The following is a 144179-nucleotide window of genomic DNA, read 5'->3' as shown; positions in this document are numbered from 1 at the left end:
AGTTTAGGGTTTTTCTATGTATTGGGCATTCTAAAGCAAAATAATTTGTGTAATGTTAAACTTAAGAAAAACTATCTACTTAGATATGAAAGATAAGCTGTGAACTCTCTGGGACGAGTCTCTTATTGTTATCAATATAAAGTTGTGGTAAATACCTGTTTAGGATTCATCTGAAGCTTTGGTTAATGAGATAAGTTATTGAAGGTAAAATTTCTTGGATCTGTAGCGAATATCATTTGGGAGTTTTAAAGCTCCATCATCTGAAAGTTACTGGGACTATTACCTGAAGTGAAACTGAGTTAAGGCTATTTTATCCTATATCATGTATGACACGTGTATATATATATATATATATACATATATATGTATATATATATATACATACATACATATCATATAGAGCACATGTATGTGCTGAAAAATCAGTTTTGCCTGATTATATTATGTTATAGCCATGTCCCTGCTTTTTCCTCCTGCAGCTGATTTCTATGATCAAAACAGTCAATAGAAACCATTAATACAATTCAATTATATAATATCTTGCTGTTTCCAATCTGATTATATAATCATTATATCCTGAATAATTAGGCAAAGGAGTATTTAGCCTAGTCATCTCTCAGTTACTAGATATTTGTGTCTGTAGGTATTCAGGTCTTTAAAGGTTTCCAAAATAATGAAAGGACAATTGACAAGTTGTCTGTGAGACCTAACTGTTGTTTTGTTTATTGGGATTGCAGCTGACATATCTTTGACGTTTGTCTATCCTGTGAAACAAACATGCTTCCTTACATAGGAAGTTGCTGGCCAATCTGTATTGTCCTTTCCACATTTTTTAGTAGTCCTTGTGAACCAGTCTTTCTATCTCAGACTATTCTAACCTTTGTTTGTTAGATTTGTTTCCTGTTCTAGATTTTGGTCAAGTTACAGTTGTATTGACCTGCTTCTGGGACCTGGACCAGCCCCTTGGATACTTCCAGAACACTATACCACACACCTCCCTGTGTGCAATAGGATTCCTTCCCTGGGAATAGGATTAAGCGCTTTGCCCATTCTCAGAAGGAAGCAGTTTCAGAAGATGAGACGGTTGCCCCTGCCCCTAATGGACTTTGAGCCTCATTGATATGGGGGCTGAAAGTGATTGATGAATGACTGCCATATTCTGACTGAGTTCCCTATGACAATGTATTTAAGATTTAGGATAAAATATATTGAGTTAAAATTTGAGTAACTGTTTCTGTAAAGGATGCTTATAACATGTATCTGCGTTATCTAATTGATCACAATGTTCCCTTCAGAACATGTAAGGATGATTGAGGGATCTTTGGATAAGTTCCAGGATAGAAAACCCCTACTGTACTAGTCTGTTATGTATAGGGAAATCAAATAGGGAATATTTGATTCACTTTCAGGATTTGTCTATAAGGTGGATACTTGTCAATTGGAGCCCTATTTACTCCACCTTGGATAATTCCTGCCATAAAACAAAAGGGGAGAATAAGAGATAAGGGAACAGAAAAGCTGGTGGATTTTCCCAAAAGCACTGAAAAGAATGGGAAAAAATGCCTTCATCAAACAACTCACCTAGGGATTAGATTGAAGGGACATCAACCCGGGGAAGAGGAGGAAATTGAATTTGACAAAAGTTAAACTTCAGGCAGCAGGTTATAGGTATCTCTCTGGCTACCATAGTAATGCTTCCCACAACCTTGGTCCTGTCTAATCATGCTCAGCCCATACCACCCCTCAGGCCACTAATTCCTATTCACTTTGCCCCAGGCACTGCTGTCCCTCCTAACACACCAGTTCAGATTGAAAACCCTCCCAGCAGTCCTTTTTCATCTTTACTCCTTACTTGGTTTATTATTTAAACCCTAGTGGGGCTGTCATTGCTGGCTCTGCTTTAACTTTGAATCCCCTTATTCTGTTGGAATTGCCCTGGCAGACTCAGTTTCTGGGACCATGTTCTGATCACCTGTTCTTGGGAACAACCAGAAATCATCCTTGGAAATCTCTAAGGTACAGGCACCTAGCTTGTGACTGCCTCCATGAATCTTTCTGATCTACTTCTCCAGTCCTGTAACCCCAGTTCCTTAATTAGTATTTCAGCATCCTCCAAAGATGTTGCAGTTTGGTATCAGCCCTCTGAAAGTTCATGGTATGCCTGTTTTGACTTTGTGTGTTTACTTCCACATTCTGCTGAGTAATCTGGATCCTTTCTGTATCCTAGTAGCAGTGTTCCTTAGCCTGTCTGTTCTTCTGGGTGGGGATGGCTGGAGCCGTTTCAGGTCCCACTCTCCCCCTCCCTGGAATCCCTTGGACAGCCTTCCTAGAAGGGCCAGCACAACTGACTTGAGCACTGCTGCTCTCCCTACAAACAGATGCTGAGTTAAGGGCACAAAGGACTGCAGATCTAACTCACATTGAATTGTCCATCTCTAACTGGATTCCCTGGCTAAGGTGGTGTTCTAGAACTGTAGAGGACCCAACATGCTTTCGATAGGGAGGCCTTTGTGCTGCCCTAAACAAGAAAAGCAGTTAACAAATCTGGGATAATCAGGGAAAGTCTGGCTCTTGTCCATAAGAATCTTGAGTCTAGATGACTGGAGCAGGGTCAGGGGATGAATTGATACCAATCTCTGTTGAATTTCTCTCCCTGGCTAACCAACCTTATCACATCCCTTATGGGACCATTATTTCTCCTTCTCCTTACCCTCACCATAGGTCCTTACATCTTTTTAAATCTTGTTCTCCTTATCGGCTTCCAGGTAGAGTCAATCAAACTCATGGTGCTAAGACCCTCCAGGTATCTGGGAAAAGCTGATTCAATGATTTGAATACATACCTACCAGGGAGAGTGGAATTCTAATACCTCAGTTTCCCTGCCTCAGTTTCCCTGAATTATAATAGCTCAGTATCCCTTAATTGTAATTCCTTGGTTTCTCTGAATTATTATGTAATGCCTTGAATAAAATATTATGGCCGTGCCCCCTTTTCTTACCCCATTAAGCTCTGGTCACTCTCAAATTCCAGTGAGTCATAAAACTCCAGCTAGCTTATCTCAAATCCTTGGGTATTTTTTCCCCAGACTCCTGTCTCCTGCACTTGGCCTCCTTCTTGACCCCTAACCTGTCAGAACTGAATTATGATCCTTTCCTGAAATTACCACTCACCCAATGTTCTGTCCCGCCTTGCTTTGATTACTCTGTAAAAGTCTCTGGAAGTAAGTGCTTGCTGCTGGATGCTTTGAGACAAGAGTCCCATTCCACTGGCTAGTGTTCGATAGCCCAAATTCACCGCTATTAAAATCTCTATCTTGCCTCAGTTTCTCCTGTAATGGCACAGTTTTTATTATTGGACACCAGAAGGACAGGTGAAGAAAATTGACATCTGTACAGTAATCCCTCTGGCAGAACAGGAAAATATATACCTGACATTTCTCCAAAATAGGCCGAAGCCAGAATGCAATTCTACAAACTACCCAGACCAAAATGTTAGCTGTAGTCCCCTGTTCTCCCAAAATAGTTTCAGCAAAAAAAAGCTGATGAACTCTCAAGATTTCTTGACCTATGACACCAGTTTCTTTTTGGGATCCTCTGGCTCACCAGTACTAGATGCATCTGGCCCATTAGTTGACATACCCACTGCTGGATTCAAACCTAACTCTCATGCTCCAAGTATCTTTGAGTATGGCTATTCTATCAAGTCCATTCACAAGGATATGGTGCACAATCATGAAAGTTGGTATAATTCACTATTCCCACAACAACAGAATGTAGAAATGGTAAGTGCTGATGATTCAGCATAGTCTTACTTTCTAGGAAGATAACTCTGATGTTTTCTGTAATCTTGGGGAGAGGACATCAGTTGGAGAGGCTGAATAAGTTATGGTACATGAATGATATGGGATACTATTGTTCTATAAGAAACAATCAGCTGGATGATTTTAAAGAGGCCTGGAGAGACTTACATGGACTTACATGAGTGAAATGAGCAGAACCAGGAAATCATTGTATACAGCAACAAAATTATATGAGGGTCAATTCTGATGGATGTGGCTCTTTTCAACAGTGAGATGATTGAGGTAAGTTCCAATGATCTTGTGATAAAGAGAGCCATCTGCACCCAGAGAGAGCACTCTGGGAATTGAGTGTGGATTACAACATAGCATTCTCACTCATTTTGTTCTTTTTTGCTTGCATTTTGTTTTCTTTCTCTCTCTTTTCCCTTTTTAATTTCATTTTTCTTATGTAGCAAGATAATTATATAAATATGTATACATATATTCAATTTAACATATATTTTATCATGTTTAACATATATTGGTTTACTCACCATCTAGGGAAGGGGGTTGGGTCAAATGGGGAAATTTGAAATACAAGGTTTTTCAAGGGTCAGTGTTGAAAAATTATCCATGCATATGTTTTTAAAATAAAAAACAGAGGCAGTTAACAGATAAGTGACTTGGCTAAGGTCACAGAACTAATAAGTGTCTAAGATGGATTTAAATTCAGGCTTTCCCTACTCTAGGCCCAGAATTCCCTTAAAGCTTATATACTGCTCCAACCTGCTCTGCCATGGAATCCTTTTGGTCTTCACCTCTTTCTTGTCATTTTTCTTATCTTCCTGTTCTCCTCCAATGTCTAGTACCTCTCTCTCCAAATTTTATTTATCTGGTGTGTATCTAGTCATTCATATAATTTTCACTCTCATTAAAATGTGAAATCCTTAAGGAGAAACAAAGAGAGGAGAGAAAGGAGGTGTGCTTTGGGCACATAGTAGGTGCTTAATAGGAGGGACAGGTAGGTGACAGCTTAGTGCATAGAGTGCTAGGTCTGGAATCAGATTCATCTTCATGAGTTCAAATCTAGACTAAGGCATTTACTGGCCCTGGCTTACTCACTTAATTTTGTTTGCCTCAGTTTCCTCATCTACAGAATGAACAGGAGAAGGAAATGGCAGATCACGCCACTATTGTTGCCAAGATCAAATAAGGTAATCTTTGTAATATATTTAGATCCCTTTACATTTCTATTATTAATGAATTAATTTTTGGATAAATCATTTTAGCATTTTTGTCAGAATTTCATTTTAAAGTTTTAGTGGATATTCGTTTATGATATCGGTCTATAGCTCTTTTCCTTTGCTTTATTGTTCCTCACCTTGAGTATTTGGATTCTAGCTGTGTCATAAAAGGAGTTTGATATTCTGCCTGCTTTCTCAGCTTTTGGAGGGGAAAAATTAAATAGTAGGGATAGAAACTACATTTGCTATTTCCTTGATATAAAGAATTGCCAGATGAGGAAACTCCTATCAAAACAGACCAGTCTCCTTACGTAAACCTGGGTTTGATTAAGTTTCCAAGTTTCTTAAACTGTGCATCTCAGCCCTATATAGGGTCTCATAACAATGTGGTGATCACAAAATTATAATTTACTGTCAGTGATTTGTATATTTGCATAAAAATTTCTCCAGCAAAAAAGGGGTCAAGAGTGGGAAAAATTGAAGGAGTCTTGGACTATAGTACTGAGAGGTGGAATGAATTCCAAGAAATCTAAGAGGAGATGCTTTGGAGATGACACAGAGGGTCTAAGAAGACCAATGAAATAGAAAGTAGGGTTGAGGTTGAGAGGCAAGAAAAGGAACATGGTATTGTTATTTTAAAATTTGGGAAATAAGAGAACATTTTACACAGTGACAGCAAATATTGTAAAATGATCAGATATGAATAACTGCAATTCTCAGCAATGCAATGATCCAAGGATTCCAAAGGACGAATGATGAAAAGTGCTATCCATCTTCAATAGAAGAAATGATGGAATCTTCAGAATATATATATATATATATATATATGTATATATATGCACATACACACATATTTTGTTTTCTTTTTTTTCCCCTTGGGATGGATTTCTTTTTTAGTCTGTTTTCTTTCACATTACTCAGAAATAGCTTTCATATGTCTGCACATGTATCACCGATATCAAATCAATTTTTCTTTTTTTTTAAATTTATTATAATAACTTTTTATTGACAGAATCCATGCCAGGGTAATTTTTTACAACATTATCCCTTGCATTCACTTATGTTCTGATTTTTCCCCTCTCTCCCTCCACCCCCTTCCCTAGATGGCAAGCAGTCCCATATATGTTGACTATGTCGCAGTATATCCTAGATACAATATATGTGTGCAGAACACATATTCTCTTGTTGCACAGGGAGAATTGGATTCAGAAGGTAAAAATAACCCGGGAAGAAAAACAAAAATGCAAACAGTTTACATTCATTTCCCAGTGTTCTTTCTTTGGGTATAGCTGCTTCTGTCCATCATTGATCAATTGAAACTGAATTGGGTCTCTTTGTCAAAGAAATCCACTTCCATCAGAGTACATCTTCATACAGTATTGTTGTTGAAGTATATAATGATATCTTGGTTCTGTTCATTTCACTCAGCATCAGTTCATGTAAGTTTCTCCAAGTGTCTCCGTATTCATCCTGCTGGTCATTTCTTACAGAACAATAATATTCCATAACATTCATATACCACAATTTACCCAACCATTCTCTAATTGATGGGCCTCCATTCATTTTCCAGTTTCTAGCCACTACCAACAGGGCTGCCACAAACATTTTGGCACATAGAGGTCCCTTTCCCTTCTTTAGTATCTCTTTGGGGTATAAACCCAGTAGTAGCACTGCTGGATCAAAGGGTATGCACAGTTTAATAACTTTTTGGGCATAATTCCAGATTGCTCTCCAGAATGGTTGGATTCATTCACAACTCCACCAACAATGCATCAGTGTCCCAGTTTTCCCGCATCCCCTCCAATATTCATCATTATTTTTTCCTGTCATTGTAGCCAATCTGACAGGTGTGTAGTGGTATCTCAGAGCTGTCTTAATTTGCATTTCTCTGATTAATAATGACTTGGAACACTCTTTCATATGAGTGGTAATGATTTCAATTTCATCGTCTGAAAATTGTCTGTTCATATCCTTTGACCATTTATCAATTGGGAGAATGGCTTGGTTTCTTATAAATTAGAGTCAATTCTCTGTATATTTTGGAAATGAGGCCTTTATCAGAACCTTTAACTGTGAAGATGTTTTTCCAATTTGTTGCTTCCCTTCTAATCTTGTCTGCATTAGTTTTGTTTGTACAAAAGCTTTTTAAGTTGATGTAATCAAAATTTTCTATTTTATGATCAATAATGGTCTCTAGTTTATCTTTGGTCACAAATTTCTTCCTCCTCCACAGGTCTCAAATCAATTTTTCAATAAGAGCAAAGGGAGGGCAGGAAAGGGAAACTATGGATTTCAAAAAAAAATTAAAGATAGATGTAAAAATGGTTTTTATCTGTAATTGAAAAAAAGACTTTAAAATACAAAACTTGGTAGACTTCTCCTTTAAGTTCAGCAGGACAAATTTCTTCCCCCAAACTTCCCTTTGAGTTCCTACTTTGGAGGGACCCTGTTCAATAATCCCTGCCCTCTCGAGATTATATTCTATAATTTAGAATATTTCATATTTTTATATTACTGTAAATAATCCTGCATTTCTATCAAATTCTGACTTTTATTGCCATGGAATTGTACATGGAAGCTTTTACTTTAGTTTCTGTTTTCCGGAGATCTATAGTCCTCTGGCTTGTGGAGGGTATAGTAAGCCTCTAAGGCAAAATCTGAATCACGGTGCCTAGGAAGGTCTTAGTGAGGTCAGTGACTTTTAATTTGGGGGGGAGGCATGGCATTTGGGGTGAAGTGGCTTGACCAGGGGCACAAAGCGAGTAAGTATGAACTCTCTGAGGTCGAATTTGAACTCAGGTCCTCCTGCCTTCAGGGCTGGTGCTCTATCCACCACATCTGCTTTTCAAAAAGAACGGGCTAGGGAGTTTGGGGACTAAAACCCTTCTTCCTCTCTCCCCCCTCGGTCTTCCAGAGTCGATTCAAGCCATTTCGTCTCTGGTGGGTCAGCCCAGACTTTCAGTTTCATTTACCTTTTCAGCTGATGTCATCCCTGTCTCAGAATTTTCGTGCCTGTTGCGGCAAAAGGGAGGAGATTTCTCCCCAACTTGGTGGATGAGTCACTCCCTTGTTTCTCTCTCTTTTTCTTTCCTGCCTTTCTCCCCCTCAGCCCTTTTCCCGGAGCAGATCAGCCTGTGCGTGTCCCTTCCAGAGAGAGCCTCAGGAGCAGATCCCGAGCTAGTACATCTTGGGCGCCCCCGAATTCGGTTCTCTTCTGAGCGGAGACGCGGCGGAGCAAGCTTCGGGTCAGCTGTCAATCCATCAGTAAGTATCAGTTAAGTGTTTACTGTGCTCCAGGCACGGTGCGCAGCGCGGGTGATGAGCCCGCCTTCCCTGCAAGCCTTCCGACGGAGACCGAGTGCCTCGTTGTGGCGGAGCCCAAGCAGACGCTCCCGAGATCCTTCCCGGCTCGGGGAGTGCCCACGTAGCCCAGCGCTCCGGCCCCTTTCCGTGGGACTGGGGAGGCGGCGAGGAGAGGAGCGAGATCCCGGGCAGCTTCTCCAGAGGGGAGGTTGGGAGGGGCCTCAGAGCTCACCTGCGCCCAGAACTAGCCGCGAGCTTCCTTTCCCTCTGCCCCTGGAGCAAGGATTCTTCATTTTTCAGAGCGAATAAGTCCCCTTTGCGCGCGTTCTGGTGAAACTTAGGGCCCCTTTTCCAGAATCATGTGCACAATATAGAATAGGTAGCATTTCTGAAAGAAAGAAACAATCATATTAAAAGTTTTACACACACACCTATGTAGTGCACTATGTCTATATGAAGAACCACATTTCCATGTTAGTCAATTTGTGAAAGAAAACAGAAAAACAAACAAGAAAAATATAGGAGATTTAATATACAGATTTGGTCTGTATTGGGATCCATCGGTTTTTTCCTCTGGGGATGACAATTTTTAATCCGTCCTTCAGAATTATTTTGGATCCTTGTTTCGCTGAGAATGGCTAAGCCATTTACAGTCGATCATGATAAGATATGGTTACTGCTGTATTCGATGTTCTCTTGGTTCTGTTCATTTCGCTTGGCCACAGTTTGTGTGCATCTTTCCAGGTTACCTGAGAACCCCCTGCTTGTCATGGCTTATGTATTCCATCGCCATCATATACCACAAGTTGTTCAGTTATTCCCCATGGCCATCCTCTCAATTTGTAGGTCTTTGCCACCACTAAAAGAGTTGCTAGAAATATTTTGGCACATATAAGTCCTTTTGATTATTTTTTCTTTGGGGGATACAGACCTTGTGATGGTATTGCTTGGTCAGAGTCTATGCAGGGTTTTATAGCCCTTTGGGCCCATCTCCAGCCTGCTTTACAGAAGGGAGAAATCAGTCTACCACTTCAGTAACAGAGCATTAGGATCTCAATTTTCCCTTATCCCTTCCAAAATTTAAAAATGATTATTTTCATATCATGCTAATAATCAATTTGATATACAAAACCCAAAGAGAATTTTTTTTTTCTTCTTACTTCCCTGTGAAGGACTGGGATCACTAAGAGACATTCTCCTCAGTATTGAGTGGGACCACACCCAAGTGGAAGAACTTGATTCTGATTAAAGAGTGAAGAGAATCTAATCCAGGTAAACTCAGGCCATAGTTCCATTCTAATAGACTGGATAAGAAAGGGATTTTTTGGTATATATTGCTAGAGATTAATTGAACTGAGTGCTCATTAGATTTAAATCTTGTCTCCCAAGCCCACCTCTAATATAATTTATCTTCACTCATTAATTGTTAGCCAGCCAGAATTGATTTCTACCCATCAGGGACCCCCTTTTCCAGATCTATTCAAACATCTAGGGAGGTCTCTGGTTTCTTTAGAGAACCACCGAGCTCAATTTATTACTTATTTGCTAGCCATCACTAAAAAATTGATTATTAATTATGATCCATCTTACTTTTCTGTCCTATTAGCTAATCTGAGAAGTATGGGATGGTAGCTTAAAGCTGCTATAATTTGAATTTGCTAATCAATAATCATTCAGAGCATTTTTTTCATGTTACTATCATTTTGATTAAAAACTGTTGTGATATGTATGTATGTTTGTCAATATACATGCGCATATAAGTGTATGTGTGTTTGTGTATATACACACATATGGGTATATATACATACCTATAGATGTATACATATACAAATATACATGTATGTAATTCTGAAACATAGTTATAGAACCCAGGATCCTCTTGTTGTGGAGTAGCCTGAGGAGATGATCGCCTAAATGGGCAATGTCCCTTCCTGGGGAGCAGGAGAAACAAGAACAAGGAGTGGATAGGTTGACCTCTAAGGTTTCTTCCAGCTTTCCAGCTATGACCCTTTGACCTCTGGCCAATCCCAGAACCAGAAACTTGCCTAGACTATTCCCCACCAATTACGGGTGGCATTTGAAGAAAGCTTTAGTTTGGTGTTCACTCCAGTCCTCACTTGTGCATGTGTTTGGGAAGGAGAAGCTGCCTAACAGGGCACAGTCATTATGTTATTATGATAAGAGATCTCTTTTTTGAGATGATTGCAGAGAGAAATGAATCGGGATCAAATTATCCAAAGGATGCCTTTACAACCTAAATTTTTTTAGGACGTAGAATTTAGAGCTGGAAAATAAGCTATGTTATCCAACAAGGTCATTCTACAATTAAAATCAGGCCCAGAGATGGATACTCATTTGACTAAGGTCACACAACTCATAAGCATCAGAGCTCAAATTCAAACAATTCATATCCAAGGCTTAAGACTCCTAAAACAGGGTTATTCCCCACATACCCAGCTTCCTTTCTTTTTTCCCTTCCGCTGCCATGGTTGATGCCTAGCAGATACTCTTTATCTGTTAATCAGTTGATAAAACACCAGATTTTATTGCTTTCTTTAAGTTCTTGTGAAAGGGACCCTATTTTTACCATCTGTTTTATCATTAACACAGCCTTGAATTGAAAAGAAAGTCATGGAGTCCAGAGGAGACAAGAAGTTACCTCAGCCCTCCTCAAATGATGAGCAGAATATGTCCATGTCTACCATGGTATGTAGGTATGATGTTATCCTGTGTAGACCAGCTAACCAGGGCTCAGATTGTGGTGTTCTGGTTAGTTTTCTGTAGTTGCCTGGGACAAGGAGCCAGACTCCTTTTTCTGCAACATATGGTCAACATGGACTATTCTCTCTGTGTCCTGAGTACACCCCTCACTGTTGTTCTACCTTCAAGCTTCCATTCAAAGTCATTGCACAGGTTGTCCTGAACCTGCTGAATCCCCCAGCACTCAACCTTCAAACTCCCCCTTCCCTTATAGGCTATTCCTTGTCATAGTGGTAAATGACCTCTCCACTCAGATCTCCCAAAGGCTTTGATTTACAGCTCACTGATAGCCTTGTCATCATTTAAATTAGAGTCACCAGAATGTGTTTCACTTCTAGATCATTCTGCATAAAGCCTGGGACTGGATTTTATTAATTTTTTTTATGATGATAGGAAGAAAATGAAGAGCTAGCATTTATATTGAGGCTTTAAGCTTTACAAAGCATTTAATAAATGTCTCATTTTACCCTTACAACAACCATGAAGGATAAATGCTGTCATCATCCCCATTTCCAGATGAATTAATGAAATATGTTTATTTTTTAGCTTATCCCTGGGACACAAACACAAAATCCAAGACAACCCCTGCTCTAAGGGATTCTAGTAGGAAGAAACAACATATCTGGGCAGTGTTAGGTCCAATTCTGGGGGGGGAAATCCCATAGTGCTTAGGATATAACAGCAAAGTAGAAATATGTTTTCTTCAATATAATCAATGTAATTAATGTAATCTAATAATGTAAATATATTTTCTATAATTTCTGTAATGCAATGATTAATGTACATTAATCAAAGTACTCTATCTGTTGGAATCTTTACAAAGTGTTAAGACATTGGAGTTGATTTGATCTTAGAAGAAGATATTTGGGGCCAGAACTTGAAACTAGGTACTAAGTGAAACTGATGGAAACAATACTTGTGTTCACACCTTTAGAGAGCTCATAAGGATCTAAGTGCTCAATGGAGTTCACACATTTGGGAGAATTCAGGGCTGGCTTAGGCTTCTTCACTGTTCATATGCAAGGGTGCTGCCTATCCATTTCCCTCTCTTTTTTGTCTTTTAAAAGGTAAAACAGGAGCATCCTCTTACTCAGGTTCCTGGAAATGAGGGGCCTGGAAAGAACACCTCACTGCCAAGTGAGGATGGTAAATGTAATGAGCAGATTGCCACGGCAGATGTCACAGACAACACGGAAGTTGAATTTTTAATTAAGATAAGACAAAAGAATAAAAAGTCAGAAGATAACTATAAGGTATTTGGGAAACTCAATGACAGTGTGTATAAAAGTCTGATAAAGCATGAGGCTGTTGAGAATGCACTGAAGGAACGACCAGAAGAGGAAATGAGAGTGTCTATAGATGGAGCGTTTATAGATGGAACTGGGGAAACTAGAGCTTCTAATATATATGTGAACTTAGGGATGCCCCTGAAATGTCTGCCAAAGAATTCTCATCTCCATATTACGTTTTTCACAAATAATGAGAATCAGGATGATTTACAAAAATACAACAAAAGTATTGACCAAGAATGCTTCACGTTTTATATTTCTGTGATGGGGATAGAGAAGAAAAGAATAGTTCAACCCAATTATAATGCCAAAAAAGATGGCAATCTTTTGGTCTTTGGCACTGGAGGAGACACTGTATATGATGTCCTGTGCAACGATGGCAGATTTCTTTCCTGGGTGACAGATAACGATTGGCTGCTAGTCAAAGACGAAGTCAACTATACGAAAACTTGCCGCGTGGAAAAAGTAGCAAACCAAAAATTCAAGGTGTGTGTTCATAAAAATAAAAACCCAACAGCACATCATAAGGAACTTGAGGAGACGAAGAAGAAAGAGAATGCAACAAAAAAGTGCAAACAAAAACCCCATTCAAAGGAACAGCCAGATAACCTTAATACCACCCAGGAAGGTACACAGTCTCCCAGTGCTGATGACAAGTTTCTGAAGCCAGAGTTGCCAAAGACAGACAGGAAATTAACTCCTGCAAGATCTAAGCCAGAGCAAGGCCAGTTCTATATTTTAAAAGAGTACATCATAAAAACATATACCTTTTTCACAAGGGAAAATAACTTGATTAGTCATTTCTTTCAGACAGAGGAAAAAAGGGCTAAAGAAAAAGGCACTGAGTTATTTAATCTACATCAAGAAAAATTTGGCAAAGTAACTGAGGATGCCATGACATCCAAAATCTTTAAGACATTTGCTACTTTACTTGACTCCGTTGGGTATATATATGTGAACTACAATGGAAAAAGTGTCTCTGGTACTTGCTTTGTCTTTTGGGACAGGTACATTCTTACTTGTCGACATGTACTAGACTTGATAATTACACAAGTGGAAGAACAAAACTGGGCTCAGGCAATTAGTGAAAATTCATTTGTGACTTTCACTGATGAAAACCCTTTCGAGTCCCTAAAAAGATATGCCATTGAGGCCTGGTTTGAAGTCTCAAGTATTCCTCTTGACTACGCAGTCTTACAACTGAAGGGAAATGAAATTCCTAAAGGATTATTTAAGCAGAAGCAGAACACTGAAACACCCCGTGATGGCACAGTTTTTATTATTGGACACCCACAAGGATGGCTGAAGAAAATTGACATCTGTATGGTGATCCCTCTGGCAGAAAGGGAAAATACATACCAGACAGTTCTCCAGGATAGGCAGAAGTCAGAATGTAATCCTACAAACTGTCCTGAAAATGAAACACGATGTGTCCACATGTTCAGCCCCAAGAGTTTCAGAGAAGACAAAGTGATGGATTTTGAAGATTGCTTGACCTACCACACCAGCTTCTTCTCTGGGTCCTCCGGCTCCCCAGTACTGGATGCATCTGGTCGTCTGGTTGCCTTACACGCTGCTGGCTTCCCATATACATATCATCAACAGCAACAGAGCATCATTGAGTATGGCTATTCCATCAATTCCATTCATGAAGATATGGTGCACAATCATGGAAGTTGGTATAATTTATTATTTCCATACCCCCAGGATGTAGAAATGGAGAGCTGTGATGATTCAGCACAAGGTTTTTGCCTTCAAAGAAGATGCCTCTGATGCTTTCTGCAATCTGAGGGAGAAGACGGTGGTTTCTCAAGACTTAAACCAGGGTCTGTGCCCTGGTACTGATTGGAGCTCTTTCATACATTCCCATTCTCATGGACACATAATTTCTCATGGAACATTGATAACTGACATTTACATAGCACCTTAAGGGTTGCAAAGCCCCTTCTAGAAATTATCTCCCCTGAGCCTCACAACTCTGTAATGTGGGTATCTAAAAAACTAAGACTGGAAGAAATGGTATATGGTTATAGGCTGATTGGGGTCAGAGACTAGGGTTCAAATGCAAGTTTTCTTGATTTCAAGTCAATTACCCCTCCACACCTCATGCTGCTTCTCCATTTCTGAAACAGCAAGTGATGAAAATGCCAAACAATCCTCCTTTGCGTTCCTCTGGCACCTGGTGACGTCAAAAACTGAAGAAGACTGACAACCCATTGGATGGACTTGCTCTGGGGCTCTAAAGAATAATAGAGACCAGATGTGGGAGGGATGAGCAGGTGGGACTGGCTCATGGTCTAGATCATTGGAGGGAAGTACACCTCTTATCAATTTCATAGATTCCCCTGGAGACCTAAATGACTGAATTATATCTGGGATACTACTGTACCTTGTGGGCTTTCTCCTGTTCTTAATTTTTACCCAATTCAATTATTTTTCCTGTTATAAGTATCTTCAATAATATCTTTTTTTTTATTTTCCTACTTCTAGCCTGAAAATAGTGTTTGTTAAAAGATTATGAAACAATAAAAACAATACAATATAATAGCCATTTGTTGAGTGCTTTTTTCATGCATGTAAGAAATCATGTTTAGACTCTGTGGTATCACCTCACACCTGTCAGATTGGCTAAGATGACAGAAAATGAAAATGATGAATGTTGGAGAGGATGTGGGGAAACTGGGACACTGATGCATTGTTGGTGGAACTGTGAACAGATCTAACCAGTCTGAAGAGCAATCGGGAACTGTGTTGAAAGGGCTATGAAGCTGTGATCCAGCAGTTTTACTACTGGCTCTGTCTCAAAAAGAGCTTTAAAAAAGGGAAAGGCAAGAGATACAAAGAGAAATTCCATTCAGAATAACTGTCGGCAGCATAAAATATTTGGGAATCTATCTACCAAAGGAAAGTCAGGAATTATATGAGCAAAATTACAAAAAACTTTCCACACAAATAAAGTCAGATTTAAACAATTGGAAAAATATTAAGTGCTCCTGGATAGGTCGAGCGAATATAATAAAGATGACAATACTCCCTAAACTAATCTATTTATTTAGTGCTATACCAATCAGACTTCCAAGAAAATATTTTAATGATCTAGAAAAAATAACAACAAAATTCATATGGAATAATAAAAGGTCAAGAATCTCAAAAGAATTAATGAAAAAAAAAATCAAATGAAGGTGGCCTAGCTGTACCTGATCTAAAACTATATTATAAAGCAGCAGTCACCAAAACCATTTGGTATTGGCTAAGAAATAGATTAGTTGATCAGTGGAACAGGTTAGGTTCACAAGACAGAATAGTCAACTATAGCAATTTAGTGTTTGACAAACCCAAAGATGGATAAGAATTCATTATTTGACAAAAACTGCTGGGATAACTGGACATTAGTATGGCAGAAATTAAGCATGGACCCACACTTAACACCGTATACCAAGATAAGATCAAAATGGGTCCATGATTTAGACATAAAGAACAAGATTATAAACAAATTGGAGGAACATAGGATAGTTTATCTCTCAGACTTGTGGAAGAGGAAGAAATTTGTGACTAAAAACGAACTAGAGACCATATTGATCACAAAATAGAAAATTTTGATTACATCAAATTAAAAAGCTTCTGTACAAACAAAACTAATGTAAACAAGATTAGAAGGGAAGCAACAAACTGGGAAAACATCTTCACAGTTAAAAGGCCTCATTTCCAAAATATATAGAGAACTGACTCTAATTTATAAGAAACCAAGCCATTCTCCAATTGATAAATGGTCAAAGGATATGAACAGACAATTTTCAGATGATGAAATTGAAATTGTTACCACTCATATGAAAGAGTGTTCCAAATCATTATTAATCAGAGAAATGCAAATTAAGACAACTCTGAGATACCACTACACACCTGTCAGATTGGCTAAGATGACAGGAAAAAATAATGATGATTGTTGCAGGGGATGCGGGAAAACTGGGACACTGATACATTGTTGGTGGAGTTGTGAATGAATCCAACCATTCTGGAGAGCAGTTTGGATCTATGCTCAAAAAGTTATCAAACTGTGCATACCCTTTGACCCAGCAGTGCTACTACTGGGCTTATACCCCAAGGAGATACTAAAGAAGGGAAAGGGACCTGTATGTGCCAAAATGTTTGTGGCAGCCCTGTTTGTAGTGGCTAGAAGCTGGAAACTGAGTGCATGCCCATCAATTGGAGAATGGTTGGGTAAATTGTAGTATATGATGTTATGGAATATTATTGTTCTGTAAGAAATGACCAGCAGGATGAACACAGAGAGGCCTGGAGAGAATTACATGAACTGATGCTAAGTGAAATGAGCAGAACCAAGAGATCATTATATACGTCAACAACGATACTGTATGAAGATGTATTCTGATGGAAGTGGATTTCTTTGACAAAGAGACTTAATTCAGTTTCAATTGATCAATGATGGACAGAAGCAGCTACACCCAAAGAAAAAACACTGGGAAATGAATGTAAATAAACTGTTTGCATTTTTGTTTTTCTTCCCGTGTTATTTTTACCTTCTGAATCCCAGTCTCCCTGTGCAACAAGAAAACTGTTTGGATCTGCACACATACACTAGGATATACTAGGACATATTCAACATATATAGGACTGCTTGCCATCTAGGGGAGGGGGTGGAGGGTGGGAGGGAAAAATCGGAACAGAAGTGAGTGCAAGGGATAATGTTGTAAAAAAAAAATTACCCTGGCATAGGTTCTGTCAATAAAAGGTTATTATAAAAAAAAAAGGGACAGGACCCACATATGTCTGTAGCAGCTCTTTTAGTAGTATCAAGAAACTGAAAATGAGTGGATGAAGTTAGATTCTTACAACGTGTTAAGCCAGTTGTCTGATTTTAGCATCATGCTTAGCAGTTTTCTAGTTCAGAATTCACACCTTTCACACCTTTAAGAATTCACACATTAGTTCATACATTAGCATTTGAGATTCAAAAGTCAGGATTCAGTATGAGATTCACAAGTTCAATGGAGGAGATTCACAAGTCACAGTTCCCACAATCCCACTCTCGAAGGAGGAGTCAACCTTTGAGTTCACACCTGTAAAAGAGCATATAAAAGAGGAGATTCAGAGCCAGAAGTCAGTGGAGGAGATTGAGAAGCCAGAGACTGCATCGGGCAGAACTGGAGATTTGGAAGAAGAGAGGCTGAAGCTGGAAGAGGCAAAGGACTAGCAACAGGAGCTCTTGGAACCAAGGAGAGAGATAGGCCTCTAAGAAAGCTAAGAAGCTAAGAAAGCTTCATTCCATTTTCCACCCCTGTGCTGGCTGGAGACATTCAGAGGGAGCTAGAGGCAGAAGCTGGAAGAGACAAAGGACTAGTGGCAAGAGCTCTGGGAACCAAGTAGAGAGATGGGCCTCTAAGAAAGCTAGCCAAGCTCCAAGTGAAGGAGATGAGATTTTGACGGAGACAATAAAGGATTAAGACTTTAATTCCTGACTGCATTTAGGGTGATTACTGAATCTGAAACTAAGGCTGCCTCCAGAAGCCCCCTAAGAAACCTGCTCCCAAAGAACATTACACTGTAGAAAAGAACATTACAAGGGACTGTGGGACACTTACAGCTTAAGAAGACATCAAAGCCACCAAGGCCATCCACTGCATCTCCAGCCATTCTGACTTTTGTCTTGTTCCTAGATTTCCAAGAATGGAAGACAAAGCTGTGGCCAGCCTCACTATGAAAGCCCTTGAGACCAGAGAATTGCTATAAAAACAAAAAAGAAAAGAATTCCTGTCCTCAAAGATTCTCAATCTTAGATGGGGAATGAATAGAAAAGGTGACATCTCGCCTCCCTTCTATTGTCCTCAACCACCTAGGATGCAAGGAAAATCAATACATTTCAGAGATGGGGCATTTGAAGTATAAAAATTGAAAGCTCAGAATGTTGCCACATGCTCACTACACACACACTAAATTAATACGTTGGTCATTTTCTTTTTTGTTGTTGTTGCCACCCCCCTTCTGTAGTTCTTTCAAAGCCTCAGTGGGCTACAATGGAAGTCCTAAAATTCATCTATCCTTGTGGTCCTTGTTATTGCCCCAATATTAAGGACCATTAACATGCCACCTAGTCTTGACACAAGTGACTTACTCTAATGGCATTAATAAAGAGACAAGTAACAAATGAATATAACAACTAGGCTAGTCTACATGGGGGACAGTTGTAGAAAAGGATAATTTAACTTACAAGACAGGGATCAGCCTATGTGACATGGACCCCAGCAGCAAGTTAAGAAATCTAGATTTCACATAATGGGGAAGATTTATTAATATTAGAATTATACCTATAGATGATGGCCTTCTCCTTCTTTAGGTCTTCTTCGATTTAAGGACAAGTTTTGGCCTTTGGGTACTCTGCCAGTTTCTGATGTGTTAGCAATCCAATAATTTTTCAAACAATTGGTTTTACATTGTCTATCTTTCTTCCAGTGTCAGAAATCCAGCCTATGTTACAGAGTAACTTTTAAGGGGAGGAAAAAGAAAAAAATAAAACTTAACAATAAATTTTTTAAAGTTCAGAAAATACTATGTTGCACACCCAAGTGTAAAGGGCTGAATCTCTGAACAGATGCACTTGGATAACTGAGCTCTTAAAGCTAATTACTTGAATACTCTATTAGCATATGCTTGGGAAATGGCCCACCCCACTACTCTGTGCTGGCTAGATCTGTTAGTGTATAGAGGGATTTGGAGGATAGATTAGAGGGTGGAATAAGATGAGCCAGGTGACTCCTGGCTGGGAGAGGGAGAAGAGAGTTGTGGAGATTCCTATATCCATTCTTCTGATTTTGACCAAGAATAAAGACAAGGATTTTTGCTTATCCTGACTCCGGCTGATTCTAAAGTATCCAGGGTGCTAACACGATCTTCTCACCCAGGGACCTCCCCACCTCTCCAGGAAAATGGTAGAAAATATCTTTTACCTTCACTGTGATTTGTGTGTGTGTTTTGTTGTTATTTCCATGGTCATTGAGTGAGTCATCTTTGGTGAACATAACACAGTCTCCAGCCTCAAGGAGGCTAAAAATCATTAGGACAAATACACCTTACACACACACACACTCACACAAAGTATCCCCAAAAGTAAAATGTATAAATGTGTGATAGGGACAAAGGAGAGATCAAAGTGTCCTAGGATAAATGTGAGCAGAGCACAAACATTTATACAGGGGCATGGAGATGTATGTATTCTTCATCTTCCTTCTCAACCCCTTGGCAGCCATTGACACTCTTGAGTACCATTTCTGGTTCTCCACTTACTTGTCTGATTATTTCTTCCCAGTATTCCTTGCTGATTTGTCCACTAAACTATTTCATGCCCTCTAAAGGGGAGTGTTGCCCAAGGCTCCATTCTGGGCCTTCTCTTTTCTGTCTCTACTTTTTCTCAGTCAGTGAACTTATTGACTCCTAAAAGCTCTCTATCATCTCTGGGTAGATGGCTCCCACTTCTGTGGGTTGAGCCCTACTATCAAACCCCTGAATTTTGGTCCCACAACACTGGCTGCTAAACATCTCCAGCTGGATGTTCCACAGGCATCTCAAACTATCCAAAACAGGACTCAATTCTTTTTCCTCCAACCCTCCCCATCCCCAATTTCTTTATTATTCTCAAGGACTAATCTTGGACAGCCTTCCAATCCTTCGTGCTTATAACTTTAGGGTCATCCTTGATTCCTCAATCTCACCCCCCAGATTTAATCAATTCTCACATCTTGTCATTCCTATCTCCACAATATATTTCTCTAACATTTCTCCTTTCCCCTTATTTACACTCACACCAAGGCCAGCTATTTTAGCTTTTATCATTTCTCATCTGGAGTTTTTGATAATTTTACTATCTCAAGCCTCTCTATCCTAATCCTTCTTCCACAAAACTCCCGAACTGGTCTCCCAAAAGCAAAAGTTATACCGTCAACTCTAACGACTCTATTTTCTCTAAAATCAAATATATGTCCTCCTTATTGTATTTAAAGTTCTTAAGATGTCCCAATGAATGGCTGAACAAGTTGTTGTATGTGGAACTAATGGAATATTATTGTTCTATAAAAAATGATGTCCAAAATGATTTTACAAAGGCCTGGAAAGAGTTGCATGTAGTGATGCTGCGCGAAACAAGCAGAACCAGGAATACATTGTACACAATAACAGCAAGAATGTGTGATGACCAGTTATGAACGACGTGATTCTTCTCAGTGGTTCAGTGATCCAAGGCAATCCCAATAGACTTGGGGCAGAAAATGCCATCTGCATCCAGAAAAAAACAAAAAACAAAAAACTAAGGAGACTGAATATAAAACAATATATGCTTTACGTTCCCTTCATTTTCTATTTTTGTTCATTTCTCCCATGGTTTTTTTTTTTCCCTTTTGCCCTGATGTTTCTCTCCCAACATGATTCATAAAGCAATGTGTATTAAAAATAACTAAATTTACTCCAATAAGGTCCCAATTTTTACCTTTCCATTCTTACAAATGTTAAACTATTAGGAGACCATGTTTTCCAAAGCTAAGGTCAAGCCCTGCCCTGAAGCTGGTCTAACAACAGTCCTTTTTGCCCCTTCTGGAACCCCTGAATGTAGGGGAGCACCAATCTGCCAGACATGAAGCATTGCAATGAAGGGACTTTTTGATCTGAGCTCAGTTTGTTGCACCTCTCCATCGTTGCTAGGATAAATGCTCAGCCACACTAGAGCTGGTCCCCCCAACAACCCCCCCCCTCCCCAGGGACAGAGCCCTGGCACATGTGCCCTTGCTTAGAAGCAGTTTCCTTTACTTTGAAATGAAATTTACGTTTGATTCCTGCTCTAACCTGCTCCATTTGGATCCAGCCACCTGCAGGTTGGGTGGTCAGTTGACAACCATAACTCAGAAGTCAGCTCCAGCCAGATGGTCCCTGAGGGGAGGGGCTGGAGGACTGCTAGGGGGCGTCCAAAGGTGGAGACTCTTTGCTCTCTAGTGTAGATCCCACTTAATGATGAGCTGGTTGATATTCATGGCTCGATCTGTTCTATTAATAGTCTTAGAGATGCCTGGAGCACACCAGGGTTACCCCGGGAATCTGGATTTTAACCCGGTTCTTCCAGGCTCTGAGAGCCCTTACATGCCACCTCCCTTTCAAGCCTTTGGCAGGTGTTAGAAAATGTTTCTGGAGGTGAACTAATTTAGGAACTGATTCTATAAAGCCTAATGGATACTATCGGAGGAATCGAAGTTGGTTCTCCAGGGTCCTGGGGGGGGGGGAGAACGTGTGTGGGGATGGGGGTGGAGATGGGGGTTAGGAGGGGACCTGTGGGGTAATCTTACTCGAAAAAGTGATGGGATTACTGGGAGTTTTGTGAGATGGGAGGGGTAGGGTTTACTCCAGAGGAGGAGCGACTGCTCAGGTGCTCCTAACCCAGATCCAGGCCTGATCCCCAAGGTAAGGAGGAGCAAGTGTAGACCCTGGAGCAGCTACAGGTTAGAATACTGGGCTCCCCAGCTGGGCTCAGACCCGGGACAACAATGGAACAAAAATAAATAAAAAATGAAATAAAAATCAATGGCAAGAACAAATACATTCTCTCTCTCTCTCTCTCTCTCTCTCTCTCTCTCTCTCTCTCTCTCTCTCTCCCCCCTCTCTCTCTCTCTGTCTCTCTCTCCTTCCTTCCCTCCCTGTCCCTCAGTTCTCTCTCTCTCAGAGAGAAAACGGGGTGAGGGTGGGCAGCAGGGATGAGTTTGTGTGGAATAGAGAGAGATAAGGTGAAGAACTTACAGGAATATGTGGATTCTTTTTCTGTATTTTATTATTTCTGTGTTTCCCCTAAGACCTGTATAACATGTGCAGGCCCATATTTCCTTGAGCCTTGGCCAGCTAGAAACATATTTACTTAACCTGAGCTGATGACATTTATCAGTTTTTGACATTTATGGATATTTAGTTAATTAGCTTGACCACTGTCTGCTTGATGAAGTCTGAAGGCCTGATTTTCTGTTTCCCAGAAATCAGGTGATTTCGAGGAAACAGAAACCTTCCATTGCAATGTCTCTGGATAGCAACCACCAATTAGATGCTTCCTCCTCCCCTTCTCAATGCTCTCTTCCTTGTGATGTAATCTCTTGTATAAAAGCTGTGTATCTTTACTACTTCTTTAGCCCTCCTACCATGAGCTTGAGCTTTCTTATCTCATGCTGTGATGGGACGGCTCATCCTCTGGAGGTTTTAATAAGCAACTTTTCTGCCTTCTACTGCGTGATCTCTGAGGAGTCATTTTGGGTAAGGGTCTACTCCATCCCTCACAGATGGGGGCCTTCGGAGAAGGCAAGGCTTGCTCTCTCCAGATCAGGAAGGGACTTCTTCAGCTGGATGCACACTTAGATGCACAGGAGAAGATTCACAGAGTGTTGGATCTGTTGTCCAGCAACCCTATCCCTACCCCACCCATTTCCTGATTGGAGAAACCTAAACTGAGAGCACAAGCCACTCACCCAGGGTCTGTCCCTTACACTCCTTCCCCTTTCTGCTTCTCCAGTGTGGCTGCTCTTTAGGAGAAGCAGCTTCTGGGCTAGAAGATGCAGAGTGCTGTCACTTCTCCAGCAACCCTATCCTCACCCCTACCCATTTCCTGGTTGGAGAAAGCTAAACTGAGAGAGCACAACCGCCTGGCCGGGGTCAATGACTAGTAAATGACTGAGCAGGGATTAGCACTTGTCTCGAACTGCAGCCTGAGATCTCCCTTCGCTCGCTGCTTCTGGGGTGGGAGGAGGAGGCTGGAAGAGAAGAGAAGGTAGGGGAACAGAGACCCAGAGTCTGTCCCTTACACTCCGCCCACTTTCTGCTTTTCCAGTGCCCTGCTATTTAGGAAAAACAGCTTCTGGGCTAGAGTCGGGACTCCTGGATTCTCTCTGTCTGTCTCTCTGTGACCCTCCTTTTCTCCCTTCTTCCCTCACTCTTCTGTGTCTCTGTCTCTGTGTCTCCCTCTCCCCTTCCCCCTCTCCTCCCTCCCTTTCCCTTTCTCCCTCCTTCTCCTCCCCCTCCTTTCTCTTTGTGTCTCTGCATGTGTTTCTATTGCTCTCTTTCTCTGTCTCTTCATTTCTCTTTCTCCCTGTGTGTCTCTTTCTCTCCCTGTCTCTGATTCCCTCTGTGACTCTATATATCTGTTTCTCTCTCCCTATTTCTGTATGTCTCTGTATCTCTGTCTTTCTCTCTGTCTGTCTCTCTCTCCCCCTCTTTTTTCACTCCCTCTTCCCTTTCCTCTCTTCTTCTCTCTAACTCCCTCCTCCCTCCCTCCCTCCCACTCCCTCTTTGTCTCCTCCCTTCTCTCCCTGTAATTGTAATGTTCTCTGTTTCGATTTCCTTGAAGTTTCTGGGAGCAGCTTTCGTTTCAGCTCAGTAATCACCTCACGAGTAACCGGGGATTAAAGTCCAAATCCTTTATTGTCTCTTTCAAAGTCCTATCTCCTTCACTTGGGGCCCGGCTGGTTTTCTGGAGGCCTCCCGGACCTTGGTGTCAGTGGGGCAGGGAAGGAGGAGGACCCTGCCCCAAGGTCTCTGGCTTCCTTAGTTCTGATTCCGGCTGAGTTTGTCCGAGTTTATAGGGTCTCTTATCAAAGGCGTGAATCTTGGAAAACTCTAGTAAGTACCAAGTACGAATACCGAACTAGACAACTGTCAAGGACCCTGCTAAACAACCATTGTCCCTATCAATTCCACTGAGTTAGCACCTTGTATGAATCCTTGTTCCAAGTTCAGAGTTCTGGCCCATAACATCCCCCCCTTTTTTCCTTCCCCCCTCCCCCTAAGAATAATAGCATTAACCCATGGGGGGGATGAGCTTCACCCCAATCTTGTGAAATTAGTACAATCATTATCCCCATTTGACGGAGGAGGCTAATGAAGCGAGAAGCTGACTCGCTATGGGTGGGACAGCGGTTGTCAGAGATTTGAAGTCCATTTGGCGGCCCTTGGCAGGTAGCCCCTGCTCCGCCCAGCCTGGCCCAGCCTGGCCCAGCGCGCCCCGGGCTTCTTCTCCTCCCACCCCCATCCTCTTCCTCTTTCCGTATTCCCCACAGCCCCGCGCTCCCCTCCCCCCAAGGAAGGAGTTGAAAGTTCCTAGAGTCAGGGAACACCTGACCAGGAAGCCTTGAAGACTCCTTGATAATAAGAGACTAATTAATAGAGATAAGGCGCATCTACGCGGCATTTCTAGCATCCCCTCTGTGCCTGGCACTGTGCTAAGTGCTCTCTACAAATTCTCCTTTAGACTCACAATCGTTCTTCCAGTAAGATGCTATCTCCATTTTACAGTTAGGAAAATCGAGGCTGGCACAAGTGGGTTGGGCCAGTAAGTTTCTAGGCCCATCTTTGAAGGTAAGATTCCTGACTCCCGGGGACCAAGTCGTGATCTCTATCTTTCCTTCCTTCCTTCCTTCCTTCCTTCCTTCCTTCCTTCCTTCCTTCCTTCCTTCCTTCCTTCCTTCCTTCCTTCCTTCCTTCCTTCCTTCCTTTCTCTCCTTCCTTCCTTTCTCTCCTTCTCTCTCTGTCTTTCCTTTCTTTCTCTCTGTCTTTCTTTCTTTCCTTTCCTTTCTCTCTCTCTTTCTTTCTTTCTTTCTTTCCTTCTTTTCTTTCCTTCTCTCTCTCTTTCTCTCTCTCTCTCCCTCCCTCCCTCCCTTCCTTCTCTCCTTTCTTCTTTCCTGCCTTCCCTCCTCTCCTTCTTTCCTAGGGAATCATACTCTTCCCTGTGGGTGCTCTGCCCAAAGGAATATAAATTTTGATTGCAGAATTCTTAAAAGATTTCTTGAAGCTTAAGTGCACTTTTTATGAATCTTGCCTTAAACTCAAATCACTCTGGTTCTCATTGACTGGCCAATAGTAAGTCCCAGTCCAAGACACATTCAGCCAATTTTTGAATTCTAATAGCTCAGAGTAAATGGAGATAATCAAAACTTCTTAAATTGTGGGTCATGACACTGTATGAAGTGGGAGCTCATGAAAAATCTGGCAACAATGAAAGTTAGCAAAAATTCTGCCATGACTTAATTTCTTATGCAAAATAAACAAGCACATCCATCTCCTAAGTATCAACATTTGTTTTCATCTTTAACATTAAAATATATGTATACGAAAAAATCATTTAAAATAAATTTCTTTATGATAATCAGTAAATGTTGGATTTGTATATCTATTTCATACATCTGTCTACCCAGGATTGAGTAGAAATTTCTCAGCTGAAAAGGGGTCATGAGTGGAAAAAGTTTAAGAAGGCATGGTGCAAATAACAGCTGTTTCTGTTTTGGCCAGAACTCTGAGCGTTTTCCCCTTCCTGACTGGTTTGTTGTTGCTGTTGTTGACTAGGTAAGAGAGACTGTTATTCTTTGTCTCATTTCTTCTTTCTTAGCTCTAACCACTGAATGGGCTTTGCCTCAAACTGAGTCCTGTAAAAAGATGTTTGCTTAAAAGCCAGTCTCCCACTGCATCCAAGGCCATTTCCAATTTTCCTGCTCTTGCCGCTGGACCCAGATGGTCCTGGAGGAGAAAGTGAGGCTGGTGACTTTTTTTGGCACAGCCCTCCTTTATTTAAATCCAACTCTTTGCCGTGTCACAGTTTTACCTTTCTGATGGTATGGTCCTCTTTTAGAAGGAAGGACAAACAACATAAGATCTCTAAATCCAGGCCAATCATGGATGCTTATAAGATATGTGGGCTGGAGCCAGTGACTGAGCTAAAGAAAATCTGGGCTTTGAATGCTTAAGATTGCTATAAAAAAAAAGAAGATTGCTTTAGTTTAGTTTTGTGCCCCTTAAATGATATGTGTATATATATCTATATCTATAGATAATATCTATAGATACAGATATATAGATAAATATCTATAGATATGGATATTTATCTATATCTATAGATATAGATACAGATATACATCTATAGATCTATAGATCTAGATTTTTTTTTCCTGTGCTTTTGTAGCTCCTTATAAAAATGTGTTGTGGTTCTCCTGATAGTGTGGAAAGGGGAAAGAACGAGTCAATGCTGCCATCCTGTGGCCATTGTACAAGTGTGCAGAGACATAAAAAGTTTTAAAATGCTCACAAAGTCAGCAAAGTCCAATTCGTTATATTAATTGTGGCTACTTGGGGAAAACTTTCTGATGGCAATTGCTTGCTCCTTGTCCCTCCCTCACCCTCAATAACCAAAGTTTTACTTAAATACACATGTTTATCTATCTTTCTTACCCAGAGTCCTCCATGTCTCCTCCTTCAGCTGCCTCCTCATGCCATGGAAATTATCTGGGATTTTTCAAAGACCACAGTTCAAGGTTGGGGAGTTGACTTTGGCGTGAAACTTTAGTCCATAGGGCCTGGGTCTGTCATGTGATTTAAGACAATCATTTCTTCTCTCCTTCATTGTAAATTCATGAAGTTAGATTAGATGATCTCTGACAGTTTTTTTGCCCCTAAATCTGAGAAGGCTTCAAGGATCCCTTATGTATTCAAGATATATAATGAATTGATTCAAATATATAATTCATGAGAACTGTTTCCCAGAAAGTCAAAGATCGAAGTATATAAAAGGATGATTTTCAAAGAAAAAAATCAAGTTCTCAATAGCCATATGAAAAACAAATATTCCAGATCTTTGATAATTAGAGAAATACACATAAAAACAACTCCAAAACTCCTCCTATCACACATTAAGATTGACAAAAATGACAAAAAAGGAAAATGACAAATTTTGGAGAGGCTGTGAAAAGTCTGTATAACTGATGCTCTGCTGGTGGAATTGTAAATGGATCTAAGTTATTCCATAAAGGAATTTGACTATGTCTCCAAAGTCAATAAACTGTATATTTCCTTTGATCCAGAGAAACCACTACTATGCTACTATGTAGAAACTACTATTATGACCTAAATAAAGGAAGGGAGGAAGGAGGAAGGAAGGAAAGAAAGAAAGAAAGAAGGAAGGAAGGAAGGAGTGAGGGAGGGAGAGAAGGAAGGAAGAAAGGAAGGAGGGAGGAAAGGAAGAAAGGAAGGAAGGAAGGAAGGAAGAAGGAAGAAGGAAGGAAGGAAGGAAGGAAGGGAAAAAGAAGGAGGGAGGGAGAGAAGGAGGGAGGGAAGGAGGGAGGGAAGGAAGGAAGGAGGGAGGGAGAGAAGGAGGGAGGAAGGAGGGAGGAAGGAAGGAAGGAAGGAGGGAGGAAGGGGAAGGAAGGAGGGAGAGAGAAGGAAGGAAGGAGGGAGGGAGGAGGGAAGGAAGGGAGGAAGGAAGGAAGGAAGGAAGGAGGGAGGAGGGAAGGAAAGAAGGAGGAAGGGAAGGAAGGAAGGAAGGAGGGGGAGGGAGGGAAGGAAAGAAGGAGGGAGGGAGGGAAGGAAGGAAGGAAGGAAGGAGGGAGGAAGGAAGGAAGGAGAGAGGAGGAAGGAAGGAAGGAAGGAAGGAAGGAAGGAAGGAGGGAGGGAAGGAAGGAAGGAAGGAAGGAGGGAGGGAAGAAGGAAGGAAGGAAGGAAGGAAGGGAGGAAGGAAGGAAGGAGGGAAGGAAGGAGAGGAAGGAGGGAGAAGGAAGGAAGGAAGGAAGGAAGGAAGGAGGGAGGGAGGGAAGGAAGGGAGAAATAGGATGCTTCAATCTCTATACAACAGCAGTTCTTTCTCTGGAGATGGATAGGATTTTCATCATGAGCCCTTTGTAATTGTTTTGGATCACTATTTCTGAGAATAGCTAATCTATTTACAATTCTTCATTGTAAAATATTACTGTTACTGTGTATGATATTCTCCTGGTTCTGCTCACTTCACTTTGTATCCATTCATAGAAGTCTTTCCAAATTTTTCTGAAATCATTCTGCTGATTGTCATTTCTTATGTGTAATAATATTCCATCACAGTCACATGCTACAACTTATTCAGCCATTCCACAATTGATAGGCATTCCCTTAATTTCCAGTTTTTTGCCACCACTAAGAGTTACTATAAACATTTTTGTTCAGATCGGTTCTTTTCCTTTTTTAAACAAATCTTTTGGGGATACAAACCTAGCAGCAGTATTTGTGAGTTAAAGGGTATGCAGTTGAGTTTCTCTTTGGACATAGTCAACATTCCTCCTCACAATTCCATTTGTGTCCTAGGTTTTCCAAATTCCCTTCAATACTTATCATTTTCCTGTTTTGTCAGATTAGGCAATCTGATAATTGTGATTGATTTAATTCCCCTCTCCTAAATTTGTTTTGAGGAGTTTTTAAGATTGTTTGAAGGAGAATTGGGGAGGGCTCCAGGGAATTCCTTCCATATTCCACCATTTTGGTACACATTTAAAAATTATTTAATACTTAATTTCCCCAGTTATATATAAAAAACAATTTTAACATTTCTTTTGTTTTACTTTTGAGCTCTAAAATTTCCCCCTTCTCCTTTTCCCTCCTCCCTTATTATAAAGGCAAGCAATTCGGTATATATATGCAATCATGCAAAAAATTTTCCATATTAATCATGTTGTGAAAGAAAACTCAGGCCAAAAAAAACCCCCAAGAAAAATAAAGCAAAAATAAGTATGCTTTGATCTTCATTCAGACTTCATCAGTTATTTCTCTGAAGATAGATAACATTTTTCATATTAGGCCCTTTAGAATTGTCTTATATCACTATTGCTGAGAAAAGCAAAGTTATTCCCAATTGAACATCATATGATATTGCTGTTGATATATAAAAATATTTGATTGGTTCAACTCATTTTCATTTTCAACAGTTCATGTATATCTTTCCAGGTTTTTCTGAGAGCATTATTTTTTGTCATTTCTTGTAGTGCAATAATATTCCATCCAAATTCCATATATGATGGAATCATATATGACAACTTGCTTAACTATTCCCCAGCTGATGAATATTCCCTCTATTTCCAATTCTTTGCTACCATTAAAAAAATCTGCTATATAAATTAAAAGGACATAAGATAGTTTATCTCTCAGATCTGTGGAGAAGGAAGGAATTTGTGACTAAAGAAGAACTGGAACTTATAATTAGACACAAAATAGTGATTATTTTGCATTAAAAAGTTTTTGCACAAACAAAACTAATGCAGACAAGATTAGAAGGAAAGCAATAAATTGGGGAAAAGATTTTACATTTAAAGGTGCTAAAAAAAAAAAGACCTTATTTATAAAATAGAGAATTGACTGAAATTTTTAAGAATTTAAGCCATTCTCCAATTGATAAATGATCAAAGGAGATGAACAGACAATTTTCAGAAAAAGAAATTAAAATCATTTCTAGTCGTATGAAAAGGTGCTCCAAATCACTATTGATCAGCAATTAAGACAACTCTGAGATACCACTACACATCTCTCAGATTGGCTAAGATGACAGGAAAAGATAATGATGAATGTTGGAGGGGAGGTGGGGAAACTGGGACACTGATACATTGTTGGTGGAATTGTGAACGAATCCAAATTTGGAACTATGCTCAAAAAGTTATCAAACTGTGCATACCCTTTGAGCCAGCAGTGCTTCTACTGGGCTTATATCCCAAAGAGATCTTAAAGAAGGGAAAGGGACCCACATGTGCCAAAGTGTTTGTGGCAGCCCTTTTTGTAATGGCAGAAACTGGAAACTGAGTAGATGCCCATCAGTTGGAAAATGGCTGAATAAGTTATGATATATGAATGTTATGGAATATTATTGTTCTGTAAGAAACGACCAGCAGGAGGATTTCAGAGAGGCCTGGAGAGACTTACCAGAACTGATGTTAAGTGAAGTGAGCAGAACCAGGAGATTATTATACATGGCAACAGCAAGATTATATGACGATCAATTCTGATGAACATGATTCCAACAATTAGATGATTAATGCCAGTTCCAATGATCTTTTGATGAAGAGAGCCATCTGCACCCAGAGAGAACTGTGGGAACTGAATGTGGATCACAACTTAACATTCTCACTCTTTTTGTTGGTCACTTGCATTTTGTTTTCTTACTTATTTTCTTTCCTTTTTGGTCTGATTTTTCTTATTCAGCAAGAAAATTGTATAACCATGTTTACATATACTGGATTTAACACATATTTTATCATGTATAACACATATTGGATTGGTTGCCATCTAGGGGAGGAGATGGGGAGGAGGGAAAAATTTGGAACATGAAGCTATGCAAGGTCAATGTTGAAAAATTATCCTTTCATATATTTTGAAAAAAAACAACTTGAACAAAACAAAAGATCTGCTATACATATTTTTGTTACATCTGTTTTCTTTTTCTTTCTTATCCCTTTGGGATGTAGATTTACTAATGATATTGCTTGGTCAAGGGATATGCGTGGTTTTATAGCTCTTTGAGCATAGCTCCAGATTGCTCTATAGAATGGTCGAATCAATATACAACTCCACCACCACTGCATTGGTGGCTCAATTTTCCTACATCCTCTCCAACATTAGACATTTTTCTTTTCTTTCAGATTTGCTAATATGATAGTTGTGGGGTAGTGCTTCAGAGTTGTTTTAATTTCTATTTTTTTATTCAATATGACTTTATAACTACATATGAATTTATGACTACATAGCTTTGATTTGTCTAAATTGACTAAATGTCTTGTCTAAAATTGACTAATCATATTCTTTGATCATTTATCAATTGAGGTAGGGCTCAATTATTTTAATAAATATAACAGTTTTCTATATTTTTAAAAAATGAGGCCCTTTTCAAAGAAACTTGCTGTAAATATTTTTTCACAGTTATAATTACTAAATGTATTTCCCTTCATCCTATTCCCCCATCCTATTTATTCTACTCTTTTCTTTTTTCACCCTGACTATCCTCAAAAAATGTTTTGCTTCTGACAACTACCTCCCCTAATCTGTCCACCCTTCCATCAGTGTCTCCTTCCCCTTTTCCTATCACATTTCTCTCCCATTTTTTTGAAGAGTAAGATCAATTGAATGTGTACATTACCCCAATTTGAGCCAATTTCATTGAGGTTATAGTTCAAGTGCTCCCTCCTGAACTCCCCCATCTTCCTCTCCACTGTTAAAGCTCGTTCACATTTTCCATTTGAAAGGCAGGCAGCAAGTTAGCACAATGGATAGTGCGCTGGTTCCTGAATCAGGAGGACTTGAGTTCAAATTCTGCCTGAGATACTTCATAGCTGTGTAACCCTGGACATGTTACTTTATCTCTATGTCAGATTTCTGAACTATAAAATGAGGGTTTTAATGGCACCTACTTTGTAGGGTACTTGAACCAGTCAAATGAGATGTTTTTTTTTCAAATGAGATAATATTTCTAAAGCACTTAGCACAGTGTAATATTCATAGTAGACGCTTAATACTTATTCTCTCTATTCCATCTTAAATGGGAAATAATAAATAGTAAATGTTACCTGATACTTTAATATTTACAAAGTAGCTTTTTGATGCTCCCAACAGTCCTGCGATGATGATACTATGGGTATCATTACTTCATTTTGCAGATGAGGAAACTGAGTTGCAAATTATTGTGCTTAGGGTCATATAGCTAGTGACAGACAAGGATGGAGTTACAGGTGATGAAAAATCATTTTATCACCCACAGAACTCACAGCATCAAAATCCGGATTCTGAGTTTTTTGGGGATTAGCATTATCTGCCCTTCTGCTTTCCGAGGATGTTGACCTCCAGAAGGTACATTTTCTACTGAAGAAACTAACAGAAAAATGAATGAATTTTTAAATCCAGTAACTATGTGCTTCCCACGTGGGTAAATGATGGCCTGGGCTTTGCTAGTCTTGCAGTAGCTACTTGAAGACTGTCTAGAGCAGCACTTCCTCCCCTGGTTAACCAAACTGATGAGGTTGGACTTTCAGGGAAGACTCTGGTCCTCCTCAAGCCTTGCCTAGTGGCCAGGTCAGAGTGACTTCTGATCAAAGGCCATTCTGTTCAGCTTTCAACTATTCAAATCAAAACAACATTAGGAAGCCCATTTTCCATCTTCCATAATATTATGCTAATCAACTAAGATAGAGTATTGCAGCTTTCAGGCTTTATAGTCCCAGGACCCATTTTATGCTTAAAAATTATTGAGAGCCTCAAAGAGCCTTTGTTTATATGGATTATATTTATCATTGAATTAGACATTAAAATTGATCAATTTTTAAAATATTTTTTCATTTTAAAATAACCATAATAATCCCATTACTTGTTAACATAAATAATATTTTAATGAAAATTAATATTTTCCGAAATAAAAAAAATTGTGAGGAAAATGTCATTATTTTACATATTTTTATAAATGGCTTTGATTTCTTGTTTAAGGTAACTGGATTCTCCTGTCTCTACATTTGATCTGTGGTTTTGGTTGAAATATATCAAGAAAATCCAGGTTCACACAAAGGTTCACATGGAGTTGGAAAAGGGAGTTTTTAAATAGGAAAATAACTTTGGTGTAGTATTATAAAAATAATTTTCACCTTATGGAACCCTTCAAGTGCTCTAGGCAACTCCCTCCCTTTGGGTGGTTCTTCCTTGAGAAATAATGGGGTAAAAGGGAGCATGTAATTAGGCAAGAAATCTGATTATGGATCACACATCTGATGTGTTATGAAGCATATGGCCCCATCTCTATATTCCCACATCAATAAAATGAAGACAATATATTCCCTTCTAACTTCAAAAGGGTGGAAAGACAGAATAAGTGAATTATTTAGAAAGAAAATCCTAAACAACCTTAACTTATTATAATAGCAACATTAAGAGGGATTATGGTATAGCAAATAGAGAACTGACTAATAAATGTCCTACCTCCATGATCCATACTGACTTTGTAAATCATTAATCCTCTGATCGTCCCCAGACCACTAGAAGACAATCAATTCTAGAATTGTTGATCTTTATTAGTTGCCATTTCCCCAAAAAAGTATTACAAGTATTTTATAATGCATTTAGAGCTTATTAATAAACCATGATAATATTATCTCATTAAAGTTTTTTTAAGAATAAAATTTTATCTTAAAGAATAAATCTGTGACAAGGTAATGAATTATAAGTGCTTATACGAACATAGCTAATGTGCTTTGGCTTATTGTCTGACTAGGGAAATCTGGACTGAAATCCTACTTCCGATATTCACTAGCTGTGTGATCCTGGGCAAATTATTTGATCTTTCTGTGCCTCAATTCTATCATTTGTAAAATGAGAGGTTGGATTTTGTCCATGAAAGTTCCATCCAACCCCATGCCTATAATCCCATGATTCTGTTGCTTCTATGCAAAAATAAACAAAAAGAAAAGAACATCAACCAAAAATTTTAAAAGTACATAAAAGAAAGCAAAACAATGACCCTTTGCAGAAAGGGTCAAAGACAAGAAAGGCAATTCCACTACAAAAGCCTTTAAGGAAAATAGATACTTTTACAAAGTAAGAAGTTCACAACTTCATACACAATTCTTTTTTCTGTTCTTTCTATATAGAAATGCTCACATTTGCTGGTGTTTAAATTCTCAATAAAAAAGAAAAATTCCAAGGAATCTATGATGATAAAAACTGATCTGCTTCCTCTAAGATTACAAGGAGTTTGCTCATTGAGCCGGTGAGGTGCAGCATAAAATTCATTATCCTCATTTGACAGGTTGGGGAAACTGAGACTTGGGCAGATGCAGTGACACGATCACTCAGCTAGTAAATGTGACTGTCTAGATTTGAATTTAGGTTTTCTAATTTTACCTCCTTGCCTCACTGTGTTACAAGAGGCTGAGAGGAATGGTATTTTTGTTTTTAGATAAAAGTAATAACTGATAATGATTTCAGACTTCTTTATTTTTAACACATTTCTGTGCTTCTGGTTTGTTACTGTAGTCCCAGAATAGAGAAAAAATATTATAAAATCCACACATTTTAGGGTGACCAAGCTAGTTAAAAACTGATATTCGAATTTGAATCTTAAGTCAGGATCCCAACAGGCTTGACAATTGGTCCTTTCAAAACTTATTGTTAGGACAGGTAGGTTACAAAGTGGATAAAGCATGGGCCCTGGAGGCGAGAGGATGTGGATTCACATCAGTTTACTAGCTGTGTGATTCTGGATAAGTCACTTAACCCCAATTGCCTCTATGAAAAAAAAAATCCTGATCCTAAAATTCCCCATAGGAAAGTTACTATTTAGTCAGGAAACCAAGCAAAAGTCCAAAGTTGCATTGGTAATTTGTTATCTCTTCAATTCATCTATTTAGAGATCCAACTTGCTCAGCCTGTTCTCAAAGGATTTCCAGGAATTGTAAGGGCATTGCTGACATTCAGCTTGGAGCACATTCTTTACCTGAGAAGTCAAATGAGCAAATTGCTTCCCAGAACAATTTACAGTCACTTTGAAAGAAAACTAGGAGAAATATCCCTTTGTGACCAGTGACAGATACAGCATCTGTGAGCCATTAAATTGCTCACAATTGTCGGCAAAGATAGAAAAGTAACAAAGCAAGATGATGTTAGTTCACAAGATAATAGGAAGTGAAAATGGGTAAGTATTAATCTGGACAGGCTGATCAAATTGACATCTCTAAATGGATGAATTGAAGAGATGACAAATTAACTAATGCAACTTTGGACTTTTTCTTGGTTTCCTGATTAAATAGTAAGTTTCTTTTAGGAAATTTCAGGATCAGGGATTTTTGTTTTTGTTTTTTGACAGGTAATTGGATGGAAAGTGTGTCAAATTCTATGTTTTTGCCATTGGGAAGATAATATAGAATAGTGTGAAGTGTGCTGAACTTCCCAAAGAAGGGTATAAACTCTACGCCTTCAAAGGAGAAACCATTGATAATGCTTCAGACAGAAATGGTAGATTTCTTCCTTTCCTAGGCAAGTGATAGAAAAAGTGAACTACATTTTAGAAAACAACCTTCTGGTTAATGACTTAAATGACTAGTGGCTTTAGGTACAGGTAAAGAGAAGGGCATCATCCAGTAAAGGGGCCTTTTCAAAGTTCTAAGCAGGGGCAAAGATAAAGCTGTATATTAGAAAGGAACATTTTTTTTATCAGTATTCCATTGTGAGAAAGGAAAGTTAAGTAATAAAATTTTTAATCCATAAAAAGGAGAAAAACAAGCAAATCAGTACCTTGTTTAATATCTATAGAAAATTTTTAAACTAACCCAATAAACATGTATGAGTATATGGAGTTATGTAAGTATATGTAAATACATATACATATATCTGTGCTTAACTGTAGTCTGCTTGAGGAAGATGGGGGAATGAAAGAGGAAAATAAAGAATAAAGAAAAAATACACAAGGAAGAACAAAAGAATAATCTACAAGGAAGTAAAGGAAAGATGAACACTTGTGAATATAATCCCTTCTACTGTTATAAATGTTTCTTGAAATGGAAATTTATGGTCACATATTTTGAATCCTCCCCGATGTTCTGTTGGGCACAAGACAATGTTTATTAAAAAATTAAAAAAAAAACTAATCTAAGTTTCTACCCCAATTAAAATGCTAGGTCACTTCAGAAAGTCCATGGGGTACATATTCTGGAAAACCAATTGAATCCCTCAGGGAATCACTTGCTTTTGTCTTGGGAGATCACTATATTCTCACTTGTTGCCCTTTAATAGTGGGGATAAAGGTGTGGGCAAAAGTGATGAGCAACCCTGAATGAGTGATCTTTGTTAATGAAGATACTGACTTAAATTCAGATGAAAAGTGGTCTACTGACCCTTGATTTGAAGCATTTGATAAAATCCTGGGTTATTCAGCTCCAAAACTAGTGACATTCCTATTCCCATGGATTTATGGGATCCCTCTCCTTCTCTACCATTGAGTGGTGTCTTAGATATGCTTGATCACCTAAATAAACAGAGAAAGGAAATTGATCCTTGTTATGTGATCCCTCAGTCCCATCAAGAAGAGTCAAAATCACATCAAGCCCAGAGAAGACATTGACCTTCATGAAATGAATCATGTTCACGTATTTACCACAAGAAGTTTCCAGGTGGTGATCAGTAATGACATTGCTTTCCCTTTTGGATATTCTGGCTTCCCTATCTCTTCAGGGCAGATTTAAAGCTCGTTTCCATGGCTACTAACAGCTTTTCATATACCCATGAGGAAAAATTTTCTAGCATCCTTGGATTTGGGTCTTCTGTGAAGACTATTTTTCTTAATATTAATCAGTAACAAAGCCTGGTATAGCACACAAAGTTTAGGTCAAGAGGACGTTGAAATAGTATGTGAAAAATAAGACTAAAATCTACCATCTTCCAAAAAAACCATTCCCAGGTTGGTAGTGACTAAGTGGTCTGCCAGTCTGCAAAAGTGATTCATGGATTTCTCAAAATGAAAAAGTCTCTGGAGCAATTTCATGTGATTTTTGTTGTGTTAGACTAATCATGACTGGGGTTTTCTCTGCAAAGATACTGGAATGGTTTAGCATTTCCTTCTTTGGCTCATTTGACAGAGAGGAAACTGAGTTAAGTGACTTGCTCACTGTCACACAGCTGTTATACATCCGAACTGCATTTGAATTCAGGAAGATGAGTCTTCCTGACTTCAGGCCTGTGCACTTCAGGTTCTGTGCCCTATGGGTCACCTATCTGCCTTCATGGAATAAAAACACTTAAAAACCATAAAAATTAAAAGAATCTGTTATTCATTCATTCATGAAGTATTTACTAGGCATCCACTGCATGCAAAGTTCTGAAGATAAAAGGCTCAATTCATAGAGATTGAGTACATCTATCTTAGTATTAGCCAAGGGAAGAAGGAAAAAAAGAATTATTTAAACACATTATATGTTAGGCACTATATTAGTACTTCTGGAACAAAAATTATTCAAGCATTTTAGAAACAAATTACAGTGAAATGTATTTATTTTATATAAACACTTGTATGTGTATATGAGAGAGACATGGGTATCCCCTTGAAGAAAGGATGTCAGATTAGACTACTATTTCATTTGTGAAGAAAAGGGGGGTCTTGTATCAGGGCACATGCTAGAAAAGGGCCTTCCATTTAAAAGGATTGCGTGATTCCACACCATCATGGAAGTGTCTGAACTTGGAAGTCTCAAGGACCTTGGCCGTGTCTCTGTACTATAGAAGCCACCTGGAACCAGCTGGATGGCCCAGTCACCAGAACTCTGAATGTCAAGGCAGGAAGATGTGACTTCAAATCCAGTCTCAGAAAATTAAGTCACTTCCTTCATCTATATAATGGTGATAGTATTCCCTCCCTCACCAGATTTTTGTGAGGATTAAATAAGGGAACAACTGAAAATCATTTTGTAATTTTAAGGTATCCTGTAAATGATAAGCTGTTACCGTTTCTTGTGTGATCTTGGCAAGTCCTTTAAGTTCCCTGGACCTCAATTTCCTTAGCTGTAAAATGAGGTGGTTGAGACCCTTCTACTTGTGGAAGACATCTCAAAATGGAGAGAAGGCATTATATTTTTTTCCCAAAGAAGACTGTCCCTGTGGTAAAGTTTCATTCATTAATTCATATTTTGTCAATTTGAAATTTGTGATAAAGGTTAACTGTGGCCCTGTTTGGGTTATTTGGGGTGGGGAGTGTATGTGATAAATTAGATAATGATTAATGTTAAGAAATTTGGTTTAATGAAAAATGGAATCCAGAGGCTTTGGGCGAGATGCTTAAATTCTCAGGGCTCAGTTTCCCCATTTGTGAAATGATAAGGTGGGATTAAATGACCTTTTAGTTCTCTTCTAACTCTAAATTCTATGATTCTTATGTTAACAATATGGTTTTTAGCCTATTTAGGAAAATGCTTTGCTGTAGATGGGGAGATTATTTTAAATCATCCTTATCTGTTCATCATTCTATAAAAACTCCTGTTCAGCCACACTCCATAAGCCTAGAATTGCTACATGTTCTTAAAGTGAGCAAATGGGATTCTGGAAACGTTCTGTACCAGAGGTTAAATTGTATATTTGTGTGTTTTGTGGCTTTTGCTCTTTGTACAACAGGCTGCCTTGGCTGTTCTCCCTTCTGAAACCATCCCTGGCTGCCTTTTTCTGAACTTGTTTGTGCTGGCAGATTACTTTGCCCCATCGTGCTTGGAAACCCCCCTGGTCAGTCCCCAGCCTCGCCTGCTTGTGACATCAGAGATAAGAAATCAATCTGACAGCCTAAGAGAGAGCCCACGTTTCCCTATAAAATCCACAGCCCTCCCCTGCAGTGTTCTGTTGTGAAGGTCATGAAAGACAGACATCCACCATATCGACTCGGAGCTGTAATGAGAACTCAGTGTATTCTGGTTGTACCAACCCCAGAGGGCAGCCTCAGGAGTCGGAGAGGGCCACAAACAGATGCCTTTGAAAGTTAATGCGTCATGTAATTTAAAAGGGGAACGGGCTGTACGTAAGAGAGTCACAGTTTCATGGATGATGTTCTTTTTTTGTTGTACTTTATATACGGAAATGTTCATTTTATTTGGGCTAACATTGGGAATTGAAAAAACTGAAAGGAAAAAAAAATACCATTGTCCCTGTAGCTTGGAAACTGTTGTTCCTGAGGAGATTTCAATGTTCCTCATTAATATCTTTGACGTTCCCTTTCTCCCTCTCCTCTTGGATCTTTTGTCTTCCTTTATATGAATTAAAATGTGTATCTAATAAAAATCTAGCACTTGAAGCATCACTAGTCATTCTGAAAGTCCCCAAATGCTGGGGCATTCTGGGAGGATTTACAATATGCCATGTAAGTGTCTCTAGGACAAAGACTGCTTCCTTTCTATCATTGAATTTCAAATTTTTGGCACAGTCCTATGAAGATTGAACTCTGCCCCCAAATACTAGCCATGTGCTTCTGGAGTCTCAGCTCGAAGGCTCCATTTCTTTATCTGTAAAACAAATCATGGTAGCATCTACTTTGCAGGAGCTAAGGTTGTCTAATAGAATGTATTTTTCAGACCTCTTAGCATTTTATAAATTGTTGCTGAGCTCCTGTACATAATGCTTATTGATCAGTGCTTAATGGTACCATATTGTCAACCATCCTTTTTACATGATAATGCATACAGTCAAAAATGTAATTGTGAAACATATTTCTATTTGATTTATATGGAACTTTTTCACTACTCTCATAGCATAGTGGATATTTTAGCTTATCTGATTGTTAATATTTTAAAAAGCATTTATATATTATCCATTCTATCAATAAAACATGTCATAGGAGATGTTTTTTGCCTAATAGAAACTTGTTTTTAATTCTTGTTGTTACCCCTAAAAGGGGGGCATCAGATGTACGTGGAGGGACTCACATGGAACTAATACAAAACTCCCTAGTTTGCCTTCTCTCCTGGTAGACAACATGGTGGTATCTCAAGAGTGATGGAGTAGGAGCCCTAATACCTAGATTCCAAATGGAGTTTTCCACTAGCCAACCACAAGACCTGAAAGTCAAGTTGAACATCTCTCTGCGACTCAGTTTCCTCATCTTTAAAATAAAATTCAGATTCTCTGGAAAGCCCATTCTAGCATTCTGATATTTCAGGGATTCCTGTTAATAGTCATCTTTAATCACTGAAGATTGATCATTACAGAAGTTCTCACTCACAATTCTAATTCTGTTAGGTAAATGTCACCTTATGCTATTGATGACCCTACCTTACCGAGCTCTGGCTTTAGAATACTCACACCATTCAATGCATGCTGCTGGATAAAGTGGGAGAAAACCAAAAACCGTGTTCACTGCATCCACAAATTTACGTTCCATAATTTCATCAGTTTCTCACTGTGGCAAGGTGATTTCTGTATACTTCCTAATCCATTCACTGTCCCAATCACAAAAGTTTTTCCAAGGCTTTAAATTTATCCTTGAATTTCTCCTGTTTTTCACACACACACACACACACACACACACACACACACACACACAAAATCTTTCAACTGAGAATTCAATATTTCACTGAAAAAAAAAAGGCTACTCAACAAGAATTCCTTTTCCCCTTCTCATTCAGGTCTCTCCCCCATCATCTTAACCTATCTTATATCTTATATAGAAGATAAATCCCTTTTCATTCACAAGAGATCTCATTCTACCCTATCTTCTCCAGCAGATTGCCTTCTCTTTCATCCTTATTCTCTGCCTGTCTCCTGTTCTACAAACGCACCCATGATTCCCCTCTTCCCCAACAAATCTCATTTGAACCATCCATTCCTGCTAATTTTTATCTTATATTTTTCTCTTTCATGGCTAAACTTTTTGGGAGGGTCTCCTCCAATCAGCATCTCTACTTCCTTTTCTCTCACTCTTCATGGTCTGCCTTCTGACCTCATCATTCAAACTGCCCCCTCTGGTGACCAATGGTCCTTTGGCATAGTGGCCATTTCTCAGTTTTCTTTGTAACTTTTTAATTTTGGTTAATAATCACTATGATGCTCTCTTCCCTCTAGGTTTTCATGATACTGCTGGCTCTGATTCTCTTCATTGTTGTCCAACGGTCCTTTCTCTTTCACTGAATCTTTATCCAAGTTTCAACTGGATGACCATGAATATCTCTCCTGGACCATCTTCTTCATCTGTACTGTTTTGCTTGATGTTCTTATAAGCTCCTATGATCTCTATGCTTATGATGTTCAAATCTACTTATCTGTCCCAAACCTCTCTGCAGATCTTCAAATGTCCTATGTTACCTCCAAGTTCAAATACACAATCCTCTCTGGCTTTTAAAGTCCTTTATATCCTACCTTCCTCCCTCATCTTTCCACTCATCTTATATTTCACTCCCCAGATGTACTCTGTGCTTCAGGGACAATTGTGCCTCCAATAAAACTCCCTATTTCCAAATTCAGAGAAATCTCCAAGTCTCCTGGCTTCCTCCAAGTCTCACCCATAAGGAAGCTTTTCCTGACCATCTCTCCTACCCCACCACTTAACCCCAGTGCCTTTCCCCTGAGATTATCTCCAATTTATATTGCATGTTTCTTGCTTGTACATAGCTCTTTGCATGTTGTCTCCTCCATGTGTGAGTTCCTTGAGGGTCATTTTTTTGCCTTTCATTGTATCCCCAACACTTAGCACAGTGCCAGGCACTTAGGAGACACTAAATAAATGCTCCTTGACTTGATTTGAGCAGCACAGGTTCAGTTAATTCCATAGCTTAGCAATACCCCAGTATGACAGGGAACATGAAATAAGGGCCGGTCCACTCTGGAGAGGACAGCCAGAGATGCCTTTACAATGTAAAGAGGATGAGCTGACAAGACGAAGGGGAGTTCTTGAATTCTAGAGATGGGATTCTGGAATGATGAATGATCATAGGAAGAGGAAGAATCTAATCTAGGTGACAAAACTGATCTAGAAAGATGAACTAATTTAGCCAAAATGACACAGGGAATAAGCACCAACAGGGAGATTTGTGACTCCAAATTCAGTTCTTTTTATGCTCAATTCTGGTAGAGACTAAAGATCAAGGGAAGGGAAGGGAAGAATGAAAGAAACATTGATTAAGCTCCTACTGTGTGACAAGTATGTACCCAGAATAGAAATCCACTGACAAACAATGGAATCAGGGCACAGGAAGAAATCTGCAAGCCACAACATCAAGCAATCCAAAAATATTTACCAAGTGCCGCCATTTGTCAGGCAATGTGCTATAAACTTCAATCTCAAGGAGCTTTCATTCTAGTGGTGGATCCCACCGAAAACACACACACACACACATAGACTCTTGTTAAGGAATATTAAGGGGTCCCCTGAACTTGTCTTTTTTGAGTTTCCATATTTTCCAGAAACACTGGACCCAAAATACGTGTCAAGAACAAAGGGCAGCCGTCCCCAAGCTGACATCATTTGCTGTTTGCATCCCAAACACAGTATTCCCTGTGTGTTCTTGGGTGTCAAGACAGGTGCCAGACAGGCTGCACTAGCTTGAGAAATTGCTTGTGGGAGCCTTGTAGATAAGCACATCATCCTATCTTCACGGTCTAGCAGTTCCAAAGGGAAAAGAATGTGGCTTTTGCCCTCGCCTTGCTCCTCCCCTTTAGAAGGGGTCCTTTGTCCACCTTTACTGCACGTTTCCCCATCCTTTAGTGGACTTTTGTATTTTCTCCTTCTCTCTTTGTCTTGCTGTCATAAATACACAGACTTCTGTATGGATTGGACTCTTTGGGTTCCACATGCTTGTTCATTTCTCTTATAATAAATCTAGTTTTCACGTAATTTTCATAAAGTTGTGATTGCCTGTTGAAAATATATAAAAATATGTATAACATAATAAACAAAGTGAATCCGTATTAAACTGAGTAAATACAAGCTATTTGGGGCAAGGAGACAAGCACTTATTAAGTACCTTCTATGTGCCATTTAATATTCCAAGTGCTTCACAAATACCTCATTTATTTATCCCAACTGCCTTATAATGTAGTTATATTCTCGTTTGAGAATATAACTATTCTTATTATTATTCTCATTTGAGGAACATGAGGCAGAGATTAAATGATTTACCCAGAATCACACAGGGGTTAGATGTCTGAGATAGGATTTCCTGAACCCAAATCCAACCCCCATTAAATAACATTTTGTCTCATAGTTAGAGCTCCCAGAAAATTTACCCCAGTTTCAAGGCATTTTTGTCCATTAAAAAGTTAGAGCTCACAAGTCCTCACTTGAAACGTTTACTTTTTCTCTAGTCACTTGGAAGACTAATTTAAAGTACTGGTGATCAGTTAATAGTATAGTTAGAAAAATGACATGAAATTCTAGCTCTAGAGCCAGTCTCTCATCTGGTCCAACACTTATTTTTTTTCACTAATAAAATTATTTAAAAATGGAAAAAAACAGGCAGTTTTTGTTGTTTTGTTTTCTTTGTTTTATAACCATTCCTGATTCAAGTAGAAGGTGTACAGCAGCCAGCTATGGGGTAATTTTACATTTATAAAAGGTCCAAAGAGAGTCATTTGAATGGCTTTTCGAGACTAAATCAGAGGCATGGCAGTGTTATTTTATGGGATGCCCAGCTTCCTCAAGAAGCTGCCAGAAAGAGAAGCAAAGTCACTCCCCTTGGGTTAAGTCCTTCCCAAGTGCTGTGTGCTTTCTCCTTACAAAGAATCACCCAGGCTATCCCAAGATTGACATAAGAGAACAAAGGGCAACCTCAGTGATTTTGAATCCACAGCATCTCCAACCTGGTCTCTTGGGGAAACAGCAGATAGATCTGGAGATAAATTGATGCCTGCAGTACAGATTCCCTAAGACAAGTGCCAAGAGATATTCTGTTAAATAATACCTTGGGACTCTCAAGACATAATTTAGTTTAATAATTAATAATTTATTGTCATTCAATCACATCTGACTCTTCATGACCCCATTTTTGGGGGTTTTCTTGGCCAAAAATATTAGAGTAGCTGCCATTTATTCTCTAGTCCATTTTACAGAAAAAGAAACTGAGTTAAGTGACTTGCCCAAGATCACACAGCTAACAAGTGTCTGAGATCAGATTTGAACTCACAAAATTGAATCTTCCCAAGTTTAGGCCCAGTGTTCCATCCTCTGTTCCATCTAGGGAACCAGTGATGCTACTAGTTCACATTTATAAAGCACTTACAGTGTGCTGAGCTAAGTGCTTTGTGCCAAGTGCTTTACAATGATTTTCTCATTTGATCCTCACAACCACCCTAGAAAGTAGGTGCTATTATCGCCCCATTTTACAGATGGGTAAACTTTAGGCACACACTAAATAGGAAGGTTACTTGGGGTTTTGTATATAGAGACATCAGGATATCCTGTTTTAGCTCCTCATTATCAACATTAAAATAAGAGGACAGTATTAAATGAGCTCTGATAGCCCTTCCAGCTTTCATACCTCATTGTTTGCACGTCATTTCCCCATTAGATTGGAAGCTCCTTGAGTCCAAATCCTGTTTTTTACAGTTTCTTTGTAGCCCCAGCAGTTAGCCCAGTGCCTGACACGTGGTAAGTGCCCAATCATGATTGTTGACTTGACTAAAGTAAAATGGGTCTGTAGGCAGGCTTTTTAAGGAGGCAGACCCATTATACATATGTGTACACACACTCACATATAGACACCCCTCCCAACACACACATACACAATCTTAGCGTAAGGAAAATACTTGATTATTTTCTTCTACAAAGAGTCTTAGCTGTGTAGCTTTTGTTATAATTGACTTTCTCCCTCTAGAAAGAGAGTCTTTACCTCCAGAGGTTCCATTTTTTGGAAAAGAACAGCAAGTCCATAAGTAATTATTGTCTCTCAACCCCTTTTTCTTGCTCTCTAAGGAAAAATCAAATGAAGAAATTAATAAGCATTCATTCATTCATTTATTAATAAGCTTATACTATGTACAAAGCATGTTATGAACATATAATATATATAATATAATAAAATACAATATAATAAATATAATATGATATGATATAATATGATATAAGATTCATTCTCATTTATAAATGAGGAAACTGAGATTCTGAGAAGTTCTGATTTGTGTGCAGACATGTGTAAGGTAGTGTATGAACCCAGGGCACCTGACTGCAGGACCAGCACATCATCTATGACACCCCAATATCTCAAACTGTGGGTCCCAATCCCATGTTGAGGTCATATAACTGAAGGCGAAGGTTGCAAAATTATGATTTATTGTCAGTAAATGTTGGATTTGCATATCTAGTTTATATACATATATATAACAGGTTCTGGGTTCATATAAAAATTTCTCAAGCAAAAAGGGATCCTGAATGGAAATTTTAATAAGCCTTGAACGCAGAAATTAAGGGATTTTAGTTCTGAATGGTCTGGGTGATGATGATAATAAAAGCTTGTTTCTGATGGCACCTAAAAATTTACAAATAGTTTCCCTGACAATCAGCCTTTGAGTTAGGCAGTAAAATATTCTTATCCCTGATTTAAACAGGAAGAAACTGGGGTTCAGCCAAGTCAGGGTCACACAGAGAGGCCCTAGAGCCAGCCAGTAAGCATCTTAGCCAGAAATTAAATCCACTGCTCTTCCCACTATACCACACTGAAATGCCAAGTGACACCACAAATATTCTGAGAATTAGGGGAATGAAGACCATCTCTAACGGATGGGTGAATCTGAGGAGTGCTGAAATACTTTTCCCTATATAAAGTACCCATCCTGTAGTATCCTCTGGTTGGTCCCCTGGTCCCATTTTGCTTTATATGACAATAGAGAAACCAGTCTAGTGTCCAGGTAATTCTTACCTATCAAACCTGCTCTCCCACTGCATTCTGGGACTCCAGGTCCAGAATTCTGTTCGACTAGATGCATCTAAGATCCCACCGGTGGTTAGTTTCCAAAAAACATAATTCATTCCCAGAATTCACTTGTTTCCTCGATTCCAAACCCAGTGTTCTTTCTACAGTCTTCATGCTGTTCTATAGTTTTTAATTAAGCCAGTAAGCTCAGGGAGTTATAATGCAGAGTGTTGAACTGGGAGTCTAAAATATGAGCGAAAAACGTGTTCCTATTTGTATGACTGTGGGCTTTATTTCTCTGCAAAATGGGCATGCTGGCACAGATGACCCTAAAGGTCCCTTCTCTCTTGAAATCAGTGATTTAATTGCTGATTACTAACTATTATAGGGCAGAAAGAGATCTAGTGTTGGAGTCTGAGAATCTGGATTCAAATTCTCCTTCTGCCAAATTCTCAATTCTGCCATGCTTTGGTGTTTAGATGCCCAGTGAGACACTGGACAGACTTGGTGATTGGTGATCACCATTTAATCACTCAGGCCTTGTTTTCTCAGCTATAAAGTGGGGGACTGGAGCAAGTGACCCTGAGTTTCCTTGGAGAACTAGGGAACTTACTGAAATTTGGGGATTTGGAGAAGGCATGCAATGTCCAAGGACCAGCAAATAATCACTCTGGCTGCACTTCAGAAGAGCAGTATTGGGAAATTAATGCAATAGAAAAGTTTGTGTTTAACCTGAACGTCAACAGAGACATATGAGAGTTTCCTGAGTAGGGAACTGGCATGGTTTAAGGGTAAGTCTCATGTTATTTTAGATGTAATCATATTATCAAATCAATCTGTTGATTTATGTGATCACTGATCACTGATTGGCAACTGAGTGCCACTGAGAGCTAGATTTGTTCTCCAGGATGCCCAAATACTGTGGGTGAGACATTTTCTCTCACTGAACCTCATTTTCCCTGTCTGATAAATGATAGGTTTGAAGTAATTCACCTCTAGGGTTTTTGTCTAACCTAAATCATCACGATCCTTTATTTTACATCCCAAAGGAAGGACAAGTAGGGGTAGCTAAATGGCACACAGCCCTGAAGTCAGGAGGACCTCAGATCAAATCCAGCCTCTGACACTTAACACTTCCTAGTTGTGTGACTCTGGGTAAATCATATAATCACAATTGTCTCACTAAAAAGAGACAGACAGAAAGACAGAAACAGACAGACACATAGAGAGAAAGACAGAGACAGAGAAAGAGACAGGGACAGGGAGATGGAGACGAAGACAGAAAGAGACAGAGAGACAGAGATAGACATATAGAGAGAGTAACAGAGAGAGTGAGAGACAGAAAGTGAAAGAGAGAGACAGAGAGGAAAGGAGAAAGGGAGGGAGGAAGGGAAGAAGCTAGGTAGTACAGTAGAGTGTGCTGGCCTGAAATCTGAGAAATTCAACTTCCAGAACTCAAATCTAGCTTCAGACCCTTATTCATTGTATATTGTCACTAAAACCTGCTTGCCTCAGTTTCTTCATCTGTAAAATGAACTATTGAAGGATATGGCAAACCATTCTACCATCCTTGCCAAGAAACCCCAAATGGGATCATGGAGAGTGGGAAGATTCAGAGGACCAGTTGAGTAGAGAGCAGGGACATCCAAAGTTACCCCTCTTTCATGTCAGAAAACTAGTACTGCCAGACTCAAGGAACTGGACTCTCCTGGAGATGGAGAGCACATATGGCTAGAGATGGCAGGATGCTTTTCTTGGCAGAGGGGATGCCCCTGTCTATCTCCTGTCTCAGAAAAGAAGCTTCTCAGACGCCTGTAGCAGCCGATTTTAGAAAAGCCTGCGAAGATTTACATGAACTGATGCTGAGTGAAACGAGCAGAAGCAGGGATACATTGGCCATAGCAACAGCAAGACTTGGTTCTTCCCAGCTCTTCAGTGATCCAAGGGAGTCCCGATAAACTTTGGATGCAAAGTGTCATCTGCATCCAGAGAGAGAACTAAGGAGACTGAATGTGGATCAGCACATACTATTTTCATCTTTTTATTTTTCTTGTGTTTTTTCCCTTTTGTTTTGATTCTTCTGTCCCAATATGATCCATATAAAAATGTGTAAAAAACAATGAATATACAAGTATAGCCCCCAAAAAATTAAAAATAAAAAAGTACCTGTAGCTCTGCTGCCAGGGGCTCCGTCACTGCCCCCCGGGCCCTTCCACCTGCCAGCCGGGGCTGAATGCTCTCTCACTCCCTATTGATGCCGTATCTGGCTGTACGGTTGCATTACAAAGATTCTGCACTCGTGGCTCCCAGACCTCATTCTGAGACCCCGGCCCCGGTCCCTGTGCAGAGCGGCCCCTCCTACTTGCGGCCCAGTGCCCACAGAGTGAAGCGAGGGGTGCAGACCCCCCAGCCCAGCCCAGCCCAGCCCAGCCCAGCCCAGCCCAGCCGCGCTCCGGCCTCCAGCCCGGCAGACAAGTTAATTTCACGGAGATGTCAGTTACGCCGGGAGGGGCAGGGAAGCCATTGCTGCGGTTAGGCCTGTCAGGCCAGGTGTGCAAGCCCACGCTGAGGGCGGACCAGGTCCGGGCCTCTCCAGCGAGCTCCCTTAGGGGCCAGCAGGGGGCGGTTGGGCTCCGGAGAACCACGCGAGGAGTGGGCGCGGGGGAGAGGAGTCGGGGAGGGTTGGGGGGAGCGGAGGCGTGTTTTCGGCGATTTGATGGACAGGCTCGCGGACTAGGGCCGGGCATGAGGTAATAGAAGAAGGCAGAAGGGGGCGGTGCGCGCGCTTGTGCCTGTCTGTGTGCGCGCGTGTCTCTGTGTGCGCGCGTGTCTGTGTGTGCGCGTGTCTGTGTGTGTCTGTGTGTGTGTGTGTGTGTGCGTGTGTCTGTGTGTGCGCGCGCCCGCGAGCTGGAGCCCCTGCTTTCTCGAGAGCTCACGCAGCTGACATTAATGTCGATGCATTTTTTTTTTAAATGAATTAAAAAAGAAAAAGGGAGAAAATGAAAGAAAGCCGAGGATGCGTTACGTGTGCGCGCGCGCGCGCGTGTGTGGAAATGCCGGGATGGGGAGAGGGCGGCCATCCCGGGGCGGGGCGGGGTGGGGAGGGGGCGCCCGGCGTTTGCCCCCGACTTTGGATCGAAGCCCGAGAAGGGGCGCGCGCCCCGGGGGAGGGGGCGGGACCGCGGCTGCGGCTGGGGGAAAGCCGAGGGAGGGGGCCGGGGGAGAGAGGGGCGGGGGGAGGGGCGGGGAGGAGGGGCCAGAGACGGGCAGAGCGCGAGGGAGGCGGCTAGGGGCGGGGGGCCGGGGGAGGGCGAGGACCCGAGGAGGGAGGGACCCACGGGGGAGGGCTGGCCGGCCCCCACCCCGCCCCGGCCGCCGGAGCATGCAGTTGGGAGCGGGCCGGCTCGCCGACGTCCCCGGCGGCCGGGCATCCGCAGAGGAGGCGCAACTGGTGCCCGTGCCCCGTCGCGGCGGCCGCAGCGCCCGCAGGAGCCGGCTCGGAGCAGCTCCCCCGCCCGGTCCGCAGCGGCGGCGCCCGGGGCCGGGCCCGGGCCTTGCGTGAAGCCCCGGGCCCCCTGGGAACAGCGGGGCGCGGGTGGATGCGGGGTGCGCCCGGGGCCCGGGGCGAGGCGCTGAGGCCTCCCGGGGGGCTGCGCGGAGGCGGCGGCGGCGGCGGCGGCGGCGGGCCCACGATCGCCAGCCATGCTGCTGGCCTCGGCCGTGGTGGTCTGGGAATGGCTGAACGAGCACGGCCGCTGGAGACCGTACAGCCCGGCCGTGAGCCACCACATCGAGGCGGTGATCCGGGCCGGCGGGCCCCGCGCCGGCGGCGGCAGCGTGGTGCTGGGCCAGGTGGACAGCCGCCTGTCGCCCTACATCATCGACCTGCAGTCCATGCACCAGTTCCGGCAGGACACCGGTGAGCGCCCCCGCGGCGGGGGCTGGGGGGGGCTGGGCCCAGCACCGGGGACGGCCGGGGACTCCCAGCCCAGGGGCGGCCCGGCGGAGCGGGCTGCCGGGGCGCAGGGAGGGGGCGGGAGGCGGCGACGCGGGCCCCCGGCAGTGCGACCCCTGACCTCTCGGCGAGAAATGGGCTGCTTTTCCGGGAACGAACCTGCCCGAGGCTAAGTTTGCCTGAGGAAGTCTCTGGGTGAGGGAGAAGAAAGAGGGGGCGTGGGGGGCGTGGGGGCCTGGCCCCTGGGCCGATCCGGGCCCCTCGGGGGCAGAAGCCGGGAGCCGGGAGCGCCCGGGACTCTTCGGGGCTTCGCATCGCTCCCCGATCGCTCCGATTCATTCCGGGACCGTGAGTCTCAGCCCCGTCTGGGGGAGAATCCCGCCCAGGCCCCTGAGGAGGCTGGGGAGCCCAGCTGCCGGAGGGAGGGATGATCGGGAGCGTCCCAGAGGGCCCGGGAACAGCTGTCTGCTCACAGCGCGCCCGGGCTCGTTGGAAAGACCCCAGATCCTGTGCGCTAATTGGGATCGTCATGGGAAGGGAATTTTCTTCTCCTCTTGTTTGTCTCCTCGCTTTCTCGTTGGCAGCCACCTTGCAGGCGCCGGCGCGGCCCGGCCGGGGTTCGGGTTCAGGGAGAGCCCGGTCAGGCTCCTGGCCCTTTTCCCTGAGTTGTGGTGTGAGTGCGGGTGGGGTGGGTGGAGGTGTGGTGCGCGTGGCGGGAGCGGGGGAGGAGGCTCTTGGGGCAGGGAGGGAGCCCGGCTGGGGAGGGAAGGAGCAGGAATGTGGAAGGACTGAGCTGGAGGGATTAAGGGCCCTCAGCCCCCCCCATTTGCCCCGCTCCTGTCGGCGTTTGTTCCCCTTCCCCTTTTTCTCTCTCTCCCTTCTCCTTCTCTCTCTTCTTCTTCTTCCTTTTTCCCTCCCTTCTCTCTCTTTTTTTTTTTTCCTCCCCTCCCCTTTTTTTTTTTTTTTTCTCTTCTCCTTCTTTTTTTTTTTTTCTCCTCTTTTCCCCCCCTTTTTTTTTTTTTTTTTTTTTTTTTTCTTTTTTTTTTTTTTTTCTCTTTTTTTCTCTCTCCTTTCTCTTTTTTTTTTTTTTTTTTTTTTTTTTTTTTTTTTTTTTTTTTCCCTGCCTTTTCCCTTTTTTTTTTTTTTTTTTTTTTTTTTTTTTTTTTTTTTTTCCCCTTTTTTTTTTTTTTTTTTTTTTTTTTTCCCCCCTTTTTTTTTTTTTTTTTCCCCTTTTTTTCGCCCCTTTTTTTTTTTTTTTTTTTTTCGGGGGAGGAATGGGGGCCACAATAGGAAAATTTAACAAAGGAATTCATTCACTCAAAAAAAACTTGGAAATTAAAGGTTTTATATCAAAATCCCCCCTTCACCCCATGCAGCTCCACTGGGCTGTATGCTCCCTATAAACCAGAACTCCCCGGGGTTTTCTCTCAGAAATCCCGGGTAACAATTATGTCTCCCTTTGAGGTCTTCATTTGGCCTCTTTGGGGGACCCCCAGCTCCCTGTGGGACGAGTGAAGAAGGCAAGGGAGGAAGGAGAGAAACTCCTCAGTCAGGGATCCTGCCTTCCCTCCAGAGCTAAGCAAGAATTTGCCCCACCCCCGTCTCTCTCTTTCTTTCTGTCTGTCCGTGTCTCTCTCTCTGTCTGTGTCTCTCTCTCTCTGTCTGTGTCTCTCTCTCTCTCTCTCTCTCTCTCTCTCTCTGTCTCTCTCTCTTTCTGTCTCTGTCTCTCTCTCTTTTTCTCTCTCCCTCCTTCCCTCCTTCTCTGTTTTCAAGATCCGTCAATTTTCCCCTGTAACATCCATTCCCCACTCTGGGGAAGCAAAGCATGATGGGCAGTAGGATCCAAAGAGCCCACCTTCTGACCTTAGTCCGGCTTTATCAAGAGATTAATGTGTGATTTTGGACAAGTGATTTGACCTCCCTGAGCCTCCATTTTCCCCGTGGGAAAAGAAGGCTGAACGAGCAGATTTCATTGACCCCTTAGAGATTGGACATTCTGTTTTGTGACATCTTTTGACCTGTTACCACTTCAGTTCAAGCAGCATTTATTAAGTACCTACTGTATTCAAGGAGAAGCAACACAGATAAGAGAGCTGGCTTTGGGGCCTGGAAAATCTGGATTTAAGAGGGGGACCCTCCTCTCAATACCCTAGACAACTTTCTCATGCTCTCAGATGCAGAGCAAGTGTTGACTTGCTTTGATTGACAGTTTCCCCCTCTGGGGTTCTCTCTGCTGAGGAAACCAGAGGGTCCAGGTTCCAGGTACAAAGGGCCAGTCCACGTGGCACAGAGGGGATCCCTCAGAGAACCTATGCTCCCCTGGCCGGGTACACAGGCCTTCCATGTTCTAAGGCTCTTCTAGCACCAGCAACCTATATCCTAGTAAGCGCGCATTTAATGGATGCTTTCTGTGTGTCAGGTGCTGTGCTAGGTATGGGATCGAGCTCCCCAAATGAACTGGTCCCTGCTTTCAAGGAATTTCTGTTCTGTGGCAGAATCAGTGATCAGAGTTTACATAGGGAAGCCAAGTTAGGAAGGGCTGTGAATGCCAAACAGAGGGTTTTATACTTGGGGCAGGAGGTGAGAGGGAGCCACTGGAGCTTTTTTGAGAAGGTAACACGGTCAGATTTGTTCTTTAGGAGGATAGCTCTGACAGATTTGAGACAAAGCTACTAGCCGTCTATTCCAAGAGTCCTGGTAAAGAGGAAAGGGGCCTTCGGGGGGTGACAATACAAGAGGAAAAAGGGGGATTTGGATAGATGTTACAAAGTTGAGGAGATTGAATGATAGAGAGAGGGAGGAAGGGAGGGAGGGAGGGAGAGACAGAGAGAGACAAAAATAGAGTCAGAGAAAAGGGAAGTGACAGAAAGAGAGGAGGGAGACATAGAGGCAGAGAGAAAAGGAGAGGGGATAGAGACAGACAGACATAGAGATCGAGAGACAGACAGATACAGAGAGACAAAGACAGAAAGACAGAAACAAAGAGACAGAGAAAAGAAATGGAAAGAGAGAAATAAGTCGAAAAAGGAGGGAAGTCTGAGAGAAAGAAGAGGGAGAAATAATGAAAAGGGAGGGAAGACAGACACAGAATAGAAAAGACAGAGAGAGAAGAGGGAAGTGAAGAAAGAGGAGGGGAAAGTCAGAAAGAAGGAAAGAACAGACAGACACAGAGGTCAAGAGACAAAGACAGAGAGACAGACACAGAGATAGATAAAGACAGAAAGAAACAAACAGAGAGACAGAGAGAAAGGGGGGAAGTGACAGAGAAAGAGGAGGGAGAAAGAGTCAGAGAGAAAAGGAGGGGGAAAGAGACAGACAGAAGTAGAGAGACAAAGACAGAGAGACAGACACAGAGAGACAAAGATGGAGAGACAAACGAGACAATGTTGAGGATGACACCTATGTGGTAAACCTGGGGGACCAAGATGACTAATAGGAGAGGTTGGATGAAGGGAGGGTTTGGGAGGGAAAGATAATGAGCTCATTTTTGGAAGTGCTGAGTTTAGGATGTTTACATGACTCGGGGAGGTCAGCCGAGAGGTGAGGGCCCAGTTGATTTGAGTTGACTTGAGACTCATCAGCATGGAGGTGATAATTGAATTCAGGGAGGCTGGCTGCTGAGCTCATTGAGTGAAGGGAGAAGGCGGGAGGGCCCAGGATGAGGCCTCTGGGACCACCCACTGTTAACAACCAGGTACATTCTGGACAGGCCGACCCAGCTCATTGGGGGAGAGTTAGTTCCTCACTGGGGAACCCCTGTGGGTCACACTAGGAGGAAGCTAGGGATTTTGAAGATGGAGCTCATGCTAGTCATAGGGGACAGCTTATATACCCCCTCTTATGTATGTATATATGTATCTATGTGTGTATAGTTACACATGTATCATGTACTTGCACACATACACACATGTTGTGTATATATGTAAGTACATGTGTGTACATTTGTATACATACACATACCGCCTATAGGAGGCAACAAATAAGGCTGAGAAGAGCCACCTATGCTTCTTGGGACTTTCTAAGAAGAATCCATCCTCAGTGTTCATTTGAAAGTTTTTAAGTCACCTGCCTGAGCTTCACGGCTCACACTGCAATAAGTTCTGGGGAACGCCCCCCTCCAAGGCTGTGACAAGAGAAAGGAAGCCAAGTTGCCAATGTAACTAAAAATAACACCTTATTTTAGTCATTTTCAAAGTGCTTTCACATCCATTTCTCATGTGATTCTCACAGTAACCTTGTGAAATAAGGTATAAGAAAGTGCTTTTTTCCCCTTTAAATGCTCATTTGATAGATGGGGAAATTGAGGCGAGGAGAGTACCAACAATCCATTTGGAGTTTGAGGATTGGGGTCTGAATCTTGTGACATTAGGCCAGCAGGCAGGTAACTTCCTTGGGCCTCAGTTTTCTGATTTGAAAAATAAATAAACTTCCGCACTGCAGAGATCCCTCCAGCATCCCAACCTCCCTGGTCACAAGGTTTGCAGTCATGCATCGGGCCAGACCCCCTTGGGTCAGAGTTTATCTAATCCAATCTCCTCATTTTACAGATGAGTAAACCGAGGCCCCCAGAAGTAGAGTGAGATGGCCAAGGTCGCACAGATAAAGCTTTCCAGAGGCAGGATTCTAATCCTGAGCTTTGGGACAATAATCTATCTGCTTTTCCTTCTGTAGCTCAGTCACATAAGGTTCTGGGCCCTAACCTCTGGCGGCTTAGTAACAAAGTGACCTCCCCATCCACTGGCCAGACTTTCAAGCTTGGAACAAAGGGAACTGAGAGTAACTTGCTGAGGTTGACTCTGCCTCCCTTCTCTGTCTTTCTTCCTCTTTATGTTGCTTCATCAGACCCTTTTTCTGGGTGGGATAGCTGGGTTTGCTCAGAAATGGCCCCTTCCGCCTGCCTTTCCTCCCCCTTGTGATCTCATTGCTGCCAGTCACCAGGGAGACCCTGGCTGAGGGTGCCCTGGCTCAGCCTCGGGCTTTAAACTCATTTCAGATTCTAAACCTGTTGCCTCCTGGCACTCTGGGCCAGAGAATCAGGGTATCTGTTGTTCCCACCAGCCCCTTCATCATCAAACCCATTGTCGCTTAGATTGACTTTCTCGGCACTGATATTTTCTGTGATTCAGGTAGAAAGGCAGCCAGGGTTTGTAATGGCAGACTTGGACTTGAAACACACTAGGGTTTGAGTCTTGGCTCTAAGACTTCCCAGCTTCAGTTTACTCATCTATAAAATAGGGATGAAAATTAAATTTCAGTCTGTCTTGATTTTTCCTGATCCCATTTTGGGTTTTATTGGCAACAAACCAATGAACCTGCAGTGGTCTACTGTTTCCTTCTTCAGTTCATTTTACAGATGAGAAAACTGAGGCAAAAAGGATTAAGTGACTTGCTCAGGGTCACACAGCTAGTAAGTGTCTGAGGTCACATTTGATCTCAGGAAGATGAATTGTCCTGACTTCAGACCTGTCACCCAGCTTCCTAAATGAGAATTTTTACACCACTGATTTATGGTTTGATTGCTCTTGTTATAAGTGATTATTAAGAGACAGCATGGGGTGGGAGACAGGATGGAGAGATGGCTGAGCTGGAGTCAGGTGCAAAGTGGGAGCATATTCCACCTCCATCACATACCACTTGGACAAGTGGCTTCATCTCAGAGTCTTAGCTTCCTCAACCCTAGTTTCTTCCAAAACTTACCTTGTCCCACCTCCCACAAGCCCTTTCATCGTTCTCTGCCCCCCTTTCTGTGTGTGACCCCCACTCGTGATTCTCACCCAAATTAACCTTGTATTTGTTTTATGTGAGATAGGATAGGAAATGAAATGACTTAGAAGTCATGGAAATCCACACTCAGATCCCACTTCGGACGCCTACTGTTGGTCACCTTGGTAGAGTCCCTTAACCTGAGTGACTTTTCTAACACTGTCAGGGGCTGGAGAGGAAGCCATCAGCATTGATGGAAGGAGTTCCCTCATTGAGAATTTCCTGTCCCTGTGAAATAAATGGCCTAGTCCCAAGGAAGTAAACTTTTATATACACATTTGTGTAGGAAAGGCACCATGGCCTAGTGGGGAGGGAGATTCAGACACAAGAAGACAGGTTCAAATTGTACCTCTGATACTTGCTGTTGGCTGTGTGATCCTAAGAAAGTACTTAAGCTTTCTGTGGATGCCAAATGTAAATGGATTCTTGGCCATTATTGACTTAGAAAACCACAAATGAATATTTTCTGTGTTTTAGTCCATTCTTATTTGTTAAATACTTTTTAATTACCTTTGAATCTGGTTGGGCCCATTCACACAAATGAACATTTTCTGTGTTTTGGGGCATCCTTTTTTGTTAAATATTTAATTTGAATCTGGTTGGGCCCATTCGCACAAATAAACATTTTCTGTGTTTTGGTGCATCCTTTTTTGTTAAATATTTTATTTGAATCTGGGTGGGCCCATTCACACAAATAAACATTTTCTGTATTTTGGTGCATCCTTATTTGTTAAATATTTACCTTTGAATCTGGGTGGGCCCATTCACACAAATGAACATTTTCTGTGTTTTGGCTCATCCTTAATTGTTAAATATTTTTTAATTACATTTGAATCTGGTTGGGCCCACTCACACAAATGAACATTTTCTGTGTTTTGGTGCATCCTTTTTTGTTAAATATTGTCTAATTTCATTTGAATCTGGTTGGGCTCACTTAGTTTCCATGTTTGATATGCTCTAGGTGACTCCATCACATCAAATTTTAGAAATATCTCTCTGTTTTGGAGGAGGAAATTTCCTCAATGGAATCACAAATCATATAATGCCATAAAAGTCTGAGAAGTCATTTGGTCCATTCCGTCTCATCTCATAGATGAGGAATCTGGGGCAAACAGTGGCTAAGTGACTTTCCCAGGATCACAGCTATCATATGTCTGAGTATGAATTTGAATTTGAACTCAGGCCTTCCTGGCTCCACACCCAGTGCTCTATTCCTTTTACTACCAAGTGCCTCCTAACTAGCATAGGCAAGAATTCAATTTAACCAACATTTATTAGGCACCTACCAAGCTCCGGACTCAGTGCAGTAAATAGGTAATAAAAATGAATGGGCCCTGCCCTCAAAGAACTTTCACTTCCTATACTTTGACTCTCCTGCTGACCTTGAGTGGACGTTGGGGTCCCACCTAGAGGGGAGGTAGAAATGGCCCTTTGAAGGCTTAAGAAGTAAGCTCCAGCCTCTAGACTGCTGAGGAAGAAAAACCTTCCAAACCACTAATTGTCTAATAAATGCCCAGAGAATGAGAGGTAACCCTCTCCAATAAAATCGTTGGCCATCTCTTGCCTATTATTTACTGCCAACCCAATTAAATTATCAAAAAATTATTTTATCGAGCTAGAAAACAGTAGTAAAATTCATAGAAAAAAGGTCAAGAACATAAAAAGAATTAATGAGAGGAAAACATGTAAAGGACGGAAGTTTAGCAGTAGCTGATCTTAACCTATATATAGGTAGTATGGCTATATACTACAGCCAGTAATGACTATAAGGCAGTAATGGCTAAGAAGTAGAGAGATAGACCAGTGGAACAGAGTAGACATGCAATACACAGTGGTATATATATATATAATCTTATATTTGACGAAGGTAAAGCTTTAAGCTTTTAGTATAAGAATATACTATTTGGTAAAAAAAAGAAAAGAAAGAAAGAAAGAAAATGGAGAAAACTAAAAAAGCATCTGGCAGAAATTGAGGATAGACCAATTATCTTAGACCATTTGCCAAGATAAGGTCAAAATGACCTAGAGACAAGAAAACTAGAAGAACATGGAATATACTTATAATGGATACGAGAGAACATTGTGAGATGTAAAATGAATAGTTTTGATTGCATTGAATTAAAAAGATCTTGTTCAAGTAAAATCAATTTAGTCAAGAAAAGAACGAAAGCACGAAAATTGAAAAAAAAAAATAGTTTCCTGGATAAAGCACTTATATTTCAAATAGAGAGAGAACTTTGTCAATTTTATAAGAATTTGAGTCATTCCTCAATTGATAAATGGTCAAACGATATGAAGTCAGTGTTTTGATCCAAGAAATCAAAATTATATGTACTCATGAAAAAATACTCTAAATCATTTTTGATTAGAGAAATACAAATTAAAACAACTTTTGAAATATAGACTGGCCAAAATGATAGAAGGGGAAAATCATAAATGTTGGGAGGGATAGGGGAAAATTGAAACATTTATATATTGTTAGTGGAACTGTGAACTGTTGCAACTGTCTTGGTGAGCACTCTGGAAGTATACTTAAATACTGGACTAACTCAAAGAGTTAATAAACTGTCTATGCCCTCTGGCAATATCACTTTAAGGTCTGGTTCCCAAGATGATTAGGAAGATTGAAAAGAATCTATATGTTCTAAAATATTTACAGCAGTTTTCTTTGTAGTGGCAAAGAACTGGAAGTTGAGGGGATGCCTTTCAGTTGAGGAATGGCTAAACAAGTAAGTAAGTAAGTGGTATACTTGTATATTACTGACTATAAGTGATGGAATAACTATTATAATGTAAGAAATGATGAGCTAATTGATCTTAGAAAAACATGGAAAAACATATGAAATAATGAAAAGTGAAATGAGCAGAACCAAAAGAACATTGTATACAATAAGAGCAATATCATTAGAAGAATAATTGGGAATAACCAAGTGATTCTGAGTTAATTTCAGATCAGCTATAAAGGACATATGAAGAAGATGCTGTCCATCTTTAGAAAAAATAACAAATAGAAGTACATATATTATAGTTTTACATATATTTATAAATCTGCATCAAATGGTGGCTTCTTTAGGACAGGGGAAGGAGGAAGGGAGGAACAAAGAACCTAAAGTTCCAAACAAGTTTTCTTTCCAAAAAAAGAGAAAAAAACCAATATTACCAAAACATAAAAATAAAAATCTCTGCGCTCAAAGAGCTGACATTCAAACAGAATCAATCTGGAATAGAAGAACTCAAGAAATATTGGGGAAGGGTGGTCAGGATAGAGAGTATTGGTCTAGGTTATCACACTGTTTTTAAATGAAGTCTTAGGACAGTAGGTTGTCACATCCTCTAACTAAATTTTCTACATAGAAAATGTCCTGAAAGTCAGTATAGGTTAAAATTTTAGTAACTTAAACTTTTAAAAATTATTTATTGAGTATATTATTTTTTCCAATTACATGTAAAAACAATTTTTAACATTTATTTTCAAGATTTTGAGTTACAAATTCTCTCCTTTCCTTCCCCAAACTTCATTGAGAAAGGAAGTTATTGAATTTAGGTTATATATGTGTAATCATAGAAAACATATTTCCATATTAATCATCTTGTAAAAGAAAACAGACCCCCAAAAAAACCAAGAAAAATAAAATCCCCCTCTCAAAAAAAAGTATGCTTCTATCTGTTCAGGGATGGCTAATATTTTTTCATCCTAAGTCCTTCAGAACTGTTTTGGATCATGGTATTTCTGAGAATAGCTAAGTCATTCACAGTTGATCATCATACAACATGGCTGTTACCATGACAATGTTCTCCTGGTTCTGCTCACCTCAATATGCATCAGCTCATGTACAGCTTTCCAGGTTTTCCAAGAGCATCCTGCTCATCGTTCCTGATAGCTCAGTAGTATTCCATCCCACATCTTATACCCTAACTTGTTCAGCCATTCTCCAATTTCTAACTCTTTGCCACCAGAAAAGAGATGCTATAATTATCTTTTGCACAAATGCATCCTTTTTCTTTTTAATCTCTTTGGGATAAGACCTAGTAGAGGTATTGCTAGATCAAAGGCTATTCAAGATATGATGGCCTTTGGGTCAGTTCCCAATTCCACCAACAGTGCATTAGTGAATTGGGACTTGGGGAGGTTGCCTGGCACAGACCCTGGCATCAGAAAGTAGGGTTCCAATTCTACCCAAGATACTTATTTTTCGTCTCCCTGGACCTCAGTTTCCTTATCTGTAAAATGAAGGAGTTAGATCAGATGGCCTCTGAGCTCCCTTCCAATTTTTAGATCTTTTTCTCAAGGGATCCTGTATGTAGGTACTGGTCACACAGGTATTCAATATTCATTCATTAATTAAGAGTTAAAGTTGGGGCCCTCTGCTTCAAGATCCGCCCCCTTTTCATCCTGCCTCTCTTCATCCAGGGCATCCTTAGGACATGGGACGGCCCCCGAGGCTCGTCCCCATCCTGCCTGACATGGGGAGCTGCGCCCCCTCCCCCATCCTGGCCTTTTCCTTATGGTCACCCAATTCTCGTTCGACCCTAATAAATACTAAATAGGAGGAAAGGCCCCATGACTAGCAGCCAGTGTCTTCATTTGGATTCTTTTAGAAAGGAAATTGTGAAGGATAATTGTTCCCCCCCACACCCTTCCTCCTCCATTCTTTCTTCTCCCCCCTTCCAAGGGTCTTACTGCTGAATGGGGAATTGTTCAGCGTCTCCCGCTAGCTCTGAATGTTGTCGTTTGGGGTCATTAAGGGGCTCTGAGATGGGGGCCCGGCGGTGGGGTATGACCCCGGCAGGGGCCTGAATAGTCATTGTTCCTTTTCTTCCCCTCTTGAATGAGCGGCCAGCCCCAGTCCGAGTGGTCACGGTGTCTCCCCTCAGAGAGAAGGTTGGGGAGGGCCGGAGGCCTGGGGAGGGACCCTTTCCCATCAGCTTGATGGCTGGGACAAAGCCGACAGATGCTGGGATGCCCGCGTCCTCCGGGCCCTCCCTCCTCTCTGCTTCCTCTTGGAAGGATCCCTGAGAAGAGGGACCTGACCTGAGGGTGGAGGTGGTAGAAGTGGAACAGGGAAGGGAGCTCTGGTAGCACCCTGGAAGGCCCGCCCAAATGCGGAAAGCTTTGGAAGACAAGCGGCCTCCAAGTGCTTCCACTTACTAGCCACATGGCCTTGGCTGGGTCACTGTAAGTCCCACAGGATGGGAAGGACGTCACCTCGCACCGCCCCAGTTTCCTCCTCTGTTAAATGGGGATCCAGTTCTTTCACCACTCACCCAATGCAGAGATGGAGGGCAAAGTTCCTTAAAACTGGCAATGGAGCTTTATTCTGTTCTTTCTTGGACAATAAAACTGAGGGGAATCACTCTTTTGACTCCCCATCCCTTAATTTCCCCCAAAAGATTGCTTATACCAATCTGTCTCCTCCCTTCCTCCCTCTGTCCTTGCAAGGCTGAATATTACAGGGAGAGCATCTAGGTGTGCTTGAAGTTCCTTGCAGGGAAAAGCACTAGAGAAATACATAGTAATGTTCTTGTTGTTCTTGTTCTTGTTCTTCTTGTTGTTCTTTCTCTTCTTCTTGTTCTCCTTCTCCTCCTCCTCCTCTTTCTTCTTCTCTTACTCTTCCTCCTCCTCTTTCTATTCTTCTTGTTCCTCTTTATTTTTTCCTCCTCCTTTTCTCCTCCTTTTCTCTTCCTCCTCTTCCTTTTCTTTCTTCTCCTCCTCCTTCTCTTTCTTCTCCTCTTCTTCTTTTTCAGAGGAGGAATAGCCTTAATTTGTCTTTGACTCTTCCAGATGGGAGTCTTCCGCATATCTGTCCTCCCGTTTATGTTGTGTGTGTGTGTGTGTGTGTGTGTGTGTGTGTGTGTGTGTGTGTGTGTGTGTTTTCTCTTCTACAGATGAGGACACTAAGGGCAAGGGAGCTTAATACATAATTTACCCAACCACACGGTGCCTTACAAACTGTGGAACTTCTTGTCCCCAGCACAGTTCTCAGCACATAATTCATACAGAATGAATGGGGGATGAATGAAAAAAAAAGTTTAATCCTGCTTCCTCATTTAGCAGGGAGGGGCTGGGGAAGGAGGTTGCCTGGGACAGTTGATAGCATCCAGAGCTTGGAGTCAGGAAGGCCTGAGTTCAAAATCTGCCTCAGTCACTTACTACTGGGTGATCCTAGCCATGTTTCTTTTCTATATTTCAATTTCTACTTCTGTAAAATGGGGTTAATAGAGTACCCATTCCATGGTTGTGAAGATCAAATAAAGTGATATATAGTATAAAATATATATATCATATTAAATAATGATAATATGAACATATTTATATTTATTTATATAGTAAACATCTAAATATAATAAGATAATATATCAAATGAGGTAATATGGTATATAAGTATATAATAAATATATTTATACATATATAAGTATAATAATAATAATAAGGTAATATACCAAATGAGGTGATACATTATAAAATTATATATTACCTCATTTGGTATAATTGATATATGGTAAACATACTTATATGTATATATAAATATAATAATAATAAGGTAATATCTATTATAGCAAAATGAAGTAATATACATAGATATAGATAAGTGCTTTGCAAACTTGAAAGCCCCATGTTAAATTTTAGTTATTATTATTTTCGAGAGGCAGTTAGGCGACGCAGCAGGTGGAGCACAAGCCCTGGAATCAGGAAGATCCAGCCTGGGACACTTTATTTCTGTCTGCCTCAGTTTCCTCCCCTGCAAAACAGATCAAAGAACAAAATTTCTGCAAAGCTTTAGCCCAGCACCGGCGCACAGTAGGCGCTACACACCTGTTGTTGATGGGACGATGACCAAGGCGAGGGCCTGAGAACCCCAAGCGACCTCCCCGGGGTCCCTGGGCTCTTTCCAGGCTGCTGTCTAACACTCTGCCCTCTCCCCTTTGCCAGGGACCCTGCGTCCTGTCCGTCGAAGCTACTACGACCCGGCCTCGGCGCCCGGGAAGGGTGTGGTCTGGGAGTGGGAGAATGACAACGGCTCCTGGACCCCTTACGACATGGAGGTGGGCATCACCATCCAGCACGCCTACGAGAAGCAGCACCCCTGGATCGACCTCACCTCCATCGGCTTCTGCTACGTCATCGACTTCGGCACCATGAGTCAGATCAACAGGCAGACCCAGCGCAAGCGCCACATCCGGCACCGGCTCGACCTCATCTACCCCGTGGTCACGGGCACCCTGCCCAAGTCTCAGTCGTGGCCAGTCGGCTCGGCCGTGGCCAGCTCCCCCCCCGGCCCCCCGTGCTCCTGCCCGCAGTGCCTCCTGGTGATGAGCGTCAAGGTGGCGGCCGGGGCCAACGGCGGTATGGGGCTGCTGCCGCCCATGCCCGCCCGGAAAAACGTGGCCCCTCTGGGGGGCCCCAAGCTGGCCCTCCCTCCGGGAGCTGGGCCCAAGCCTCTGGATGGGACGGGCACCCTTCGGGTTCCGGGGAAGGCGGCGACCTCACAGGTGAACCGGAGGCAGGCGGCCAGCGCCCCGGCCCTGGCCGGCTCGGCCTCCCCGGCTAGCCCCCCGGGGGCCACCGGCAAGAATGGGCGGGTAGCCCTGGCGACCCTGAACCGCACCAATCTGCAGCGTCTCGCCATCGCACAGTCCAGAGTGCTGATTGCTTCTGGGTAGGTGCTTTCATTTCTTCCATGCCAGGGAAGCAGGAGGGTGCTCTCCAGCCTGTCCGACTTCATCCTGTGGGAGCCGGGGTGGGATAATGGCAGTCAGGTCAACAACTGGCCCAGCATTGGGAGGGAGAGGCAGGTGGGTCCCTCCGGAGCCCAGACATCTCTTCCCCTCGGAATTTTCACTGGCATAGAAAGTGCTTGAGCTGCTCTGGGTCTCTCCGGTGGCCTTGGGGGGGGGGGGGGGGGGGGGGAGCCGGGGGTAGGGGGGGGGGGTGGGGGGGGGGGGGGGGGAGGGGGAGAACCTAGGATTGGGAGTCACAGACCCTGGGTTCTTACTGTAGCTCCCAGGATCACCTTGGGCAGGGCAAACGGTCTTGGAGTAGTGAACAGAGCGCCGTGCTTAGGGACCTTCCTGGGACCTCAGTTTCTTCATCTTTAAGGGACCAGACTAGATGATGGCCAAGCTTCCTTGCAGCTCTAAATCCTAGAGAGTTAGTTCTTCCTGGCCTGGTGATCATCGGTATAAGTGGATAGATAGTCTTGTCCAAGGGTGCTTTCCATGAGGGGTGGGGTGATCAGCTATTGCTTCCCTTGTCCCCATTCTTTAACTCACCCTTCCGTTGTATCCCTTCAGCTCCAAGTCTGGGATTCCATGACCTCTCCAACCTATTCTTTCTTTCTAGGGAGCCCCAGATCTCTGGTTGACTCATTGATCATTTGAACCATTTGGTTGACTCAAATGATTGGGGCGACTTTGGGCTCATGAGAACCATTATCAAAATGAGGCTCAGTATGTTCAGTACCAACTGTGTTAAAGGATTAATTGGGGAACCAAAAATGAAATCCCCCCTGTTCTCAAGGAGAACCCTGAGGATGAAATTCCCCCCAGTTAGATTTCTCTGCTTGGGTACGTGGCAATGCCTAAAATGGAATCATAGAATCTTAAAATGAAAAAAAATATATTTTAAAATATAAAAGCTGGAGGGGACCTTCGCCTCCATCACAAAGATGGGGAGCCTCCGAGCTGACCAGGCTCCTTGGGGAGATAAATACAAAGGCAGCCGAGCAGCCTCACTCCTTCCAGACATGCCCATCATCCATCATGAAAGGATTCCCGGCAAGACCCAGAGGCCACTTGTGGCGTCTGGTCGCAGAAGTCCCTGCCCATTTCTGGTGCCCCTTGAAAATGCCAGCAAACCCCAATGATATAAGCCAAGGAAAGGGAGCCCCCATCCCTCTGTATCGTGATGGGTAAATTGGCTGTTCCTTCTCCCCCTTCCCTCTTCTTTAAAGGGAGGCAGGGAGCAGGGGTGGAGGGGTGGGCAATGGCGCATCAAAAGGACCATAGAAAGGACTTGCTTTCCCCCTTTATAGCGTTGCCTTGACAAGAGAGGCCTCTCCCTACCCTTCCATATCTCCCGTTCTTTCCTTCAGCATTCTTCCTTCGATCTTCCCCCCTGCCCCCCACCCCGAAACCCATCTTCTCCCGGCCCTTTCTTGGCCCAATTGGCAATGTTGGCCCCCTTGTCTTCTTGATAATTTACTCACCCCCTTTCCCCCTCCCCTCCCCAACCTCCTCAAGCAACTTTCCCGAAAAAGGGGATGGGCCCGGAAGGGAATGGACAGAAAATTTGGGGGCGGGGCACAAAACCCTTAATTATTCACAAACAAGGGGTTTCTAAAAAAGAAGGGGATAATTTTTTGGGGGGGGGGGTGTCCCTCCATTTCTCCCTCTAATTATTTCTCTTCTGAAGCCCCAATTACTGTGCGGACCATTTCCACTCTGGGGATTCCTCCCCAGGCTCCTCTCCTAAACCCTTCTCACCGTGGTTTCTACAAATCTCCCCCCCCCCCCCCCCCACACCTTTCCTTTCCAATTAATCAGTCTCCTGCTGGGGCCCCCCTCCCCATTTAAGAAAGAAACAGCTAAGGGGCGCCCCGTTGGCGGCCCCGGATGGGGCAGGCACCTCGTAAAGGCGGCTGTGATGGATTATGCCTTCCAAACCACGGCCTCCTCAAAGGGCCGGTGGGGCATGGACCCCCCAAAGGGGGTGGCAGTGGGCCCATCTTGGGGCCGGGTCCCCGGCCTGGGTCTTGTGTAAGGCAGGGGCCTGATAAGAACCAGGGCTGGTCCTCGGGGACCGCACCCTGGCAGAGCCTTTTGTCTGGAGGAGAGCTAACCTTTAGAATGACTGTCACCCTTCTCCCACTGGCCTCTCCTTCTCCCACTGGCCTCTGCCTCCATTCTCCCACTGGCCTCTCTGTTCTCCCACTGGCCTCTCCTTCTCCCACTGGCCTCTCCTTCTCCCACTGGCCTCTGCCTCCGTTCTCCCACTGGCCTCTCTGTTCTCCCCCTGGCCTCTCCTCCCACTGGCCTCTCCTCCCACTGCCCTCTCCTTCTCCCACTGGCCTCTGCCTCCCTGTTCTCCCACTGGCCTCTCTGTTCTCTCCCTGGCCTCTCCTCCCACTGGCCTTTCCTTCTCCCACTGGCCTCTCCTCCCACTGGCCTTTCCTTCTCCCACTGCCCTCTCCTCCCACTGGCCTTTCCTTCTCCCACTGGCCTCTGCCTCCAGGTTTTCCTGCTTCTTTAGCCTTAGATGAGCTAGGAGTGTAGACAGGAGAATGGGGGAGGGTGCCTTCTGTTGGATCCTTGAGGAAAGAGGGAGTGATGGCCGTTTATCAGAGGATGGCCGTAGAGCTGGAGGGAATCTAGGAACATAGAACATGGGATTTTAGCAGTGAATGCCACAGGACCTACAGTAGCAGAGCTGGGATAGAACTCAGGACATAGAACAGCAGCACGGGCAGTGATCTTCACAGCCAGCTGCCAGCAGATAGGGCCTCAAGTGACTTAGAACAGAGAATGTCAGACTGAGAGAGACATTAGAACATGGAATATCTAAGCTGGGAGAAACTTTAGAACGTGGAATACCTTACCTGGAAGGGCCTTAGAACGTGGAATGCCCTAGCTGTGACAGACCTTAGAACATGGAATACCTAACCTAGAAGGGCCCTTAGAACATGGAATATCTAAGCTGGAAGGGGCCTTAGAACATGGAATGCCCTAACTGGGAGAAACTTTAAAACATAGAATGTCTAAGCTGGGAGGAGCCTTAGAACACAGAATGCCTGAGCTAGGAGGGCCCATACAGTGCCCATGTACGCCCCTGGCTTTCCTGCTCCTGTTCCCGGGGGCCTCGGCCCCCAAATGGGTCTGCTACATACCTGTACTTGGCTGCTGTTTCCTGTTTGCCTGGATCGGGTGTGGAAACCTGCCAGTCCAGTTTGTGGGAACAAAGGTGTTTTTTGTCACTCAAATCAGAGCCACACATCAGCTGAGATGGGGGCTTTCTTTTGGAGGTGCTCGGGAGAACACAGGTGCGGTGCTATCATCCCCTGATGGTGAGCGCTGAGAACATATCATGATGGAAGACACTTAAGAAGCATTTGGGGGTGGGGATAGGAACAGGTGCTGCTTTTAAAATCCCTGCCCCTTTGTTGGGAAAAGAGTTCTTTAAGACCCCATTGGGGTCTAAAACCTGTGCTCTTAAGTGGGGAGAAAACTCTCAGAGGAAGATATTGACTGAAATTGAGCCAGTGAGTTTTTAAATGGGATTTAGAATTAGGCTTAGAAATGATTTAACCAACCCTCTCATTTTGCAGAGGGATAAATGGAGGCCCAGAAGAGAAATCCCAGTCAGGGTCCCGAGGCCAGTCTCCTTCCCAACTCCTTCCTGTCTTTGTTGTATAGGAGCCCTTCTCTTGGCTCTGATCTCACCCCAAGCTTTGATTCTGTACCTCTCCCCTTTCCCATCATCCCATGGCTCCTTACTATGATAAATTGCCCCAATCAGATATGATTAGGGGGTGGTTCTTGCTCCCACTTCCTCTTTTGGAGCAACCTTTGATCCTTTTCATTGCACTCCCATTTCTACATCCATTTTCTCTGCCTTAGTCTCCTAAATTTAGAATTGAAAGGTCCCCTAGGGGCTATTGAAGCTGGACCCCCTTTATTTTAAAAAAGAGGAAACTGAGACACAGGATGATAATTGCTTATTGTCTTTGATGCTTGAAGAAAACCAAAAAATATATCACTTTGTCAGGGACAAAGTACAGTGTGTTTGCTGCCTGACAGACCAATAGGAGCTCAGAAAGTTCTACCATAAACTGAGACACAAGGAGATGATTGTTTATTGTCCTTGGTGCTTGAAGAAAACCAAAATAATATGACTTTGTCGGGGTCAAAGTATAGTGTGTTTGCCTGCCTGACAGACCAATAGGAGCTCAGGAAGTTCTACCACAGTTTGGGCGTGAGGAGTTGATGTGAATGTACAGAGTGGAGAAGTCTAAATTTTGGAACTCAGGTTTCCTTTGATTTCACACGGAGGTGAGATCACTTGCCCAGTGTCCTAAGAGGCAGAGGCAGAATTCAAGCCCAGTTTCAAAATCCTCACCCAAGACAGTTGTCCCAGGTCTGGGCATCTGATAACTGGCCCTCATTATGCATTGGGAGGATACTCCTCCCCCCACTAATAAGCACCTGTCCCTCTGTCTCCCCAGGGGATAGGTGGGGCAGGTAGTTTGGGGGTGGAGAGCTCACTTTTCCTATTTGCCCCTTTTATCTGGGGAAAGGAGATAGCTCATCATGTGCCTGTCATGATGGGCTCTGTTCTTGTTATACAAAACCTATTAAGGTTGGGAGGGGGGATTGTTGTTAGATCCCACCTGTGATTTCATTGGTAGAGAGAATTCTCCCAGAGCCCTTCCCTCAACTTGAACACTCCAGATAACTGCTCCACTCACTGAGATGTATGTACAGCCCAGTGTATGTTAGAAGGCCTTGAACCCCCTATTCAGAGATATTCTTGAGTTTTTCTGAGTATTAAGAGAATCATAGGGTTCTGTTTATCCCAACAAGTATTTATTTGGTCAAGTAACATGGTAAGAGCCAGCAATCCCATGACAAAAAGCAAGCTAGTCCCTTAGCTACCCTGATCTACAGAGTTCTCCTCAATCCCAAGAGCTAAGAATGGGTTTTCTCTTTGTCCTTGCCTTTCTTAGCCCCGTGGGCCATTACCAAAACTGTCCACAGGCTGAATTTGGCCCAGGGCCCTCCCTGATCTAGTCCAGTCTTATCAATAGATGAGGAATTAGACACAGGATGTCCCTCAGGTTGGAAGTGGAAGGTCTAGAAGGGCACTGGGGCTGAAAATTTGAAATCATAAGGAACAGAGAGACAGAGAAACAGAGAGATCCAGAGACAGAGAAGAGATAATCACCTATTTGTTCCTCCCTTACACAGTGTCCCCACTGTCCCAGTGAAGAATCTCAATGGCTCCAGTCCTGTGAATCCTGCCTTAGCAGGTAAGAGGGACCCTGGCTTTGCCCTCCATTCCAGCTGTCGGGCACACAGATAAGGGGGAGGAAGTGGGTAATGAAAGGGACACAAACTTTTTTACTTAAAAGTTTTACCTTTGTCTTTGGGTTTTATACCACATATATTTCCATATTTGACTTTCCCTCTCACCCATACTCAAACACACACATATACACACAAAATGAGCCTTCTTTTTTTAACAAACAATTAAACTAAACCCTTAGAGCAGCCATATCTGATAGGGAATGCAGCATTCCACAGGCCTGGCTCCCCACTTGCAGTGGAAATAAAATGAGGTATCTCCTATTTCTCTTCCAGGGCCCAAACCTTTGGCCACTATAGTCATTTCCTTTTGTGGCTTGTTTTTTTTTTTGTTTTTTCCTGCTTGCATGGCTCCTCTCATTGTGTATAGTCTTCTCCTGATTCTGTTTCTTTTACTCCACAGCCATCCCCACATTCCCATGTGCTTCTGCATTTCTCCCATCCATTGTTTCTTGTGGTCCAATAGCATTTCATTCCATGAATGCACCACAGAGTGTTCAGCTATTCCCCCAATCTCCGGGTGCCCACTCTGTTTCCGGTTATTTGCTCTCACAAAAGTTGCTGCTCTGATTATTGTGGCTTAAATGGGACCTTGACCTCCCTGAGGTATATAATACCCATTACTATGACTTTATAGATGCACATTTTCTTAATGCCAGAAAAGGGGGCCTCTCCATGGCCTGCGGTAATTGGTTTTGTGATCATTCAAGGCCCATGTGTTGGAAGGCTTAAAGCCTCCACTGAACAATGGCACGGCAGAGATACAATTGTCAACCTTTGCCTAGCAAGCAGCCGTGGCTTATTCTGGCTCTGTTGGAGCGTGGCAGGTGGGACTTGGAGCAAAGAAAATAAAGGAGAAGGTTTCTTTTGTCAGAGAGAGGATTTGAATGTCTTTTGTGAACAAAAGGGGAATTGGAGGAGGGGGAATGGGCAGGGTGATGCTTGAGAGAATCCAGAAAGGGGAGTGGAGTTGGGGTCAGGGGGGAATCAGTGAATCCTGGGAGGCTGAGAGGGAAGGGAACGGGGCGTCCTCATGGGTTCTTCATCATTTCTCCCCTTTCAGGAATCACCGGAATCCTCATGAGTGCGGCAGGATTGCCCGTGTGCCTCACCCGGCCCCCCAAGCTGGTCCTGCACCCTCCCCCTGTCAGCAAGAGCGAAATCAAGTCTATCCCAGGGGTCTCCAACACAAGCCGCAAGACCACCAAAAAACAAGCCAAGAAAGGTAGCCCCTCCCAGCTTCCCTGGGGAGTGGCAGGATTCTAGTCTCATCTCTGCCATTAACTAGTTGTGCGTTCTTGGGCAACTCAGGGCTCTCTCTGAGTCTCACGTTCCTTACCTGAAAAATGTGGGATGACCTGCCTTTTTCCCAGTGCTGGGAAATCTAATGTTCTAAGTTCTGTTCAGATCTCTTTCTGTTGTAAGGTCCTTCCTGTCTCTGGCCCGCTGAACTCCAAGGGCCCTTCCAGAGCTGACATTTTTTGTTGGATGAACTCTCTCAGCTCTTAAATTTCTGTGTTCTAAGTTCCCTCCCAACTCTCACATTCTCTGTTCTAAGGGTCCTTCTAGCTCTGACATTCCATGTTCTCATGCCCTTCCCAGCTTTGAGATTCTATATTCCAAGAACCCTCCCAACGCTGACATTCCATGTAGTTCAGGTCCCTTCCCTCTCATTTTCTGGGGTCTAAAGGCCTACCCAGTCTGACATTCTGTGCTCTAAGACATTTCAAGTCCTAATGTCTTTTCCAGCTCTGATATTCCATGTTCTAAGGTTTCTTCCCATTCTAAAGTCCCTCCTAGGTCCAGCTTTGTGTTCTAATTTCTTTCCCATCTCTGACATTCTATGTTCTATGTTCTAAGACCCCTTCCAACTCTGACATTCCATATTCTGAGTTCCCTCCCAGATCTGGCATTCTCTGTTCTAAGAGCCCTCCCACTCATAGTCTATGTTCTAAGGTTACCCTATATCTAATATTTAATATTCCTTGACTTTCTTTCTTTGGACCTCAGTTTCCTTTTCTGTTACTTGTTCTACACATATTATGGCTATAAGAGCATGTGTCAAATGGAGGAAACATAAGTGAAAGCATTTTGCAACCTAAGCACAAGACAAGGGGGAGAGATTCTTCCTCTTGTTACCCAGGGGTGATCAGAGAGCGCCATGCTCTCCCCCTCTCATCAGCTGATCAATCCCTCAGACTCTTGTCTTCAGACAAATTCACTCCCTCTGACATACTGTGGTGTCAAGGAAGGAAGCCTGGCCTGGGAGCCAAGAGGCCCAGGGTTTAGTCCCCCAATTTTTCTGCCTAACTTCCTGGATGATCTTGGATAAATCATTAACCAGATCCCCACTCCCTCCTTCTGTAGAAAGAAGACATTAGACAACTTGACTTCTCAGGTCTCTTCTGTTTCTGACATCTAGCCATTACATTAAGGCATCTTCCTCCCCCTTTCCCTTTTCTCCCCAGGCTCCATTCTTTGGTCCAAGCCTTCCCAGATGCTCTCATACTGCAGAGCAACTCTTAGCTTCCAAGGCAGGATTTGTGCCCTCACTGAGCTTCCACACTAAGGCAAAGGGGGAATCTTGTGGGAGAAAGACCATTGCTCCAAAATCCCAGAATGATGGGACCCTATGGACCCTATGGCTTAATCCCATTTCTAACTTGCATCTGAGTCTAGTCTTTATTGATTCATAGGAAACTTGGAATTTTGAGTCTTTTTTTAATTAAACATTAGGAATAAGAAACTCCCAGGAGGGAACTCATTTCACTAATGCAGGTTGGCACTATTCTGTATCTTATCCAGTCCTGGAGAGTTCCCTAGGCCACTGAGATCCAAATGTCTTGCTGAGGGTCCCACAGCCAGCCACTCTTATGGGTGGCCTTATTGATCCTAAAGACTAGCTTTGGCTACCTCTGATTGTGCCTTTGTGGGGGGTGGAGGGGAGGGTACCAGTAGTTTAGTGGCTGAAGCTCTGGTTTTGTATCATGGGTTGTGGATTAGAAACTCAGCAGAGTGCTCTTATAGTCTTATAGGAAGTCTTCTAGAGCCAGGGGACTCACCTGGACAATCGTGGCCTTACCACACTTGTTCAATTGGAGAACTCCTTAAAAAAGCAGCGTTGGCCAAATGGAAAAGGAAGTAAAAGCTCACTGAAGAAAATAATTCTTCAGCACCAGAATCGGCAAAGTGGAAGCTTGAGATTTTATGAGACATCAAGAAACAATAAAACAAAATCAACAGATAAAAACGTCTTAATTTACTCAATTCTAACTAGATTAGACCATCAAGGTTCAAACTCTGACCCTGCTACTTTCTTCTTGTATGATCTTGAGCAATTTGCTCCACCTGCCTTTACCTGGTTGTCCTTATGTGTTAAAAGGGAATAGACTTGATGGCTTCGGAGGTTCTTTCCAGATTGTGTGTGTGTGTGTGTGTGTATTATCCCCTTATTTAACTGTGAGATCCATGACATGGAACCCTGCTATTTATTCTTCCCCTGGTACTCTGTGTCCAGAAGATAATTAATAAATGTTGGGGACAATTGTTATTGTTGTCATGGAATGACCCCCTCTCACATCCCTGTCCCTACAGGAAAGACTCCAGAAGAAGTTCTGAAAAAGTACCTGCAGAAAGTGCGCCATCCCCCAGATGAGGTGAGTTACCAGAAGGGAGACAGCTTGAGGGGCCAAGACCCCAGCTTAAGACCCCCTGTCTTTACCATTTAAGGTCCTACTACTTTCTGTCTGTCCAGTACCCTCAGCTCTTGAGCTTCAAATTCCCCATCTCTAAAATGGGGGGTGGGAGTTGGGGTTGGTCTGCATGACCCTTAAGGCCCTTCTAGCTCTTAATCTTAGGAAACTCGAGTTGGAGTCCAAGCCCTACTTCTGAGGGGTCATGTGGTCTTGGGTAAGTCACTTCCCTGTTGTATCCCCATTCTCTTCTGCTCTGAGGATCCCTCTTCCTTCTTTGGCCCCACAGGACTGCACCATCTGCATGGAGCGCCTCGCGGCCCCATCAGGTTATAAGGGCCCCCAGCCAACAGTCAAGCCCGACCTGGTGGGGAAGCTGTCCAAATGTGGTCACATCTATCACCTTCATTGCCTGGTTGCCATGTACAACAATGGGAACAAGGTATGTGCTGAGGGTGACTTGTCTGGGTAGGCTCGAAGCTTGGGTGGGACCCCTGGGGGGAGCTGAGGTGGGCCATGGGCCGACCAGATCAGAGCTAAGACTTTCAACCTCGTTCATTTGGGGAAGCTTCTTTTACAAAGGACATTGAAAAGTAGGTGGACATCCAGCAGCGGCTGACGGAGGGCTTCGACGCCATGTCTTGTGTGGATCGGCTGAAGGGTATTAGCCTAGAGGAAAGAAATAGTGGGAATGTGATAGCTGTGTTCCAGGTTTGAAGGGCATTGTGCAGAAAAGGCATTAGACTCTCTCTTTGTGCCCCCAGAGACAGAAGCAACAGCAGGAGTGGAAAGGGGAAAACTTAGATCCGCTGTCAGGAAGAACTTCCAATGCTTACAGCAGCTCCAAAACACAATGCAATCCTGAAGAGGGAGGGCTTCAAAGTGCATGGTTCTTGTTTGATATGATTGCTGAGAGGGCTTTACTTTGTAGAGACAAAGAAGAATGTGAACTGGTTCCAGTTAAGGCATTTGCAGAGGTCATGGATTCTTTGATGTCCTGAGACAGAAACACAGCAGTGGAAAGGAAAATCTTAGATCCAGATGTAGGAGATCCTCAATACTGACATAGAGCTCAAAATCACAATGCATTGAAGAGAGGGCTCAAAGTGCAATTCTTGTTTGAATTTGTAGAGCTTTGGCTTTAGAGACAAGTAAGATGGCTACTGGGATCTCTGAAGCAGTCTGATTCGATGTCTATGAAGACCACTGTGCTGAAGAATCTCTCTCAGGCTCTAGATGGGACCAAACTATAAGAGTCTAGTCCTGCTTAGAGTCAGAACTTTAAAATGCCTAACGTTGGCCTTCAAGCTCCCTTGACTGAACCTTACACCTCTGCTGGTCCTCTTCACCTTACATCAGTCATGAATGAGGTAACAGTAGTGGAGAGCTAGGCTCTAGACCACCTGAGGGGTCTTCTTTAGAGCACAGAATGATGGGAGGTCAGGGGAATGCAGTGCAGTGAGGGTCTCTTTAGACAGAAGAATGCAGAGCAAGTGGAATCTTGAGCTAGTCTTTGATCTGGAATCCTAGAAAATCAGAAGCTGGATGGAATCTTAGAACATAGATCTGGGAGGAATCTTAGAGTATAGAATTCAGAACTGGGGGGGGGCATCCTTAAAACTTAGAATTCTAGAGCTGGAAAGGACCTTAGAACATAGAATATCAGATCTAGGAGGAGAGTATCCTTAGAAACTTAGAATTCTAGAGCTGGAAAGGACCTTAGAACATAGAATATCAGATCTAGGAGGAATCAAAGTATTGAACAGAACTGGGGGAAACAACTTTAGAACTTAGAATTTCAGAACTGGGAAGGACCTTAGAACATAGAATAAATATGAGGTCTAGGAGGAGTCTGAAAGTATAGAATTCAGTACTGGGATGGGGCAACTATAAAACATAATTCTAGAGCTAGAAAAGCTCTTAGAACATAGACTGTTCTATGATTTGCAAGGAATCTTAGAACGTAGAGAATAGAATGTTAAAGCTGAGTAAAACTTGAGAACCAAGAACTCACGTAATTTGAACTCACATCAGCAGACATCTAGTCTAATCCATGCACAGGAAGATTATTAAGAACTCCACCGGCAGTCTTCTGGCCTTGTTTGTAGAGCTGGAAGGTTCCTTAGAACAAAGAATATGGAATATCAGGACTGGAAGTGCCTTCTGCACCCAAAATGTTAGAACTAAAAAGGACTTGAGGGTATAAAATATCAGAGCTCAGAGGGACCTTAAAGGTACTGGAGTACTACACTGTTGAGGACACAAGCTCAACAAGGGAAAAAGATGTCTTATCTTGGCTCATGTGGCTGGTGATCAATGAAATGGCCTCCAGAACCCAGCCAGCTGCTGACCACTTTCCAGAGTCCTTCCCTTAATTTGGGTTATGCTACCTCTTCAGGAAAAATGGGAGTGGGTGAGGGAGAAGAGGCTGTTCTGAGCTTGAGCTGCCTCCATAGTTTCCTCCACCTCATCTTTTGGTCTTTGGAGATTTTATGTCTCCTCATTTCTGTTCCTCGCCTCCTTTACAGGATGGAAGTTTGCAGTGTCCAACCTGCAAAACCATTTATGGTGTCAAGACGGGGACCCAGCCCCCTGGGAAGATGGAGTATCACCTCATCCCCCACTCCCTGCCTGGGCACCCAGACTGTAAAACTATCCGGATCATCTACAATATCCCCCCAGGCATTCAGGTGAGCATGGAGAGACCCATGATCCCCCTCTCCCAGAAGGGCCTTTGCCATTAGGAAGTCTCTCCGTCCTCCATTGTTACTGGTTTGGGTGCTAATGGGAAGGCTTCTCTGTTAATTACGACAGCAACAGAAACACATTTCTCTAGGGCTTCCTTTTCCTCCAACCAAAGGATGTTCCTTACAACCACCCTAGAAGAGATGCAGGTCAAATGGTGCCATTTTACAGATAAGGAAGCCAAAGTTTGGAGAGGAAAACCCCCTTACCTAATTTTACACAGTTGGTAAGAGTCAGACCTGGCATTTGACAAGATGTACCAGCCTGCCTCGTGTTTACCAGGCTCAGAGGCTTTTTTCTGGTTTCAGGGACCCCAGCAGATGTATGGAAGTTCCTTTAAAAAGATGAGCACATAGTTGATTGGCAAGGTTGGGGAACTTGAGCTTCAGTCTCTTTTTAAAAACTCAGAATATCTTATAGGGCTCTTAGAACATGGAATGTCAGATCTGGCAGGGGGCTTAGAACATGGAATTTCAGATCAAAGTCTCTAGAACATAAAATGTCAGATCTGGCAGGGAACTTAGAACATGGAATTTCAGATCAATGTGCAACCTTAGAACATAAAATGTCAGATTTATCAAAGGGCTTAGATCATGGAATGTCAGATCTGGCAGGGGACTTAGAACATAGAATATCAGAGCTAGTTGGAACCTTAGAACATAAAAGATCCAATCTGGCAGTGGGCTTAGAACATAAAATGTTATTAGATGGAACATTAGAGCACAGATCTGGCAGGAGTTGCCTCTTCTCGTACTGATGAAGTTGAATGTTGCTTGAGGTGAATGAAAATGTCAGAACTTGGGTTTCTTTCTGTGTCAAATGAAACTTTGAAAACTTTGAAAAACACTTTTTATGTTTTTTTTTAATTGCCCCAGGGACCAGAACACCCGAATCCTGGGAAGAGTTTCACCGCCCGAGGCTTCCCTCGACATTGTTACCTCCCAGATAGTGAGAAAGGGAGGAAGGTGAGAACTTTTTCCTAGGGTCAAGAAATGTATTTTTAACTTGAAATCTTGAGTTTTGCTTCTTCCCAAATGGAGAACAAAGAGGACTGGGATCATTCCTGATTATTCTCTGCTCAGGAAGTGATGTTGACCTGGAAGTGATGGCCAGAGTAGGCCCTTGGCCAGAGAGAATGAGTCTCATCCTCCTCAATCTGGATCTGGACAAGATGGGGACCCCTCCTCTTTCTGGAACTTCCCAGACCATCTCTTGCTCTATGAGGACATCCCCATTTCTTCCCTTTCCTTTGGCTGTGTGCTTAGTCTTAAGTGACTGGGATGTGGTTCATCTTAAACAGACCTTCTTAACCTGGGATCTGTGATTCCACAAATAATTTAATTTTTAAAAAATGTGTACTGTTATTATTTAATTTATAAAATTATATAAAATATATAAATAACAGAATTTAACTATATTTCAATATTATTGGCTTCATTTGAAACCTTGTTTTCAAAAAACATGATTCTGTCCCCAGACTAGCAGAAGGGTGCAGAACGTTTAAAAAAATTCAAAGAGACCAGGAGATGATAAACTGACATTTAGAAGAAGGGCAGCCTGGCTAGGAAACCCAAGATCAGGAGTTTAACCCCCATCCAACTTGCTGGGTCCCTTCCCCCAACCAGTACAAGTCCCTTCACTTCCTAAAAAGGTCTCAGTTTCTCCTATCAAATGAGGATAATAATACTTGTCCTCTTTATCTCCCTGGATTGTTGTGAGGATTAAATATAATAATTAATGTGGGAATGATTTGAAAACCATAGCACATTACACATGGGAGCTGTTATTAACTAAATGAAAAGCAGTGGGTCTGGTTGAGTTGTGGCCAAGTTAATTATGAGAAAGCTTATCTCTCCACGTGAGGATGGCTGCACCAGTCAGGACACCCTTAAATTATAAGCCTGTTAAGGACCGTGGCCATGTTTGATCCTTGAGAATAATAATAATATTACTAATAACAACAACAACAACCAACACTTAGAGAGCATTTTACAAAGGGCTTTCACACCCATTGTCTCATTTAATTTTCACAACAGTCCTGGAAGGTAGGTCATTTGTCGTTTCATTTTTTTTTTTTTGTACAAAGGCAGATTCTTTCATATGTTTACAGAGAAAGGGACCCAGGATTGAGAATTAAAGTGTCTTCATTGTAGGAAAGACTCTAATCCAAGGCTTTCTGGTTCTTAGGGCTGCCACATGGATCTAGTTCACAAACAATTCTAGGACTAGGATGATGAGGGAGGCTCGGGCTGGCAGCTCCCTCTGCTGCCTCCCTCATCATCTGGGGGCTAGGACCATTCTTAAACCAGATGCATGATACAGCCCTACTGGCTGACTCCTTTGTGGAGGCAAAGATGCTTCTCCAATGGAAAAGGAGTGAATGAATGAATCAGTGAAGGAAAAAAGAATTATTAAATAAGTAATGTGTTTAATAGGCTCATGATATAAAGAATTAATTCAAGCCTTCAAGAAACTGAATTCTATTCCATGTGGAGGAGAATGATAGCCAGGGAAGGGAGCTGTGGTCCAGGAAATTACAGGGATATCCAGGGGAGCCACGGTTAATAGCATCCTTTTTCCTGAAGCTACAGACATATTGCTGTGCCTAGAGTAAAATGAGCAGAGTCAGGGAGGGGGTTCAGTAGGGAAGGATCAACATTAGTATTAGGGCAGATAGCAAAAAATGGTCTAACTGAACAGCAGTATTATTTCCCAGATTTATGGCCTGAAGATGCTGCTTCAATTTCAGGTCAGAATACTGTCAGGTGTCAGAGCACTATACCATGCTCCTTACTAATTCACTCATTTCCCTTCCTGAGCCTCCATTTCCTAATCTGTAAAATGGAAAGGCTAGATTCAATGATCTCTAAAATCCTTTCTAGCTCAGCTATTGTGTTTTAAAGTCCCTCCTGGCTGTGAAAGTAGAATGTATATTCTAAGATCCCTTCCAAAAATGGGGTAAATTAGATCATATAAGAAGCACAAAAACAGTAAAGGGAAAGAAGGGAGAGGGATGAGCATTTTTCTGAAGCTTACTCTCAAAGATCTCCTTCAGCTATAACCCCGTTCTTTATTCTCCCCTCCCAGTGCTGAAATTCCGTATTCTCAAGTCCTATCCTGCCCTGGTTTTCTACATTATCTGTTCAGAGGCAGCCAGGGGGTGCAGTAGAGAGAAGGCTGAGTCTGGAATCAGGGAGTTCAACTCCAGCCACAGACACTTTCCAGCTGTGGGGCCCCGGCCAATCCCTGAACCTCTCTGCTTCGGTTCCTGAAATGGGAATAATAATGGCCCCTACCTCTCAAGGGGGTGAAGAACAAGTGAGACGATATCATTAAGGCATCCAGTAGTGTCTGGTACACAGTAGGCATTTAATAAGTGCTTATTCCCTTCTCTAAGATTTCTTTCATTTGTGATTGTGTCTACCAAGGAAATATTCTGGGGGGCTTGAGTGGGGGAGGAGAGAAGTCAAGGGTGAGCCTGGACCGTCTCACGATGGCAAGGACCCGAGCTTCCCGCAAGGCTCAGGACGCCTGGCAGTAATGGGCCTGGGTGCTGAGCCCTTCTTCCCTGTGATCCCCTTGGCAGGTGCTGAAGTTGCTGCTGGTAGCCTGGGACCGCCGCCTGATCTTTGCCGTGGGCACCTCCAGCACCACGGGCGAGTCCGACACGGTCATCTGGAACGAAGTGCACCACAAGACCGAGTTTGGCTCCAACCTCACGGGCCACGGCTACCCAGACGCCAACTACCTGGACAACGTGCTGGCCGAGCTGGCGGCCCAGGGCATCGCGGAGGACAGCGCCGGCCTGGAGAAGGACTGAGCCCGGCAGGAAGCGTGATAGGGCGGGCCGGGTGCCGGCCGGGCGGTGGAGGGAGCCCCCGCTTCTCCTTCCGCCCCTGCAGGTGACGGCCCAGTGTATAGGCTATGTCATTCATAAACCTCATCAGATACAGGAGGGGACATGGGACAGAGAATCCCACTCACCATGTTCTCCACGAGACTCTGGTCCCGGGGGACGAGGACTCCCCGAGTGGGGAGCTTGGCCGGCTCTCTGGCCAACTGAGGGGTGGTGGTCACTCTACCCCCTGGGCCTTGGGAAGCTGGAGGCTCCATCCCCTGGGAGCCCCTCCAGGTGTTTACGCTCTGCTTCAGGAGCAGAGTTTCAGCTCCCTGTCCTCTTAAGGGAAGGGAGCGAGGCCCTCACTGTGCAGGGTGGGTGGGAGGGAGGGGGTGGAACCGGTTAAATTGCTGTGACATTGAATGCCTTGGCCAACGTGGGGTCGGAATGATCGCTCTCGATGAGAGGGGGGCTTTTGCCAAAGCCTCTGGGAGCCTCTTCACCTTAACCGGCTCCCTCCAGCTTCTCAAATGAGGCCGTTGCTTCTCTACGGCGGATGACCCCAGGGGCTTCTCTGTGAGCCTCCGTCTCATCAACTGGAATTGGGTCTGAGCCTTCTGTGCCCAGAGTCATTCAGGTTTCCACCCAAGACCCTCCATTGTCTTGCCCTTTTCCAGGTCCGTCCTAGCCAGCATCCGAGCTGCGCTCAGGGAAAGAGGGCCTTGGTGCCCCCTTTCCCTCCTGACTCTTGTCAGCCCAGCCAAATAGAGACCTGGTTCCCTTAAGTTCATGTATTCACTGTGAGTTGAGTCCATGCCAGACTCTGTCCCATTTGTGTGTGTGCTGTGGGGCACGTTCCCTATCTCCTTGTATCACCCATCAGCTCCCTGCCAAGCTCTTTTTGGAGCTGGTATCAGCCCCATCCCAGTTTCTCTGTGTGTACCTAGCCCGTTGGGACTGGGGTCCGATCAGAAGCCTGTCATTTCCCGTCCGCTCTTCAGCAGCCCCTAGTAATGTGATCTGTACCAACCTGTGAAGGACCAAGTGAAAGAGGAGGAGGAGGAGGAGGGCTGGAGACAGAACCGTGAGGTCACATCAGGACCACGGACAGCTCTTCCCTGTCCCCTCCTGCGGAGAAGAGATTCAGAGGGAGTCTCTGCGTTCCCCTCTTTTGCAAATGAGGAAACTGAGAAGTGAAAGGACTTGCTTAAGGTCCCACAGAGAGTAGTTAGTAGTGAGAATTGAACCCAAGTCCTCTGACTTCAAACGCTGTGTTCTTTCTACACACCAGGCTGCCTCTATTATTTTTTTTTCCTGGCAGTGGAGAAGGGGAGATCCCCATGTTCTGGGTCTATTTCCGTCTAGGTTAGAACCCAGCTGGGTTCCTAACTTATTTCTCAATGGGAAAGGAAGTCACTCCACCCACAACTAGCCTAGCCTGTGTCTGAGCTGTGTCCCTCAGGGGAGGGAAGTTCCTTTGGCCCAAACTTCCCTTTTGCTATCTGCTCCCAATAGGGGAGGAATTAGGATTTGGAGAGGAGAGAAGGGGAAACTCTATTTCCCTTTCGAAGAAGGTGGGTTCTTTGAACTGTGTGTATAGGGGACATTTCCCCTGGATATGGATTTTGAATTTATATGCCTCATGTTTGGGGGGCCTGACGTATATATGTACATATATTTCATAATGTTTGGAAGGTTTCTGATGGTTAATAAGGACTGGAGGCCAGCCCCATGGGCTGCTTGTGAAGAACCCATTTTGAAATGATGGTGACCATGGGCTCCATGACCCAATTTCCACCCAATTGAAAAAGAAAAAAAAAAAACAAAACAAACCTGATGCTTGAGATCTATAACCCATTTCAAATTGCTGCCAGCAGTGGAAAGTAGCTGGGAAACAACCTCTAGGGGAAACACTGATAGGAACTTCTGGGCCCTGTGTGGAATGACCCACTATTTATTTTTGGTTGTTTCTGTTCTTCCGATGAAAGGCTTATCATTTCCTCCCACTAGTGAGCTGGAGATCAGACAACCACTCTCTCTGTAGATTGTGAAATTTCTCCCACTTGCCTACTTTTCTCTCCTCAAGGTTAGAGCCATGAAAACAGTAGCCATGGGTCATCAAACACTATTTCCTATTCCTAGCCCCATAATGGTGTGAAAGGAAGAGCTGGGAGTGCTTTTCTCCGGCCCCTCGGGCCCTGTGTTTTAGTGGTCCTGGGTTAGCACAACCCTGTTTTCCACACACAGATCAAAATGCATGATGTGGCAGTGGATGCTCCTCAGAAGTGGGCTTTCATTTTCCCAACACAGGCTTGTGTTCCTGCCGCACGCCTACCTGGCAACGGGTACTCCGTGTGTTCCCCTTGTCGGTTTTCTGGGTTTGTCAATAATGGAGAGGTTGGAGAACCAACAGTGGATGTTGGAATGGATGAAGGGATCGAAAGGAGTAAAAGTTAAAGGAGGGAAGTGGGAGTTGCTGACAGTGGGAAATGGATGTGATAGAATGAGTGGTTTGACTGAGGACCAGGCCAGGGACAAGGAAGATCGAGAGGGGGAGGAGTGCCTGAGTCACAAGAGAAAGAGAGCCCAGGGGATCCATGAAGGTCGGTCACCTTTAACTAATTAACCACTTGGGCATTTGGGGTCCAAGCCAGCTCCCTTTTCCATAAGATGTTTAAGCTGTGTTTCTATTCCATTTTCTCTGCCTCTTTAAGGAAATAAATGGGGGAAGTTTGTCAGTTCACAACATTCAGTGTTCATTGGGCCCGAAAGGTTCATAGGAACCTTTGGAAGGGATTTTGGAGTTCATGGAGTCCAGTTGTCCCATTTTATGGACGAGGAGACTAAGGTCCAGAAGGGTGAGAGGATTTGGTAGGAAGTGGCAGAATCCAGACCCAGTGCCCCCTTCCTCGCCCCTACACTGCTAATTTTTCCCTTCTTCACTGTGCCAGCTGAGGGTGAGGGCATTTCTGAGCTCCTTTTTCTTTGCCGAGCAGGAAAGGTTCTGGCTCTCCGAGCGTGCCCTGTAGTCGGTGGGCACCCGCCACTGGCACAGAGGGGTCTTCATGGGTCCCATCCTTTAACCTGATCGTGTTGCTCGGGAGCTTCCTGACCATCCTCTCTGCAAAAGCTCCCGCGCAAGCTCCACGAACTCTGTCCCACGAGGCCCTGGGCAAAGGCCCCGGCAGCCCGTGGGCTCGGGCCCAGGCTGACCGCCCGTCCCTGGATGCCCTGCTGCATTTCCATTGCCTGCCCAGGAGAGAGCTCTCGTCCTGCCCCTCGCCATCCCAGCACCAGCAATGACCTGGGCCCTGCCTTCAATCCGAGCCCTCCCCCATGCAAGGTGGTGGGGCTGGGGGAACAGCTCCTGCCACCCCACCCCGTATGGGTCGGAGGGGTGTGTGTGAGTGTGTGTGAGTGTGCGAGTGCACGTGGGTACGTGTCTTTTCTTTTTCCTCTTTGTATAACTGGGAGTTGTCTGTGCTTTTATACTTGGTCAGGAACCTGTGGCATCCTGAGGTCCCATGGACATGATGAGCATGAGGGTCGGAGGGTGAGGGAGGCGGAGGGGCCTTTGGGACAGGGAGGGCTCCCTGCCTTCCACCTGTCTGTTGTCGTTGGAATTGATCTGGGGCTTTGGGGGGAGGCGGGAGGGAGTGGGCGAATGTCCTGGTGTATTACTGATTTGTTTAAAAAAAAAAAAAAAAAGTGATTTTTTGTTGTTTTTTTGGCTGTCTATGCTGTATTGCTCTGCTGGAGTACAGCGACCCCTAGTGCCCATGGGAGTTGTGTGCAGAACAATAAAAAGAATTCTCAATGTTGCTCCCGGTAGTCCTGCTGTGCTCTGTGGGTCTCTGTGTGGTCTTGGGGCTTCCTCCCAGAGGCTACTGGGTGGTTGGGGGGAATCCCTTTCTTAGGGACCAAATTACCCGATTTATTGTCCCTGAACCGGCCGCAGAAAACAGAAGGAAACATTTCTAGGGGCTTTTCTCCCTCCCATTTGTTTTTCTCTCAAGGGTCTCTCCCTCCCTCCAGGCTTAACTTTTACTCAAGGATTACTCATTCAAAACTCTTGATACAGGAGTGGTCGGAAGTAAATGCAAAGTTGGATGGGCAACTTCCCCTTTATGCACTAAATAGCTCATATGACTTACAGGACTTTCAGGTTTGTTAAGTGCAGTGGATTGGGCTGGGGAATCTTGAGTTCAAATGTGCCTTCAGATACATGTGTGATCTCATTTGATCTTCACAATAGCCCTATGAGATAGAAGCTATTAGTATTCTCATTTTGCAGATGGAGAAACTGAGACTAAGAGACTAGCCCAAAGCTATATAGCTAATAAATTTCTGAGTCAGAATTGGAACTGGTCCCGATTCATAGTCCGGCACTCATCGCCGGGCCATTTAGACTAAAGGAACTTTTGAATTCTCTCTGATTTGTTGTCAGATTGATGACTAGCATTTCAGTCTACTGGTGTCCTAGGAACTGTGCTAAATTGCTTCATAAAAGGCACATTTCCCTGGAGGGGGCAGGGATCAGAAGGGCGGGTACTTCCCTGACACAAGTTGGGATACAGAAATCCTCTCTGAAGGGATCTACTTTTTATCTTCTTCCTTACTGCCCAGAAGCCTCTTTCCTCCCTCATCCTTTAGATGAGGACACTTTCTACCCAGCTATAGGCCTGTGATCAGACCTCGGGGTACTTAGAAGCTATTCCCTGGGCCCTGGTTGAGATATCAAGACAGATGGCTGCCGCCTCCACATGTGTGTGAGCAGCCCTCCATGAACTGGATTCACATTCAGAAACAATAGCCTGCCTTAACCTTGTTTTAATGCCTTGACCTGTACAGTTCAATTAAGTGGAATAATCTCTCCACCTCCTCCCTCCATCCAGGGATCTTTATTTAAAAAACAAAAAACAAAAAACCAACCTTTTTCTGGATATATTAAAATCTGGCTGAAAGCCTTTGGTTGTAGATTTTTTTTTTTAAATTCACTTTTAAGTTACTCTCAGCCTTCTCCAGAAAGCCTTTCCAGGAACCTAAGATCAACCTCCAGGATAATTGGCCTTTTAGAGATGGCGTGAGAAGGATTCATGCTCTACAGACATTAAGAATCTGCCACATGAGTGACTTATGTTCAAAGGCAATGGCGGGAGGGGGACAGAATGATGGTGCTGCCCTCAAGGAATTTCTAGTTTGATAGAAAATTATGATTTCTATTTTTTCATTTATTTTATATATACAGAAAACATAGTACAAAGTAGGAAGTGATGGGAGGAAAAGTGAGAAATGAGAAAATGAAGAATATCCTTTCCATTGGGGGTCCCCTGAGAAGGCTGCCTAGGAGAAAACATGATATCTGAAGATCCTCTGGAGAAAAAAAAATCAATAGGCAGAGACAGGAAGGGAAAGGATTAATTAATAAACTTCTACTCTATTAGTAATAAGCAAGAACTGAGACCCAGTTCTACAGGGATCTTGTATGAGTCAAATTATCTCTTGAGAACCTGATTTGGAAGAGGTGGTGATGATGAAAAAGATGATGATAAATAACTTGTATTTATATAGCTCATTCTGCTTTGGAAGTATCCTTCCTTGCAAATAACCCTATGAAACTGGTACTGAGCATTTTTGTTTCCATATTAAAGAAATGGCCTTGGAAGTTCAGAAAAATAAAGTTATTTGTCAAAAGTACAGAGCTAATGATTTGGCAAAGTGAGATCTGGAACTCAGTTTTCAAGACTGTCAGACTATAGCACTGTTCACTCTGACCCATCTCAACCTCAGTTGGGAATGCTTTAGGAACAAGAAAATCATTCAGAGATTAGCTCAACTCCGTTACACAACCTACAAAGCAACAGAAGCATAACTAATCTCAAACAACAGATACTAAAAATCATGTTTTAGAAGAAATCATATGCTTGAGGAGGGAGTGGGGAAGAAAAGAAGCCAAAAATTCTGAATTTGGGGGGGCAGGGTGAAGTATAAATTGGGTACCATTCCCCTGATAACTAATAAGGGCTAGATCTATAATTTCATTGGTTTAGGGAACTCCCAGATGTGAAAATCCCCCTGCAAATATAGGTCAGCATCTCCTCCAAAATGGAATCTTAGGAAATTGCCTGAAGCACTAAGTTTTCCTGGGGTCACTGCCAGTATCTGTCCGAGTTGGGACTTAAATTTGTTTTCTTGTTTCCCAAGCCAGCTTTCTATCCATTAAAACATACAAACAAACCATATTAGAAAGCACTTCAAGACTTATAGAGAGCTTTACTCTAGGAAATACATTGGACTGAAATCAAGTAATCCGATGGGAAAATAGGCTATTGGCAAATAGAGGCTGGAGTGAAATGCTCTCTGGGAATATACTAAACGGAGATACTCAAGACTTGGTGGTACCTTTTTGTAATAAGTCTATAAATTGCAGAAAAGGTACTGAGCTACATTGGTTAAGGAAATTCCTCCTTAGGAGATTGCTACATCAAATTATAGGTTTGGGTTTTTTAAAAATAAATATGAATATTTCTTACCATTCTATTAAAATTTAAATGAATCATGATTATTTACTTTAATTCACTGATAATAATGAAGCACTGGTGACTCAGTCACCAGTCAAAACTCATTTATTAAAGTACTTCTGGTGTGCCAGAAACTGAGGCAGATAAAAAGAAAAATTAAAAACCCTTCCTGCTCTCAAAAAGCCCTCATTCTATTCTAGCAGACAACATGCCATAGTTAGGTATATTCTAGATAAATGGGAAATGGGAAATAATCTGAGAAAGGAAGGTAGTGAGAGTGGGGGAAGAAAGATGTGATTTAGGCTGAGATTTAAAGAAAAGCCAAAAAACTAAGAGACCAAATTGAGGAGGAGGATATTCTAGGCCGAAGAGACAATCAGGACAAAGGGATATTCTTTGCATGTTCTTTTTGGCTAGAGAGTGTGGAACTTATACTTCCATCCGTCCCAAAGTCTACCCAGTCCAATTGTGTTTAAAGAAAGGCAGATTTCTTATTCAAGGCAAAATAAATCTGGGGCAGTGGGATGAGAGCCTTGAGAGCTAAATATCTTATTGAAAGTCCAGTTTAGAAGGAATATGGATAGAAAGTAAATGGTTCTCCTGAGTAGATCACAATTTCTATTTCCCCTAGGGCACCAATCACTCCATCTTCTCATCTCCCCCACTATTCTCAGAATATCCTTGGAGCAAAAACACTTGGCACTTGCACCATAAAATAGCTCTGAGAGTTTTATGGCCCCCTTAGAAGGACTGAACCAGGTAATGCTGAAGGAGGTGTTTTTAAGTTGCAAGTGGGCTGGGGAAGGAAGAAAAGTTACTCCATGATAACTTTGGCAGTAGGACCTGTGCTGTCACAGTGAAATCAGTCCCCAAAGCTAGAGATCAAGATATTCCATTTCTTGTTCACTATGTTTCCTTACATAGAATCCTCCCTACCCACCTCCAAGCAGTGTTACACCATGCTTCTCCCCAGCTGCCCCCTTCCTACAGACTCTCTCATCTTCTCCTCCCCTCACACCATATGAAATTAGTTTCCATAAGCCTGAAATGTGGGCTTGTTTTTGAATTTAAAAACAAACAAATGTGAGAGGATGGTGTTTCATGTGAGTCATGATCATATTAGAAATGACTGGAGACAGTAATAAGTAACCTCACCCCTTCCTTCTCATCAGTTTCTCAGGCTATCCAACAAAATTTCCAAAACCTTCCCAACTCCCCATTCCCCCGTTTGCTTTGATATCCGCAAATGGCGACTGTCAATCTCTAATTTTCAGCATGATCCCCCTTCCTTCCTCCTCCCCAACCCTTACTTGCTAAGAATCCATGTTTGTTAAATTACACTCTTTAATTTTGTTTTTTCCAGTTAATAAGCATTTATTTTCTCTCCCTCCCTCCTTCTTCCTTTGCATACATTTAAGATAATTAGTCATAGAATGTCAGTGCTGAGAAGAGCCCCCAACTGCCAATGGCCCCTTCAATCTTCTGCTCTGACATTCCTTATCCTAATATTCTATATTCCAAAGTCTCTTCTGTGTTCTGTGTTCTGAGCCTGACAGGGATGTGGAATGTTAATGAGATCATTAAGACTGGAAACAAAGAGTACAGACTGTCAGAACATAGAACTAGAAGATGTCTTGCCATTCTTACAGCCTTTCCCTATCTTTGTTCTTTATTTGAGCTAAAAGAAAACTTAAAACATAAAATCTTACTCGTCACACTTGAAGGGACTTTAGAAAATTAGATCCCATATGATCGATATTCTCTCTCTCTCTTTCTCTCTCTCTCTCCCTCCCTCCCTCCCTCTCTTCCTCTCTCCCTCCCTCCCTTCCTCCCTCTCTCCCTCCCTCCCTTCCTCCCTTCCTCCCTCCCTCCCTCCCTCAACAAGGAGGAAATTGAGATCAAGAGAGATTAAATGGAACCAAGGAATCCCACCCTTTTCCCTACCTCCAAGTAGAGAAGAGTAGATCCCAAAGCATATTTACTATTTGTGTTCTTAATTCCTGAGAAAGCAAGAGCAGCAAATAAACTAGACAGGGTGAGAAGAAGCTCAGAACTTTATACAGGGAGTAAGTCAAATGATTCCCAGTTTAAACCAGCGAAGGACACTGCTCCTGTGTTAGCTCACTTGTGTCCTCCCCTTCCCTTGATACCCTATATTCAGCAGTGGCTCCTATCAAATTCTTATTCTCTTCTCCTACTTCTTCATACTCCCGTTTCTTATACCTACGAGTGCCATAAATGGCCAGGGTGATCAGGGCTGCCAGAACAACAGTCACACCAGCTGTGATTCCTGCTGTTGCCCCACCGGATAAACCACTGTCGGATTCGTGGATGACATCTCTGATCCTACGGATCTCGGAAGGGTCTGCCAACTTCCACAGATGGGTGCTGGAGTCCTTGATCCAGGACTTCTCGCTCTCGCTGCTGATCACCATCACGGTGTTTGTGGCGGCCTGACTCATGAGAGGAGGTCTGGAGAAGGGAGGGAGCCTTGCAGGTGGCAGAGAGCCCCCGGTAAAGAGCCCCGCCTGGACACAGTACGATACTTGGCAGCCGTCGCTGATCAGAGCCAGGTGTTGGCTGAAACCCGCTGGGCACTTTTTCAGGTAAGGGCCACCTTGATTCCTGGGCTGGGATGAGTTCACCAAAGGATTCCCCATGTCGCAGCTGAAGAAACCACCAAAAGGCACAGAGAACCTGTAGCCCAGCTCGTAATCTTGGCTGCCGCAAACATGGAGGCCGTTCAAGAGCCGCAGTGGCAAATAGCCAGCTGGACATGACTGGGCATTGGTCACCGGATTGATGTTCTTGCTACTAAAGAGACCCCCGAAAAGGAAGCCTGAATTCTCAGGGACCTGGCCATTTGCCACACACCAGAAACCTTTGAATTCAGCCCTTGCCACTCGAAAGACATCTTCACATTGTTTCTTACAGAAAACCCACAGGCTGCATTTTCGGTGGCATTCCAGGAAGTTGTAGCCTTCCTCTCTAAAATGGGAATGTAACAGGACAGGCGAGTAATGTTCTGGGCAGGAGAAACCGCCGGTGAGCGGATTCTTCTGCTCGAGTTCAGGGCACAGAAGCATGGCCTCCGTCCCTGAGGTCTGGGTACATACCTGGTAAACTCCCCCAAAAGTGAAGTTGGTCATCTTCCCTTCACACGACCCATCATCCGTATTGGCTTGGAAATTAAAGTTGGGGGAATCTCTGTCGGTGCAACCAGGATAGGTGTTGAAGGTGTAATACCGTCTCACCGCAGCTTCCACGGTTTTGGACAGCTTCTTCACCAAGGGGGCTGGCAAATCAGGCAAAGTGTCGGAGTTGATGAAGAAATACAGGGGCAAACCCGAGCGGTCTATTGCTACCAAGTGGTTGGCAATGCCCTTCTGCCAGCCCTCGAGGGTGATACCTGGATAAAAAGAGACCCCGCCGAGGCTCGCGACCCTCGAATTGGTTCGGTTGGAAATGTAGTTCTTGTGGAAAACCTCCTGGGAAATATGAGTATCTTCTAGTTTGAAATTAATGATATTGTGGAAGGCAACCCCAGCAGATGCAGTAATGCTGCTACGGGTACTCTGGCTGTCATCCAAGAAGGAAGCCCTGATCTGGTCCTCCTGTACTAAGATAGCTCCGGCATCCACGCTGGTGATGACATGAGTTCCATAGCTGAGGACCAGGAGGTCTGCCATGAAGTTGGCCATTCGAGTCTGGTTATTCTCCAATCGCTCAGAGATATCCAACAGCTCTTTCTTGAATCCCCTGCTCAATGAAGAAATAGGATTGACTTTGGCCGTGTAGACCAGGTTTCTCACCTGGACCCTGGTAGTCACAGCTTGCTCCTTCACCTGATGAGTTTTCATCCTCTGAAACTCACTGGAGAACTTGCCGTTGGCCATGGAGAAGAGGGAGAGCTCTGCGTTGATGGAAGAGGAGGTGGTACTTTGGTAATTCTTCCAAGACTCGATGATTTCAGAATTCATCTCCAAGTTGCTCTGCTTCCGGGGAATTGTCAGGATTTCATCTGGGATGATGTATTCTCCATCTTCCGTGGTCCGACAATTTCTGTATTGCAAATTTAGCACCCTTCCCATGTCCACGTTCCTCAGATTATCCCAGCCCCCACCGGGTAATACCTCCAGAACGGAGAGATTCAAGGCTCTCCTGCATTGTTGAAATCCAACGTCGGGATTCTCCACAGGGATGTCTTTTCCTTTCCCACACACGAGAGCAGTCCAGAAGAGAAGGACTCCCTTCAAACAGTTCATGATTCCAGCAATCCAACTCACACACCTTGTCGTGGTCACCGGCAAAAGAGCTTGAGAAATGAACCAGCAGAGCAGCTCTTCCTGAGACAGCAAAGAGAGCAGTTCCTCTTTCCAAGCTGATATTGCTGCAAAATAGAGAAATGAGAGACAATGAGAAAATGAAGTTTGGCAATGGGCGTGGAAGAAAAACTTGTCCTCCGGATAAAAATATCTCTCCTCCCCTCCTTCCAAATCTAAGAAGATCATAATCCCATTGGGAGAGCATTTCTGGGGAGCAGAATAAAAAGAATAGAAACCGAATGACCTTGAATATATCACTTTCAACTTTTTCGACCTGAGTTTTTTCATGCAGAAGTGAATTGGTCTGGCTATTCTGAGGTCTTGTGTTCTAAGTTCCCTGCCAAAGCTGACACTCGTCTGCTTGGATGGTCTAAGGATCCCTATCTCTTTGAGATTCCTATTTCTTCATTCTAAGATGAAAGTGTTCTGGTAACTGAAGTTCTAGAAGACAGATACATGGTTAGCTAGACATTCTGCTGGCTGTGAGATGCATGGAACAGTAGCATGTCAGGGTTGCGGGGGACATTAGGACAGAGAACCGAGACTATCAGAGCTAGAAGGAACCTTAGGACAGAGAGTGCATAATGTGGCAGAGGTGTTAGCAGCTTTAGGTTAGAGAAAAGCGATTGTCCAATCTGAGAGGGGTCTTAGAACATGGAGTGACAGAGCTGGGAGGGATTTTGGAACACGGAACGTCTGAGCTAGGAAGGCTCCCAGACCAGAGAATCAAGACTGTCGGAACCCCAGAATCTCAGAACATCTCCCAACTCTGCGCTGTAGAGATGATTGAGTCAGGGCTTAGTGGCAAAACTGGAGCTAGAACCAGGGACTCCTAAGACAAGTCAGTCTTTCTCTTGGAGCCTCAGTTTCCTCATCTGCAATAAAAAAGAATTGGAAGAAGCTGATCTCTAAACTCTGACATTCTAGTTCTGTCATCATGTTAAATTAGGCTTAACTCATAGTTGCCTTCCCTCTTTGGAATCCCACAGATGTTTTGAGTAAATGACTGTTCTGGAGCATGGAGTAGTCCAGAGGAGCTATTGCAATTTGAAGCAAAATCTAATTGAAGCCCAGAGAGCTGCCTGCCAACTTGTGTGGTGCTCACTTATTCTTTCATTTCCAAGGGTGGGCACATATTTGATTCTAGAAATGATAGGGGGCCATTGGAATTTACTAGGAAGGGTCTTAACCTGTGTTTTTGGAAAATCACTTTGGTGTCTGTATGGAGATGGATTGGAAAGAGAGGAGAATTTTGGCAGAGAAACCGATGTCTCCTCAAGTCCTCAAGTCACCCAAACATCTGGGCTAATGTTTAAAAAAAACTCACTCAACCATCCAGATGTTTTAAAATTGATACTGTGACTAAAATGTTCATTTCCTCCACTTTAATAAACACCTATGGATCAAGAGCAATGACTTTTCTGATATCATTCAACGGGCAAGATTCAGACTTGAGACGAGTGCTAACATGTCCAGCTGCTGGTCAGTTCCTAGAAGTAATTCTATTTCATTCAACCAATCAGTCACTTGTTAAGTGCCTGCTGTGCAAAATGTAGCAATAACAAAGATAGAAATGAAACAGTCCCTGTCCTCAAGGAGCTTACATTCTTTTTTAAGTTATATTTGTATTGATATCTTTAGTTACATATTAGCTAGATTTGACCATTTTTCTCCTCTCCTTCCTTCAAGAATTTTCTTTTATAATAAAGAATTTTTTTAATAAAAAAGGAAGAGAGATTCTAGCAAAACCAGTCAAGATGTTGGAAAAAGAAGTTTCTTCTATACGTAATGTAAGGAGCTTGCCTTCTATATCCAGGATAAATTCAAGAGAGGTTTTTGGGAAAAAAGCAGTCACATCTGTCAAGATTACAAAAAAAAAAAAACATGACATGGAGGCAATGGTGCTTGAGCTGAGTATGGAAAGAAATTAAAAACTTAAGAGGTGATAGTGGGAAGGCAGTGCTTCCCAGACATGGGAATGGCTTCTGCAAAGAAGCAGAAATGGGACTTGAAGTGTTCTAAGTTAGGGTTAGTAAAAACAAAGACCAGTGTTGCTGGATTATAGACTACATGGAAGAGAATTTATCTGTTGTATGGGGAATTTGGAGCCAGATTGTGGAAGCCTTTAATCACCAAACAGGATTTCATATTTGATTCTAAAAACAATAGAGGGTCATTGGAATTTACTGGGAAGGGAATTAAAAGGTCATACTTGTGCTTTTGGGAAAATCACTTTGGTGTCTGAATGGAGATGGCTTGGAAAGAGAGGAGATTTTTGTCAGAGAAACCAGTAAGTCTCAGTGCAAAAGAATGAGAACTTTGGGGACAGAAAGAGGGGGACACTCAATTTCAGATATGGAATCATATGGAATCTGGTTGGGAGAGTGCAAGAAGTGGGTGTGGATCTCAGAGGGCTGTCTGCTTTCATTATACTGTCTGATTTTTAAGGGGAGCAGAATTTGCCCCGTCTGCTTTCCTTATTTTGTCTAATCTTTAAGGGGAGCAGAATTTGCCCCGTCTGCTTTCATTACACTGTCTGATCTTTAAGGGGAGCAGAATTTGCCCCCTCTGCTTTCATTACACTGTCTGATCTTTAAGGGGAGCAGAATTTGCCCCGTCTGCTTTCATTACACTGTCTGATCTTTAAGGGGAGCAGAATTTGCCCCCTCTGCTTTCATTACACTGTCTGATCTTTAAGGGGAACAGAATTTGCCCTGCCATTCAGGGAGCACAATGAGACTTCTGGGGCCCGGTGGGAGTATCGAGGGAAGCCCAAACATTAAGTGAGTTCTGTTGGTGGATTGAAGCCATCACACTAATTTGGGGCCATTCAAGCTGCTTGTACCTGAATAGATTTGCCAGCTGTTTTCAGACTAGACTAATTAGCCAGTGATTTGGGTATTGAGCTAGAAGATTGGCTCCCAAAGCCTGGGGAAGCCGTTGGTGCTGAACCATTTGTAATCTGCTATAATAAGCTGGTTTAAACCTTGCTCTCCCAGAAGAAATTCCCTTGGTATAAAATGAGCCTTTGCAGATGGTGGTATCCCATTAATGAAATGCCATGGTCATTATGTCTCATCTCTCCCCCTATCTTCTCTCCCATAGAATGTAAGTTCTTTGAAGCCAGGGATCTCATTTTATAGCCTCCCAATCCACTGATGTGCCGAGTACTTAGTGGGCACTTAATAAGTGCTCATTCCCAGGATCATAACTCTAGAGGAGAATGAAAACTCAGAGATCATCTAATCTTATTTTGCTGAATCCCGGGAAGCAAAGTCAGGGTTCATCCCTTGATTCCAGAACTGCAGCTTTTCCCACAGATCAGGCTATTATCACCATTTCCATCAGAGATCTGGAGCTGGAATACAATCCAAAAAACATTTATTAAGTGCCTACCTACTGTGTTCTAGGCACTGTACTTTGTGCTAGAACTAGGAAAAAGGAAAAATAGCCCATCATCTCAAGCTGCTTATAATCTATTAATAAGCAGACCGTGTAAGTGTGATAAGTCAGAAACTTTGAGATCATTTAGTCCAGCCTCCTAATTTAAACAGAGGTTAGGGAAAGCACTTATAGTCACATGAGCAGTAAATAACAGAACCAGGGGTCTTTACCATCATATTCATTACTTGAAATGTCTAAAGCCCTCAAACATTTCAGATGTGAATTGGATATAGCTCCACTGTTGAACAGTTTCTCTTTTCAAAAATCACATGATAATAAAGAATGGAGAAGAAGAAGTAACCGGAGTTTTGTCCAATTAAAATTTGCATGTCAAGCTTGAAAAAGAAAAGTCTAGCAGTGATGACTAATTAGTAGGGGAGGGCTGTGCTTGGCCTGTGTCACACTCAGTTTGGGTCACGCTCCTTCTCAGCTAACTCTTTTTTTTCTTTTCTCTTGGAGCATTTCCCTTTTTCTTCTCTCTTGGAGCATTTCCCTTTTTCTTCTCTCTTCCAACTTTCATTATCCCATAATCATCCAAGAGTTCAAACCCAGTCTTTGCTCCATATTAACCCGAGGCTGGTGTTTTGCTTACAGGCCTTGATGGTTCCATTTCTTCAAGGGGAGCAAAGATTGCACTTTGTTAATTCAAAAAAAGGTAGGGAAGTCAAGTGGTTAATTTTGCTCACCCTTTTGGGCACCTGGTCAGCTCCCTCCAGTGTCCCTTCCCCTCCTCATCCCAGGCTGAGCCTCAGGTTCACATGGCTTCAGGAGGAAGGAGCGGTTATTTTTGAGTTCTGCATTTGTGGTTGTAGCCTAAGCTTGTGATGAAAGCTCAGCACTTAAAGCAGTGCCTGTTCTAACCCCCGTGACTCATGAGAAGAAAGAGAATCGGCTCTGAGGCCATGGGAGCTGGATTCGGATCTTGCTTGTGATACTTTGTTGGACTTTGGACAAGTCAATGAGCATCAGATTGGTTTGTCTGGATGCCTTCCGAGCCTACCCAATTATTTCTGATTTTTCTTTAAACTTTAGGTACAGCACTGTTGTAGAAATGCTGGTTGGTTAGACAGCATGGAGTTATAAAATGAAAAAGTTGGAGGCTACCTCACATAGAATATTAGATATTCTGTTTAATTCTAATGACCAAATTCTGTTCTGACAAAAAGATAAGACAAGACCCTTTCCCCCTTCTGGCAGAGTTAGCTAAAGAACAGTGAATAAACTATCAGACTCAGGGGGGGCATTTGTTAATTTTACTGAATTGCCTTTTTCTCCCTTTTTATTTTTATTTTTCTATTTTAAGGGATGGCTTTTCAAACAGGGAAGGAGGAAGAGATGCATTTGGAAAGTAAAGTGATGTAAAGACAAGATCAATCAGTACAAATTAAAAAGAAAAAATGAGGAAAAATATAGAATGTTTAAATTGGAAGCGACCTAGGAACCGAGAACTGTCAGAGATAAAAGGGACAAAGGTTAATGTCAGAGCAAGAACAAGAATACCAGACCATAAACCAAAGGTTCTTAACCTTCTTTGTGTCATGGACCCATTTGACTACCCAATGAAACTTATAGACCCCTTCTCAGGATAAGATCTTTAAAAGCATAAAATAAAGTATGAAGTATTACAGAGAAGCCTAATTATATAAGATATATATGTGTGTGTATTTATAAATATATGTGTATATATTTTAAATTCATGGATTCTAAGTTTAAAACCTTTGTCCTACAGGCAGTGCCTGACACATGTTAGGTTCTGAGGTCGAGGAGACAAAACAACAGAAAGGATCTTGAAACTATAAAGAATCATGAGAACTAAATCCACAAGGAAACTACAAATTTCATTTACTAAATATACAACCCCCCCAACAGACAAACAGCAGAGCCTTGGAATTGTAAACAATTATATACAAATCCCAAAAGGGATGGACAGTAAATGTCAGAGCATGTGGAATTGGATTGAATTGAATTGAACAGAGATGGATGATACCTTAAACTGTAGAACATAGAATATTAGAGCTAGAATGGACCTTAGAAGGAAGATTTTAGAATGTTGAGGTGGAAAAGAACCTTAGAATAAAGGACAGAGAATATTAGGAATGGGAAGGACCTTAGAATGTAGGACACCGGAACTCAAAGGGACTTTGAGAATATAGATCAAAGAACATCAGATCTAAAAGGGACAATAGAGCAGCAATCAATTAGCATTTATTAAATGCTAACTTGAGATTCTCAGGGCTGGAAAGAATCTCAGAATCATAGAATTATAGAATGGCAGATCTGGGAGGGACCATGGAAGTCATCCAGTTCAACCCTCTCTTTTTACTTATTTATTATTGTAAGGCTACCCCTGGTCATGTCTTTACTTCAGAAGCTGATTACCCTAATGGGGATGTCTGTTTCTCACTGACAAAAAAAGGAGAACCCAGGGAGACTTTTGTAATCCTGTAGGCAAAACCAGAAGAATTATGTGAAACACTGGAATTCAGCGGTTTTAAATTAGCCCAAGGGGACAGCAACTAACAGCCATGGTTACACTTAAGGTAACTTACCGTTGGTAACACTTTATTGCTTCCCATCATTTGTATTCTCATAATTGTATTTTCTACCCACATTCTCCCTCGTCTCCTTTCCCTCTTTTCTCTTTCTCTTCCCTTCCTGCTCCTCTGAGGCTGATAATATTTAGTGACTTTCTTGAGTCATATGGATAATACATAAGAGAAATGAGACCTGAACTCAGAAGCTTTTTCTTTAGAGTCAGTGCTGTGTTCCCTATTCCCTACTGTCAGATTTGAAGGAATTAAAATAGAGGTTCTGTGGAAGGTGAAATGGAAGGTGAAACTACGTCTCTCCTAGGGCCCATTTCTCAAATCGAATCACTTCTTGTCTCTATTCTCACTTCCTCTTTTGAGAGGACTTAGATAGAGGAAGTACCTGACTCTGTTTGTCTTGTAGGAACTAGTCAATGTGTGTGTGTGTGTGTATTTTCACATATATATGTATATGTATAGGAGGCATATATATATGTGTGTGAATTTTAAGCCTAAATGGACCTTGAAGACCATTTAATCCAATTCTCTGATTTTATAGATGGAGGAGATGAGGGCCAGAAAGGGAAAGGAATTTGTCCCACAGTTATTAGCGTAAAAAATAGAGCCATAATTAAAAGCAAGGCCTTGGACTCCAGATCCTTCATATTTTCTTTTTTTTTTTAATTTAATAGCCTTTTATTTACAGGTTATATGTATGGGTAACTTTACAGCATTAACAATTGCCAAACCTCTTGTTCCAATTTTTCACCTCTTACCCCCTCCCCCCTCCCCCAGATGGCAGGATGACCAGTAGATGTTAAATATATTAAAAATATAAATTAGATACACAAAGAGTATACATGACCAAACCGTTATTTTGCTGTACAAAAAGAATCAGACTCTGAAATATTGTACAATTAGCTTGTGAAGGAAATCCAAAATGCAGGTGGGCATAAATATAGGGATTGGGAATTCAATGTAATGGTTTTTAGTCATCTCCCAGAGTTCTTTCTCTGGGCATAGCTGGTTCAGTTCATTCCTGCTCCATTGGAAATGATTTGGTTGATCTCCTTGCTGAGGATGGCCTGATCCAATCAGAACTGGTCATCATCTAGTATTGTTGTTGAAGTATATAATGATCTCCTGGTCCTGCTCATTTCACTCAGCATCAGTTCGTGTAAGTCTCTCCAGGCCTTTCTGAAATCATCCTGTTCAGATCCTTCATATTTTCAACAGATATTGCTTTTTGTGTATATACACAATATATACATTATATATATGTATACACTCATATACATATTTGTGTGTTTCTCCCCGTGCTAAGGATATTACATATGCACACATATATAAGATTAACATATATTATTTATATAGAATCTCCTTAGCATAAGGATACATTTATATGTATATATAATATATATAATATATGTGTACTCAAAGATAGGAGATGAAACAGCTCTATCCTGAAGAATGGGCATTTTCGAGTGTATAAGACTCATTCCTCCACATAACCAACACAATGATTTTCTAAAATAAAGAAATGTTTTCTTCCTACTCAGTCTATTCTCCTGGCTTCCCTAGGATTAAACGTCTATTTTATATGTAGCTCCTTTCCACAAATTGACCTTCTTGCTGCCTTCCCCAGGATACCATGTTCCTTCTGGATCTCTGAGCTGACTTCCCATCTGTTGGACTTTATCTTCTACAAGTTCCTTTTCCTAGTCTACACATTTGCTAGCCTCTTTCCTAGGTTTTCTATATACCCACACATCTTCATATGTTCTCTCCCTTAGAAAATAAACTCCCTGAAAGTAGAGACTTTCATTTTTATTTATGTCTCTGGTGCCTTGACACCTTCATAAAACTGGATTGGTTGAATGATATACAGAGAGGAAATGTGGGAGAGTGGACAAAGGTCAAGTCTTAGTCAGACAGTACTGGATTCCAGGCCTGCCACTGACTCATACTGTTTTTATGACCCTGGCCCAGGCACTTGGTCTCCCACAATTCCCTGGGTAGTTATAAATTACAGATAAATTGCTCATTTACATTGGTAGAAGAAATTTCCTTACTAAGAAAGCTAGCACCAATGAAATTAAAAATCTGTAGTTTAAGGGAGAGAACAATGAGGGACAAAGAAAAGATCCCTAAAAATAAAAATCCAGATAAAGTGTTTATGGGTGGGTGGGAAGTCTGTCAGAAGGTGATCTTACATTTATGACTTCACAGCTCACCTAGTTTGATTGCTACCTGGCAGGACCCCTTCCCCCATCCCATCCTTCATAAATGGCCATTCAGTCTCTAATGATGAGGAACCCACTGTCTCAGTCACTGACGGTTTAGGGGCAGGAAATGGATTGGCTCAAAACCGGGCTTTAGGAGGCTGATTGTCAGCAGTGCAGGAGTCAGTAGGGAAGGTGATATGGGAACTCCTAAGGAGGGAGACTGGTTAGGAGGCCTTTAAATAGAGTTGATAGAAGGAAGGAGTTTCTGGAAGGGCTAGTAGTCTTGGCAGCCCCACTCTATGAATAAGAATCACAAAAACAGAAGCACAATGAGGCTTTCTCTTGGAGGTTAGGGAGGTGACCTTCATGAAAGATCTTTGAGGGGAAGAAGGGGACCATGGGAATTTGGGGGTTCCTCAGACCTAACCTTAATCTCCACCCTGGAAGGGTGTGACAGAATTTGGGTTGCAGCTATGGAGAGAACTTGTCCCCCTCTCCTGGTCTCCTACATGAGTTTTGAGGGGAAGGGGTTAAGCTGAGGTGGGGGTGGATCTTGTCACGTTGGTCTCTGGGAAGTGGCGGGAGAATATTATGATGGACAGGAGATATTTCAGTCTTGGCAGTGCTCAAGGGCTGGATGTGAGTGAGGAAGATGTAGGCAAAGAATATTTTGCCTTAAATATTTAAGGTTTGGTAACAAATTTAGTGCTTTAAGGAAAGTTGGGAGGATGAACAATTGTTCTACAATTCCTTCTGACTTTTGTTAGATAGATATTTGTTTGAATATGGCAACATTTCAGGAATTATTGAGGATTAGTTAGTTATCTTATAACAAAGAGGATGATGAGACAAAAAATGTAACAAATGTTGATCAGGCAGAACTATAACAGTTGCAATGAGTAGGGGAGACTTTGACATGTACCATAATAACCTTAGGGCTTCCTGACCATATGTGGTGGAGGGGTGAAAGTTGTGGAGAAGCCTTCAGACTCTGGGAATAAGGAAAGACAGAAGAGAAAATGCATGTGAAACAGGGAAAATGGCACAAAAAGAAGCTTTGGTTAGCCTTCTTGGTGAACAACTGCTATTGTAAAGGGCCACATGTTGAAAAACAGAAGAAATAGAAGATATTTGCCTTCAGGTTGATTGACCTGAGACCCAACTGTGAGCCTTCTGGGCAAGAAGAATATGAAAGCAGATTCAGGATTTGAGCTCCTAAGTCTCCAGAAAACCTTGTTTTTGTTGTTGATGTTTGTTTGTTTTTGTTTTTTAATTTTTTAGGCAATCAGGATTAAATGAATTGCAGCTAGTAACTTTTTAAGGCCATATTTGAACTTAAATCTTCCTGATTCCAGGGTGAATGTTTATTCACTATCCTATCCAGCTGCCCCTGAATCTTCTGCAGATTGTGTTGTTCTCCCTATTCTAGGCCAACTGCCTAAAGAAGTGCTTTTATTTAGGAATACTTGACTATATTTTTTACTAAATGGATTGTTTAATTGAATCCATGGGATCCAAATGGTCTATTGTACCACAAGCAAAATAATGACCCAAACAAGGAGCCTGAGAACATGGCACCTGAGGAATTGGCCACATTCTATTTGACCTCAGAGGACAGAGGCAACAGCTGTGGGTGCAAGATACAAGGAAATCAATTTAAGTTTGAGAGAAATAAAAACTTCTGAACAATAAGAGCTCTCATAAGGCAGAATGGACTTTCTCAGAAGGTGGGGAGTTCCCCCTCACTGGAGGTCTCTAATCAAAGGCTGAATGACCACTTGTACAAGAAGCTTCTCCTCATTCCTCTGACTAGGTAGACCCTCCCTCCCAAATCAACTTATATGTATTAATTCTAGATTTATTCTGTTTGCACATATATTTTTATATAAAACCTATGTGTTCCCTATAAGAACAAAAAGCTCTTTGAGGACAGGGACAGTTTCATGGATTGAACTTGAATTTCCATTGTTCAATACAGTATCTGGCCCTAATAGGCACTTGTAAAATGAAGGATTGAACTTGCTACCCTCTAAGATCTAAAATAATGATCTTTTGATCTCATTTAATCTGCACAAAGTGACATTTACTAGGAGGCTAAGGATAGGAAGGTCAAAGGGAAAGGGTAAACGAGGGGAATTAAAAATTGTATTAAAAGAGGGAAAAGGAAAGGCAGCATGGTATAGTAAAAAGAGCAGTAGTCGTAGAGTCAGGAGTACCTGACTTAATCATTTAGTAATTGTGTGACTTTGGTCAAGTCATTCTCTGGGTCTCAGTTTCCTTACCTGTAAAATTTAAGTCTATTACACTTAGCAGTCTCTGAGTGACATCAGATTGTAAGTGAAAGATATATCCTCATCCTATGATCAAGTGAAATTTCATAAGAAAAAGTCTGCTTGGAAGTATTCTTCATGTCTTAGTTTGGAACCCTGGCCCTCTCTTGGATATTGGATGGGGAAGCCCTAATTGGAGTTTAAAATGAATTGCAAACACAAAGGACAGAGGGAGAAAAGATTCATCTCCTGGCTTCCTAGGCTTAGCACATTCATACAGTAGGATAACCGCCCATCTGCCAGAATGCTCTGCTCCTCAGCACAAAAATTAGTGGTCCTGCATCAGGAAGATTCAAGTTCAAACTCGGCCTCAGATACTACTGGGCAAATTCATTTAATCACTGTCTGTCTCAGTGACTTCATCTGAAATGGAGATTACAATGATACTTACCTTGAAGGTCTGTTATGAGGATCAAAGTCCCCACCATGGAGCAAATGCTTAGAAAATGTTTATTTCCTTCCTTCCTTAAGGCAAATAGATTCCCTGGGAAGCCATCATGGCACTGAGGTCCCACTGAGAGCAGACTTAGTTCAGTAAGCTTCAGTAGTTCCTTATTTCCTTTAACATAAATGTAGACCTTCTGGCTTTGAAAATCCTTCACAGTTTGAGGTCAATTTGTCTTTCTAAGCTTATTAAACACCATTTCCTTCATGAATTTTGCTTTCCAGGCAACTCTTGCGATTTGAAGCCAAATAGTCTTTATACTAACTACACCAAACAAAATCTAGTCATTGTTGGAATATTTCCAATGACAGGGAACTCTCTACTTCACAGGGCAAGGGACTCCATTTCGCAACATCCCTAATTAGTAGACAGTTCTTCCTGGCTGTTTCTTATACCCACAGATCTCAGTTCTGACCACACAGAAAAAATCTCAAAAGGAGAACCAAAAAGGAAAAAACTTTGAAGAATTTACAAATTGTCTTAAGGCTGTCCCTTGTGGACAGTCAACAGTCAACAGCCTCTATCCTTTGTTTTTGCTCATAAGAAAAATGTGAGCTCCACTTCTCAAGTGTGCCCCAGATTACTTGAGACGAGAAGAATGGACAGCCCAAAATGGGGAGGAGAAAATGAATTTCCCCCAGAGACACAAATAGATCACCCCTCAATGATTTCAATAAATAAGCATGAAAGGGAGGTGTCAATGTCACAAGATCTAACAAGGGTGGAATTAGATTCTAATCCCTCAAATTTCATCTCTGGTGCTCTTCCCATTATGAAGTACCACCTTGCTCTATCCATTCATCTATCTAACCCCTGAGGCTGATTGATGAGTAACCTTAAGCTTTGCCCTATGTTAGCTACTAGAAGGGAATCCTCAAAAATCCCTTCCCTTCTCTGGAATTCTTTTTTTCATCTATGTATGAGAGTATTGGAAAAGAGAAAGGGTTCTTAATTTGTCCCCGATCTTCTCACCCAGGGATTTATGGTAGATTTCAGGGGATCCATAGACTTGGATGAAAAAAAAAATCCTATGAGTTTCAGCTCCCTGAACCTGGTTGAGGGAAAAAAGGTGGTTAGCTCTGCCTGCCATTCTGCTACAAAGCAGCACCTTCCATCACTCAGAAATCTCTCCCAATTCTTACTTAGGTACAGATGAATTATTTGCCTTGTCCATTCACCTTTTACCTTTGGATCTCAGGCTAGCTTCCCCTTACTGTTCAGCCTGTTTCTGGGTGACTTCCTACCTATGAGGTAATGAATTATATGAGGCAATAGACATTGTAGGTCTTGGGATTTTCTTACTTCTCTTTTTATTTATTTCAATTCAATAAACTTAAAAATTAAGCAAATCCTGAGTACAAGGAAAAGCTAGAGATAAAAAGAAAAGGTGAAAATAATCTCTGATCTCATAGGAACCAATATTCTAATGAGAAAGACAAATTGCATATAAATATGATACCAGGTAATCTTTGAGGGAAAGGCACTGGTAGCTGGGGAGTTGGGAAAGATCTGTTATAGAAGGGGGAATATGAGCTGAGTATTGAAGAGAGCCAACGATTTTAAGAGGGGTCTGTGAGGAGAGAGAGAGCATTACAAGCATAGAGGACTGTCTTGAATGAAAAAGCAGGGAGGAGAGAGATGGAGTGTTGTCTGTAAGGGTCAGAAATTAGGCCAATTTGCCTAGAATACACCACACATGGGGTAGGGGTAGGGGGAAAGCAAAGTTTAATTAGCTTGGAAAGACAAACTGAAGTCAAATTATGAAGGGCAGGACAAGGCAGCAATTCTCAACTCTCTCTCTGGTCTCTCTTCCTGGGTTGAGGCTGGCTGGTTCAATCTGCAGGCACCCTAGTAAGTGAAAGGGGTTTTCCAAAAGGGTGGCCATATTCTTATGCCCCACTTTAGAGTTAACTCTAAGTGCCATTCTAGTGTCAGAGGAGACAAAAGTCCATCATTCTTGAGCAATGACCTGTGTGCTTCTCACTTAAATCAGCCAGGATGATCCCTTTAACTGTTAATCATGAAGTATTTACTAACAGGTACCCATAGTCAGATTCTACCACTAATGTATACAGTGGCCATAGGAGACAGTGAATCTTAACTTACAATCAGTCAATATGTATTAATTGTCTACTATGTGCTAAGTGCTATGCCAAGTGCAGCAAGCATACCTATGTGCCCTGAGCAGGTCCCAGCTCTGGATGGCAGCCCTGAGACTCCTCAGCCCCTCTAAGGAACAGTCTGCCCCATGTATCACCTTCTGGACAGAACCATTCCTCTTCTGGACCGCGATGGTCTCCACTGGAAGAATGGGCTTCTCTGCTGCTCTCAGGCTGCCGGAGCCACATTAAGTTTCTTTTTAGCAAATGGCCCTTGACAAATGTTTCTGGAATTAATGAGGATGATGTGTGAGGATGTTCCCCAAATTTGCCCTGCTTCCCCTTGAGTCGGTTTGGGATTGTGCATGGGCCCTTTGGTTGATTTTGTTTTGCGTTGTTATTTGGTCTAGATCTGTGATTTCACTAGTGTGGTAAGTTCTTGGTGTGGAAACTTTCCACCGGTGAAGATTTGTCTATAACAAAAAGTCCTGGGGTGTTACCTAGGGAGACACAGAGTGTAAGTGACTTTCCCAGAGTCACAAGAAAGTGTGGATCCATGTCAGCACACCTTTCTGACTCTTAAGTCCAACTTTCTACCCCTTATTCTATGGCACCTCTCAGGAAACCCAGTCACTCCAGAGCTAGCTCATTGTACCTTGAGTTTGCCAATCCAAGCCAATGGCAGCGCTCGTGGGCCACCCCAGCTGCAGGGGGTGTCTTACTCTCCAGCTGGCAGGAGGGAGGTACTCCCCCAGGAAAGCCACAGAGGGAGGGGCACCAGCTCACTGACTTTCCATTTTTTCAAGCCAAACGGCTCATTTGCAGCTGCTCTTTTCACAGCAGGGGCAGAACAGGGCATCTGTTTCCTTTGAGCAAGGGCAGTTATATCACACAGCCACCATGTCCAGGATGGGGGTGATGTGGGTCTCCATCTATTAATCTTAAATAGCAACAGCTCCCATTTGCATCTTTTACATCATGAAGTCTTCACAAGGAACCTAAGCTAACTTGAGGGGGTGTTTTCTAGTGGCTAGAGCACTGGGTGTGGATCCTGCCCATGAGAGAATTCCCTCATAAGAGGGAGTAAAGAATAGCAGAAATAGTGATGGCTTGAGGACTTGGAATAGAATCCCCATTCTTTCTCTATTAGCCATAGTAATGGACAAATCACTTCACTTTTTAGTGCCTCGGGTTCTTCTGCTAAAAAAGAATAACTTGGACTTAATGACCTCTAAGAACTCTTCCAGCCCTGAGCCTGTGAACCTCTCAGAACCTCAGTTTCTTTTATCTGTAAAATGGGTATAATACTGTGACCACAGCAATGTCTGTGAGGAAGAGATTGTAGATATCTTAAGAGGATCACCAATCTAGAGCTGGAAGAGAGACATTAGAACCGATCATTTTACAGAAAAGGCTTACAGAGCCTCCTCTTGTCCAAGGTCACACAGATGACAGAGGTAAGATTGAAACCTGTGTCCCTTAAAGTCAGAACTCTTCCCCCTGAGCCTACAAATGTAATTATCATTGCTATTCCCATTTGACAGATGAGGAAAGCCAATTTCTGAATTTAACCTGTAATAGCTGAAATCAGGTCTTTGACTCAGAACATCTATTAGTCTGACCCTTCCATTTTACAGATGAGGAAACTGTGGTCCAGAGGTGGAGAAGTGGCTTATTTATCTTTGTTGTTCAATCATTTCCATTGTATTCAACTCTTCTTCCCTCTTCCTCTCCCTCACTATTTCTCTCTCTCTTTCTCCCTTCTCTATTTCCCTCCCACCATTACTCTCCTCAAACATAATACCCTTTTCTTCATCCCTCTATCTTGTTAGGATTGCCCCTAATGCATAAGTAAAGTAGTGAGTTTGAGGATTGGAGAAGTATTCCTTTCCCACCCACTCTCAAACCTCCCTCTTGTTCTAGATTCTTTAAAAATAGGATACAAAGCCACAGAACACAATTCTTTGAGAGCTAGAAGGAACTTGGAAGATCACATATTTATTCTACCCATTATATGGAGAAGAAAATTGAGGGATAGAGGGAACCAGCACAAAATTAGGGACAAAGACAAGGCGAGGACATGGATCAACCAGTTTCTAATTCAAAACTCTTCCCATTTGTTGTCTGTCAGAATACTGGCAGAATCGGGAGTTAACTCGATACTTGAGCAGCACCAACTGGGCCTATTGGAAACCAAAACACGGTGGGACAGAGCTGGGGTGTTTGAGTTAACCGTGCTCTCAGGTAGAATACTCTAGGACACAGCTGTGCTCTTTGGGGCAAGGGATCTAGAAAGGTAATCTTAAGACTTTGATGAGGAGCTTCTGAGACTCCTAGGAACTCCTGACTTGCTTCATCTCCTTGCCAGTAGCTGGTCTGTCATTGCTTTCCTGTGGACCTCTGTCACATCCTTGGGAAATACTTCTGAATGAGAGTTGTTGGATATATTCCTATTAAGGGATTTTTAAAAATTTATCTGACCCTGTGATCTCCGAGTGCTTTATTGTACCAGATGTGCACCCATGACCGAGACACCATTCCACTATCTCATCAGTCAGAGATCAGGGTTAGAGAAAAGATAACTGTGGGAGAGCTGATTAATGACTGGAATTCATAATAAAGCATTAGGGCCTTTCCTGAGCTGATTTTGAGAAGAAATATCAGAGGGAAGGTTTACTGGGGGAGCAAAAAGCCTGGCTAAGGACAAATTCTACAAACTTCTCAATTTTGAGCTTTTATAGAATATTTGAGCCTGAAAGAACGTTAGAATATAGATTATCAGAATTGGAAGGAATATTAAAACATGGAACATAGAATGTCAGAAATGAAAGAGACCTTAGAAGAAAGAACATGAAATATTAGAAGTAGAAGGGACCTTAAAGATCTTCTAATCCACCCTCTTCATTTTACATATTTGGAAACTGAGGTCCACAGAGGCAAATATATATCTATATCTATATCTATATATATACATATACATATATATATGTATATATATGTGAGATAACACACACACACACATATATATATAATGATAATAATAATAATAGTATATTTATTTAGGAAGGTACCATAAAGTAGTGTTAAGAAAGCTATATAGAAAGTCAGGAAGAACTGGTTCAAATCCCATTCTTAGCTGCTAGCTATATGATCCTGGGCAACTCACTTAATTTCCCTGTACCTCAGTTTCCTCATCTGTGAAATAAGTAGATTAGATGTGATGACTAATAAGGTTCCTTTCAGATCTAAGTCTATGATCCTATGATGACATTGCACTAGAACGTCTAAAAGTCCTTGGTCAAGGTCACATATGGCACCAAGATAGAATGCAGGCCTCCCATGTTGCTCTTCCCACCAAGTGGTCTCTCCTTAACATGTCACCATGAACTATTACATTTTCTCCCTTTAAATTCTATTCCCCCTCATCCTGTCTCACTTCTTCCCTTTATGTGGGTCTTATCCCTTTCCCAAGAAAACTTTCTTTTAGTTAAACTCTCTAACTGAAGAAGGAAATGGCAAACCACTCCAATATCTTTGCCAAGAAAACCTCAAATGGGGTCACAAAGAGTTGAACACAACTGAAGTGACTCAACAACAAAATTCTCTAACAGGGTGTGTTGAACTTTCTGGACAAAGAATAGAGACGTCAGAATTGGAAGAGAACTTTGAAAATATATCTGATGGTTCTAGACCTGGAAGGAATCTAAAAATATAAAGCAGAGAACATTAGGATTCCTTTAATCCAGCCTCCTCATTTTATAGAGGAAGAACCAGAAGGTCAAAAAAGATGATATTTGTAAAGTGTTTAACACTTACCTGGCATATAATAGGCACTTAATAAATGCTCACTTCCTTTCTTCCTCAATCCTAGCTCGAGCCATGGAAAGGAAAAAGAGGATACTGATGTTGCTGTTTACACTGATCATATTTGGAGTCCTATAGTAGGAAATCCAGGATTTCAACATCCCTTGGAAGGGGCCCTGAGTTAGAGCCAGAGTGAATGCAATCCAGGATTGGATTGGATGTTTTGACCACTGGTCTTTTCTAGTGGTTTTTGTGTGAAATCAAATCATTTTGTGTGGACAGTTGAAAAAAAACAGGTTACAATAAGAATAATTCTGTTAGCCAGTCACTTTCTCACATATGGCACCAGGATAGAATGCAGGCCTCCCATGTTGCTCTGTCCAGATTAAATACTTTACTATTTGATTTGTGACTCCATGAGTAGAGAGTAGACAATGGAATGGAGATTTAGACCATAATACATGTAATTATTTTTAACTCTTCTCCCCTCCCCTCAAAAAAAAAAAAAAAAAAAAAAACAAAAGAAACCAAAAACAACTCCAGCATATAAGAACACAAGATAGGAAGAGCTTCAGTTTTTAAGAACTATATTATTTAGCTATGTTTCACTAAGTTTAGTCAAAACCAACCAATTGGCCAACCTTCACACTCTCTCTTCCCACTTCCTTCAGTGAATCCTTCAATAATTCAATGAATCTATGATCTCCATATGTAGTCACTACTTGCACTAGTACATATCATAAACCCATTCACATTTCTCCTCTTGTTTGACTTTTGTCCTCATCTTCTTTCTTCTATAGAAGAGAAGAAATCATGACCCGAGAACTTCAACCTTTCATCTCTGGAACTCTTACCTTGGGGCCCTGCTGGTCTGATTGAGAAGCTTCTCTTTTTGCCTATAATTTTAGACAGGTCCCAGCCATTCTATTTTTCCTCAACCTCTGTCCGACTGCCAGGATCAGAAACCATGTCCTGAGCACTTATGATTTTTGTTTCTGGAACTCCTGTCCTGGTGCCCCACCGGTCGGATGGCTTGCATTCTCCAGTTCTGCCATTACTCATGGAAATAATTTACAAGTCTACTCCAATATGACTTCATTTATCAACCCAGCAATTTTTCAACCCCAATACCTTTCTCCACTCCTCCACACGTGTCATCTCCCTCTATTGGGTTGTATTTTCATGGAAGAAATTGTATTATTTTCTAAAAATGTATCTAAGTAATTAGCACAGTGCTTGACACACACCAAGTGTTTAAAAATGCCTTTTAATTCATTCATTCAGTATTCCATGGACACAAAATTAACAGTCCAGTTGTTAGCCTTCCCTCTCACTTGATGATTAGCCTGCCCCCCTTTCCAATCATATAAGATCTTGATTATATCTTTTATGATATTGATTATGTGCCTCTCATCAATGATAATAATCAGAAGACCACTCCCTCATACTATTTTTATTTCCACTGATTTCTTGCTAGATCCGTGATATTGATAAGATTGTGCTGCTCCACGATTCAGAGTCCCAGAGAAACTTTAGGAGAAAATTGATGAAGAGATGAGCTCCTGGAGTAATCTGAGATCATTGATTTAAGGGAAAAAGGCACACAAGGGCATCTGTCTTTTCCTCTCCTTGAGCTTCTCCAGTGCATCTTTGATCTCCTTGTTCCTCAGACTATATATAACGGGGTTTAACATGGGAATCACAGCTCCGTAGAACACGAACACCACTTTATCTTGATTTTGTGAGTACCTGGCACTAGGATGGAGATATGCAAAGAGACCAGAACCATAGAAGAGAAGCACAGCTACCAGATGGGAGGCACAGGTGTTGAAAGCCTTTGCTCGTCCTCTCCTAGAATGGATTTTCAGAACTGTTGCAATGATGTACACATAGGAGACCAAGACAATAATGGCTGATAGCCCCCCAACCACACACACAACAGTGAAGTTCACCACTTGGCTGAGATGAGTACTGGAACAGGAGAGAGTCAGCAGGGGAGGAATATCACAGAAGAAGTGGTTGATTACATCCGGTCCACAGAAGTGAAGCTGAAATACAGAGATGGTTTGGACCAAGCCAGTGAAGACTCCCCCGGCATGTGCTGCCATAGCCATCTTCACACAAATGGAGGGGGACATGACAGCTGCATAGAGCAGCGGGTTGGAAATGGCAATGTATCGGTCATATGCCATGGCTGCCAGGAGACAACACTCCGTGCCCCCCATTTCAATGAAGACAAACAGCTGAGCAGCACAGCCCACCAAGGAGATGGTCTTTTGCTCCTTGAAGAAATCATAAAGCATCTTGGGGGCAACAGAGGAAGTGTAAGCAATATCAACAAAGGATAAATTACTGAGGAAGAAGTACATGGGGGAATGAAGATGGGACTCAATCCTGATAAGGATGATGAGGGACAGATTCCAGGCTAGAGTCATGAGATAGATTCCCAGGAACAACACAAAGAGGAAGACCTGAAGCTCTGGACGCTCGGTAAAGCCCAGAAGGATAAATCTGGTGACTGTTGTGCTATTTCTACCCGTAGCCATTAGTCATTTTTCTACTGCCTACCGAGAATTTTCTGACAAGGTGATCTAAATGAAGCAAAATTTATAGGATATCATAGAATTATAGGATTGTAGAACTGGAAGGGAATTTGTAGGCCATTTATTCAGATTTCCCATCCCATACACTACCTACTTTGTGGTATTTCACAAGCCGGTTTTCAGGCAGTAGTATTCATCTGATTCTTAGAATTACCAAGCATTTACTTGAGTTAAATTTTTGCATTTATGCTAAAGCAAATAAACCCTAAATTCTATCTAGTAACACTTCATTAAGCAACAGACACCAGTCTAATCATCTCCATTTTCATTATCAACATCATCATTAAAATTGTACTTGTTCGAAACAGCCTTTGGCAACTTATGGAAACCTCAGTTTTGAATCACTCTAGTCCCTGAGAGTGATTATGACAGATTACAGAATCCCAGAAATTCAAAATTGGAAGAACCTTCAGTAGTCATTTAGTCTATCCCATTCTCTAAAGGATTCCCCCTGAATATAACATAACTGATAAGTGATCATCCAGTCTTTGTGGAAAGACATCCAATACTGGAGAAACTTACCTCTCAAGACCACCCATTCTTCCATTACTCAGCTCTAGTTATTAGGAAGTTTTTTTTTTTCCCAGCCTACATATTTTATTGTTCCTACTTCTGCTTTCTGGGGTCCAGCAGAACAAGTTTGTTTCCTCTTCCAACTGACAGAGAATATCTTCCTCCTTAAGAAAAGTCATTTGGCAAGAACTGAAATGGGCAGGAGAAATTTACCATTTCTTGTCATCACAGACCAGACTTTGGATATCGGAGATGTCTTGTTCTCGGAAGCAGCTAAAAGTGGACATCCTTTGAAATTAAAGAGAATAGTGATGTTTAGAATAAAATTGAAGCTTTTACTCAGCAGTCCTGACAACAAAACATTGAAAGCTAACTGATAAGTATTCATTCTGTCATCCCAGACATGAGGAATAGAGAGATGATAAGCTAGTAGACTCTCTGTTCTCCAGTTCTCTGCTAGAACTATATCACCTTCATACCCAGAATCCTTGAATGTTAGAATATAGAATATAAAACCTCAAATCTGGATAGGAACTTGAATCATAGAAAATAAGTGTAAAATAATTTGAACCTAAAATATTAAAGATAAAAGGTGGGGTTCTTGGTCAAGTGAAGCGTTGATTGTACAGTCATTGGGATCCCTTTCAGCAATTAGAGTCTGTGACATAAAAAGTCATAAATGGAAGAAATCTTAGAATAAAGATAGAGAATTTCATACGTGGGAGAGACCTTTGAAAAGGGATATATCTGAAGATGGTAGAGCTGGAAGGAATCTTATAATATAGAAACAAGAATGTCAAGGCTCATTTATTCCAGCCTCATAATTTTACCGAGAAGGAACCAGGCAGTCAAAGAGGGGAAGTTACTTTGTCTGGGGTCACATAGTTAATAACGAGAGGATGTGGGATTGAATAGGAATAATGATAATTAACTTTAATTAAAGCTGGACCCCAGAAAGCAGATAATTAACTTTAGATTTGAAAGGCACTTTTTAACAGATTGATTCTCACAACAAACCTTTGTGCTATTTTCATCCCCATTTTGAAGATGGAGAAACTGAGTCTGAGTGAGTTGCTCAGATTCACATAGCTAGAAAGTGTATAAAGCTTCAGACTTGGGACTTCCTCATTCCAAGACCAGTGCTTTACCCACTATATCACAAATGAATAGAGAATATATCAGATAGGAATAAAATGATTTTTACGATTAAATGCTGAAGCTATATCTCGATTATATCTCCCTCATCTGATGCTAGAATTTCCACCACTCCTTCCTTTGTGGGAATCATTTCCCCTCTTAACTCAAGCCTCTTTCCAAAAAAGTTTATTGCTTTTGGAAGAGTATAAAGGGTTAAATTATTAAGGTTTTATGCATTTGTGGGTGAAGGAGTTCATTTTGGATCCTTCTCCCCTCATCCTGAGAATCCTAGGCACTGAACAGAAAGAATTGCACAGGAAGAAGAGGGGAACATAACATGAGAATATACTACCTCTATGAAAAGTACATTCAACAAAAGCTCCGTACCACCTAACATATAGGATCTTGCTTGATTCTAGCATAAAATTAATTTTTTTTCATAGGCTTTTGGGACACAGCTAGTCCAATTCCCTTCACTATGATGAGGAGAAAACAGTCCTAGGAAGAAGTAGCTTGCTCATCCTACTTACCAAGTGGGAGAACTGGGATTCAAATCCATGTCTTCTTGACTACTCAAAATCTAGTGGCTTAATGATCCTATTCAGATGCTTTTCCAGCACCACCTCCTACTGGAAACCCATTCTAAATTCTCCAAGTTGCTCACAGTCTTGCCAAAAAAGTGACTTTTTATCAACTTTGCATATTATTTTTGTTTTCTTTGTTTCTGGGTACATGTGATTTCTTCCCAATGACTATAAGGAGGGACAGATTTTGTATTTGTCCTTGTATTTACAATACCTGTCGCAGTGCTCAGCACTCATTAAGTGCTTAATAAATGCTGAAATCAGTTGAATCGAATAGGGTCAATTTAATTATTTTTACCAATTTTCCAGATTGGCCAATGAAACATCTCCCAAGTCCATCCAACTCATGAATGGATTAGCAACAGCATCCCTCCCCTCAATGCTCTTTTCAGTTTTTCAAGTACATACTGTAAGTCTGGTCTTGGTTCCCAGACCCCTTTCAGCATAACCTAGCTATCAAGTGATCCTTGGGAGAAAGGCTTCTAAAAAAGGGGATCAGAGGTTTTTGGGGAGACTCACCCACATCCTTTTCCCAGTTTGTCAGATTGTGGAGCCCAGGTATTTGAAAAATCTGGGTTTTCTCAGTTCCTTATTTGTTTCAGAAACTGAAGCCCTGGTCCTGGTTGGGAAGATCTCGGAATATTCCAAGTCAGTCGCTTATACTGAATACAGCAGGGGAGATGAAACCCTTCTAAGTGATTAGCAAAGGTGGTTGTTTGTGGGCAATGCAGTGGAGGGTTTAAAGGGAGCTTACTGGCCAGTCATCTCCATTGAGATCCAACTCTGATCCCCAAAGGTTTAGCCTCTAATTAAAGTACGGACAGGTTGGCAGATTTGGAATGGTTCAGCAGTGTAGAAATCCTCAGTGACTCTGAAGGGGGAGGGCAGCTGATTCCCATTAGTCCTGGTTTCTTCATTGATCCTGTCTTTCCTAGCTTATTTCCACTTTAGAAACAAAATCTCTTTAGGCAAGGAGGACTTTATACTGAGAAAAGCTCTTGGTGATGCATTTATGACTTCTGGGAAAAGGAAGCAAAAGAACCTTGATTCAAAGGTCATGCATGGACTGTGGATTCAAGATGTTTTTTGAAGTTCTGAGAGGCAGCCACTTATGGAGGGATGGCCAGACAGCCCGTGAGGCAGAAACTCCCAAGTTCAAGTCCTAACTCAAGAAAATCACTCAGTAGCATTTAGTATACATTTACCCTGGGCCAGGCATGCTGCTAAGCATGGGAGCATTGCTACTCAGGCAGCCAGGAAATGGCAGAGACGCAGCTTAAACCCAGGACTTGTAGATTCCCAGGCTGCATCTGGGGTTTCATCCATATTGGAGGCTCCTGCTAAGGAAACCTGGGAAAATCAAAAAGCTTCTACAGCTTCATGGTATTAAAGCAGGGGTTCTTTGCCTGGAGTCTATAAAATTTAAAAAAAATGTAATAATTATTCCAATATATTTGGGTTTTGTTGTAATCTAATATATTATTATTATTATTATTATTATTATTATTCTAAAAAGGGATTCAGAGGCTTTACCAGTCAAGCAAAAGCATCCATGATGAGCACTTATATTAGACAGTTACCTGAGGTCCTCATAGATCAAGGGCATACAGCTAGAAAGCTTCAGAGGTCTCCTTGACTTCAAGAACAGTTCTCTATCTCTAGGCCATGCTCTTTCTCAACTCTCAAAAGACTATAAAAAATAAATGCTTCTTGAATCAATTCAAAATGGTGAGTATTAGGGGCAGCTATGTAGGTCTAAAATCAGAAAAGTTCATATTAGTGAGTTCAAATATGGCCTCAGATATTATAGTTGTGTGACCCTAGGCAAGGCACTTACCTCTTTTTGCCTCAGTTTCCTCATCTGGAAAATGAAAATGGCAAACAACTCCAGTATTTTGCCAAGAAAGTCTCAAATGGAGTTACAAATAGTCGGACAAGATTGAAATAACTGAACAAAGGGATGTCTGATGGAATAAACTTGGGCTCTGAAATCCAGTTTCCTCACATGTAAAATAAAACAATTGAACGAGGTGCCATCCTCAGATGTTAGTCTCCTTTAGCTTTAAATCTATGGTTCTATAATACTGAAATGGGACAAGGGTTTGCAAAAGACAAATTGCAGGTACTTAATATTCTGTTTGGGGGTACAGATTGGGTTTTGTCGATTAATATTTTGTCTTATTAGAAGTTAGTTTGTGTTTTGTTTTTTTTTTTTTTTGCATTTTTCTTTTGTTGAAAACAGCATGAATGGTAGGAAGGGCTGCTACCTTAGGTTCAATTCAAACGGGCAATTCATTCAGCTCCTATACTCTGCACAAATCTGAGATAATCTGGGGATAACAAACAACTAGCCTGAAATTTGGGGCCCTACCATGCAAGGAATGACAAATACACAGATAATTATGACAGAGGGAAGGACAAAATAAGGAAAATCACTGACATTTTTCTGTCACTTTTCAGTTTCACATAGCTCTTTCCCAACAATAACCATATGAGTTTGCAAACATAAGATTTGTAGTCTCCAGAAAGAGTTTGAGTGAATGTTATTTTGTCTGTTATAAATATCCAAATTAGCTTTAAAAGATATAGGGAGAAAGTTACTATTTGTATCCAGAGAAAGAACTGATAAATAGAAGTATGTATAGAATAATTTTAATGTGTGTGTGTGCATGTGTGTGAGTGTGTGTGTGTGTGTGTGTGTGTGTATAATGTCCCTAATTGCATCTAATGGTAACTAAGAAGGGGAAGGGGAGAGGAAAGGAAAAAAAGAAAAAAAATCTACATGATAATTTTGTTCTGTATTTGAAAGGAACAGCAAATTGTGCATAATAGATCTGTAATTTCACGTACAATAATTATTTTTATTATACTATGTTATTGAAATGCTTATTTTATTCCATAAAATAAAAATAAAGGAAGTAACTCACTTTCTATCTCTAATCCCTAACTCTCATACTTCCCTATGAATTAGAATGGGGAAAAACAAACAAAAACAAATAAAGTGTGTTGTACAGTTTGAGGACCTGAATTCAAATTCTACCTCTGAAACTATATGACCTTTTACAAGTCATCTAACTTTTCTGGGTCTCAGTTTCCTCATTTGTAAAATGAAATAATTGGGCTATATAGCCACTTAGGTCACCAACAGATCTGATTCTACGGTTCTATGTTTCTGAGAAATATCATCCAAGACATAGAGATAACATGAGGGAAGTTTGACTAGTGAGGTAAAGACAGTAAAGAATCAGCAATTTAGTTTAGCTGGGATATAACATGTATAAAAATTGGGTACCAGGATTGGAATCAGGAAAAGTAATCGTGATCCATTCCCAAATATTTACTAGCTGTATGAGCTTGGGCAAGTCATTTAATCCTGTTTGCCTTCCTTTAACCATTTGTAATGCAAGGTGAAAAAGGAAATGGCAAACCACTCCAGTATTTTTGCCAAGAAAACCCTAAGAAGAGTCAGACGCGAATGAAAAATAACTGAACAACAATGAATCACAGCACGTATAAAGGGAAATGTCTAGAAAGGTAAGTTGAGGCCAGAATATACAGAATTAGTCATCCATATTTTGAAAATTAAAAAAAGAAAACAATGCTTTGAAATGTGTTTCCATCTGTCAATAAAAAGTTATTAAAAAAAAAAAAAAGAAATGTGTTTCCAGAAAGAGAAAACGCCAAGCAGGAAAATGTTCAGTCATGAATCAGATAGTATAATGAGGTGGCTTATGAATTACTGAATGGCCACAGCCAGAGGAACTACTGATGGGTAGATATAAGTGTGGAATGCCTTGAGGAGAATTCCCAGGTTTATCATAAACAAAAACTCTGAATGTTTGTCATTTTGATGAATGTCTAGATTAAAGACATCAATGGCAAGTTTGGAGATGAAATGAAGCATGGAAACACAACTGACATGTTGACAAGGAGATCTCCACAAGATTTGACAGGCTAAACAATGGGTTGAATCTAATAAGATGAAATTTAATGGAAAAATACAAAGTCAGATATGATTTTCAAGAAATGAGTCTCACAAATACAACATGGTGGAACTGGGATTCAGCAACAGTTACCATTTTATTCCAGGTTTTGGGAAAATTGCCAATCAATATAAATCAACTATATTGAGTAGTCAAAGGCTATCTAAAAAAGAATATTGTACCCAGGAGGATAAGGGGATGGATTTGTTGTATATTAATCTAGTTAGAAGCCACATGGAATATTTATTATGCTCACTTTATTCTGAGAAGAACAATGCTCAACTGAAGGGCTTTGGGAAGAATGTAAATAGGATGGAGAAGCACCTCCTGATCATGCATTGTGGGGCCAGGTTGGAGGAAAATAAAAAGATGTGTCCTGGAGAAAAGTAGACACAGGGATGACATGAGAGTTGTCTTCAACAACTCTGAAGGAGTTTGATGAGGGGAAGACATCATCCTTGTTCTATTCAGCCCCAAAGGACAGAAGCAGGGTTGACGGCTAGAATTCACACACACACACACACACACACACACACACACACACACACACACACATTTGATATCAGGGAAAATTTCCTAACATTTAGAAGTCACCAAGAGCACAGTGGGCTGTTTCGGGAAATGGAGCCTTCCCCCACACCTGCCCAACTTCTTTAACCCAATTTGTCAGGGTGTCAGAAAGCAGATTATTGGCCCTACATAGCTCAGGCTTGATGGCCTCTGAAGCAATTTCCAACTTTGGAATCCTGTGAAGTCACTCCAGCTTTGTTGGACAGCTGTGGCCTGTCCACATACAACCCCCCTTGTCTCGTCTCCAGGGGCCAACCAATCCCACAGAACAAATTTCTGGAGAAGTTGAGACTGGGGGGAAGAGAGCCTGAGAAGGTCAATCAGAGAGGCAAATTGCTCCGAGAGAAACCTCTCCCCACCTCTAGAGGGGCCGTTCCAAGGCAGCGGGGCCCCTGCCTCCAGCCGGAGCATTTTTGAGGAACCACACAGGCCGTGGAATTGATTGCATGACTGAAGGAGGCACACTGAAACACCAAATTCTTCTAGAAACAGATTCCATATGACACACAGCCCATCACTTGGAAAACACCCTGGCCTAGCCTCATCTTGAAAGCAACATTTTCTTGGCCACAGCTCAGTTTCAACAACAAAAAAAGCAGCAATTCTGACCAGGGCCATGGGGATGAACCCGAGAGCAACAATTGGGCTGGGCTACACAGCTGTATTCCAGATGCTGGGAGGCAAGTCCAGGGTTTTGCTTTTGTGAAACCAATACAACCATTAAAAAATATGAACACTGTAATCACATCACTATGCAGTGGTTATTTTTGTTTATTTTAGTGGAGAGAGAGATTGTTTAAAATTTCTATTTTTTAAACTTTGACTCAAATGCCTTCCCGCCCCATTTCCCCTCAGACCTCCCATAGCACTTTGTTTGAACCTTTCTGTTGGGTTTGTTGTAATGAATGCAGTGTGTTATGGTTGGTTGTGTGTTTTAATTGTGTGATTTAATCATAGTGCTCCCTACAGTGGGGTGGGGAGGAATTATCGAATTATAGTCTTAGAGAAAGAAGGACTTCAGAGGTCATTTATTCTCACTTATTTGTTTTACCATTGAGGAATAAGTGAGGCACTGAGAGGCTACATAAGCTGTGCAGGATCACAGAGGTAAGTGGAGAACCAGAATTTCTCCTCGGGTTCTCTTACTCTAAATCTGGTGCTCTTTCCATGGGTCCATGCAAATATTCTTTCAATGATAGATCCTGGAGCATCATGGTCTTTGAATAGCCAATCAGAGGTGATCCAAATGGCAACAAATAAATGTGAGATGGATGCAGGTGAGCTGGAATGTATTTCCAAAGATTCATAGGATTCAATATTTAACTTAAGGTAGAATATAAGCTCCTCAAAAATAGAAATGGCTTAAATGTTTGGACTCCAAACTGAAATGTGAACTTTCACCTTATCTTCTCAGAAAGGCGCCTCCGGGTTCCTTGTTAGCCTTTTCTAAACTATATTTCCTGCATTCTGTCCTCATCCCCCTCTCACCTGAATCTGGACTCTATTGGCTCTGAAAGGTGCCCGGGATCAGGCCTCCAGCTCATTTCCAAACCATGGTACATCAAGCCCCCTCCTCTTTCCAGCTTTCTTTTTTAATATGTTTTGGCTTCTGTTGGAAGGTAAGTTCTTTGAGGAAAGGGATTTTCTACCCTCTTTATATTTGTATTTCACAGTGCCTGGTGCACAGTATGCTTTTCCATTAATTAATTCAATATTTATATCTATTTCCACATCTAATTCCTAGTACACTTTAAGTAATAGTTGATTGGCTGATTTCCCAAGGAATAGCATGAAGGAAATAAATGAGGAACAAAGTGTGTAGACTGGTCATGTGAACAGGATGATAGATAACCATGCAGAACACATTCAGGCAGAGTCCTAACCTGTATGAAATAGAGAAAAACCTAGAGGAAGACTTCCAGCACTTTGGATGGACCGTCTGTGGTGGATCTAGGTAAAAACATGGACCAGCATGACACTGAATGAGGTAGGGAAGGGCTGTGATCTGCACTGATGGAGAGAATGCCAACATCAATTGGGAAGCAGTTCTGTTAGGACATTAAAGTAATCTGTGTGTCTTATTCCCCTATGAGACTATAATGTCCTTGAGAGCAGCTTATAGAAACTCTCAACCTCTCCCAGTGGCCAGAACAGACATTTACATCCAGCAGACACTGGCTACATTTTTAAAATGAGCTTCCTTGAGGTTTCCATTAAATGAATCATTTTTATTTGGGAAGGCAGAAATAATGTATCTTCCCATTTGTGACCAGCCTTCCACCCTCTCCAAGTTCTTTGTCTCGGTGCTATCCTAAAGGCCTCCCTTATCCTGCACATGCAATAAGCTGCCAAATCCATTTGCTTCTACTTTAGGCACATCTCTCAAATGCATCCCTTCTTTCTTCCTCTGTAGAAAATGAAGGATAATTGTAGCCATTGTAGGATAATGGCGACCATTATCCTAGTTCAGCTCATCACCTTTTATCTGTACTATTGTACTGATCTTCTAATTGGTCTTCCTGGATTCAGTCCCTTCCCACGACTACTTCTCCCCCACTCAGCAAAGTGATTCATAAGTGCAAGTCTAACTCTGCCATACTCCTGCTTAATAACCTTATACCTTCTGACTTTCCATCATATTGTGTATTACTCCTTATGCTCACTGTGGATCTATTAAACTGGTCTTGCCCACAACACTCAGTTTCCACTTCCATGCCTTTATCCAGATAATTTCCAAGTGCACTTCCCTTTCACTATTTTCTCCCTCTCAGAATCTCTAGCTCCAAGATGTCACCCAAGGACCACTCTCTACATGACACTTTTTCTGATTCCCCAAAATATCAGTGCCTTTCCATCTCCAACCATCTTGTCTCTATTTTTAATGTAGGCATATATGTGCACGTTGTATCCATCTCTTTTAAACATCAATCTCCTGGAAGGCAGGGACTGTTTTGCATACATTTTTGTATCTACTGAACCAAGCATGGTACCTAACACATAGTAAATGATAATAATAATTTTTTAATAGTTGTGAAAAAAAAAGAAAATCCCCCTCTCCCAAGAGAACTTTAGTTCTCTTTGCCATTGTAATTCACAGTTAGTTTCCCCCCTGAGATGGCAGCTAGAATTCATTCTTTAGTGGCAACTAGGATTCATTCTCTAGCCTAGCCAATAATACTAAGAGCTCCTTTGGCTGGAGCATTTCACAAAGTTTACACAACCCCAGCAGGCAGGCACGACAAGTGTTTGTCCCTTTTATTGACGAGGGAAGTCGAGACTCTAAGAGAAGTGATTTGGGCAGAGTCACCAAGCTAGTAAGTGGCAGAGTCAGGTTTTTAAACCCAGGTCTTCCATTGGCACCAGAGTTACTATTCTTTCCATGGTTTGTTTCCCATCTCTATAAACAGGCTAATTGGCTGCTTCCCAACCCTGTACCCAAGCTCCTGGCGCCCTTCCCACCGACAAAGAGGCTCCCATTCATTCTGCTCCAGACACAAGTAGTGGGAGAGAGGAAACAAGCAGGTGTTCAGGGCACTGCCAGAAGCCAGGCTTTCCGAAACCCTCCCTCTGTGCCCCAGTTCCAACAAGCTCCATGGTCAACTCCATGGCTCTCTCTACTGGACTCTTAGCGACATAACAGGCACTCAAGCTGGTTCTGTCTCCTATTCCAGATCTCATAGGGAGAGAAAAAGGAAATTTCAACTTTATCCATTCTCTACTGGCTCTAAAATTAACACTTTGTTTTTGCTTTAATTAAGGGGTTTTTGGCTTTGCTTTTTAATATAGGATTATAGGAATATAATTAAGGGATTCAAATAGCAAAGAAAAGAATTATCAGATTATTTTTGTTGTTCAGTTCTTTTAGCCATGTTTGACTCTTAAGGATCCCATTTGAGACTTTCTTGGTAAAAATACTGGAGTGGTTGGCCATTTCCTTCTCCAATTCGTTTAAATGAGGAAACTTAGGCAAATATAATTATATGACTTGCTTCTAAGTGACTAAGGCTGGATTTGAACTCAGACCTTCCTGAATCTAGGCCTGGCACTTTGTCCACTGTGTCACCTGGCTGTTCATTATCAAGTTGAGGAGGTATTTAAAAGTTCTTCGTGATCTGTGTGACCTTCAGCAATTCCTCTCTCTGTAAAATGAGAAATTAGAACTAAGGTTTATTCCAGGACTAACATTATCTGCTCTCTTCTCTCCCTATTCTATTGTTCAAACTATAACCTTTTGTCAAGGTTCCTCCTGGTTCTGATGTTCTGTGTTCCATGTTCTAAAGTCTCTTCTAGCTCATATGTTCCATATTCTAAAGTCTTTTTTCATTGTGATATTCTATGTCCTCCAGTCATTTTTATTCTAAGAGCATATGAATGTGTTCTAAATTTGTCTTCAACAAATGTGTGCCAGATCCTGTGCTTATCTAAAGAAGTTAGGACATGTGCACAAATAAGTACAGGATGTCCCAGAAGTCTTAGTGCGGTTTCAAGTTTTAAATTGCAGTAGAACTTTTGGGACAGCTGGCCTAAAACAAGGTGGGGTTTAATAGAGCAAAGTAGTATTCCAGAGACAGTGATCTCCAACACTTAGAGAAAACCGATGGCACTTCTATTTGGTGAAATCAGAAAAAGTTTCTGAGACATTGGCTTGCGAGCTGAAGTTTGAAGCAGAGTATAGAATTGAGTTAGGAAGAAATGGGTTCAAATTCTTCTTCAAAAACTTATTATCCTAAGCAAGTCACTTATCATCTTTCAGCCTCGGTTTCCCCACCTGGAAAACTGGAGTTAATAATGGTACCTACTTCCTCAGGATTGCCATGAAGATGAATGATTAATCTCTGTAAAACCCTTTGCAAACCTTACAACATGTTGGAAATACTATCACTATCATCATCATCATCACTGAAACAAGAAAAATGTCAACAGGCAAATATGAGAAGAGACTAATTCTAGGTATGGGGGATGTGCCTGAGATTCCTGCTTAAAGGAGAGATGGGAGTCAGGCTGTCAGAGAAACATGGTGTGAGGCAATGTGGTATAATAGATAGAGTGATGGGTCTTTGCATTGGGAAGACCCATTTAAAATACTACTTCAGATACTTCCTTACTGTGTGATCTTGGGCAAATCATTTCAATTCCCTGAGTCTTAGTTTTCTCATCTGTAAAATGGGGAGGGAGGGAGAGATGTAACTAGATGACCTGCTCATTCTAAATCTGTGATTCTGTTTCTGTAAAATTGAGAGGATAGTGGTTGTCTAGTGTTGGAGTAAGTACAAAAGTCAAGATATAAATTAGACACGACAAGCAGGTGGCCTGTAAGCTACAAGCAGCCCACATCATTCCCAATCTAGAAACAGATTCAAATGGAAGTGGGAAATATTTAGCAAAATAAATAAAAATACAACAAAACATAGATAGATCAATATAGGGTGATGTAGTGGATAGTATACTGCCTCTGGAGTTAGAAGGACCTAAATTCAAATGCAGCCTCAGACACTGATGAGCTGGGTAAGTCATTTAACTCTATTTGCCTCAGTTTCCTATCTGCAAAATAAGCTGAAGAAGAACAGAGCAAACCATTCCAGTAAATCTAAATGGGGTCACAAAGAATCAGACATGACTAATTGACTTAATAAAAAGAAGTGAATATGTGCCCTCAGGCATCTTTATGAGTGATTTATGGCCCAATTCTATTTGCATATGATATGAATAATGTAAAACAAAACTGAAAAGATAATCTCAAACCATGGCCTTAAATGCTAAGATAACAAATTTGCATGTTACTTTCTAGATAACAGGAAACCACTGTTCTTTTTGAGAAGAAAGTGACAAGCTCAAACTCTCAGCACTTTAGAAAAATGAGTTTGGCAGCCATAGGGACAGTGGATTAGGGAAAGGAAAGACAAAATGAAGGCCATTATAATATTCCAGTTGAGAGGGACCGAGGGCATGAGTCAGATTGGTGGCTATATCAATAAAGAGACAGGGACAGCACGGGTGCAAAAATGTTTGTGGCAGCCCTTTTTATAGTAGCAAAAAACTGGAAACTGAATGGATGCCCATCAGTTGGAGATTGGCTGAGTAAGTTATGGCATATGAATGTTATGGAATATTATTATTCTATAAGGAATGATCAACAGGATGATTTCAGCAAAGCCTAGAGAGACTTACAAGAACTACATGCTAAATGAAATGAGCAGAACTAGGATAGCATTGCACACCGCAACAAGAAGATTATATGATGATCAATTCAGATGGACATGGCTCTTTTCAATAATGAGATGATTGAAGCCAGTTTCATTGATCTTGTGATGAAAAGAACCATTTACACCCAGAGAGAGGACTGTGGGAATTGAGTGTGAATCAAAATATAGCATTGTTTGTTTGTATTTTGTTTTCTTTCTCATTTTTTCCCTTTTGATCTGATTTTTCTTGTGCAGCATGATAATTGTATAAATATATATATATATATATATACAAATATTGGATTTAACATATTTTTACATTTTTAACATGTTTAACATATATTGGATTACTTGCCACTTAGGGGAGGGGATGGGGAGAAGGGAGGGGAAAATTGGAACATAAGGTTTTCCAAGGATCATTATTGAAAAATTATCCATGCATATGTTTTGAAAATTAAAAAAAAAACTAATAAAAAATAAAAACTGAAAATGAAGAAAGAGGAAGGATTCTAAAAATCCCAATAGATTAAATCTAAAGGACTTGGCCAGAGCCTAGATATTGGCCAGCGTATGGGGGACGGGGGGAAGAGAATAAGAGAGAAGAAAGAATGATAGAGATTTCAAGCCTGGAAATATGACATTTCTATTACTATCAACAATGGGGAAATTTGGTGAAGAGCTTCTGGAGGGAAGAAAATGACTTCAGTTTTGAGCATTTTACTCATTCTTCAGGGAGAGGCCATTTGCTAGAATGGAATGAGCTCTGGACTGGGGACAAGGTGGCCTGCATTCAATTCTTCATCTTAACACTTGCTAGCTGTGTGATTATGGGCACTTATGCTTTCTAATCTCAGCCTTATTCCATGAAAAATAGGAGCAAGAATACTGACATTTCCTCCCTAGTAGGTTTGTTGTGAGAAAAGTACTTTATAAATTTCAGAGTGGCGTGGAAATAGAAATTCTTTTTAATGGCAATGGGCTACCTGCTCTGGTCTTTGCTCTGAGTTTTAAATCTAGGAGGGACTCTTACCAATTATGCTGTTCATTTCATGGGAGGTATAGTTATGAAAAGCAAATGTAATGTCATTATATCTATATTCTCATCTAACAATGTTTGGCCTCAGTCATGAACATTGGGGGAAGGTCATAGAATCTTAAGATTACAGTGGGAGAACTAGAAGATTTTTATTGGTCATATGGTCCAATACCCTTATTTTATAGATGAGGAAATTGAGACTGAAGGATGTTAAAATAATTAAAGTTATATGGGTAGTAAGCTGTTCAATCATGTCTGACTTATTGTGATTCCATTTGAGATTTTCTTGACAAAGATACTGGAGTAGTTTGCCAGTTCCTTCTCTGGCTCACTTTACAATTGAGGAAACTGAGGCAAACAGAATTAAGTGACTTGCCCAGAATCATAGAGATACTAGTATTTGAGTATAGATTTGAACTCCAGAAATTGAGTCTCCTAACTGCAGATGCAACATTCTATCCACTTGCACCACTTAGTTGCCCATGACTAGTAAGAGTCCAAGGCAAAGAGAAGACATAGTTACATTAGCAAAGAGATAACCTGTTTCTGGCCTACAGTTATACCTTGATGATGACAAAGTGATGGTTCAGCTGTACCTCTGGGCAGGAGCACATTCATCCTGTGATCAGTGAAGCAAAAGGATCTTGCTCCATTTGACCAGGAGATAGACCAGCCTATACCTCTGGGTATCAAAAAGGCCATGAGTGGAAAAGTAGAAGTAACAGGCAGTTTTTAACTCTTATAGTGAGGATGGTAATAGTTACCCATGGGAGCTGCTGAGTCTGAGCACCTGAATTGTGTCAAGAAATCATTGAGTTTGGGATGTAGCTTTAAGATTTCAGTGGGATGCCTAACTCTAATAAAAGAATTGTATTTAAAACAATTCTTTTATTAATTTATTCCTTTTGATTCTGGGATAGGAATTAAGACTATATCTTACTTAACCATGTTTATGGCTCAATGTAAAGAACCATGGATTTAGTTCAGGGATCTGAGTTCAAATGTGCTTTCTTAAGCTTAGTACCTGTGTGACCTTAGGCAAGTAATTTGATGTTCCTCTGCCTCAGTTTGTCTACTTGTTAAAAAAAAAAAGGTTGGAATGGATGACTTTTAAGGATTTTCCCAGCTCCGAGTCTAAGCTACCTTAAATCTATGATTCTATTTTTCCATTTTCAAGTAATTAGGGTCCACTGAAATACAAACAAGAGAAGGACAGTGTATGGGAGCCTGGGCTATAAGAGATTAATTGAACAAAATCACACAGACCGTACCTGTTGACACATGAATGAACAAAACTGCCACCCACAAAATGGGCAGAATTGGGAGATATAAGTGGGAAACCTTGGGAAATAAGACTTGGCATTTCCCTTGAGCATCATTTGGTATTTGGTTAAGTTACCCCTGGGAAGAGAACAGAATTGCCCAAATCCTGTTCTTTATGGTGGAACAACATCCTTGTAGTGGCCAGCAGTAGGAAATGTGGGACACAACAATTGTGATTCCATTTTTCACACACAGCCCTCTAAGCCAAGGTAGCAGTGTTTCAGTCTGCTGGACTTTCTAAAACCAAATGCTTCTTAGGCAAATGCTCTCTTCTCCCATCTCTTCAGTGCTTCTTTGATCTCTTTGTTCCTCAGGCTATAGATCAGAGGATTCATCATGGGGATGACCATTGTGTAGAAAATAGATGCCACCTTGTCACTGCTGAAGGAATCATTGGAACTGGGCCGCAGGTAAACGGACAAACCAGAGCCGTAAAATAAAGTCACTGCCATCAGATGAGAAGCACAGGTATTGAAGGCCTTTGAACGACCTTGGGTAGAGCTAATCTTCAGGATGGCCTCAACAACATGACCATAGGAAACCATAATGATAAGGACAGATAGTAGCCCAAAGATCACGGCTATCACAAACTTGAGGATCTGTAGGGCCAGGGTATCAGAACAAGACAGGACCAGCAGCTGAGGCAGATCACAGAAAAAATGGTCAATTACATCGGGCCCACAGAAATAAAGTTGAAGTAAAGAACACAGTTGGATCAAGGAACCAAAGAATCCACTCAGGTATGAGCCAGCCACCATCCACATGCAGAGGGTAGGAGACATGATGGCCGTGTAAAGCAGAGGGTTGCAGATAGCGGCATAACGGTCATACGCCATGGCGGCCAGGAGGCAACATTCGGTCAGTCCCATGCCAGAAAAAATGAAGTACTGAGCAGCACAGCCCCCAAAGGAGATGGTCTTCTTCTCCTTGAAAAAGTCCGAGAGCATCTTAGGGGCTGTGGAGGAAACATAACAGATGTCAAGAAAGGAAAGGTTGCTGAGAAAGAAATACATGGGTGTGTGGAGATGGGAGTCGGTCCTGATCAGGGTGATGAGGCTCAGGTTCCAGGTTAAGGTTATGAGGTAGATCACCAGGAATATCACAAAGAGGATCCCATTGAGTTTTGGATAATCTGAGAATCCCAAAAGGATGAACCTGGTTACTGCTGTGCTATTCTTTCCTCCTGCCATTGACTTGATACCCTTGAGATCTATGGAGAGATAACAAAAAGAAACCTTTAGATCAATAATTACCCCCCCCCAATCAACTGATATTCATTATCAATAAAGAAAGAGAAGAAATAAATCAAATATGGCTTCAACTTAGAATATAAAACCAGATTTTAATAATAGTGTTATTTTAAAATTTTTACTTCATCTATCTTGGGAGGAGATGGTTCAATCTCCCTTACTAGAGATCTTCAACAAAGGCATCCATATTTTAAGACTACTTTCAGTTGTAACATACTGTGTTCTATATCCTATGGTCCCTTTCAATTTTGACATTCTAAGTTCCATTTTTAAGCCCTTTTCCAGATTTAATATTCTGTGTTCTAATTCTAAGGTCCCTTTTGAACTAAAATTCTGTATTCTGTAAATCTAAAAATAAATAAAATTTAAAAAAATATATAAACCTTTTCTTAATACCATCTATTTCTATTTATATAGGACTATGGCTAGGTATAGCCCATTTGAAAGTCAAATGCACCAGTAACAGTGAGGATAATGAGTTCTTATCAGGTATGCTGCTATAATGAAGGGCTAATATATTCTAAAATACTGGTTGGTGTAAGATAGCAATAAATTTCAACTCTAGTGTGAATGAGTTGGTTATTTATAAATAGAAACCCTGGAAACAAATTTCACATCTTCTAAAGAGAAACCTTTGAATTTTCTGTAGGAGAAAAACATAGCCTGTCTCCCTAGACAGTTTTGCTGATTGAGAAAATCCCTGGCTGCTGGAATTGTGTTTCCCAATACCCAAACATCCAGATTTAAGGTGGATTTTATTGGCAATTGTCCAGATACTTAGTGTCGGCCTGCTCATTATCCAGATAGCTTCAAATATTGTGTCCCTGGTTCTGTCTTATTATCTTATAGGAATGATTGCATGGTGGATTTAAAAATCACTGAACGTAGATATGTCAGGAAGGTCAAATATCTTAATGAATCAATATATATTTCTCTGGGGCAACTGGGTGGTAGAGTGGATAGGGTGTAGGATCTAGATTGTAAAATTTGAATTCAAATCTATCCTGAGACACTAGCTCAGAAATTAGGGCTAGTCATTTAATCCTGATGATTTCAGTTTCCTCATCTGTAAAATGAGCTATACCAGGAAATGACAAATCATTCCAGTATTTTTGCCAAGAAAACCTTAAATGGAGTCATGAAGAATCAAACATGAGTCAAATGACTGAACAACATGACCCTCCTTGCACCAAGATATTTTGATGTCAAGTTGACCTGGACTTTTATGACCTTAATAATTTAGCAAAGATTCCAGGAATGTTAGAACAGGAAGGAATATAGCAGGCCATCCAATTTGTTCTCTTGATTTTATAAACTTCAGACTCTTTGTATTTGAAATGAGCAATCTGGAGATTACCGAAAGCTGGATGGTTGTTCAGGAGTCTGTTTATAAATAAAAGGCAAAGGAAGAGCTCCAAATTCCCCCCCTGGCTTTCTACAGACCATTTTAAACATACTAAGTAACTGTATTTAGAATCAAAAGACCTGAAAATTCAAGTACCTCTCATGCCACTTGCTTGAATCCTTTGTAAAATCTAAGGAAATCATAATTAAGCCCCATCTTTGAATTTTGGGTTTTTATTTGTTACAGTAGGGAAATAATAATTGGACTCATCACCTAATGGAGTTACTATAAATACTATAGATAATATAAACACAATTGGATTTTTCTGATTTTGTAGTAGGAGTTTGGAGTCAATCCATTTATATGTATCCCTCCCTTTTTCTCTCTGATACCATATTGTTTTCCTTATTCATTCTCAACTCAGATCCTAAGGCAATGAAGAGTTGTGTTCAATATTTTCTCATTAATTACCAAAAATTGCGGATTAGTTCTTATCAATTACTTATCTCTGAACCTCCAACCTCATTTATTTTTCCTCAATAATATTTTTCTCAAATACACATGAAGATAGTTTTCAACATTCATTTTTGTAAAACTTTGTGTTCCAAATTTCCCTCCTCCCCAAGACAGCATGTAATTTGATATAACTTAAATATGTGCGACTCTTTTAAATATATTTCCATATTTGTCATGTTGTGCAAGAAAAATCAAACCAAAAGAGAGAAAACGATGAGAAAAAATAAACAAACAAAAAGGGAAAATAGTAAGCTTTGATCCACATTCAGTCTCCATAATTCTCTCTCTGGATGAGGATGCATTTTCCATTCCAAGTCTATTGGAAATACCTTAAATCATCACATTCTGATCTCATTTATTATGTATTATTTACTTACTGGACTGAAGAAACTTTGTTCCTTAAAAGTTCTGGCTCATCTCTCTCTCTGTCTGTCTGTCTCTTTCTCTTTCTCTCTCTTTGTCTGTCTCTCTCTTTCTCCCCGAGATATACAATTAGGTAAATAAATAGATATAGATAGATATGTTAAATATGTGTCTGTATTACATTATATAAACATCTGGGTATATTAATCAAATTTCCTATGATATCAAAGTAAAACAAGCAATAAATAATTAATTATTATTTATAAAATGTTAATTGTGGAAGATCACAACCAGTCACTTTTAGCCATTGTTACAACTTCTAACTTCTCAGTTCTGAAAACCCAAGCCCACTATTCTATTCACTCAGGATGCCAATTAAAGTTGTTGCTTAGAAATTTTCTTCATGGTTCATCACAGAATAAAACATTAAAAAGTTTCCCCTGGAAATAAGTTCTCTTAGGTTGTTTCCTCCTCTTTCTCCTCATAGAATAATTGTAGTTAGAAGTCTACTAAGTGACAGACTCCTCACAGAATGCCAGCTTACATTGTCTCACAGAGGTACAGTAACAGTATCTGTAGACTACTATAGGAAAAGTTAAACACTTATTTTGAACAAACCTATGATTTCACTGGTCTAGGAAAGTCTCCCTTTGAGGGAGGAAACTCCCTTTACTAATAGAAATTGTCATATAATATGCAATTTTTAATCTTAAAGACTGTCTAGGATATTAGAGGTTAAATGAGTTGATTAGGGACATACAACCAGTATATGTATGTATTCTTGATTCTGAAGGCAGTGCCATATATAGTAGATCACACTTTATCTCTAATGTTATTATTATCTCTCCAGAAAGCTTCACAGAGACTTCTTTACTAGAGATAATTCTTTTGTTTCTTGTTTTCAGAAACACAAATCTTAGAATGAGAAGGGCTTTCAGAAGCTCTCTAATCTAACTCTTACCTTAACAAGAATATCCCCTACAACATATCTATCAAATGGTGGTTAGGTGGCACAGTGGATAGAATGCTAGACCCAGAATGAGGAAAACCCAAGTTCAATTCTGGCCTCAAGTCCTTACAAAGCTATGTGATGTTAGCCATGTTACAAGCTCCACTTGCTCTTATTTCCTGATCTCTAAAATTATGATAATAGTAACATCTCTCTTCCAGGTTTGCTTTGAGGGGCAATAAAGATAATATTTACAAAGAACCATATAAGTGTAAGTACTATGATAATGACAATCATCCAGATTTTGCTTGCAAACCTCTGGAGAGGGAACACCTTTGACTCTTCAGGCAGCTACTTCTGTTTCTTAAGAAACATGTTCTTAGAAGAAGTCAAAATCTGACTCTGAAATGTGTTTCTTTTAATTCTTCCCACTGGAGCCAAGAACAATATTAATCTCTTTTTCACATGACAATCTCTCAGATACTTAACACCTGTCCCTCCATGGCGGGGATTGTTAGCCTGAGTGCTGTGACTTTGTTAAAAGATATTTTGATGACTATATTTCAGTATCACTCACCTCCTTTGCAATTCTTTGTATTTTAATATATGTATTTAAAAATATTATGTTTTTATGATGGGTTTCATCAAGGGTGTCTGAGGGCTTCATAGCACAAAAAAGGGCCTAAAGCCCAAGACTTCCTTTCCACTTTGGTTTCTTCATATGCTGCTCATAAATCCTAATCTTAAAATTCTCTCCTATTCTGGTTCTTCTCTCCTAAATGCTTTCCATTTTATTAATATCCAAATATGGATAGCAGAAATAAATCCAATTTTCCGAGTTATTGTATTAGGGCACTATAGTCACTTCTATGTTTATGGAAGGAAGATCCTTTTGGGGGATTTCAGAGGAAGGAAAGTAGATGCTCTGCACAGACACGTACATGTTAATTATTGAATTCGATGCCTATAAGTGAACTCTGATGCTACATTTCATTCAAAAACTCCTCCTCTCTTATAGACCACAGTTCGATAGCCCTTGAATCCATCTTAGAACTCATCTGGTACCAAAATGCATTTAAAGATTAATCATCAAAGATTTTCATGTTCAGGACTATGACTAGGGTTGGCCCCCAAAAGCAATGTTATGATAAAACTAATTTAGGTTATTAGTTTTCATTACTATTTTATTGTTTAGGACATTTTCATTTTTTCTTTCCATTGCACAATGGCATTGTGGGAAGAAAGCTCCACTGAGGTGGAAAACCTGGATTTAAGTTCTCACTCTGACAGTTACCAGCTCAATAATCTTGGGCAAATTATTTTAACTTTTTTAAAGGTTGCTCCCCTTTGAAAAATACAGGGGTTGCACTTTGTGGTCTCTAAATTCTCTTCAGTTCTCACATCTTGCAGGTGTATTTCTCTGATGAGGGTAGGAGCTTTGTCTATGATTCAGTGGCTACATTGGTACTAGACACAAACTGAAAAATCCATAACCATGAGTGAATGGAGAAACAAAACATTTTGAACCTCAGATTTTCACTCATCAACTATTGAATTTGGGAATTAAGGCATCTTGTTTCAGTATTATTTCTCCCTCTATTTTGGGGAAGCTTGTTCTTTTTCAACATAACTGGAAAAGAAGAAGAAAGGAGGGAATAGAAAAGAGAAGAGCCCACTAACTGAAAGTAGGGATTTATTGGATAGTGGTCTCTAGAGCGAGTCAAAATTGAATCAGCAGAAGAACAGGTGAAGGTCAGTTGTCTCCTTTCAAAGTTATACCAGATCATTTGTTTGTATTATAATAATATTATCATTTTTTGTATTGTATAATTTTGTTATAATTTAATAACATATTTGTGTGATATAATAATCTGTATAATAATTAATATCATAACAATTATTTCTCTGTAAACTTTGGAGATGTCATAGAGATAATGATCATTCAGACTGAAATTAAATTATATGATTCCCAAATTTTTCCCCCAACACTGGTATTCTATGATTTTCTCCTTTATTATTTCATTTATTTTCTTTTGCTCTTCCTTGAATATAGACATTAGAGTTAGAAGTAGTATAAGAACCCATCTAATCTAACTCTCTCATTTTATAGATTTAGAAACTTGAAACCCAGATTCAGGAAGGGGATTCTCTAGATCAAAGAGTCTCCGAGTTGGAAGGTCTACCCAAAGTCATTTGGCCCCACTTGAATAAATCTTTGGATGTGACAATCCCAACATGTAATAAAGAATTCCAGGGAAGGAAAAGCCACTATGTCCTGAGCAGTATTTTCCTACTCTAGAGATATCTGCTGACCTCCACTGAAGTCTCTGGAGACATTGAGCCAAAATCTGACTCCTTATAATTTCTGCCCATTATTCAGAGTTTGTCCCATCAAGCCCAAATTTAAAAAGTCTAATCCTCCTTAGAATAAAGCTGATCACTCTTCACCTATGACAAACCTTGAAGACAGCATTCATATCTCCCACCCTTATTCAGGGTAATGATCATTTTCTATTACCTCAGCTCCATATTAGAATAATAAGATCATATAGAGAGAGCTGGAAAGGACCTTAGAAATCAACTAATTCAATCCTTTATTCTACGTATAAAGAAACTCAGGTACAGAGAAGTTGTCATTTGCTCAAGATCACATCATTCATGAGTGGCCAATTTGGAATCTGAACTTAGATTGCCTAACTCCAAATCTAGTTCTCTTTTCACTATCTCATTCTGCCTCTTGATGATCTGCTTTCTGAAATTCTGTATCCAGAAATGAATGCAATACTTCAGATAAAGTTGTTTACCTATCAAACAGGAGAAAGGAGATTCTCACAACCTCTGTTTTCAGATCCAGGGCTCTTGACACTAACTCTATCTAAAATAGGTTTTCTGTTTGCTTGTTTTTATTGTTGAGGTGTTTTCTGTTTGTTTGGTTGTTTTGACCAAGACTATAGCCTTGTCTCCAATTAGTTAAGGAGAAAAGGGTTCAGATCACACTTAAGTCAAGGAGATTCAGGGTTCTTAGATACATCTAAAGACATAGCTAATAATAGTTATAAAGATAATTGGAGTTTTCCAGAGAGATCTGACTTGCTGGTTTATAGAAAGGGAGGTTGACATGAGACTAAAAATATAGTCTTTTCTATAGGCTATGTTATTATATCTACTCAAAGCATAATGTCAGAAAGTCAAAATTAGAAATGTATTCCTTTGACTTAGAAGTTCTGAACTCTGTTAAAATGCAAACAGCCAAATGGAACATAAGCTCTGGTTCTAGGGTCATGGGATTATAGACAAAGGTAGAAGAAATCTTCGAGATCACCTAATCCAATCTCCCCATTTTACAGATGAAAAAACTGAAATCCAAAGAGATTATGTCATCTGATTTAGATCACACAGATAGTGAAGGACTGAGCCAGAATTTAAAGGTCAGCACTCTCTGTCAATGTACCACACAGAATATAGTACTCTCTTAAGAAATGTATGTTAGATTGTATTAGAAATGCTCTGGATAGGCAACACTTTATAATTAAAAGTGAAAAGATCTGAGCAAGAGAGAGCATGCTGGCATGATGATGATGACCACATCAAAGGGGGTAAAAATTCCCAAATTCTCAAAGAATGGACTTCTCAATTTTATTCAATGCTGGACCTACCAACATGACTCACCCAGATGTCACTGAGGACCCTTCTGTGTCTGTAGAGTTCTGAGGAGCTGTCCTCTGATCCACTTCCAGAGCTCAAAAAGAGCCAAGCCCTCTCCAAGGCAGAGGACAATTTACTCCATGTTATCTTCTGTTTAGAAAGTTTGTCTGTATTGGTGACTCCTGTTAATCTAAGCTCTGGGCTTGTGGCCAGGTAGGCTGCTGGCCAGGTCACTGAGAGAGAAAGATGACAAACTGGGGATTCTCTTAAGTATTTCCTTAGAGTCTAGGGTGGAGGGAAAGAGGGTAAATTAGGAAGAACTTTTTCCAGGTAATTGCTCCCTAGAGGAGTGGCTATAGAAGTGACATGGTGGGGGGGGGGGGGGTTATACAGTCTAATGACTTTTCTTACTTTAGGTTGGACACTTCATGAAATAATTGAATCAGGAATGGAGTTTCATCTCCGGAGCCCAGAATTCTCAAATATAAGAGCTAGGAGAAGCCACAGGACATAGATTAGCAAAAGTAGAAAGAGCCTTCATAATTTTTTTTTTTCTAACTAGACTTGTAATTTCTTTAGTGTAGTTTAATGAGGAAACTTTCTCCATCATTATGGATTAGCATCTGTTTTGCAATTTATAGCAGAGAGTTGTTTGGAACAATGAGAAGTTAACTGACTCATTTAGGGTCATACAACTGGTATGTGTGCCATGGATAGAAGGAGCTCAACTTTCTGTCTTGGAAGTTATCTCTATGTCTGTTATTCCACTAAGGCTCTCAAAACTTTGGGAACTTTAGAACATGGAATATAGAATATCAGGACTGGAAGGAATCTTGGATCAGAAAATGTCAGATTTTGGGAGAAACCGTAAAACATAGCACGTTAATTCCAATAGACTTGGGATAAAAAACACCATCCATATCCAGTTAGAGAACTATGGAGAATGAATACAAATCAAGGCATACCTTTTGCACTTTTTTTGCTTGTTCGTTTTTTCTTTCTCATGGTTTTTCTCTTTTGTTCTGAGTTTTCTTTCACAATATGACTAATATGTTTAATTGTTTAATTATATCTAATGTGTTTATTAATGTTAAATATGTTTAAATAAAAATGTATAATCATAGGTAACCTGTATTAGCTTGATTGCTGTCTTGGCGAGGAAGGGGGAAGAGAGGGAAGGAAAAAATGTGGAACTCAGAATCTTATAAAAATGAGTGTTGAATCTATTTTTACATATAGTTGGAAAAATAAAACAGTATTGAAATAAAAAAAAAAAAAACATAGAAAGTTACACCTAAAAGGGACTGCAGGAAATAGAATAGCAGAGCTGGAAGAGACCTTAGAACATAGAATGCTGGAACTGGGAAGGACCTTAAAATTTAGATTATCAAACCTAGAAGGGACTTTGTAATGTGGAAAATATCTTGTGCATCATCTATTCCACTCCTTCACTTAATAGTTATGAGAAAGCTAGAGTACATAGAAATAGGGGAACTTGCCTTCCTCTCTTAACTCATTATTCCTGCTTTTCTTCACTCATAATGGACTCTTGCCCTCTCCTCATCTACACTATTTATTATAGGGTTTCCAGGGCCCCATTCTGCCATTTCCGGAAATCATTCTACATAGAAAGCCTCTTGCTCAACACTTTTATGATTAACTGACTAGACACAACTGCCAATAAGTTCTATGCTAAGAACATTGAGCAATTAAGTTTGTAAATGTTCTGTTTGAAATTAGCCACCCATCTTTTCTGTCATAGATTATGCTGGTTTTACCCAAGGTCTTTCTCCTCTTCAAGGTTCATGACTGTTCACAATAGCCTCTACTTGGCTCTTGTCCATTCAACCAACAGGCTTATGGCCAAAGGAAGAGATATCTGGATCCTTCACCACAGAGTTTTGTCTGCACAGCATAAGAAACTAGAGGTTTGTATCCTTCTTTTATCCTTAGCCAATGCCCGTATTCACTCATAAAGGCAAGGTTAGGAAAGGACCAAATTTTCCCAAAACAAAAGTCAGAATTAGGAAGTAACTGGTGGGCACAAATAAGAATACACCATGAGATTGATATCATGCAAAAAGTGCTGGGTATAAAGTAAATCAACATACTTTATAATTTCCGTTCTGATGGCCAAATTGCTTAACATCCCTGGATTGACTCAATTTCCTTATCTATAAAAAGCAAAAGATGGATCTAAATGATCTTCAACTATATCTATAATGCTTTCATTCTTGTGGTCAGCCTCTTTTAAAAACATTTTAAAGATATTTCTTTTTGGCTCAATCAGCTGGTTTGATTAGAGTAGGAGCAGGGGCATTGGGTATTTAACTCTTATAGGTTTGGTTGGGGGGTGGAGTAGGGTAATAATTTTATTCAACTTTGATAAAATCAAAGATATTAAGTACTGATTAGGGAATGGTAAGAGTCAATGTGGAAAAACCACTTCCACAGATGCAGACAATAGCTCCTCCAATTCTTTAGGATTGCCTTTTTTCCCTTTAAACAGTGGTTTGTAGTTTTATTTATATAGTTCTTTCAACTGCCACCCACAGGGCAAACTACTTTACATAGCTGCAGTCACAAGGTGCCCCTAGTGAGGGACAGGTGGCAGCAGGCAAATCAACCTATTTCCCCCATCTTGACCACCATCTTTCCTCAAACCCTGATATACAAGTAGCCCAGAAGCCTGAACCCAGGGCATAGTAGTGCCCCAAAACCAATAGATCTGATTTTAGCCAAACTTCCATAGCCATTATTGAGGAGAGAAACCATGCCGGGGAAAGGACCTACCTTCCTCAACTCCACTAGAAATTGCTGACTAACTACAAATGTACAGATATGCATAAGAGCCCTGGAAATGGCAGTACCTCCTCATAATTTCCAGAACAGTTTCCACACCATTATCAATAAAAGTAACTCATATGTGTGTGTGTGTGTGTGTGTGTGTGTAGGAGTTTTATATATATATATATATATATATATATATATATATATATATATATATACATATATATATAGAGAGAGAGTTTTGAATATATATATATATTCAATCATCCTCATTTACTGCCATTTTTTTTAATTACATTTTTACATTTCAATTTACATTACATTATTTCTATTACAAGAGTAAAACTTTTTAATCCTTCTGTTAAGGGGTTAATTCCTCTTCTAAATCTTTCCTCCATTGCATGCTTTTAAAAACTTGTATAATTTATTTTAGGATCTTTTCTTTAGGTAAACCGATCTTTTCTTTAACTATATATAGTCCAAAAGATAGGGGATAGCCTGGTTATTAGGACATGTGGATTCAAATTCTGCCTCCAATTCATATTAGTTTGTGCCCTTACATAAATTATTTAATCTCTCAATACCCTAAGCAACTCTCCAAGAATATAGTTACAGATGAACTGTCATGTTTGTCAGAAGAACATGACACATGTCACAACATGACTAATATGTTTAATTATTTAATTATGTTTGTGTTTAACATGTTTATTAATATTAAATGTTTAAATAAAAATGTGTAATCATAGGTGACCTTTTTAGCTTGATTGCTGTCTTGACAAAGAAGGGGGAAGAGAAAAAAATTGCAACTCAAAATCTTATAAAAATGAATGTTGAAACTATTTTTACATGTAATTGGAAAAATAAAACATTATTGAAATAAAAAAACATAGAAAGAAACAGAAAACATAGAAACATAGAAAGAAAACAGACTTTCAGCATCTATCAGTAAAATCTCACGCTTTCACCTTAAAATGAGTGTTAAGATTATTGTAAATTAATGACAACAAAGACATAGGAGAGCATTATAGTTCAAACTATATTCAAACTTTTCCTTTTGATCAGTCTCTTCGGGGCATTTTCTATCTTCTTATTCCTGAGATTATAAGTGATAGAGTTCATGGTATGGAGATGACAGAAGCCCACAGATACAAACAAAAGACAGTTCCATAAAAAACAATCGCAGCAGTTGGTTGAGGACATTTCAGATTCGTGACTGTGAGAAAATCCTAAGACATGAGAATAATAAAGAATGAAAATAATCTGAATCAAACCATTTTCACTAACATCATTATTTGATTAATGAAGAGACTAGAGCAGGATAAAGCTTTGATGTTAAGCATATAGCAGAAAAATATTATTTTGTAATATTTGGCCAATAGAAATGGAGATGGAACCTAGCTGCTATTTGAACTAGGTTACTAAGCAATCTAGTCACATAAGCACAGTTAGGCGGATTCATGTACCTTGGGGGACTCCAGATGTCCAAACAGTTATACACCATGATGGCCAAGAGGTGGCACTCAGACATTTCTATTCAGATCATAACAATATTCCAAATGGCATAAGCCAGAAAGTAAATATCTTTTTCTTCCAAGAAGTCAGGGAGGATTCTTGGGTTAATAGAGAAGGAGGAATAGATGTCTACAAAGGACAACAAAGTGATGAAGAAGTAGATGGGGGAGTGAATCCTCCTGATGAAGATGATGAGACCCAAATTCTAGGTCAAAGTTATGAGTTAGATTCCCAGGAAAAGGCTTTTTTTTTTTTTTTCTTTAAAGGGTAACTCACAAGTCTGGTTGGTCTCAGATTGTTTGAAGGATAAATATGGTACCAGAAGTCTCATTTCTACCCACATTCATTGCTCTATTGGGAGAAAAATAGGGACACAGAAAATAGTTTTCTTCACAATTTTCCTGTTATAAAAAGGCTGCTTCTTATCTCTATGATAAAAATATAAATTCTTGCATGTAAATACTACACATTTTGAGTCTCTTTAAAAAAATTCAGTCTTATTTCATGTTAATTCCCTTCTTTCCAATCAAATTGAAATAGCAGTAAATTTCCCTTGCAAGGCAATCCATCTCCTTCTTCTATAGAGTCACACATGATAGTTTTGATATGGTTCTCCCCTGATACAACCCTAATAACTGGCATTTAAAGGTGCCAAACACTTCAATTATTTCACTCAAACCTTACCACAGGAGCAATTTTATAGAAGAAGAAACTGTGGCAAAGATTGTGACTTGGACAGGGTCCAATATCTAGCAAGTGTCAAAGACTAGAATTTAATTTCATCTTCATGACTCCATATTCTGCAATATATTCACTGTGCAATTTAAATGTATATAAGCAATAGACAAGTTGCTAATTTGTATATGTAAAGGGAATGTCCCATACTGATATATTCAGAAGTCCTAACAGCCCACTGTCCTGCCAAAAATTATTTTTTCCAAGATTGACAATGAAATCTAAACATTTCAGTACATCAGGAATAGTCATAAAGTTAGACTTCCTCAAACAATTAAACTATTAGATCACTAGTTGTTGGTACCAGAAAACTTCCATCAGTGATCACTTCTGTACTGAATACAAATTCTCTCTAAACAAGGGCCTATCTTCTGCTCAGTCCCTGTAGAAAAACTAAGTTTGATTCACAAATTCAACTTGTAAGATGGGCAAAGCAAAGAACTTGGTTCTTCCCCAAATCTCACTTTATGATCTATGTTATCAGGGCAACTTTTAATACAGATGAAATCTCCACATCAATTCCTCAAATTCCCACTGAACTTTGGACAGACATGATAATTGATTAATTATGGGGGGAAGGGAGCATGTTTCTACATGATTGTCATTTCTTTAAGCTGAAGGAAGTTCAAAAAAATGTGATTTTTTTTGGATAGTAGATGAAGAATAAACCTAGACATAGTAATAATAATTTTAAATGTTAATGGATTTTTTTATAAAGTTATGAAGTGGATATGGAAAGTAATGTGTTCTTTGCATGAAGCATATCTAAAAAATAAAAACAAGTAAAATTTTTACAAATGGAAATAGGAACAAAAATTTTAGCATAGAGGAAATTCAGTGAATATGAACTTATAATTATGCTATAAATATAAAAACAAAACCACACAATTTCAAGAGATCTTAAGAGGGAAATGGCATTATCTTTAAAGAAAACTGACATACAATCAATATTACCTGTAAACATTTTTGCTGCAAATATCAGAATATCCAAATTCACATAGAAAAAGTTAATTGAAACTCAAAACAACAGAGTAACACAATAAAAAGAGACTTCAACATTTCTCTCTAAAAGGTAAGTAAATTTCAGGAAAAGGTAAACAAAAAGAAAATATAGACCTGAATAGATTATTGGAGAATTTTTAGGACTTTTTAGCCTCTTCTAAATGGGAACATTAAAAAATATACATATTTCTTAGTAGCACATAGTAACTTGAAAAAGTAGACCATGTTTTCATGCTCATTCAATATATGTTTTTCCATCAAAAACATTAAATACATCACATTTAAATAATAATATAATAAAAAAGTAATAAATGCAAAAAACAAAAACAGAAGACACATAAATGGAGACTTGATTATAACTTCTACATTACACTATGTAAAACAATTATGAGAACACAACAAAATATCTGACATAATAGCAAAAGATGCTCTTTGCAAAAAAAATTCTGGAGAATATTTTTTTAAAAATAGGACAATGAATCGATTATACAATTAATAACAACAAAAGGACAAAAGTAGGCCAACAAATAATTCTATAGTAAGCCCCAAAGAGGAAATCTGGATGAGCAGCTAATTGATAAAGTGGAAAACAAAAAGACCAAAGATTTGTTTCAAAAAACTCAAAAGGTAGTTTTTTTGAAAAACAACAAAATTGATAAAATTTAAGCTAACATGACAGAAATGTTAATACAAATAAAAAACAAATAAAAAATAAAAGAATTGTTGAAATATAAACATATGGCTTTGTGATAAGTTTTTTTCCCCCAATGGAAAATTACTTTAAAAACACAAAACTACCAAAATCCAAATTATTAGGTGAAAAAGAAATCTTCATTATTTTATTTTTTTTTAAAAAAGAACCAAAAAGAAACTATCAAATTTAGAAAGGTGACATCTGGGAAATATGATTTATATTCGAATTCTATTAAAGATTTGAAATACTATTATTACCTCTGCTACATAAATTATTCTTTAAAATTAAGAAGAAAAATGTGTTATATTCCTTTAAGAAAATAAATATGATCACAATATATAAAGCTGGAAATGATAAACAAATGAAGAGATGTATTAACTAGTATCACTAATAAATATTGTTTCAACATATTTAGACAAAATCCAAGCAAAAACTTCAGGAATATGCCCCCAAAATACTCACTCTGATAAAGTTGAATTTGTACCAGGGATGACAGGACCATTCAACATTAAAAAATAATTAATAATTATTTTTAAAATTCCAAATGTAATTAAATTAATATTTAACTAAAAAGAATTTGACAAAATAAGACATTCCTTTCTTTTTAAAATTCTGTAAATTGTAAGCATAGAAAAGCTTCTAGGTGGAACATTGTATAGAACAGTGGGCCTGAAGTCAAGAAGAAATGGATTGAAATTCAGTCTCAGACATTTACAAGCTGTGTGACCTTGGCCAAATCATCTAATCTCTTTATTACTCAGTTTTCTTACCTACAAAATTCATAGTAATTATTATACTACTTACCTCCTAGGGTTGTTGTAAGTAACAAATGAAATAATATGAGGTACTTTGTTCACATTAAAGTTCAATATAAATGCATTATTATAATAAAAAGTCCATTCAAAATTTATATAAATTTTGAGATATTACATTTCCTATATCCCATCCTATCTCTTCCCTGTAAACCATCCCTATATAAAGAGAAGAGAGGGGAGGAAACAAAAAAACAAGCTAGAGGTAGAAAAGTTTAACATATGTATAGTCTACACCTGTGTACCTTGATTTCTGAAAAGGAGAATCTCTTCATAGTTATTCTTTGAGGTCAAAATTGGGATTTTCTATTTAAGCCATTATATCATTAGCAAACATAGAAAATCAGGTCAAACAACTTTCACAATTCAGGGTTATTGTATAGATTCTTGGTATGGATTTTATGGATAAATTTCAGGAAATATATGAACTTAAAGGAAAATAAATACTTGTTTTCATTAACCTTTAAAATTTAACATTTCCTTCAAATATGAACTTAATACATTATTTTAAAGAGTTCAAAGATTCATCAGATTGCCAAAGTGGACCATGAAATACAAAAAATTGGCAAAAAATATGAAAGATTAAAATAGGCAATAATGGTAGGGTTGTGGAAAGACAGGCATGCTGAGGTGCTTTTGATAGAGGTGGGAATTGGTCCAAAGGAACGTGCATCACCTTTAACTTAGAAATCACCCTATGAGGCATATGCCCTAGAAGGTCAAAGATGGATCAAAAAATCAAAATATTGATTGAAGTACTTTTTGCAGAAGCAAATAATTTATAATGATACAGAATCCCATTGATTGAGGAATCACTGAACATAGTATACAAAGGAACATTATTCTGCCATAAGAAACCATGAATATGAAAAATTCAGAAAAGTATATATAGAAAGAGCTATGAACTGATACAGAATGAACTAGGAAACCATCAAGGATTAGAATAGTGTGTAACTGAAACTAATAACCCCTTTTATAGAGACTTTAAATACAGATACAGTTATGCACTGTATCTGAATACAATCTTAAGTACTGTCAAGTAACTTTGATGGCCAAAGAAGTCCATGAGAGAAAGAAGTTCCTTCTTTCCTGAGGACACTTGAAGAGTTAATTGTCATACAGAAAGAGTCTGTGAGAGACCAAAACACCAGGGTCTTAACCTGATGTTCATGAACTTGTTTACTTTTGAAAAATATTTACTATATTTCCAGATATGATTTCCGTTGTAATATTTTGTATTGTGCAATTAAAACATGATTCTGAGAAGAGATCTATGGATTTCATTGGACTAACCCAAGGGTAAATGACACTCAAAAAAGTAAAGAACATTTGTCCGAGAATTAACTGTTATTTTTAACATCCAAAGAGATAATGGAATTTATTATTCCACAAAGGAACCAAGTAAATTTAACTTTCATTCCAAATAAGAATTCAAATGATTTAACTCTTATTCCATGGGGATTGCATCCTGAAGAAGACCAACTTGTTGGACTGTGGTTCCAGTGTTTTGGGGGAGTCCACTATTGCCGTGTTAGAAAGAGAAATCGTAGATAGCAAGTTCTCGGCCTCTATCTCTACAGAACACTGATGTAGTTCTGGCTTGTTCAAAATTGACACATTGTGTAAATATTTATCTATGTCTTTGTATAAACTGTTAGTGTTAATTAATGTTAGGGACTGTGACGTGTTTTTCTAAGCTTATGAGTTTAGAGCTTAAGACTGGAAGGAGAGAGAATTTATTGGTCAAGTTGTTTCTCCAGTTTTTTTAAACTGAAATATTGCTTGGTGATAGTTAATAAAAGGGATTTTGCATTTTTATTATTCATGAAGTGATGTCAAAATATACCGTTTGAGTGTCTTTGAAGCCTATGAGGGAATTAATTAGGTGGTAAATTAGTAACAGACTAAGTGAAGTTGGGGGGATGGGAGACTGCTCTACAAGAGCACCTGAAAGGTTTTCTTTTCACCTTGTTTCATAACCTGCCCCATTATGATGCTCCCATACAACTAGTGAGGTAGTTACATATGTTACATCTGAGTAGCATGTAAAAGCAAAGGGGATAAAGGAAAGTGAGAGAGATTGAGGGAGAGGGAAAGAGGAAAAGAGAAAGGGAAGGAGGAGGAAGGGAGGAAAGAAAATTGAACAAGATCTAATTATAATGAGCAAATCTTTTCCTGAAGATAAAGTACATTCATCTCTTCTCTGGTGGGGGACTATGGATTGTGGATATTGATTATACTGGCAGAATTAATAAATATATGAGTGAATTTCACAGAGATTGTTCTTTTCCTTAATTATTTTTGTTTATTTAAGGAATTACTCACTGGATAGTAGAATAAGAAAGAGAATCAGGGATGGTACTAATTAAAACAAAAATTTCAATAAAAAATTAAAGTGTAAAAATTCTTTGCAAGAAGTGATTATGATAAATGCAGTTAGTACAGAGTGGGAGTTAGTTACATTAGGATACAAATATGATATTATTAATAGAACTTTCATCTGGTACATAGCCATTTCAACTATTGGTTTCTAGTAACATATGCTACTAAAGGAGGGGTAGTACAATCAACAGCTTAATATGGACATATTTTTAAATCATCATTTAACAGTTTGTGCCTTTTGTTTGTGTTCTGGATCAAGGTTGCAGTTTTCTTGTCCTAGTTGTAACTCTGGTCACTATTCAAGACTAAGAAGACTATTTAAAGACCACATCCCTTTGGCCCTTTCTCTATAACATTTGTTCTCTGTGTCTCTATCTCTGTCTCTGTCTCTGTGTGTCTGTGCCTGTCTGTCTCTCACTATATCTCTATCTCTGTGTCTGTCTTTTTGTGTGTCTGTGTCTCTCTCTTTGTGTTTGTCTCTGTCTCTCTCTTTCTTCCTGTGTGTGTGTTTGTCTCTGTCTGTCTCTGCATCTGTCTGTCTCTCCCCTGCTACTTATCTCAGAATCATCCTTCTTAATTCTTTTCTCCAAAATTCTCCCTTCATTAGAGTCTAGTACCAATAACCAGCTTAGGGGCTGGTGTTTATTCTGAATGCAAATGGACTCCAGAATATGAAGCATTTATGACCGACACTAATCATGCATATAGTCTCACTTCACTTCCACATCTGGCCACATGGTATACTTGCTATTTCAAGCCCACACTTTATCTCCTATAGCTTCTTTCCATTGGCCAGCTCCCATACTTGCAAAGCCTTTCTTCCTTATCTTTGCCTTTTAGTTTCTCTGACTTCCTTTAAGTCTCACTGAAATCTTGCCTTCTGCCTCAGGTCTTTCCTAGTTCCCTGAACTGTTATGTCCTATTCTCTTAGATTAACTCTCATCATCTCTGTATATATATATTTTTATATCTGGTTATTTAATATCCATTGTCCATTAAAATGTGAACTTCTTGAGTGTTCGTGTGTGTGTGTGTGTGTTTGTGTGTGTGTGTATTTTTTTCTGTATCATCATTATTTTGCACAAATGCTGGCTTAATAAATGACATTTTCTTGATTTATTGCTCCTATGTTTCTCAGGACCTCAAAGCACAAAGCAGTACATATGTGGGTCATTATGTGAGATGACTACCTTGCTCCCAATCATTCTAATAAGTCACTTCCTCAGAGATAGGATGACTTCCTTTCTTCTCATTGTTTAAGGTGTAACTCTGAGGGATTGATGGTTGGTGTTTGTTCATGCTATAGGTAAGAAATTCCCACCATTATGCTTCCTATCATGATCATCAGTCAATATTAATACATAATCCAACTTAATTAACTTTTAGAAAAGGATATTTGCCACAGTACTATATGGTACAAATATATTTCCCTACAAGTTGGTGACATGCTTTTTCCAAAGTATATAGGAAATCCAAGGAAAAATGGGTAAATTCTTAGACAACATTTCTGGTAAAAAGATAACAAATCCTGTAAATCCTTTCACAAGTGTCATCAAGTTGTTCTACTTAGGCATGCTGTACTTTTTTATTGTGCTCTTTATAGATCCTTGAATCTGTAGTCATTTTGTTCTTGGCTCAAAAAAACACCTGTGAAATATCTATTATGTAGAAAGATGTCAGAATAGGTTCTTCGGATATCCCCCACAAACAAGACAAAAATGTGTCTCAGGGCAAACAGAGATGGAGCAAAACAATAGTCCTCCTGGGATAATCAGGAAAAGATTGGAAGGAAAATCCCTGGACAGAGGTTGTATTCACATGAAGTATAAACACTTCCAGACTAGTTCTGCTGAAACAGCCAGTGGTGAGCCTCTACCTAGCTACAGGAACTTTTACCTCCCACACAATATGGAGAGTCAAGTGTCTACTTCTGAGACAT

At 41.0% G+C, this 144179-nt stretch overlaps 5 protein-coding genes and 1 long non-coding RNA gene across 8 annotated transcripts; 2 read left to right on the top strand and 4 right to left on the bottom strand.

Moving 5' to 3' along the window:
- Window positions 1-8093: 8093 nt before the first annotated feature.
- Window positions 8094-14940, top strand: FAM111A (family with sequence similarity 111 member A). Of its 2 annotated transcripts, XM_012552896.3 has the most exons (4): window positions 8094-8286; window positions 9498-9597; window positions 10936-11031; window positions 12153-14940. In XM_012552896.3, the coding sequence occupies exons 3-4, from the start codon at window positions 10957-10959 to the stop codon at window positions 14145-14147; spliced, it is 2070 nt and encodes a 689-aa protein (XP_012408350.1). In that variant the 5' UTR covers window positions 8094-8286; window positions 9498-9597; window positions 10936-10956; the 3' UTR covers window positions 14148-14940. The 2 variants fall into 2 exon arrangements, with proteins under 2 accessions (XP_012408350.1, XP_012408351.1); XM_012552897.3 differs by lacking the exon at window positions 9498-9597.
- Window positions 14941-40283: 25343 nt separating this feature from the next.
- Window positions 40284-47928, bottom strand: LOC116419874. Its single transcript, XR_004230206.1, has 3 exons — window positions 47690-47928; window positions 44504-44581; window positions 40284-42531 (listed from the first exon to the last, which is right to left on the bottom strand). It is a non-coding gene; the product is annotated as an uncharacterized LOC116419874 (long non-coding RNA).
- A 902-nt stretch (window positions 47929-48830) lies between these two features.
- On the top strand, window positions 48831-82415 carry DTX4 (deltex E3 ubiquitin ligase 4). 2 transcript variants are annotated; one of them, XM_031943778.1, is made up of 9 exons: window positions 48831-49442; window positions 62173-62899; window positions 68202-68263; window positions 69382-69543; window positions 71913-71974; window positions 72300-72452; window positions 74539-74700; window positions 75631-75720; window positions 78342-82415. In XM_031943778.1, exons 1-9 carry the CDS (start codon window positions 49226-49228, stop codon window positions 78573-78575), a joined length of 1869 nt encoding a protein of 622 aa, XP_031799638.1. In that variant the 5' UTR covers window positions 48831-49225; the 3' UTR covers window positions 78576-82415. The 2 variants fall into 2 exon arrangements, with proteins under 2 accessions (XP_031799638.1, XP_031799639.1); XM_031943779.1 differs by lacking the exon at window positions 48831-49442 and adding an exon at window positions 49579-49673.
- Window positions 82416-87091: 4676 nt separating this feature from the next.
- Window positions 87092-89519, bottom strand: MPEG1 (macrophage expressed 1). The gene has a single exon (XM_003774588.4). The coding sequence runs from the start codon at window positions 89377-89379 to the stop codon at window positions 87202-87204; it is 2178 nt and encodes a 725-aa protein (XP_003774636.1). The 5' UTR covers window positions 89380-89519; the 3' UTR covers window positions 87092-87201.
- Window positions 89520-107585: 18066 nt separating this feature from the next.
- LOC100920676 (olfactory receptor 5A1-like) lies at window positions 107586-108972 on the bottom strand. The gene has a single exon (XM_003774642.2). It carries the CDS (start codon window positions 108858-108860, stop codon window positions 107901-107903), a length of 960 nt encoding a protein of 319 aa, XP_003774690.1. The 5' UTR covers window positions 108861-108972; the 3' UTR covers window positions 107586-107900.
- A 15166-nt stretch (window positions 108973-124138) lies between these two features.
- LOC100928847 (olfactory receptor 1440) lies at window positions 124139-125481 on the bottom strand. Its single transcript, XM_031942046.1, has one exon. The coding sequence runs from the start codon at window positions 125433-125435 to the stop codon at window positions 124500-124502; it is 936 nt and encodes a 311-aa protein (XP_031797906.1). The 5' UTR covers window positions 125436-125481; the 3' UTR covers window positions 124139-124499.
- Between the last annotated feature and the right edge of the window lie 18698 nt (window positions 125482-144179).

This window comes from Sarcophilus harrisii, chromosome 6 (assembly GCF_902635505.1).
Source record: "Sarcophilus harrisii chromosome 6, mSarHar1.11, whole genome shotgun sequence".
In the NCBI taxonomy this organism is placed as follows: domain Eukaryota; kingdom Metazoa; phylum Chordata; class Mammalia; order Dasyuromorphia; family Dasyuridae; genus Sarcophilus; species Sarcophilus harrisii.
This window is presented reverse-complemented; position numbering and strand designations above follow the sequence as displayed.

Excerpts from the sequence above, each read along its gene's own strand:
- MPEG1 (XM_003774588.4), bottom strand. The coding sequence starts at position 89,379 with ATGAACTGTTTGAAGGGAGTCCTTCTCTTCTGGACTGCTCTCGTGTGT.
- DTX4 (XM_031943778.1), top strand. The coding sequence starts at position 49,226 with ATGCTGCTGGCCTCGGCCGTGGTGGTCTGGGAATGGCTGAACGAGCAC. Across the intron at positions 49,443-62,172 it reads CCAGTTCCGGCAGGACACCG|GGACCCTGCGTCCTGTCCGT; the intron begins GTGAGCGCCCCC and ends CCCCTTTGCCAG. Across the intron at positions 75,721-78,341 it reads ATAGTGAGAAAGGGAGGAAG|GTGCTGAAGTTGCTGCTGGT; the intron begins GTGAGAACTTTT and ends TCCCCTTGGCAG.
- FAM111A (XM_012552897.3), top strand. The coding sequence starts at position 10,957 with ATGGAGTCCAGAGGAGACAAGAAGTTACCTCAGCCCTCCTCAAATGAT. Across the intron at positions 11,032-12,152 it reads ATATGTCCATGTCTACCATG|GTAAAACAGGAGCATCCTCT; the intron begins GTATGTAGGTAT and ends GTCTTTTAAAAG.
- LOC100928847 (XM_031942046.1), bottom strand. The coding sequence starts at position 125,435 with ATGGCAGGAGGAAAGAATAGCACAGCAGTAACCAGGTTCATCCTTTTG.
- LOC100920676 (XM_003774642.2), bottom strand. The coding sequence starts at position 108,860 with ATGGCTACGGGTAGAAATAGCACAACAGTCACCAGATTTATCCTTCTG.